Source organism: Tyto alba, unplaced genomic scaffold (assembly GCF_018691265.1).
Source record: "Tyto alba isolate M040663 unplaced genomic scaffold, T.alba_DEE_v4.0 Super-Scaffold_33, whole genome shotgun sequence".
NCBI lineage: Eukaryota > Metazoa > Chordata > Aves > Strigiformes > Tytonidae > Tyto > Tyto alba.
The window spans coordinates 4,901,909-5,045,695 of record NW_024881308.1 but is presented as its reverse complement, the minus strand read 5'-3'; the positions used below and the strand labels follow the sequence as shown (position 1 = coordinate 5,045,695).

The window sequence follows — 143,787 nt, the reverse complement described above, 5'->3', positions numbered from 1 at the left end:
CAGGCTTATAGATCCAAGTCCACCAGAAGTGTTTCATGAATCAATTTCTTCTGCCACTACCTACCACTATTAAAAATTACTGTGGTTTTTTATGGTAAGAATGAAACCTACCCAGTAAAATTTACAAAAGCTGTGGTGTTTAGGACTATAACTATAGAATAATGTAGCAATGTTATAAGGCAGTTACTGTGCAGTATCATTTTACACATACAGAGGTTGAATCCTGCTTTTTGTAGGAAAAGCATAGAATAACAGCACAGAATTACAGAGCTCTATATTTAACACTAAAGTAAATAGCTTACGATTTATATTATTAATCTTTTTTATTACAGTAATGATGAGGGGTCAATGCAGAATGAGACCTTGTACAGCAAAAAAATCCTTTCTGGTCTCAACGGGCAGGTCAGGCTGCAAGGGAGGAGCGAAGGGATCATACGGACCAAGCACTGATGCAATCCATGGTACTTCTATTTTATGCTGGTTTTATGGAGCTGGAATAAATAAAAATTTAAGGACAAACCTCAGGAAGAGAGAACGAGAATCAGAAACAGAAAGAGAAAATAAAATAAGAAAAGGGCATATATAGAAAACCCAAAGAGGGCTGCTGCTTTTTTGATATGAATAGTTAGTTTTAATACAAACACATGTTCGTGCACAAGTCAAATGTTACTGTGAGCCTTGCCTCCCAAATCAGCCAGATGAGTGATGGTACTTTACCCTCTTAAGTTAACAACCATGCTCCTGCTCTCCACCCCCCTCAATGCCAAGCAGCAGCATGATGCACGATTTTTAGATTCCACTAATGGATGAAAAATATTTACCACATTACCCTCGGATAACCTTGTCAACCTGTGACAGGAGCCACTTTGCTCCACATATTCCCCGTTTGAAAACTTCTGTGCCAAATTATCTAATGTGCAACAGTTTACCCAGTAAGTCAATGATAGGAGTAGAATAGTGTAGAAATGTGTGTACTTGCCCTGTGAAAATGTTCAAAGAAAGAAGTCTTTTCTACACTTGGGTGAGAAATCTTTAAAAAGAAAGGAAAAGCAACTTGTCACAACTTCCCAGTCCCAGCAGAGCGCAAGGAGGGAAGGACCTGCTGCTGCTCTATGAGCACAGTCAGGGAAGCTTCTCCCAGGTCTCAGCTCTACTCACTGCTGTAATAAATAAGCTCAGGGTTATAAATCATGAACTACTTAACATAAAGTTCAGAGAGAAGTAAAAACCAGTGCCATTGCCTCAAAATGGTCAGCAGCCTCTGACAGCAGGAGTCTGAACACAGCCTGCCTTCATCCCACCCAAGCACCTGAAATAGCCTGACCTCCTGCCCCAGGGGGGTTATGAAGTGCCTCTCTGGGTTAAGGCAGGAACCTAATTCAGTGCATTCCTGTATCTAAAAAATTCTTTCAATTGAAGGCACTACTCAAATTGATACATTCCTGGAAAAAATCCCTGTTGTAAATTATCAGCGTTTTCCCCAAAATAGTTTTAACTAAAATATTTCTGACTAGCTCTGGACATGGGGGAGGCTGATGGGCTGTCAAAGGTGGCAGTGAGTGACCCAACAGTTGGGACAAATAAAGCAGGGAGATCTATAGGCCACTTGGAAATTAGTGACCAAGGTCTTCTCCTTCTCCCACCCTGATGCCTCCATAGGTCACAGTGGCAGGGCTGGGACCAAGGTACACTAATGCTAGTGCAGACCTGGTTATTCATCCCTCTATAGAAGGGAGCACCTTAAACACAATGTCTAGGCCAAATGCAGATGACAAGCAGCTCCTCTGCTTTGGAAAGAGGCTGTGAAATCATCCCAACCCTTCCCTTCACACTGTCTGCTACAGCAAATCACTCCCCAAAATGCATAATTTAAAATCAATGGCACATATTCATAAATCATTACTGTGGCAGCATACATACTGCCCCTCTTATTTAGCCAGTGCAGAAGAATATTAAAGATGTGGAAAAATATTAAAAACATTCAAGAAAAACAATTCCACTTGTAATGCACTACAGCCCTACGAGCCAGAAAAACACCGTAATAAGATGTGGCTGGTTGTAGCCCAGCAACTAACTCACAAGCCATGGTGTCTGAAATTCACTAACACCCCTCACATCCCTCTGCTAGAAACACTTCTATTACAAGAATGAAAAGCACTTACAACTCTCCCCCAAAATGGCTGGTTTAATACACACAAAATTATTTACATTGTCTTACCAGCTCACAGCCAGGGAACAGTAGAATGAAATTGGGTAGCAGAAGCACTGGCAAAAAGTTACACTATCAGCTCATTCAAGCTGAACAACCAGGAAATAAGTGACTCCATGTAGACACTGGGATGCAATAGCAGAAGCACAAGCTGAATTTTCTCTTCTTCAGCTAAGGAATCTGTTCTCATTTTAAAGATTTTCCTCAGAACCACAATAGTTGGAAAACAAAAGGGAAAAATAAAGGGGGGGGGGGGGGGGGAGGAGTTGGTGGTTTTAATTTGGGTAGACTGCAAAGGCACAGAAAGTCTGAGCCCCCTCCGGAAGGGCCCACAGAGCAGCTGTTCCCCTCCGCAGGCCACAAAACACTCACCCACACCCTTAGCAAGCTTAAAGAGCTCCCCCACAAAGCCGAAAAGCCACAAACTGTTGGGCGTTGCAAAGGGAAGGAGGAGAAAACAGCAGCATCATAAATAGCAGCGACTCTGACAGGCAAAAGTACCCGACCGGCGCTCACCCCTCGATGCCACTGCAGCCCCCAGCGCGGTCCCTCCCCCATCCCCTACCCAGCGCACACTTTAACTTGGAGGATGAAGTAAGATCTATCAAGGAAGCATCTCGGACGTTTTCAATACGAGCAGAAGTACCAGAATATGCTGCCAGGCTCCTATTTCTATTAGCTATCACTATGCTAATAGCAGTGTAGCGCTAGATATTTCAGCTAACCATGACTAATTTTCTACATCTTTCTGTAGAAGAGGCTGAAGGCAGGGAAGAAGCATCTTGTTCAATACTAAAAGTGAGGGATGAAAATGATAAGATGAACCCGAGACAGCAGAAGACACTTATTCATTGATGATTCCTCGCTCTGTTCCTGCAGGGATGGGAACAAGGTGGATATCCAGAAGTTGACATCACTTGCCCTGTCTTACAGGCCCTTCTGTAGGCTATCAAGGGTCTTCTTTGAATTAACACAATCTCTTCCCCAAAACCCTTTCTGGAAAAAACATCCCAAAGTTTTACTTTTGTGTAACTTCTCACCTGAATACATGACTCATTTACACATTTTTGATCTTCATAGTTCTATTCTAGCTTCATTTTATCCTTATATACTCATAATATCTATTGTTTTCCCTTTCCCAAAGCAACATAAAATTTTTCAATCTTTTTTGACAAACAGGACTTTCCATTCTTGTCACCTTCCTAGACATTTTTCAGTGTATTTGCTCCCGTTCAATTATTTTTTTATTTATTTTTTTTAAACATAGGTAAACTAATATTGCCATTTCCTTTAATGCAAGCTGGTAATAGGGAAAATTGGGGCTAGATTCTTAGTGAAACAAAAAGCTACTTTTCTCTGCTTGGAGCACACAAAACCTTTCCACAAGCAGCCCACTAGCAGCAAAACCTTCCCTGTAAATCCCCTCTAAGGCAGAATTGATACAGGGCTGGAGCAAAAGCAGAGACAGGTCAACAATAAAGTACCTATAAGCCCTGCCGAAGTTATTCTCAGTCAGCTCTGAGAGCAGAGGGGTCACAGCAGCCGAGCCCAGCTGTGCCAAAGCAGCCCTAAGGCAGATCCCAGTCCCCCTGGGACGTCCACGAAGCAGACCTGACGCTACTGCCTCTATACATCCTCTCCGGGGATGTATGACTGGTGTGTATCCTCGTACAGCCTAAAACCCACAGGGTCACTGGCCTCTGACACACGACAGGGCTGCTCACGCAAGACAGGCTTTGCCCACAAAAGGGTTTGCAGAATCAGGCCCTTCCAGCCTGCCTTTGAATGGAGCCTTTCCCAGGTTCACGGCATCATCACTGCATTTTAGGATTTTTGTTAATGCAACAGCATACACATACAGCTAATTCTACATCCATTTCCTGATCAGCTGCCTCTAGATCACTAAATGGATTTTTTTTCAAAGCAGACTCTCTATTTTTACAGTGCATATTAATTACGCTTAAGCAGGTGCAAAATCAACCTGTTTATTATTGTTTCTTCGAATCCTTAATGGTAGTTGCAAGCAAATAAATCCAGCTAATGCAATAAAAGGATTTATTGTCACCCAAATTTACGCCAACAGTTTAATCATAACACCTTTTCATCTGACAGACTTTCTCGAGAACAATTTGCCCCACAATTTGTCAGCAAGAAAATGGCCTTGTATAAATGCTGGGAGAAAATAAATGCTAATACGTGGCACAGTCTTTCATTCTTCTAATTGCCCGGGGAGTTTAAGGGAGACAGACTTATTTACTCACTGTAGGAAGTGTGCTGTAATAAATTATCACTATTATGGGCCTAAATAAGTCTCTGACAGTGACAGAACTGAAGGTGGAAGGGAAGTGAGGGGAGACGACAGTGTCCTGAAAATGACCATGCCAGTAAGTGGGGGGCATGTGCATCTGTGTTAGCAATAACAGCACCGCGGTGTTAATATTCAGGATCCGTATGGGAGTCCTGAAAGACATTCCTTGCATTTTAAAGGGCTTCTCAGTGCTCAGTCTCTTCTAAAGAGAGACACGGCAGGGGCTGTGACACGAGTGTCCTCCTCCCCGCATTGCACACTCGCTGGAGGGTGCCTGACCTTCTCCCGCGGCCGGATCCACGCACGGGGCTGCGGTGGCAGCACCTTGCCACCCCCCCTCTTACACCTGCATTCGCTTTGGCCCAGCCTGGAGCTCACTGCTCTCGGGGACAAGGTGAACGTCGCCCTCTGTTCGAGACCACCTGCACCAGCGCCCCGTTTGCAGCATCTTCCTCCTCCCCAGTGGGGAGGCAGCCGTGGGGGCAGGAGCTGGGGGGCAAAGCGCTGGCGGGAAGGGCTCGCTTTGAGGTCGGAGCCTGCAGAGCAGAGCCCAGCACACGGCTGCCGCAGGCTTTTAGAGATCAGCAGCCTCGTCCTGTGAATCTGGGCATGTGTATGAACTTCTCAGTTATCCCATTTAAGTGAGTGGCTTGAAAAGTTTATCTGCCTGCCCATACCCAGCTTAGCCATCCATTAGCTCTTTCAGACGACACACAGATACCATAAATAACAGGAGATGCTATTGGCAAGTCAACGGAGAGGTGAGGGAAGCAGCAGCAACAAGCAGAGACAAACCCAGGGCTCCCAGCCCAAACACCTCCTCCTGGGGTCTCTCATTGTATGCCAGGCACAGGCATGAGCCAAGGACCCCAAGCCTGTCCTTGAAATGAGATTTGCCTATTGCCATAACAACGGGCTGGTGTTGCCACAATAAAGAGAAGCTTTGGGTATTTCCCCCCCACCCCCCATTATTATTATTTCTTTATTTTCTCTTTTTTTCTTCTTTTCCTTGTGTCCCTCTCTACAAAGATTCCCTCATTTCTCTGAAACAAATTGCCCACAGCTTGCTTTCCCATACATCACAGAGTGAGGACCAGGCCTTATCAACGTTGCACTGCTTTTCCCATCTATTACCCGGTTTGTTTGCACTTTTATCCCATCGTCCTTGCACAAGGGAGAAAACATCCATCATCTGTACATCTGCCAGCTGTCACGGAGCTGTCAGCACAATGACAGCCAACATGACAAAACTGTTGTAACGCGGCACCAGCTCTGGGGCTCGGAGTTGAGATTAAACAGCACGGGAGAAAAAATAAAAGGGGGGGTGGGGAGGGGTGGGGGGGAGAAGTAGATTTAGCCACAGAGAGTAAAAATAAAAAATTAAGAACTGCATTTTGTGCAAAGAGGAGGGAAGTGAAAGCATTAGTGAGGTGAGGGTGTAGTGATACGGGGTTCGTTTTCAAAGAGGAGGTGTTGGAGAGCTGGTACAACAGGGAGGAACTGCCATGTGCATTTGTTTACCTGGCTCAGCTGAACGCCCCTGGAGCAAAGGGGGGTGCACAGCCTTCGCCCCGTGTCCCTGGGAGCCGGCCGATCTCCTGCAGCACCGTGGCTGCACCAGAACCCCGGCCCCGGTCAGCCTGGCTCACGGCCCCTCCGCTTGCGCCAGCTCCCACAGCGGGTCGGGGGGTTCTTCCCTGCTGCTCCCTTTTCCCTCCCAAGAGCTGCCAGTAGAGCCGCAAGCCTCTCCCTCACGACCACTTTTCTCCTGCAGAACCCTTCCTTACAATTCACTCGCAGCTGGTCTCTCAGTGCACACCCCTTCTCCAAAGGCCTGAGCACGAAGGCTGCAAACCAAACCCCAAGAAGCATTTTGTTCAGCAAACCATTCGATGCTGCTACCGTGGCTACAGCCCCAGGGACATGAAGTTGCTTTAGATGGCTGGAGTTAACTCCCTTCCCATCAGAGAGCAAATCGTACTGATGTAAAACCCTTTGGCCCAATACAGCTACTCCCCAGATTTCATGACTATTGTCCCACCATGCCCTCTTTTTAAACAAGCAGTTCTGAAGGGATCAAGACTTGCTGAGCAAATCCACTCACAGCTCACTCGACTGTACCTTGTTCTCCTCTCTGCTCTTCTTCAGAACCATTCAAATTAACAAGTGCTTTACCTCTATCACCCGTTTGGCCGCTATTAGAATAGAAACTGGTTATAAATCCTCAGGATGGAAGATGCTCTTGTGTTGGAGTCAGGAGAAAAACCACCATCCATGTGGGCAGGGGTTGATCCTCAGGTTGTTAAAGGCATCTTCCCCTGAAACACCCAAACAGCGACGTGTCGAGGCCCTGGAGCAGCACTGCCACGCTCTGAACAGACAAAATGCACAGCAGTTCCTAAAACCAGCATATAGTCAAAATCAGTTTGCTTTCAAATCTATAGGTTGTTCTTTTCAGATAAGATCAAAATAGAGCTGGAAAACTAGCCTCATGTATACTTCTTACAGATTTATTCAGAATATACAGTCTGAAGGTCATAATCTGGGCATATTAACAAATAGAGATTTTAAGCTTGTACTTACTTTTCAGAAAGTTTTGGTTTGAAACCAAAGCACTATTTACTCAGGAACACATCTTTACTAGTTTCATTTCTCTAGGACTTTTGAGAGGGTTGAAGCGAGCCTCAAATCACTCTTGATTTTTAGCCAACACACAATAGTTACTACTACAGCCTCCCAAACCTGCAGCGTGTAAACCCAACTCTGCTCTGGCAGCAGCATCTGCATTTCCTCAAAAAGGTTTTTGTGCCCCAAAATTAGAAGTTAACCTGGGCTTCTCAGACTGGGAGAGGGATGTCCAGGTAAGACAAGGATAGGAATCTTTAAGCTCATGGGCATCACCAGGCAGGTAAACAGGCAGTGATAGTTCACAGATTCTTGCAAAGCAAAAAGTAGGGCATCAGATGAAAAGAGAGCCAAGCAGGGAGTCTAAAAGCAGAAAAATGAAGGCTTTTTTTTTTTTTCCAATCACACAACATGTTACAGAGAGGAAGTCATTCCCATATTATACTGTCGAAGTCATGAGCGTACATATGTTCGATTCAATAAATTCACAGAAGAAAAATCCATCAAGGGCCATTAACAAATGTGTTCCCTTTGGCTCATAAGTTCCTACATAATAGATTGCTGGAAGGATATATGGAGAGAAATATTATATGCATATAGAGTTACACTGTTCTGCTTCTGGTCACAGTGGACCACAGGTCTGAGGCAGAGCAGCCATTTTTAAATTATTTTTCAAATTTCTTATTTTCATTGTCTTTTTGCAAAATTTCTTAGAAACAAAAGCAATTCAATTTGATTTAAAAACAATGTTTCATCCAATTCACAAAAGAAACATTTAATCTAAATATCTTCAGAGTCTTTAAAAATACTGAGGTGAATAAAAAGAGGGAAAAGTAAAAAGGAACAGTTCATTCAAGACTGCAAAGTCCACATCAGAACTGAGATGAGAGCTTGTCTATCTGCACCTGTCGGATTTACTGTTAAGAAAGTTCTTGTTCAGTGTTTCCACCTAAGCAAGACCATCTCATCTACTTTTACTTTCTTATATTCAGAGGTATGCAAAGTGCAATCTATCAAGAACAAAGACCTTATTTAAAAAAAAAATAAATTCTCAGCTTTTATCATACCATGAACTCAGTTTTGATTGAAGTTTTGGAAACTGTAAGCCTCTGCTCCTCAGAAAGCCAAAGCCAAGTAACTGGTTTGGTAGGGGCAGAGATACCTGCTGCTGGCCGGTGGAGCTGGGCCGCGGCAGCTCCTCCAGGTCTCTGCCTGCCCTCCTAGAGCTGGGGGGTTCAAACCAAGCCGTCTGCAGGCAGGGTGGCCCCGCAGGTCTCTGCCTCCCATTCCCTGCCTGACATTTTGTGCAACTGGCAAAACCTTCTCAAAAAACAGTCCAGACAGGTCGGTGATGAAAAGCATTAGCAAAGGTTAGAGCCAAGAGGGGAGAACCTGGCCGACCCCCTTCCGCCGTGCCCAGCTGCCACCACTGCCTCGGCCTCGTGGGGAGCAGACCCAGCCGAGCGCTGCGTGCATTCCGGTTAGAATTAGGGGGTTGTGCCTGGTCCCACTGTTTTGGGACTACAACTAAGGGCAATTTAGCCAAGGCAGTGCCTGACACAGTGGCTCTGTAGGAAATAAGGATTGTTATGGTTAAGAAAGCATGGAAAAGCTTGTGTGTTCCTTTCCCCAACTACTTTAGTGTTTCTGCTAAATAAAAATCCATTTTTATTCTTAAGGGAGCTGAGCAGAGAGATGTTGTTTTACGTTCTGGTTTTTGCCAGTGATGATGTATGTCCCTTTTACAAACTTATCTCTGGGTTTTTGCTCAGTTTATAAGCTAGCAGCAATCTTTCTTTCCTAAAGCTTCCTTCTCTCACAGTCTGGAGGAACCTTGAGATTTCCTGCCGGTGATTTAAAGGGCTATAATACTCGCAGGCTAGATTTGTTTTAGTGTCCATAAAACTCAAAAATTTCATAAAACAATTGGTGAAAATAAAATTACCAAAAAATGATGTACTGCCAGCAGACTGTATAATAGTTACGGGGGAAATGGAGAATATGATTCACTGGGGTATAAAAATGACAATGTATTTATTGCAGTGCAGTGACAAGAAACTAATTTGTCCCTTTTACTTTTCAGACAGGGCTTGAATTTCGATTTTTCTCCTTTGCCTCCGCTGTGGCAGGGTAGCCATGTGCACGTTGCAACCACTTGGCTGGAGGGACAGACATGGCCGCAGTGCAAGTTACCGTGTCAGTGCAAGAGGAAATAGCAATAATAGTTGCTCGCTCTGTAGAGCTTAGAACTTGCAAAAGCTGCAGAAATATTAACTACAAGCAGACACCTTTAACTAAAATAAGTAGGCGTTCAAATGTTAATCCAGAAATTGGTCTATTTGGGTGAGTAAAAAAGAGTTAACTCTCTCAAACCCCTTTTCTTTTCTTCTTGAAGTCAAACCCTGCACTTGCATGTCCCAGATGTTTTCCTCTTAGGCTTCTTCAGAAGCTCATGGAAAAACAAACCAGCCTTCAAGGAACCCAAAGGTTCAGAGTAAAGACACGAGCAGTGAGTGGCAGCTTTTGCTCACCTCCGAGTGTGCAGCATTCGGCGCGTTCCCTCCCTTCAGCCCTCAGACAGTCTGGCCCTTTCTGCTCTGGCTGCACGCTTGGCATGGGGGGCTGGAAGACAGAGCTAAAACTGGTTCAGAATTAGATCTGGAAGCATGGAGGGGGTTTATTCCCTGAAAAATCAAGTTAAGTTACTGAAACTATTGCAGCTATAAAGCAATGAAAAGGTGCATTTGGTATTTCCGAATGAAAGTTTTTTGGGGGGAATAGGTACACAATAAGATTCAAACACTACTACAGAAAGTTCAACATCAGAAAGTGACAATTAAGTCAATGGTACAGAGCACATCAACTTCAAATTTCTATTTTGGGACATTTTGGGCTGTCTCTCTAGCTCAGGTTGTGCTACCTAGTGTAACTAAACTCAAAAGATCAGATCCTGGAAAACAGACAAGTGCCCTCAAACTTTGGGCTGCAGTGAGAGGTTCTCCCCATCCCACAGCAAGGGTTATTTATGTCTAAATATCTGCTTCTTATAGACCATGGCCGTGAACGCAATAGTTCTGGTCTGTGTCCCTTTGACACATTAGCTCTATATCATAAAGTGCTTCCACTGGCAGTCCCTGCTCTGGAAAGCCCAAAACAGAACAGGATTGATTCCAGGACTGTATAAACCGGGTTTTATGAGGCAAGCAAAGCAGCTAAACACATTGCCCAGGTCATTGTCCTAAAATGCACCATAAAAATGCTCTAAATTCTCTGTGTTTTGGGGATGAAATGAAAAACTTACTTTTTTTTCCCAGCTTGCACAGGTCTCTGAAGTAATAAGTTTCTGTAGATTATAAAACCCCAGAATTGGATTTCAGCACAATTTCAATTTGTTGTTTCATTCTGTGCTATTAAATATATTTATTTTTATGAGGCCCCTTACTCTCCTCCATCCCCAAAATATAGGGCACATCCTGCCATTTGCTCCTGGCCCATAATACCTCCTGCCCGTAAGTCCTCCTGTGCCCCTCCAAAGCCTGCTGAGAGCTCCTGTCGAACATAAGGGGCACCAGACAAGCTGTACAGGGACCGATGGGCTGGGGATAACTCTAAATGTGGGATCATAACCTAAAGAAATATGATAACTGTCTTACAACAACACTGCCTTTGGAAAAGGCACTGCGCACCAGCCTATATACACATTATTCTTAAACTTTAAACACTACTGCATGCTTTTTAATATTATTCCAATTCCCATTTTAAAACACTGAGGACGGGGGAAGGATTGCATCTTCTGGAACCTCACCAACCAAAGCTAGTGCACTGCACCCACTCACCTCGTCTCTTCAGCTGGGTGATTTTGGCTCAGGTCAGTAATTTCGACGTTGCTGTGGGCAGCAGAGCATTACAGCAAACTCCACTGAGGTCAGAGTGGCAGAGAGAGATGGATCAGTCATACCAGCTTGAAAAAATACATTCTGGTGGGCAAAGTTTTAGATTACTTATACCAAGAACCTGGTATTTGATGTTGCAAACCAGCTTCTACCTCTCTGCTTGTTCAGTCCCAGGAGTTAAGGATTCTACACATGCCTTCCTCGTCACTGTTTCTCCTTAAGTGAGAGATGCCAGATTTTCTTCTTAGAAAATTGCTTAGCAGACATGTTTATTCAGTTATTGTCCTTGAGATTTTATTAATTTATCTGATAATTTCGATTCTACTTTCCACCATAGTCCTATGAGAGTAAAACTTAATTCAGACTCCTTCCTAGGCTGTAACCTGATCAGAGAGCAGTTCACATTTGACATGGGTTGCAATTTCCAAAAGTAACTTATAAACTGGGAGGGGGGAGACCAACAGTATTAGTTTGTGTATTAACTGCCACCCACATTGCTAATTTACTCTTGGACTGAAATCTGGGGAAGAAAAGGCCCAGATTTTAAGGTTAATTAATCCAGCTGCAGTATACAGAAGACAAGAGTCAAAAAGTTGAATATTATCCACAGAAAATGTGTCCAGGTGAAGCTGATATCCTCCCAGGCAATCTACAGCAATTACTAAAAGCATCTATTTTGTCTGTAGTAAACCAAGCTTCTGGCACTTCTAAATTTTTCGATCTGATGAAGGCAAAATCCTTACCCACTTACCAGAAATATGGGAACTCCTTTGTGACTATTTCTAAGCAAAGGAGAGATTTAGTCATACATTGTTTTGCTTTTTCCCACGAAGATGTTAAGATGGTTTTGATTTTGGATTGAGTATTTTTTTTTTTTTTAATAAATACAGCTGAATCACAATAAAGCTCCTTGTACAAAAGCATGAAGCATTCAAGCAATTAACATTTTCCTGAGATAAGCATCTTGAATTTGGAGCATTTTAGAGGCAAATTCACTATATCTAATCACCAAAAATCAAGTTGGTCTGTGCTAGCATGTAACTTGCTCTCCAGAAAAAAAAAAAAAAAAAATTAAAGTCAAAAGTCTTTTCCACAATTCCCAGCAAAGCCAGGAGAGCCAGCTTCAGGCCGACAGCGACGGCTGCTGCTGGAGCAGCCCGGGCAGCGGTGCTGCTCTCCCTGCTCGGCACCCGGCATCCTCCTGCGCCGCCGCTCGCCCTTCCCTCCCTTCTGCCGCTGCTGCTGGCTGGGCGGCAGCTCACTGGACAAAACAAACCTCCAACAGGGGCTGTGCCACAACTGAAATTTTTTTCTTCGCTGGCCAAGAAGGCTGGTGGAAGGCCAGATGCTATCAGATCAGTACAACGAGTAGGCATACACAGTTTCTATACCTGATGAAGGAGCTGGTAATTAATAATATAGCAAGTAAAAGAGGTTTCACTGCCAAAAATCACAAGCAGCCCCGGACTCAGTGAAGTCCAGAATACCTCAAAGTCTGCAACTGTTTTTCTGGAGGTTTTTGCATTTCCCTGCACAGATTTTCAAGAAGTATTTTTCACTGCAATGGGATTTGGGATGTATTCACACAATCCAAACGTGCATGCAGGTAGCTCACTGCGAAGCAAATCATTGTGCTGAGAGATGGGAGGGTGGAAGAACTGAGCGCGCACATCCACACGCAGTTACTGAGGCTTGTCTGACAGCGAGTAACTCACTCAGCCCATGTAACTTGATTGCTGTAACTGATGTGACCAGACAAACTGGTTCAGGCAGGTAACATACCCATTTCTTACCTCTTACTATCTCATATAGACTCTTCAAGGTACTATTTCAAAGAACTGGCACAGAGAACACAAGCAGCGTGTGGCGGGTAGATGGTGGATGCACTCTGCACAGAGGGTTGCGATGATGAAGTTCTCTCCCATGCTCTCACACTTGGCTGCCCTTTTTTCCTCCCTCCTCTCCCATCCAAGAAGTTTCTTTTCAAATGTTATTGTATTTGCACCATTAATGTCACCATCTGAGCTCCTCAACCTGTTTACAACAGCCCTTAGATCATGGATTTATTATCCAAATGCCAAGAGTCTCATTATCACTAATGAACTTTGGGAAGCAAGAGAAACTTATATGTGATGGTCTGGGTTTATTTACTCAGCTGGCATCTTTCAACTACTGAAAAATATTACCTCTTTAAATCATGTAGTCTCAGATATATGTATCTGCTTAAAGCCTGGTAACTCTGCTGACCTTCAAATATTAAACAGGATCCATTTTCTTAGATTTTGTCTGAAATTTCTTTCATGTCCAGAAATCTGAGTTATCCCAGTCTAAAGGAAAGGAAATCTGTGAATTTTTACACTGGAGATGAATTTCTTAAAAGACCAGGAATACATGCATGTGGATGTTGAGATAAGCAAGCCATCCCTTCTGCCATCACTTAATTTTGTTAAAAAAAAAAAATTATATATTTTGAACAGCTAATCATTTATCACAGACAAACTACTTCATTAATTTAACCTCTTTCCAGCAGCAAGTCTCGCTACTCTGCAGATCATAATTCCACAACATATGAAGCAACTTTGTGATTAAACAGGTAAGCGACACACTGGTTGCGTCACGTAATAAATATTGGCTTTGGTCAAAAACTGTGAACTTAATACTTTGATTTGCACATGCAAACTATTAGTCTGGGATATGGAATACTGCTGCACACAACTTTAAACTTTATAGAAAAAAAAGAGCTTTCATACCAGCAGGATTTTATAGTCCAAATTTTCATGGGAAGTACTTGACAAAAAGGCGTGAACACAGCTGAAACAAATTCACTTAAGATGTTACACACTTCCTTAAGATTGCACATGTGTTTAAGAGTTCTGCTGGGCTATGAACCAAAAAAATAGTCACAGAAATCCTTCTTATTCACTCTGAAATTTTGTTTTAGTACTTCTGGCCCATCCACATGCAGGCCGAAGTTTCTAACAGAGATCTGCAACAATGGAGCTAATGTCCACCTCAAAACTCTCCCCTTCCATTTTCATGGCTGAGCAAGGCCAGATGCTATCAGACAGATAAAAGGTGGTGTGAAATGTCTCTTTTCAGCAGTACCTCACAAATTCAGCCTGTTTCTCTTCAGAAATCAAAAACTTTAGAGACCAAAAACTGGTTCCAAAGTACTGTTTTGAAGAGATGACTCAAATGCACAGACAGCTCCGACTCCTGACGTGGTCCGAGAGCAGTGGTGATGCTCGTGGGCGCACGGAGTGGGACAGTGGGCACTGGCAGCTTTATCACTGAGTGAAAGAGGACAACAGCATTTCTGTGAACAGAAGTACCTAGAGAAGTTTCTGTGAACAGTTAATTGTACTAATTTTGTTTTCTTCACAAGTGTTTACAGTCCAGTAGGCTACTCTGACACACAACAAATCTTCAGCTAGCTCTGACTGTATGAAGTGTAATATGTTGGCTTGACCAACCAAAAAAAAAAAAAAAAACCAAAACAAAAACAAACAAACAAAAAAAAACAAACACAAAACTTAAAAAAAATGATACCATTTTCATGACTTTTTAAAAAAAACCCTACAACCACAGAGCCAGTTCGGGCTTTTCAGATAACAAGAGTCATTTCACTCCCTTTTTTGACTGATAAACCACCACCATCCCCCAAACCACTCAGTGTCTCATCACCTCTTGCCTATCCCTTCAGAGCCTGATGTGCATTTCCCTGATTCCAGTTGCAGAAGTTCCTACAGCCACTTCCAGCTTTTCAAAGTAGATATAAATTCACCATGAAAAGCCATTTCCACAGCCCAGCATTCTGCCACTTTGGTTTGCATTGGATTTGCAGCAAGTGAAGCAACACAGGAGGAGAAGAGCAGTTTCAAATATTTCTGTTGTAGTTGGTGGTAGCTGCTTGCCAATTCCTTACTTAGACCCAAGTTTCCAAATGATAAAAATACAAATGAACATCTCCAGATAGATAGATTTAGATATATAGACATGTATCGTGAGTATAAGTTGTCCACTCCCAAAAAAAAGCACAAGTAGCTCAAAAAATAATAGGGGTTGTGGTTTTTTTAACTTAAGGTTTTATTTGCCTTCTAGTTCCTGAGTCTTTACAGTAGAGCCAGATCACATTTTAAAGCCATTCTCTCAAACCACAATTACTACAAACGCTTTAAAACAAAAGCCAAGATTCTCCTGCAGACATTTGCCTCCAGGAGCTGGGACTATAAACACAAGACTGAATATCTCAAGACTCAGTAAAAGCACAAGAGCAGGCAACAGTGTCTCCATTCCAAAGCATTAAAAGGTATTAAAAGCTCTGGTCACTAGAGGGTATAAACCAAATACTAAAAGGTCTGTGACTGGAGATCCTATTACACAAATTGATTTGCCCAACTCTAATTTTATAGGTAAAGCTCAAAAAAATAAATATGCCATGTAAAAGGTTATTGATCAGTTCACTCAGGGCGTGTAACCCTCACATGGGTGGGCAGAGGAGGACAGGACACCAGAAGCTGGATGCCAACTCAGTGTGAGCTCTAGCAGCTCAGCTTGGCTTTGTGGATGAAAGATCCAGGCAGGTCCCTTGCTGGATTTTAATGGCTGACTTCAAAAAGTTTGTCTGGTTTTCCTCTAACTACTCAGCTTCTCTTGGAAGACAAAAGGGGAGACGGAATAAAAAAGGGGGAAGGATTTAGAACAAGATGGGTAGCTGGGAGAGGTTTAAAAGCTTCAGTTCAATGCGGCAGGAGTTGGCACACTCAGGTTTTATCGTCAATTTTACATTCACATACAGTTTTACAGCCGCAGCTGACCCGGCATGCCGCCGTGTGCCCCGCTGCAGCTCAGGCCGCAGGCGCGCTGGTGGTGACCGGCCCGCTGCCCGCTCCGCTCCTTCGTCTCCTCGCCTCTCACCCCAAATGATTCTTTATCTCACGCGAGGCTGAAATTAAATCCTCGTGCCAGTTTACTGTAAGAGGAGAGCAGGGGGCGGCAGGCGTTGGGACACATCTAACACGGCGTGGATTTCCCCGCTTGGCACATGCTGTGGGACAGACCTCTGGGCCCTGACGTGACTGATGACGGTCGGGGATGTGCCGGCAGGTGCCGTGCGTGGGGCCGGCCCCGCTCCACCGCCTCAGGACCCTCTCCTGGCAATTTGAGCAAAGTCTGAGGAACAGGGATGAGAAAGGAGTTTTGGGAGGTGCTGAAAGCTACCGAGTCCATTCAAGTTACCTGCTTGCTGAAGCAACTCCAGATGAAAGGGTAGAACTAAGGGGAGCTGTGTTATACCAGCAGCAAGGGCAGAGCACTGCAGAAATGGGCTTACGCAGAAGCAAACAAAAGAAAAGGAACCAAACCTTTTTATTTTTCTCTATCTCTTAAAAAAAAAAAAAAAAAAAACAACAAACAAACAAACAAAAAAAAAAAAACAAATGCAGATTCAGGTTCATGTTTTCTGAATTCATACTGTTTTCTCTTAACTGTTTCAATCAAAAATCCCATCAGTAAATTTGGGGGGGGGTAGGGGTGAAAGGCAAAGTTTCATCTTGAAATTTGTGCAGCACAATATTTTCATGCAAAATGACAAAATACTTTCAAGACTAGTTTAGATAGTGGAGGTTTAAAATGGTCAAAAATAAACTGTTCTGCCCAGTTTGGCCAAGAATGTTGGGTTTTGTTTTTTGGTTTGGTTTGGTTTTTTTTGTTGTTGGTTGGTTTGTTTGTTTGGTTTGTTTTTTGTCAGTCTTAAATCCTTTAACTCCCAAAACTGCCACAGTAATCTGAAAAATTAATACACAGTCATTTGTACAGCTTTCACCCCTTCCCTGTACACCTTGTACACCCAGCTGTAGAAGGAGAGCGCTCTACTTGCAGCATGCTCTTTGATATACTTTGAGGAAAAAAAAGGTGAAAGACTGGAGGGTCTGGGATGAGAGAGGATGATGGAGCATGGGGCAGGGTGGCACGGAGATGGCATCCACCTCCTGTGGCTGCAGAGCGGGGAGAAGGGATCTGGCCAGGAGCCCTACAGATCCTTAAAGTGAGGTAGGGGAAGAAACACATTGCACAAGCACAGAGGTTTTTCTCCCTTCATGTCATCTCTTCCTGCATTTAAACAGTATGCCACTTAAATGCAGGAGTTAAGAGATGTTCCTACAGAATTTATCATGGATAAATGCAGGGTAAAGTCCTTCTATCTCAGTGCATCCAAAGTGTGCCTGTAAAATCTAGTCTCTTGTCTATGGCCTCTCAAAAGAATATGAGCCTTCCCTATTCATGGTCCTAAATCTGCAGCACTGTACAGAGGTCCCTTCCTCACCTTACAATGCAACACAGAAATATCCCATTTGATGAATACTCATTAATTTTACAAACTTTTAATGCCAAGGCACATCCATTCCTTGAGCAAAGTCCTTACGCAACGTTGCTCGCAATTGCACTGGGGTTAATCTGAGTTGCAACATCCACATCCCTGGTTCAAAAGAAGCAACGCAGGCTGCAGATTCACAATTCTTCCCTAAACATCATTAAGCTAAATCAGAGATGGAAAAAACTGAGTCATGTTGTTAACTGACTAACCTTGGTTTCCAGCTGGGAGAGGTAGATACATTACTTGTGAAGCAGCTGCCTTAGGCATAACTGAGATGGGGCTGAGAATTCAAACCAAGTAATTACAGAAGTTTGGGAAATCAGCTAATACTTTCCAGCTTACTGTACTGCTGTTCTGCTAGTTGTCCTGAGAATCAGAGCAGAGTGAAGTCATTGCCTAGTAAAATCTTAATTGGCTTTTCTTTTACACTGATGGTATACTCAGTAGCATTAATCACTTCCTGATTAATGATTGACTTTGAAGCAGGACACTTACTTCACTAGAGGATCTCCAAGAGCTCTGCCACCATTAATGGATTTTACATGATTCTCCACTCCATTTTAAAAAAGAGAAAAAACAAGTTAAGAAGATGCTAGTGCTACAGCACAGTATGAGAGAAAGAGCTGGGAAGGAAACACAAGAGCCTTGACTCCCAGCTCCGTACTGCACGTCAGAATTTCTGAATCTCAGCTCGTGGCATTGGAAATAAACATCCAACCATCCGGCTTGGGTTACCCCCTGTATATACTCAAAGTGCTAAAAATAAATCTGCAAAATAAAAGCTCCCGCCTGGCTCACCAAAACACAACGGGCATCAAATTGCATTAGAATGTTTATATGGAGGAAAATTGCATCCTGCAAACTTAAATTATCTCTCTCCTCCCTCTCCCCTCCCACCTGCCATGGCCCATTTCCTATTATATTTTTCTAACAAACCAATAGATGCTTGAAATCACGGAAAGCCATAAAGAATTGGAATCAAATTAAGTCTACATTCTAACTGCATTAGGTGCTGTCAAGCATAGTTTACTCACTCTTCACAGTTCTATCTAGAGGCTAAACAATTTTGTACCCTTTTTCTACTAATCAAAACTGATTACTCTGATAATGGACCCCTGACGCTGAACACTTTATGAAGGTAAATTATGCCATATCGAACAGGAAGGGGAATGGAAAAATCACCCAGAGATAAATAGGTCTAAAGATGCATATATTGATCTCACACTCATTCTTTCTCTCTCTTTCAATGTCTGCAATGGCTAGAGGTTCAATCAATACTTTCAGTGCTGTAATGCCATCTTTTATAATACCATCATAATTGGCCGTTACCACCACGTGCCCTCGGATTGGCTTGTGCTGGGGCATTTAGAGTTGAGGTCTTTTGTTTCTTCCCTTCCCAGATCACATAAGAGAAGGAGCAGGTTAAATGTGGCCCCAGTGTTCTCTAAATCAGGCCCTGCCTGTGCACCAGGGCAAGGGGAGGACAGGGATGCTCGGCCAGGAGCTGAAACCACTGGGAAATTCAGCCAACAAGCATCTTAATTCATTTACCAAGAAATGTTGAAGCACAAGCAGATCTTATGGTCTAGCACATTGATTTTTGATTGCAAGAGACAATATACCTTTACTGTTCTGGAGCTTCAAAACTCATCCTGTCCTCAAAAGAAAGAATGCTTTTGTTTACAAGGCTGTTAGCAGTTAACAGAACAGGCTGTTCAAGGGAAAGAAATCCAGATTTGGTGCCTACCCATTGTGAATTTCAATAATTTTTGACTATTCTGTCAGAGGACAAAAACCAAAACTGCTTTCCATCCCCACCTCAGCAGATTCCCAGTACTGTGCCTCAGTGGCCTTCCCTGGGGTGGACTGAGGGTCCTGAGAGGTCAGTGTGTTATGACAAATACAGTGCACACCTCCAGAGGAGAAGGGAGGCAGGAAAAGCTCTTTGAAGGGTTTTGTTTTCACTGTGGAAAACCTGTGTTTGATCACATTGGGTTTTGGTTGTACTGATTTCCAAACATCCTCCGAAATGCCTACCTGAGATACCATCATTACAAACAGAAAGCTGGTGTTACCCCTGGGTAGGAACCCCTCTATTTTCGGTCTAAGTCCAGCATTTTCCTTCTCATACAACTGTTTATTTACTGAAAGGCGATACTTCCTGCTTTTTCATAGAAACCAAGATTATGCTGAACAGTAAGTAACACATCAGCTGCAGGTTTTACCTGCTGCCCTCTCTGGAGCAGAGTAAGAAGTGTTTGATTGTCTTGCAAAGGCCTCACCTTGCTGAACATGGCTCTGCATCAACAGTGGAAGCACCTGCTATCAGAACAGCCCAAAGATCCCCCACAGCCACAGAGATCAATATAAGCATGAAATTCTCTATAATCACAGGTTAGGGCATGATATGAGCTTGTGCAGACTTCAAGAAACCTCCTGTTGGAAAGCAGTTGCCAAAAAAATAGAAGTATAAAAACAAAACAAAAAAAATCAGCCTTCACCTTCTCTGCATAGCTGCATAAAAGCATATGCTCCATGGAATAAAATTGACCCTTGATAAAATCCTTTCATTGCAGCCATAAATTTTCCGTAGAATTCCTTCACTGCATGTATAAATATTCCATGTGTAACTTACACCTGTGAAACAACAAGAGCCAGACAATATGTTGTTGAGATTTCTTGGTTCTAGATGTTTAAGTATCACTCAAAACAAGGGGAAGATTTGTTGCATCAAGTACAAGCTCTATTACAAAAGGCACAAGCTGCTCTTTGCTACATGGCTCTGGCCAAAGAAATCCAACCCACTTATTGATATGGTGATTTAGACTACTTGTTGCAAGTGCACAGTGTTCAAAGACATCAGAGATGATCTGTGTGAAACATAAATAAAAATAATCAATTAACAAAAGCTTAGTCGAGCTGATACTGGATTATGTCTTCTATTTTGATGCATCCAGATTTCTCATTTATGCATCTCTCTATATAGTAGGAATTAATACCCCGTTCTCCACCCTCACAAAACATTCTGTTCTCTCTCCTCACACCTGTAAGTCTTCAGGAAGCCAGAATACTTGGCACTCCGCTAAAGCAGAACAACTGACTCCAAATTAGAACATAGGAAAAAACAGAGACGACCCCTCTGAGAGGTCAGCAGCACTATTCTGGGAATTTTTAGGTCAAGAGAAAAAAAAAAAAAAAAAAGACTGTCAGGAGGCAGGTAAATGCTATGCACACACATACAAAGAAAAGATGCATTGAGGGTCTATTTCCCACCCTTCATGGCACCCAACTTAGACAAGACCATGATATATCTTAATAAAACCATCATGCCCTGAGGGTCAGCTGCTCTTTACTGCAGTCACCAACATGCTTGACTGAAGGAAGGCTTGTTATAAAGCTACGTCTGCTGTCCCAGTTTGCATAAAGAGTTCTAACCTAAGAAACCTAGAATTGTCTTGGACGCTAGGAAGAGAAAGTCAGATCTGTTTAATTTAGTTAAATTCATTAAACCAATGCTTATGCAAAGTGGGAGGTTTTAGTTATCAAGAATGGGCACAACAGCTTGGATCAAGATCTGAGAAGTCTTTTACATCTCTTCAGGTCTCATCAGGAGATGGCTCACTTTCAAAACAACTGGCTTGTTGGTGAATATTTAGGAATCAAAACATGAACTGGCACTCACAGATCAAAACAACCTTAAATACCAGCAGAGTCCCCACCCAAGCCCTGTCAGTCACCGCGGGCTGACACCCACACAGGCATCCTCTTGCGAATGCCACGAGCCAGCAGCCGGGGCTGCCCGTGGGTGCGCAGCAAGATGAATGTCCTCCGCTCTGAGATGAGATACCTATCCCACAAATCACCGCTCTCTTCCCCCCGCACCTTCCCTTCCCTCTAACCCTCTTCCATTACTCATCCACTGGAAGAAAATGCAAAGAGTAATAATAATTAGACAAGTACAAATAGCCGGACGGTGCTACGGATGGTGCCTTCCACTAAATAACGGGCCGTTACCATACCAACGGGCGGGACGAGCGCTGGACTAACGGCGCTCACAGGCGCTCCGGCGCTGGCACATCATCCGTTATCCCACTGCTTGGGCTGGCCTCACCGAGGCACAGCCCAGCTCCTCACACCCCATCAGTTTATGTCAGGAGGAACCGGTGTTTCTCACGAGGGAGAGCTGGGAAAGCCTCCACGTTAGCAGCAAGCTAGGCGGGGGCTTCTCTTTGCTTTGGGAGGGGGGACAGGGATGGAGTAAGCAGTGATGGAGAGGGGATGGACTTCAGATCCTGAAGGGTGCATGTAACATCCACACTTTCACTCACACTTCCAATAACTGTCTAATTGGGGTGTCTTGGATAAAAAGCCAGAAATTATAGGAACAGTGATGAACTGGAAGGGACAAAGCTGGAGAGGATTTGATGGCCTTGGTCCTTGTAACTGCAAGAGATCTGCTGGATTACTCGTGCGTCCAGTGACATGGGTCCAGCAAGCTGATCTTGCTGAAAGCCTGAAATGCTTGGTTATGTCACAGGACACAGATAAGAGAGATCACTTAAAGAGAGATCACCAGTCAGGTGGTGCTCTGAGTCCTCATAACAGTAAACAGTCTTCTGACACAACATGCTTACAGCAACAACCCAGCTGCACGAATATGTGAATGCTCAAAAGGAAAAGAAAGCCTCTTTGTTTTAAGAATAGATATAACAAACACTCCCTGTGATCCTGCTAGCATAGTTAACAAGTTCAGGATTTTTGGAAAAAGCCTATTGCAGAGGAGTGATGCTCTTTGAAGGTCAGCAGCACGCCCCTTCCCGCATATGTGCTGCTACAGGGTGATCCTGGCAGATGCTAGATCTCCTTCATAATTTTTCCTGTCTGCTCAAGCATGTCAGCTGATGATTTCCTAGGAAGTATGAGTATAAAACTTAACAGGCTTAGCAGAGTATAAAACTCAACAGGGTGTGCAAGAAATACTTTTGTGCCCAGTAGCTGCATGTCCAAGATCGCCGACCTTTTAAAAATCTTGATCATTGCTCTTAATTTAGGTAATGAAATCTGGTTGGAAGAAAACATCTGAAAACTCCAAAAGAGCCAAAATTGTTCCTTTCTGAAAGGACAGAGATGCAAAAGTTTGTAGTGGGGTTTCCTTCTTTTGCTGTTACACGCTCAAACCTTCAACTCTGGAAGAGCTAACAACAGAAGAAAAAACCCCAGAACTCTGAAGTACCAGTTAATGGTTTTTCTATCATGTGACAGGATGGGGACATAGGGAGAGGAAGAAGTCAATCATTTTTTAAACTGTTGAAAACGTATTTAATGAACAAACAGCTGTTCCATCTCATACTCTGCAAAGGTAATCGATTTTTCTCCCAAAAGTTTTTATTTAAGGTTCTATTATGAGGCTTAGTGATCGCATATTGATCTAATTAAATTAATCTGTCTTTTCTTACTGATCTGTCCTGTCTGCACATAAAATGGTCAACATCCCAGTTAAAGTTTGCAATACATTTCCAATGGTAACCCTATCCATCAAACCAAGCACTGTCTTCTGGTTTTACAGTCTTCAGATGTGAATTTAAGGTGCATTTGTTTCTACTATCATACAGAAACCTGATGAAGACAACAATTGCTTTAACCTCTCTTCCTTAGAGCTGAGCTACATAAATTCCCTTAGCCTCTGGTCAGCCTCCTTTGTGGACTCTTCTCTTCCACCCCCCCACTGCCCCCCCTCCCCCCCCCCCCCCCCCGAAAACCTCCTCAGGAGGACCTGTCAGCTCCCGTGCTAAAATTACTCACAGTGTACATGCTTTTAGGACACTACATCATCACTATAATGGGGATCTCATTATACCTTCAGTTAGTATATGTTTCATCTTCCTTTCCCTCCTTACTCCACAAAGGAGGTGAGGAAAAGCCAGAGGAAAAACAGGAGTAAGTGGAAGCTATCTTTCAAAAAAACTAACAAAATGGTGGGGCTTTTCCTTTTCTTTCTGACCAAAAAGACAAACAGGTCCCACGCAACTCTGTTTTCCCAGTATTCGGGATCTTAACAACCACAATAAAGGCAGATAAAAGAAGTGCACGAAGACAACAGTTTGTGTGAACAGATGATGATGCAAGTGCTAGGATAATTATAAAATAGCTCAACAAAATAGCCTAAACAGACCCTCTTTACTATTTCTGGCTAGTTCTGGAATGCTCCTGTTCCTAGACACACTAAGAACTGGAACAAAAGGACATTTTAGCAATGAAAAGATCAAGCAGATCGTTTAGTTCCTGCTGCATACTAACTTCTAAAGTATGTGAAACAACAAAGATTTTGAAAAAAGATACAAATATTAAAGAGAAGGGGTTATTCTCATTTGCTGCTTTTTCACAATACAGATGAATATATCCATGAATTATTCACTTAAAATACACATGCCTGCAAGGAACTAGCTGGACCTGTGTCTAACATCCTATCAAGCACTTCATTTACATCCTGCATTTGTTTCCCCCATTTCCTCCTATCTGGTGCTCCTTCCCTTTACTCGTGGAACCAGATCAGCACCCGGCTCACTTCAGATATTGCCAGAATACAAGATACTACAAGAATACATGATAGACGATTCTATAACACTGGAATACAAGCAGTGAATGAACTTATGCTCTACTTGACGCTGCTTTGCACAGGGTTGGACTAAGACTATCACCAGAGCAGCTCTCCACCCTCAGCCCCTCTGTGAGTCTCTGGCTGCAGCAACATAGACATGGATGGACAGTAAGGAACGTGACACTGTCTGCTAAGGTGCAAGACAGTGCAAAACCGAGGTGCAGCTACCGGCACTGGAGAATCTAGTCAGCCACCAATTTGAGTATTGTAATCACCCTTCAGTTGTGTAGGGAATGTCTTGTGCTTTATAGCAGGAAAAAGCCTGAAATATCAGAATTCAAGTTTCCTGATAGATTTTACACCAGCAATTCAGCTAAAAAGCCTGCTATAGAAGAACCTACAAATCAAACTACTGAGGTTTGGTTTCAGGTGATACTGTGTATAAATCTAATCTGCTGGGGAATATTATCTAGCCCAGCAATTCCCAAATAATTGCTCCAAATCATGTCTTTAAGTTCATGACTCTAGAAAAAAATTCACCATGAAGTCTTATTTTTTTAATTAGGACAAAAGAACAAATATAATGAATAAAAGTCACTCCTATACTAGGATAAATCAATTGCAGAGTACTTTATTCTAAAATAGCTGGGTTGATTTCAGATCACAGTAAAGCAGTAAAGGTCTTATTTAGGCTTTTTTATTTTTTCTTAGCACCTGTGTCTCTTGAGAGACAGCAGTTTCTGTGTTTTCTTGAAGACCCCTGAATTTTTTTCAGCAGAGGTGTGACCTGAGCTGTACCAACGTCAGCCTTGTACAAAGAGTTTGTTACAATGAGCTGCCTTGTCTCAGCAACCCTTGTGGGCCATTCAGCAGTGGCTGCGAGACCCTGGGAGGCTGCCTACAGGCTGGAAATGACTCCTAGAAAGGTATGATGGATTTTCCATTTGAGTTCAGATTAGATATTTCCCAGTATAGAACAATCATCCAGGAACTTCTCTCGCTAAAAAGCACAGGAGGTGAAGTCTCTCCTGATCCCTTTAATTCTAAGAAAAGAAGAGAGGTTTATTTTCTTCCTTTTTACATGTAGGCATCACCAAGAACAAAAATTGGAGTTACTCCATTTTCCACTGTAGCCTACCACACTCGCTCTTGTTACCTTTTCCAGACAACTCTTTAAACCACATTTACTCTTTACAGCTACTTTCTTCACTCTTTTCACACTGTCCTCTCGCCATAAAAAGTCATTTTGAAATGACTGGAAGTTGGAACAGGGGTCTTCACCCCAGGCAAGGCTTGTTGCCCACCCCACAGGCCTCTGCTTCTGCCAGCCAAGCTGCAGAGCAGCAGAGACAGTTCCTGATGCACAGCAGTGCCACGAGCAGGCTCTTGTCTAGCTCTAGGGCAAGATTTGGTACACGAGGTGATCAAGGATAGCTGAGGGTTGTGGCTGCACCAGCATACCAAGCTGACCTGAACCTATTTCAAAAAGCAAAAGAAATGAGGGCATCAAACCCTCCAGGCACAATTTCAGGTATTTCAAGGGGAAGGAGGCAGGGAATAAACATCTGTTAATTGAATTATTGGTACCATCTGAAATGTCTTTGTTCTGTGACACACCTGCCACTACCTGCATCCCTCAGCCGTGTGCAATTAGAGGAAACCAAGCAATACAAATAGCTCCATCTTCCCTATGTAAACTGATTCAAGGCCAGATTTAAGTCTCTAGCTTTGCGGGACATTGCTAGTAGATGTGCAATGGTATTACTGCAGGAGTTCAGATAGACAGACTAACACGGGAGCACCCATTTAGTTTTGCAGCCTGAATTTTGGGGCATGAGTCCAGTCTGAGATCTCTGAGCAGAGCTAGGCTGGCTCCCCCAGGTGTCCTGGCAGAGCTGCCAGCAGCAGCTTGCAGTACTGCTGTCCCTCCCCAGCATTACTAGCTCCTCTTTTCTCTCCATGACAAAATCCACTGCTTTTTCAAACCCCCTTTTAATAACACCAAACCTTCATGCATCTCAGTTCCCTGCCTGTGCCCTTCCACAAAGCTGCTTTGTCCCCTTTGCACTTAACAAGACAGAGAAGATGGCTAACAAGAACTTTTGCAGATACATTTTATTTTTATTTTTAAGACCTTCGGAAGCCAGCTCATCTGCTCTCATGGGCTTCTTGCTGATACGTCTCACTTTATTAGTGACTTTGGCCTTGAGTGTCTCAGCTGTTTGATCAATACTGCAGGGGGTCAGTGATATTTTCTCACTTTTAGTGTCTCGCTGCCTTTAACTTTGTCACCTGATGAACAGCACTACCCCTGGAACGCTTATCTCGTATCGATTTTCTCCAGACTCCTGCTGCATTTCCAGCTGTCCCACCATTTCCCCCCCTGTCACCACATGCCCATTTAATGTTAACTTATCCCCTTTCTCCCAGGCTCCTCATTCTTACAGGGTCTTTCCCCGCGCCCCCCCCCCCCCCCCCCCCCCCCCCCCCCCCCCCCTTCCCCAACAGCAGATTGTCAAAAAAACAATTTCCTTTTTTCACCTGACTCATTGTTATCCTTCAGCCATTTATTGTTTGTCAGTCGGGCGCCCGCCAGCTACCGCTCCACGCTGGGACGGGTGGAGGAGAGCTGCTAAGTTGAAGCAGATGCTCCAAAGCCACCCGCCCCCAGCCCCACCACCCTGCCCAGGATGGATGGGCTCAGATTTACTGCGGGAGGGATGTGGCCAGGTAACAAGGACCCTCAGCCCTCCACTGCTGCCATGCGTTTCATCCCAGCCTGGACCTGGAGCAAGAGACAATCTGTTGTAGGCTCCAGAAATCAGCCTGTCATACACTGCAACTCCAGCATCAAGAGAAGTGACTGACAGCTACCAAAAACTTCATTTATAGTGGAGCGATGGTTTTAATTCTGTTGGTCATAACTCAACCATACCTGATACAGATGTAAGACAGAAGAAATGGTTTCTCTGTGGATTTTTCCTGACGCCAAAACCTTTCCAAATGATCCCTCTACACAAACTCTGTCTCCTAGAGTCACACAACTTCCCTCTAGTTGAGCAAAAAGGCTCAGAGGCAGAAAGTCTATCTTCCCCTCCAACACTAAAACTTTTACTCCCACCTCAGTAGCTCAGAAAGCAAAACAAAGTTATTTTTGTGTGTCATGGAAAACTGAACAGCACTGCCTACGACTTCCAAATGTCTCTCTTTAAAATGATGTCAACTTAAAGACCAAAGGTGTTTTGGGGGAACTCTGCAAAGCACAGCCCTCCTCAAGGCACAGGGTGTTTAACCACACCATACCTTGCTCTGAAACAGCTGGAGGATGAAGAAGCCTTCCCAGCCACGTCACTGGCAGTAGGTAGCTGGCTTTAAGACTAACAAGGTGATGCCCAAGGAGATACAGCTCATTCCATGCTCAACATCTGAGAAATATCCCCAGGTAAAGAACCAGCTGCTCCTCCAGCCATGCTCATTTCCAGAGCTTTGGGCTCTCTACCTTATATGCTTCACCCAGCAGTTGGTAAGGGCAGAGCACTGTTCACAACTTTAGTTCAGAAGCATTTTCTAGTGAGAGAATCTTATAAATGCACCTGAATTTAAAAATAACTAAGAGCAAAACTAATAATTCATCTGCAATAAAAAATGTAATAGGATCCAAAACAATATTTCTAATTTTGCATTCCAACAGAAAAATACAAAGTAAAAAGATGTTTTACCTGATACTTGACACTTTAAATATAAGTTCATTAAGGAAAAAAAAAATTATTTACACAGTTCCATTTTCAGTCCCATTAGAGCCACATAGGTGGGAGTCCATTGATTTCAGCAGACCAGATCTAACGGGTTTCTGTATTGTTCTCCTGTTGCCAAACCTGATCCTTAGACTGCAGAAGTCCTGTGCTCCGAGATGCAGAGGTGGTGAAATGCAATTGCTTACCTTTACTGTAGGTCATTGGCTTGAATTGCTTCATTTTTAGGCAAACAGTATGATAAATTTTGGGCAATTCACTGCCTGTATTAATATAGGAATAGTCCTCTGCAGTACTTAGCCCAATATTTTCCAGGTTTATACCTTTCTAAATGTCTATTTTCAATAAACACATCACCTTTTAGCAGTTGACTGTCTTCCTACCTAAACTAAGATGACAATACAGTTTTAGTCTTGCAACAATTTACTACAGGGCCTGTTCACCATCTAACCATAGCAACTGCTGCAGAACATTTGTGAGCATTCAAGAAGGCTGGTTCTTATATCTAATAGTTAACACCATAAGGGAAAAAAAAATTATCAGCAGAAAAAAAAACACCAACTCCTCCCTTTATCAGGATTTAGCTCCTGATTGTTCTAGGAAATTCTTTCTACCTTGGGAGTCCAAGTGAACCAGTTCTCTCTGGTTGCCTTCCCATTGCATTTTGCTCTTTGGTGCTGTGAACATTAAATGCTGCTGTATGAGTGTTCTATTGGGCAAATGCTGCTGTGCAGGGCGAAGGGACTTAAAACTGGTTTAAATGCTGCAAAAAGAAGATGATGTGCTGACTGGTGAGTGGGGCCAGATCATCCCCCACACCTGGGGGTAAACCAGAAGAGAGGATTTATTTGTAAACCATCTAGCTGAACTCTCACCAAGGAGGCTGGGGGTTGAGGTGAAGGGGGTGATCACCACTCTATAGATGAAGCAGCAAGACTTCCCCCAGAACAGCAAATGTGCAGAAGGGCCAGGGAACAATTTTTAGCATTGAAGGGTTTCCCAGAAGCTTGTTTCCCCACAAAGACTAGTGGGAAAGGACTTGGAGGCAAACAACCCTCTCTGCCCAGCAGGAAAACCAGAGGCCCAGGGCACGGGAGAAGAGTGTAATGCCAAGTGCTGCAGAGAGTACATCTCCTCAATGCAAGAATGCTTCACAGACCCTGGCCTCCCAGCTTGCTTCTGCTGAAGTCACTCAGTCCCAACTGAAGCTGTGAACAGGTCTCACCCACTCCTTTGCTCCTCAAGTGGGTGAGGACAAAACGCATTTCCAGGCCTGCTGGGCAGCTTGTCCTTCTGATGCCTGTGAGGAGCTTTCAGACCCCCCAGGTCTTACTGTGCCTTCCTCCAAGCTGTCCTAGGGGATGGAGCACCAGGGCTGAAGGGCTGGCAGAAGCTCTCCAGCCCTGCACATCCCTGCCAAACACCGAGCACTTCCCTTCAAGCAGCTTTACCTGTTTTCCCATTCCTCAGTGAGGTGCAGCACTACCGCTGCATGGCCAGCACTGCGCAACGCTCTCTCAGTCTCCTGGCATTAGACTCTCTGATTTAATGTATATGTGCTCTTTTATTCATCTAACAAGTTTATTCCTTTGTCAGGTGCGGCCTCATATCAGAGGGCTGTGCTAAGATGGATACGCGGGGAATTTATTGCTGTAACAGGTTTATTCTTACAACAGCTATTCATTTATGCAGACTCCCCTCTATTTGGCATCCCTGTGCATAAGTGGCGGGAGGCAGGCCGGCTCCGGCGCGGCAGCCCGCAGAGCGAGCCTGCATTGCCCTCCTGCGGCCGGCCGCTGGAGCGGGGAGCCCGTACATTAATCATAGCAGCAGGAGTGTAAAATTCAATTTTACCTCTCCATTCATTCTGAGATGAGTTGAAGGCCGGCCTTGTACATATAAACCACACTTTACTTCATCAGAGCCCTGGTAACAAATGGAGTGTCTTCTTCGGGGAGTTTAACCATCAAAAAACACCGCGCCATTTAATTCCACGCGTGCCTAGGGTCAAAGAAGGAGCTTTTGGCATCAGCAAATGCTTCAGTCCTCAGCTGTGCAGTAAACTATGTTTTAGAGATTGTTCCTCAATACGAAATGATCAGTCCATTTATCTGCTAAAGCAGCCTGTCTCTTTGTTCAGTCTCCCAATATTTTTTCCGCTGACCTGATCTGGACAATAAACCAAAGTCATCTTAAGATATTCACCATTCAATTTGTTACTTGAGTGCCTCCAAGACCGGCTGTCCCTGCTGTCAGCATCGCAGGCTCCTCAGCCTTCACCATTAACCCAAGTGCCTGTGCTGGCCTCCCCTGACCCGGGTCTGGACTAGTGCAGTGGCTCTTCCCGGCTCACAGGGACAGGCTCTCCACTTCCAGTAACCATATGGTCCCAGCTACTGCCATGTCCCAAAGCCCCAGCATGGTGTTATGACCAATGTCCCTCTCACACTAAATACACAAACAGTATTTGTGCAAGGATTTGGGTCTCTGCTCCCTGGGGAGCTGCTTTTGCAGAGCTGCAGCTACACTCCTTCCCCCAAGCCAATGCGATGCTGATTACCTTTTACAAGAGGCAGCTGATCTATACTCAGAAGGTGCAGCATGCCCCTCACCTCTTTCACCCTTAGACTTTCTCATGGAGGTGGTGAGTTTTCCCGCCTTTGACTGAAGAGGGCTTAGAATTCCCACCAGAGTCTCCTAAATGAATGCATCAAACACCAAGCCATCACACAGAGTAGGAGGTTACTGCTTATCTATCTCACCCTATAGCTATGATTTTGACTGTTTTGCAGCAGTGTGGTGCTGAGGGCCACAGAGCTAAAGCCAGGAGCTCAACATCCTTACAGAGCTTTGCACACTTACGTCCATCTCCCTCAGAAGGACATGTAACTCGTGCACAGTTGAGTCACTGCTGGCCATCAGCATCCTAATGGCGTCTAAGTTCTGGGTTTCCAGTTTTGGAACTGGTTTGCTTATGTCTACATCACCTTATGGGAAGGTTTCAGAACCTCAGTTCCACAAGAGTTTTCACAGTGCCCCAAAGAGCTGAGCTTCCACCAGGACTACCGCCCCGAACCCACTTTTCCCTGGCTATCCTAGGTGGGTTTCTCACTAAGCAAACTGAATTAACCTAATCCTTTGGCATCAACAGTCCCTGTACATTGCATGGAAGATTAGACACCTACACAAGACTGTGGTGTCCACTGCAGGAGCCAGACGTCCAGAAGTTAGACCTCGCAGATCCCTGACTCACGCCCAGAGCTCTTTCATGCATGTAGCTGTAAATAACTAATGCAAGTTTACACTACAGTGATGGAGGGATTTAATCTTTAAAGATGTTAAAAGAGCTTCCAAACCACTGAACCATACTTGCTACTCAGACAAGAAGTTGCCTAGAAAGGCTGCTCCTTATAATCATTAATTTTGAGCCACTTGCCATTTTTCATTATGTATTTGCCACGTGTTGCTCCACTTAGGAGTTCCATATCGCCTATTCAGCATCACATAAGCTCCAAGATTTTAACAACAATCTGCTGACAGCAGGACCTTTCTCAATACTTCCCACCTTGATTGTGTCACACCAACACTTCAGCCAAAACAACACAGGCACGCAGAAGCAAATGAGAAATGTCAGAAGTCTCAAGAACAAAAATTTCCTTTCATTATGAAGGCCCAGTGAGTTGGAGGGCTGTGAGCATGCGTGTGTGTGTGCAGAACACAGCTTGGATGAGTGAAGCCTGAATAGCTGGGCAGTTGCAAAAAGGGCCATAACCTTAATTTTTTTTTTCTTTTTCCCAGAAAACTTTCATTAAATAGGTCATGATCTTTTTTTCCAGGGAAAATTCTAAAACTTTGTCCATGCTTTGAAGTTTTACCCTGCTTCTATTGCTTTTTCTTTAATAGAAAGGGAGGGGGAGCAATCCTCACTTGCAAGTCTGCACCTTTCTGCAGTGGAAAAGCATGGGGAGGAGAGATACGTGGCAAACTACTTTCTGCCACTCATCTACTTTAGGAGAAGGGAGAGATGGAAGACTCACTTTCTCTACTACTTTTCCTTCAGTGACCACAAAGGAGGAATTAAAGGGAGACAAGTGACGTAAATAAACCCCAAAAATCTAAAAGAGAAATTGAAGCAAGGAAAAAAGTGCAACTCAAATCAAGCATAGCATTTAAAGATCAGTCAGCACTGAGAAATATCAGATGTCAGCAATCTGCTAATTCCAGTTTTAGAAAGAAGAGTTTTGTCTCAAAACGTTTCAGCTAGCTTTGGCGAGAAAACTCCAAACACACAAACCCACTTGCCAAAAGCATTTTTGCCTTCCAGAATCATCGTGTTTGTGGGTGTCAATATATCTGACAGACGTTACAGTCTCCTACTGCTGTAGAAGATAAAATTTCACCCGTATTTACACTTCAGTAAAATGAACTACAAGTGGATTTACCCAGTGAGAAACAAAGTCAACAGCAAAATTCAGATGTTCCAGTTCTTTCTGTCTCCAACCAAAAACTTACTCCAGAATAAAATTCTGGATACACAATGTTTACCTTCTAACTTCTGCAAAAATTCACAAACCAGCCCACTCCAAAGTGGTCCATAATACCCCTGGACTTCCTGAAGGTGTTTCTCCCTGGAGAACCCACCACGGGAAGACCTGTGATGGTGACAGGCACTCGTGCTATGCCTGCCTCCACAGCTCTGCTGGGTGCCCTGGTCAAAGCTCTGTTAGGTTCAGCTCAACTCTCCTGTAACTGTACCTGATGCAGGAATTCTGATAAAGCCTAAAATACCTGCACTGCCAGAAATTACTGCTTGCTTAGGTACAAGGGCTCCTGAAAAGCTTCTGAATCCTAACAGGAACTTTGTTCAAATGTCTAAGAACTGAGTAGTGGGTTCCCATACATTTCAACTTTCCTAGTGCCTGGGATCTCCTCCCACAATACATTTTCCTTCTGTATTCCACCCCTCACACTAACAAGATGACGCTTAAATAGACTAAAAAGTACTTGGTGACAAAGAAACAAGAATTAGGAGGCATCTGTAAAAAGCTTTCAGATGGAGAACAGCAGGAAGACATAGAGCAGATCCAGAGCAGCAGCTGTTCTTACCTGACGGCTACCCACAGCCCTTCTCTCACCATTGCTCCCTTCATTCTTCATTTAATGACGAGCGTTTTCCACTTGGACTTCCTCCCTCATCTTCCTAAGTCTTCCTCGTGGTACAGCACATCCTCAGGAGGCCTCTAAATGGTGTTTAAATTGAAAGGTGTAAAGATGAATAACACTAACAACGCACCTATCTACCCACACGGTAACCTGCACAGTATGCGTTACACACCTGCTTACGTGCCAGAAATCCTGCTCACAAAATAGCACCAGGGGGGACATTTTGAACAGTGATATCCTCGGGGTTCCTGAGTGGCTTGAGTGATGCAATTTGCCTTTTAAAGAATTTACTTAAAATTAGCTGTTTCCATAGGATGTTCTGTTGACAGGATGAGAGCCAGAACATAATGTGAATCTGGACAGCTGCATGGAAAAGCATCCCTGTGTGTTCTCAAGACTAGGGGACACAAAGACCTTACAACTTCACCATGGCCACGTGGGCACCCTTAGACAAACGAAGGGGGAATGACAGCCTGTTTGTTCTCACCACAGCAAGAGAGGTGTGCCCTGCTGCAAATGAGAAGCACGTACGCAAGCCCTAACAACTGCCTCTGTCACTATATGGTGAGCCCCGTAAGCCAGATCATGTGTCCAAACCCTGGGTTGAGTCCCTATCATGTAGGTGCTCAGACTGGCAAGCCAGTTCTGAAGGTAGATTTTGTAACAGAGTCAGGAATGAGCACCTCTGGAAATGCTTCGGTGCAGCAGGTCCCATGCACACAGCTGTGGGAGGAATCACTTTCCGCTTTTCCCACTAAAACAAGAGGCTTCCAGGCTTCTCTGATCAATCCCTCGCCACTGTAACACTTCTCATCAGTGCCTCTTCCTTCAGTGCAAAGGGTTAAATCAGCATCAGCTGCAATTTCAAAGAAACCAGAGAGATTTTGAGCAAGACAAGGCCCGTGTGTGGGCCCCACCTCCCCTGCTAACGGCCACCTCCGAAGTCACGGCGGGCGGCTGTGCCTCAGCAGAGGAAGGGCATTCCTTTCAGTGACAAGCACCTTCTGGGGTACAGTTTTGCCCATCTTTTATTTTTCTAGATAAAGTGCATCCCTTGCCTCTCCACTCTCCTCCTCAGCCCTGACACGTTCCCATCCCTGCAGCGCTGGAAGGCGTCTGTGAAGGCCTGTACCCTGTTGTCCCAGATACCGACCACCCATGTGCATCCCCACACACTTGAAAACAGTCTTTGGCCTCCCAAAACACTACCAGGCAAGGGGAAGAATAGGAAGGAGGAAGGATTAACTCTGCCTTACAAACAGATCCTGCTCTCAGCAGCAGGACTGAAGATGAGCTCGGCTCCATCAGGACCTGACTCACCTGGAAGGGTTCCTTCCCTGCCCTCGCTTCAGCGGGGCTGTCACACAGCTCATGGAGCGCTTACAAAACCCCGGTATCTCACCAGACACCAAAAAGAGAAACAGCAGGAGTTCTGCAAAACCTGGCTCACAGAAGATGTTTCCTGGCACCAAAACATTCCTTGTCCAACGGGATTATCTTTCTGCCAACAGGCATCTGCAAAAAACAACCAATTTCTTGGCCTGAAGGGAGCCAAGAAGCTGTTGCAATTTTTTGTTCTCTGTCCTGCTCTTTCCCCTCTAAGTTTTGGCTTTGCCCAGCAAAGTAGTGCAGGCTGGAAAGTCTACAGGGAACCAGTGGGTGATCCCCTGGTCAGGTCTGAGACCTGCTGACCTCGAAGGGACCCTGGCAGGCAGAGGCTGCACAAACAAAGCAGGATTCGTGCCTCTGCACTGTAGGGAAACCTGCCCGCTTCCAGGGCATCTGTGAGAGGCGATGGGAAACTGCTGCCCATCACTCACCCCAAGGATGGGAAACATCCTCCTCTGACTTCTTCCACCTGCAAAGCTCTTCCATCTAAGCCCTTTTCCCCTCTTGCCTCTCCCTGCAGCACCCAGTCTGGGAGGAGGAGAGCACAAGGAACAACTCTCGGACCTGGGAGCCCTCACAGAAACAGAGAGGGTGAGATCTGCAGCTGCAACCATCTCCTTTGCTTACACCAGAAATGACAGGGGTTGACTCATGTGGTGCTCCTTGCGCTGCTGTGTGTTCCAGGAGCTGTAAAGGAGAATTAAAATAAAGTTGAAAGACAAATTAAATATATTTATATATTTTTAATTATAGTTATGATTCCAGAAAGGAGGAAAAGTGGAGTTTTTCCAGGCAAATTTTGATCTCTCATAATTGGCAACACGGCTAAATATAACCTCTGCATCTCACAGCCTTGCAAAGCTGCCACCCTGCAAAAGACAATTTTGGAACAGAGCAGGCAGCCATTTTTGCATCCTCTGAGAGAAATCACATCTACTATGCTGCCATGAACAGAACAGGACTGTTTTGCCCTAAACTGTTAATTTTGTTTATTACAATAGTGGCTAGAATCCAACACAGATCAGAAATATCTTTGCAGTGGATATGACAGCTGCTGCTCTGAAGTGTGGACAAACTGGGAAGGAGCTAAAAGTCAAGTGGGAGGGTGGCCTGGATCCACCTACCACTGGGGAAACACCCACCTGAGGACTGGCACCCACTCACCACCGTCACCCTGCCCCAGCAGAGCCAGCAGCAGATGTTTACAGGAAGAAATACGGTGGGTCCCTACCCCAGATGTGTGTCCCTTCACACACTCCACTGGGCTGGCCCCGTTTTGGACACAGGCTGGTATTTTCAGAACACGGGCCATGAACTCCTGGTGCTTTTGCTGCTCCGAGCCTTGTGCACATCTCCAGAGCTCCCTGTGCATATCTGTAAGCAGGACTGGCCCCCGTGCATGCGTAGCCTCCCTCTGGGGTTTTCAATTTTACAATATTTTGCTGGAAGGAGGCACTTTGCTAGGTTGCCAGTATTTCAGAGAGTAAAATCGACAAGGCCAATGCTGTGTTTCAACCAAGACATCTTCAGTAACCAAACACTAGAAGAGCATTTCTCTACACCTAACAGTTATAAAGTGAGATGTGAAAAGAATACTGGTGTGGAGAAAGAAGAAAGGTCTAAGTAACCAACAAGACTTGCAGCCTTAGACTGACATTTCAAAACAACACCAGGGAATAGCTTTTGCTAATGGGGCTCATTGCTCCAGGCTTAGGCTTTGATTCCACAGGAGGAACTCTGTGGATGTGCGGAGCCCACGTGCTGGAATTTTGAACTTCAAGGACTCTATTAGCTCTTCATTTTCTTATAAAAGTATTTCTGTTAGCCAAGAAGGCTGCAAAATTTAGTTTACTGAAAAGCCGAGAGCTGTAGCTGGAAGTAGGACAAAAAAGTGAAAAAATTTCTCTTTTAATTTCAGCTATGGTTGGTCACTTGGTTAAGCTAAGTATAAAAGCCAGTAACAAATGCTGTCAATCTCCTTGCAGCACTAACACCCTCCCACCCAGCACGCCCTGCCATTCCTCCAGCTACAGTCTACAGCAAAAGTGCCATTTTTATGACTCAGTGTGTAATTGAAAGAACCGCTATAGAATTTATTGGTTGTGATTTTTTGTTTTTTGGGGGATATTTTGTTTGTTTGTTGTTAAACCAGGGGGCCACACAGCACTCTGGGCATTTTCACTAATCTCTGCACTTCAAATATTGACCTTATCCCACAGCCACCAATAGCTTTTTCCTATACCCTTTCTCATCCTACTTACCACTAAACTAATTTCATGTTAAAACTTAAGAATAAGAAAAACTTTTAAGAACTGGCCAATTATTTGTTCCCCAAGATACTACTCTATTTGAAACTGATGCCTGCCATCTACTGGCACCTTTCTCAAAATGCAGTCAGTTTTAAACCAAAAATGCGTATCTCTGAGAAAGCTTATAGAGAAAGATAGTTATTAACTGACAGAAGAAAAATCCTGTACAAGCTCTCAAGGACAAAAGCTCTGAGAGTCTGAGAACTGACCAGAATCTGGATAGAAGGACAGCTTTTCCATATGATATTTATGTTCATCCTGCAGCTTGTTTATGCCAACTTGTGCTGTTTGTCTTTGCCAATTGTTGACAATATGGCCACTTGGTAGAGAATAATATAAAGTTATGAAATTACAGTAGGAAACACTGGTTCCAAGTTGCTATCAATAGAATTGCTCAAAAGTAATGAACTACTCCAGTCAGTGACACTTACCAGAACAACGGGATGACAACAGCTACTGATGCACATGGATGCTCCCAAATGAGGGGGTTCTGAAGGGCTAGCGGAACACACAGGTACAGCTAATTTTCCTTGGTAAAGAAAGCAGATGAAACACAAAGAATTATTTTGACAACTACATTTCGGCATAGAATCCCCTTGCCAGTCCAGAGATGGGGAACTGTCTGGGTGGCTTTCCCCTCCAGCCTGGCAAGGCGAGGCAGCGCTGAGGTCACCCGGCCTGTGCTCCCGCACCCACAGCTGCCTCCCCACCAACAAACACTCTGGTCCTCAGCCCCGGGGCTGCTGGTCAGGGGCTTTATCACAGAAGTCACACAAAGGGGACAAGTACAGCACTACTGGCTCTGCTGATTAACTCCCAATCAGCTTCTGGAAGTTTAGTTCTCCACCAGCCCAGTAACCACCTGCTCAGCCGGAGCAGTAAACAAGCAACGCGCTGCCGTGAGTCACCAAGCGACCCAATGATGAAGAAATCCTGCATTTACTTGCACCTTCCCTGCAGCTACATCTCTGCTCCCCTGCTTCTTTCTCTCCCTCCATCCCTACAACCAAAGCTCCCAACAGATCAGAGAAGCCCAGCCCTCCCTTGTAATCAGAAATGTCTTTGCAGAATCTGGCTGGAGTTACCAAAACATTCCTAGCACCTCGCAGCCCTGCCACCCCTCGTGCAGAAATGCTGCTCCAACACTCGCCCCATCTCCGCATCTCGGTCCTGTTTTGCCATTTGCTGGGACAGGGAACTATTCACTGTTTGCACTTGCCCATGAGCCAGAAAAGATCTGAACCGCCAGATCTAGGCTGAGTCACACAGGTATCTGATTCTGGTAAACTACTTTTTTTTTTTTTGATTTAAAGACACATGCTATCTGACATCACTTTTCCCCCAATGCCTGTCTGTAATGTGCTTATTGGAACACATATATAAAAGTTAACTCAGCCTGAAAATAAGTCACATCACATTACTTTGATGCACCTTTAGAGAACACTGCTGTGTGTATGGCTCGATTATATATTCCATTATACAGGAATTTTTATCATAAAGCACTGAGAAGAACTGGCAGTTACATCTCCCTTATATATCTCCCTTTTTTCATTTGTCTTTTAATTATTTGCCTCTTTCTTCAGATTAACCAGGAAGAGTTGTGACTATTTTCCCATCAGTTTATCAGAATTATTTTTAATCTGCAAGATGAGCAATATATTTCAATTAATATCGTCTTGGCTGAATTTTTATTCCAGTTTACTTCATCTTATTCTATAACTGACAATACTAAAGTCATAAGTAGAAACACTTGAGAGCACTTTCTGATGGACTTCAGGAGTATAGCTGCTTCTTTTCCCCACAGTAATTTGACATTAATGGATTATAAATTTACTTTTTGACAGTGGTGTCATGACTTCTATTTCAAGCAGCATTTTGATTCAAGAGCCTAATATTTTAGCCTCATTCTCTAAAAGCCAGGTTTAAAATCCTTAAACTGTTTCATAAACTAACAACCATCTTCAAATGACTCTGACCTCCCCCACAACAGCACTGAGACTGTTTACGCAGCAAAGAGCCAACAACAAGGCACAGTTACCCATCTCCTTCAAAGTTATTTAAAGCATAATGCTATGTACAAATCTAGCAGGGTGCTGTAGGCCAAAATTTTACAAAGTACAGAGATTTTCAGGTCTTTTAAGTTTTGAGTCTCTGTCTTCAAACACCTTCAAAGGGTCCACATTTCTGAGGCAAGCAGTGTTCTCTCTCTAAAGGTATAACCTTAATCTGGATACTAAAACCACTTATTCTTAGCCAGCACCTCTAGTATAAAGTCTGCCTGTTCTGTGTCTGCACCTCTGGCAATAGCTCAACAGTTTGTAAAACTGCTAAAAAGACAAGTTTCAATTTCTGTTTTTGTTTACAAAGACCTACTGCACTCATTCTTACAAAAGTACAACTGCTTGCAGCATGTTACAAAGCTTGTGCATCCCTGTGTTCTGAACTCAGCAGGAGTCACAATCATTCCAAGAGAATATTTTGCATCGTACATCCAGGTAAAAGAACATCTGGAGAAGAGAATACTCCAAAACCACCTGAAATTCTCAGAACTGGCAAATGAAGTGGCCACCCACCGACAGCCCGTCACAGCTCAGACCAGCACAGTACAACCACCCAGCGCGCTGGGAAATCACCCACTACTCAGGCTGAAGTGACACATTCATAAGCTTCCTTGATTCAGCAGTTTTATTTTTCTTAAGAATACTTCCAGAGGACAGAGAGACACGGACATTTTACAAGTCTTCATATTCAGTTCTTTCTCCAATCCTTTAAGAGAAAAAAACCCACAAATTGAATCTTTTTCGTAAGTGCCAACACTGCTCTCAGGTCTGGCTAGGAGACAGTCCCTGCCCCAAAGAGCTTCCACTCTAAGAGAGAGTAATACAAAGCTGAGTCCACAGGGAAAACACGGAAGGTGACACGGTTTGTCATGCTGCTGGTGCCATACATGGAGTCTGGTACAGCTTCTTGTGCTGGCAGTCAGTACGTAGACACTGAATAGACCACACATTGCACATGACAGAACATGTTCTCTCTGCAGGTGTTTGGAATGGAGAAGGTAAAACAGCTCTCAAGAAAGTTTTCAAGGCAGTCCTGTGACAAGGAAGGCATTTGTTCTATGTAGAAATTTTTGCCTATTTACATACTTTTTTTTTTAAAGAAAATAAAATTATAGTTAACATGCCAAAAACCACATTCATCAAATCAGTTACCTTACAAAAATAAAATTTTCAAACAATGTGTTTCTAAAATAAATATCAATAGGGTTGGAAAAAATAAATACATGTATCCAAGCTATCTTTTTATAAAAAAAACCAAAAAGTACAGTGCCTTACTGAAAAGTAGACATGGAGTCCCGACTAAAGAGGCAACTGTTCAGAGCACCCTTCTCTTACAGTAACACATGAAAAAGTGTCCCAAGCAGCAAAGAACAGACTCTTAAGAAAAGAAATATATAAGACCGTGTTCCTTATAGGAAAGTACAGAACGTTTTCATCTTTGCTGAAAGAGAGAGGCTAAAAAACAGTGTTCCATGATACACCCCTGCTGAAATTTTCTGGTATTTCCAAGCAGTGAGAGGCTAACATTTTTTCTCGTTAGGAGAAAAATAAAGAAAAGTCCCATCTGTGAATTTGTTTGTGAACATGTGTGTGTAGTCCCCCGACTGAGCAAAAAATCAATCCTTCTTAAAAATACTGAGCTACTCTTCCTCCCCCTCCCCAAACAGCAACTCCTACATATGGAAACAAGACGTTTTAACACAATGCTGCCTACAGAAGGACTGTTACAGCCCAGGGAGCCAGGGGCAGCTCAATCTCAGGCAGGAGACTTTTACTGCCTGGGAGCACAAGCTGCACCAGTTTGGGATGGTCCAACATGAAATCAATGTTTCCATGGCAGCCCCTTGCATTTCAGGGGCTAGGTTCATTGCCCTGAGCTCCTGCTATCAGGAGTCAGTCTCAGTTTGGCTGGTAGTAGTCACAGTGCTCTGGGTAACAGGAGGCAGGGTACCCTATTCCCCACTCTCATAAGGCAGCCGTACCACTCCAGGAAATCAGTTTCCTTCTTCAAGGTTTCAGGTTTTTTGTGGTCCTGTATGTCCTCTTACTTTTTAAATTGTTTTTCTACCTATTTAAAAGGAGCAACATGCCCAGATTAACAACAGTGGTCAAGTAGGCAAAGAATAAAATGTCCACAACGCAAGCTCTACATAGGTTTACAATGTGCTGGTCATGCATAAACCCCTACAGATCCCGGCAGGCATTTAAACATTTAAGTTGATGTAAGATCAAACTGCTAATGAACTGACTGCTGAATGGACTGTAGCCAGCTTGAAATCACTGGTAGGTTCTGCATCTGATGTCACAAGACTTAAATCGTGTCAAATCAGTGGTCATCTACTTTAACCCTTTTTGCTTTCAAGGAAAGATGCTGCAAGAAAAGAAGAGAAAAGTTGCTTAGCATATACACAATTAGAAAAATGGACAACTACAATGCTTTCAGTCTTTAACTCCAAATTAAATAAATTCTTATACAAATATCAAAGATGACCCTTCCCAAGCTCTGCTTGGAAGATATAGCTAAATAAATTTATCAAATAAGAAACCCCACATGTATCCCAAAATTATATGCTGGCTTGGTATAAAATATCATCTTCTAGTACTTCTGTACTAACTGCAAGCATAGGAACAATTTCCCACTGGAAATTGTTTACATTTTACATGCCAGCATGTAAAAATGCACAAAGGGACATTTGATCCCAACAACACACATATAAACACTAGGAGTATGTACATGAAGTACAGGATTTTAACTAAGGTATTAACACTGCAGCTGTAGTTGCATTGGACCTTTAAACCTCCATGCTCTTAAAGAAAAAAGGCCTACAAAAATGTGGAATGAAAGCACGAAGAAACTCCTGAAAAATTTGGAATAAGACATAATTGACTGAGACCATGATCAAGCCGTAGAAGAAAATCTTTTCACACAGAATCCTATTCAGTTGAAATTTGTTTTTAACTTGATCCAGGAATAAAAATTCTCATATCTCAGGAATCTCCTATTAGCACAAAGATGTATCCTTCAGCAGAAAAATGGTCTGAGTGTCTACAAATTAGCACAAATAGGTATGTCTTGCAATGGCTTGCTTATTCAAAATTTACATGTATAATTTAAAGCTTTATGCAACAGGAATATTTCTAATTTTAAAACATTTTATAAAGAGACCCAAGCCTTTTGGCTGATAAGGATAACAGACCAATCCGTAAAAGATAAATTTTCCTCAAAACCAGCGCTATCCTCCAGAGCTTCCATTCATTTTAGGATGAAAACAATGCTTAGGTCATGCTGCAAACTGAGTTCATCTCTACCAAATCAAAAGGATGGCAATGGTAAAAGTTAGTTTCTGATGTAATCTCATAGAATATCTATAACAGTAGTAGTACTACCTTGAAGAACACGTTCTCTCAGTCAGGTAGGTAGTACTGTTCAAGACAAGCCTTCTTCACATACAAAAAGCAACTCAAGTTTTGCCTGAACAAGTAACTGAGTCACATTCCCCAACACCACCTACCTGAAGGAAAACCTCACCCCAAAACTGAGCCTGTGGAGAGGTCAGATCATAATAGGATGTTGTGTTGTGTATGGGCTGTTACAACATGTAAGTATGTGAGTCAAAAGGACAAATTATTCCAGGAGCAGATTTGATACAACTGGAACATTGGCTCATCTCCTCTCTACATCATGCCTGCAGAATGTCTAACAAAAGCTAAAGACTCAGGGGTCTAGCCTGCAGGGGTCATTACTGCATTTGTCAAATGTGTTATATAGAAAAAGGCAGAAAATATTCAGCTATTTACTAAGCGAATTTATAGATGGTAAATGTCTGGATAACTGAGATGAATTATCCAAGCTCAACATGAAAAAATCTGACCCTCAAATCAATTACATGGACAGATGCCAACGCTGCTGTACAATATAACCACAGAGGTATGTCCTAAGGTGCTCCATGCATCACATTGTTTTCCTTTTTTTCCAAAAACCCCAGGAAGTAAAAGAAAACAAACATCAGATTCTCAGAAAAGTCAAGTAGTGTAGCAGATATATAAACCAGAAACAGCCATTTTTGCAACATGGCTGTTCATATCCACGAACAGATCTCTTGTTTTGCATAGGCCTGATATGCAAGTGTATTTTTTCCCCCCCAGTATTTTGGAAATACTTCACTAATTTAGAATATAAAACTCAGTAGTTATTAATCTCCCATGGGAAATTCACATGCAAGATCAATTTGGCAATCTCGCCTGTACAGTATTTACACGCGATGTGGTATCAACTCCTCCAGCATAACTAACATTCAGATAACATTTAATACCAATCCAATTCTCAGAATTATTAGTAAGTCTAGATTGAGATTCACATGGGACAGAGTTGATAAAAGACAGTGACAACTATTAAAAGACACTTGTAAAGAAAAGGTATGTACATCACAGCAGAATTTGCAATAAAGATTTGCACAAATGGCAGCTGTTCTTTGCCATTTCAAGTTTGAACAAATCTGAGCTGATTTATTTTTGCAGCAAGTGTAATTAATGCTCAAAAAATTGCTCAGGATTTGCAAACATCTGTAAAGCATGCAGAGTCCTCTAAAATTATTGTGCAAAGTATGACCACTGTCTAGCTATAGTGCTGCTCAGAAAAGCGCTACCAAGTGCCTATATTCAAGTGTAAAATGGTTGAAGGCTTCATTTACCAGAGCGATACACTGCTCTGTAACTTTGAGATCATGTCTGTTGGCTGGATAACAGGGAAAAAGCTTTAGTGTATCAATTTATTATCCTCTTTCTTTATATTAAAACCACTACAGTGAATAAAAACGAATTAATTTTTGTACCATTAAATAGACAACGACAAACACAAAGTTCATAAAACATAAAAACCAAAGTTCAGATACAAGAGCTGCTAATACAGCAATGGTACCGTTTGGGCTTTATGCCGATTCCGTACCGTTCCTTGCTGGTAAAAATGAGGTGCCAGTTCCAAGAGCCATGCAGATTCAACGGCAGTCACATCTCTCATATAATATTTAGCGGTCTGTATGACTTCATTGTAGACTACCCTAAGAGAAATTAAAAAAAAAAAGTGTTTGCAATTAAGCAATGAGAGAGAGAGATGATCAACAGCATACTTAGTTTCACATACATGCTGCCAGAGGGAGTATTTACAGAGTGACAAGAGTCTTCAAGTTATAATACAGCCTCCTACCTCTCTCTGTCTGGTTGTTTGGGGCCCTCTACATTAAGACAACCTTTAGACTGGCATTAAAAACACCTTCACATACTACCAGGACATATGGATGCAAGGTATAAAAGAAATCATTTTTCTTATAATGGGGCCAAGGGGGACTCATAACAGATACTTTGGGAAAGAGAATATTAGTTACTCTGTGATATCGTAAGGAAGGATGTCAAAAGCATCAAAATCCTGGACCCATAACAAGTAGGGCACAAATCACAGCATGAGTATCCCTGGTGCCCCTGTGCAGACAAGCAAGACAAGGATTAGAGGAAGAAATCAGCCTTAACTACTGGCAGAACATGTCCTGATAAGATATTTAGAAACAGCCAGCCATGTGGACTCAATCCCTGCTGCCAGCATGAACAGGTTGCCAGCATGGGCAACCTATTTCTGAAGTCACCTCTCTGTAGGGAAAGTCATTTTTACCAAGGAAGCACAAACCCACACACTGAAGGGTTAGTCATCAAAACCATAAGTCATTATCTGCCTTCTATACACAGTAGAGCTGCAAGCGCACAAGGTTTGTGGTGTCTCATTAATTGGCATTTTGCTCTCAAAAGCAAAGAGGAAAGAGTCCAAAATTCTCTTCTCTGTCAAATGCAGCCCGAGACACACCAACTAATACAACTAAAGAGAAATCTGAAGAAAACAAACAAAAATGAGAGCACATTTTCTATACACCTGTGACAGACAGAGAATGAAAGGCCACAACACAGGATGGGAGCCCAGGCAGCAGCAGCACTGAAATTAGCATTGCTGAGTAAGCTCTTAGCACCTGTCTTATAGGATGCCATGAGCCAGCAACATCTTTAGGCTGGCAGTGGCAATTCCACAGGGCCTTGGAAGACAGCTCTGTGTCTGTTCTGCAACACAGGGGTCCAAAAAGAGATTTAAGCCCAGAATCAGTATTTCCAAAAACTCCAGTAATACTGCTGCCACCAACAGCAAAGCAGGCTGTGAAGCAAAGAGCAGTCTTAAGGTTTTGCCAGCTAAGACTTCTAGCTAGCTGTCTACAGTTCTGCTGTCTGGTACGTCTGGAAGTGCCCAAGGCTGGGATGGAAGCTGCATGCTGAAAGCTCAAAATCCAAAAGCTGAGCCCTGGAGGAGGTGTGTGCTGGGGCAAAGAATTCTCTCCTACCACTAGACTTTCTTTCCAGATTAATTTCTTCTCAATTTATTCTTATTGTCTGTCACTCTCCCATAACCCAGCCTCTTTCAGGATGTTACCTACTGTAAGACAGAAAATTCCAGAAGTATATCTGCAAAGTATTCCTTTTCCCATCTCAAACAAATTGTTGTTTATTTTTAATAGCAGTGACAGGAGGTTAAAAAACCCTAGCAAAATAGCAGCGAATCAGGCTGGTTTCAGTGGCAAAAGTTACTTTAGCTACACTTTGCTCCACTCAGCTCTGAAGAACTGGTACAGTTCAGAACAAGTGAGATGGACTAATTTTTATTTTGTGAGCCAATGTGATTGATGGCTCAGTTCCAATCAGTTACACTCTTGCAAACGCTGCGCAACAGGGTAGGAGCCCAAATTCAAATGTAACAGATGACACTGGTCAAGTTTGTCCTTTGAAGTCTCAGCAACAGGCAAAGAAGGATGACTCCAAATACTTCAGGTTGACCATGCTGACCTGGTAGCTAAAAACACATTTCTAAGTGTTATCTGAGCATCTTTGACACACAAATGGAATGATGGTATCCCAGCTAATATGAAAGTATAACCACTTCTTTCCTCAATCTGCTAGACAGCCATAACTTCTCAAACTTTTTGCGTCATGCATTTGACATGTATGCCCTCTCCTAGCAAACCATTTACAATTACTGCAGCACCTATCTGACAGGACATTTACTTAATGGGTTTAATAAAAGTAAATTAATCCTAGTTCTGTCTAGGTACAGAGACCACTCAGCGAGCAATTTGCAGTGCAAAACAGAGTGCCTATTAAAGAAGGGTCACCTGACTCTGCTTTCCAACTTTTGCAGGTTTTTTTTTTTGTTTTGTTTTGTTTTTTTTCTTACAGTTAAACATAATTCTCTTTCTCTTATTTATTTGGATACTGCCTACAAACAGATGCAAAGAAAATACCAATTGAATTCTGTCTGAGGGAGCCACAACCTTCTACATCTATTCCTCCACTGATGGAAAAAAGTCATTCATAGAAACGTTCTGGATGCTGGAAGTGTCAGAGATCACAAAGCAAGTGAAAGCAGCTTTAACTTACCAGCGTGGAGGTTTCTCTGCATACAACACTGAAGTGGGGTGGATATGAAGCTCATGGTCATCACGGATAGTCCTTGAAAGGAAGATACTATTTCAGACCATGTGGCTATTTATTGCTTAACATTTGGTTCTTTTCATCCCCAGTAAGAATGTTTAATAAAAGTCAGCAATGAAAGAGCTGAAGAAAATTAAAAACATTTGCATTTAATGAACAGGCTTTCAGATGAAACCAAGCTTAAATCTTGGCCAAAGGAAGAAATTATATTTTAACGTCCCAAAAGAGTTCTATCTACATTAAATGAAAAAGTAGTGTTTCAGGCTTGTATTCGGTGCACTGGGATTGCTACAACAGAGACACTGTACTTACTTCTATTAATACACTAATTACTATTAGTTACTGCTTCCCACTATCAATAACTCTATATTTGCCAAAGACAAGAGATAAACGAAGCAGTCTGAAGATACAAAACTTCAAATATTTAGTAAATCAACTGGTATGTGTTTCTTATTGCAGGTGTCTAGAGAAGCATCTGTTTGTTGATTAGATGTATCCAGTCAAAGGCGCTCTTAAACTAAGCAACAGTTGTAATGAAGCTATATATATATATATATTTACCTGTAAGCTCCAGTAGAGTGGAATTTCGCTGCATTAGCAAAGAATCCAGAAACTATGCATCTCAAAACAGGATCTGGATCACCTGAAGAAAAGAATTTTTATGTGAAATGCATCAGCAGAACAGCAAAAATCCCTAAAATGCCACTTAATCATCTCAAACAACTTTTCACACTGCATCAGGCTTTGATAACAAATGCTTGAAGGCAGACAAACCCTGCAATCTCTTTTGACTTCAATTTCACAGCAAATCAAAATTACTATGTAAAAAACTACTGTTGCCACTGGTGTCTCTATGAAGATAGTTTCACAGTCCTTAGAGCAACCTTGTGTGACAGCTAAGCACTGAAGTCTCATTTTTCAGAGCAGCTAGAGACAAGTACTGAGAAGCAGTCATGGCATCCATGTACGCACACAGCACAGCTGGAAATCAGGTCCCAATGGCTGCACATCATCTTGAACATACTCGAAAAATAGCTTTTTGAAAAGTCAAAAGATGGAACAAGGTGACCTATTTATGACACTCTTGGTAAATCTGTCCATTAAATATATAATCAGTGGTGATAATCTCTTGCTGGAAAACTTAACTAATGAAGACTGGACTAAATGTTAATTGTAAAAATGGGCTAAAATGCTCTTCTGCAGACATTTTTAGGAAAAAAAAAAAAAAACAACCCTGGTTTTAATTAACATTATTTTTAGGCTAGGGAGAAAATACTACAAAGGTTACAAGAAAAACAGGAAGCAAACTGACAATCACCTTCACTGGACTTCTTTGGCACTTTAAAGCGGACAAGAAGCTTTTTCAGCTGCTCTCTTACAACAGAAGCTCTAACAAGCCCTTTGTAGTTCAGAAAGTGTTCCTGACACCACTGAGAGCTCTTGCTGTGCTGTACAGTGAGAAGAATAGCAAAAACTTACAATGAAATACCATCAGCAAAACAAACCCCAATCTCTTGGATCATATAGCCTTGTTCTGTTTTTCTTCCGTCTCCCGCAACATATTTATTGTTTTCCCTGAAAATTACCTATTTACATCGCAGCTAGCAAGGTTATATAACACTGGCAACTACAAGACATGTTGGAAACAACATCTAAATAGCAGCAGAACAAATGCCATGGGCTATTTTCAGAGAGACGTGCTTCATTTTTCATATGTAGTGAAAGAGAATAGCATTAGTCATTCCATTCTCACACACAAAAGCATCAGATCATAAACTACTCTGGTTTCAATCTCAAAATGTGAACAACCTTGTCTGTACACTGTTTTCACTGGTCTTCTCCATACAAAGTCAGCACTCACTCCAAGAGCCTCTGCATTTGGCTGTTTCTAAGAGAATTAAGCAGATATAAAATTTAAACTGCAAAATTTCAGTTGGTGCCTGACTGATTGCTTTGAGGTTGGGGAGAGGGAAATCATCTTACACTTCAGTGGTTATACTGCTTCAGCTCAATACTGTTGCAAATATAGTACTGCAAAAGTGCTTTATCCCAGCAAAATATATATCTCCCAAACAGGTGTAGCACTTCAAAACTGTGAAGTAAAACCTCAGCTTACAGAGAATTATTAAGATTGGTGTTAAACCTTAGGGTAAATGCATAAGGTCACCGAAAAAGAGGATATAATGATCAATGAGACAATCTTGAAAAAAGAGACTGCTAGATATAGATGCAGTTTATAATCAGTGAAACTCTGATATATCTGTAGAAAAGATGAGAGAGTATGAATTTCATTTGGAATTTGGATACCTGTTTTTCCTAGGTCCTTTCAAAAATCCTAGTATCCTTGAAAATACAGCTGTCTACCCATAAGACTTCTGTGCTGTACCCAAACCAAATTATTTCTATACCCTGTTCAGAAGAACTACAGAAGGTCTGTAGCAAAAATATGTCAAGAGTATCTTTTAAAGCAGAATTTTTACTTAACAGACTTCGTAAGTTCTCAGCTTTGAGGATGCTATCGCCAGCACTTCCAGAATCAGAGCTGAGGACCTCAAGCGTTTCCCATTGCTGCAAATCCACACACGCTTGAACTGACTTACTTTGACAAAGGCTTCATAAACATTAAGCATAGTGAGATGATCACCTTCTTCTACAGCAAACTTTCTGTGTTGCCTGGCCTGGAGAAGAAGAAATATATTTTTATAGGCCTACTGATTTTTGCAAAAATCGTCCAATCCACTCAGTTCCCATCATCTCTGTATTTCCTGGTTACTATTAAATTTCTTACCATATAGGGCAGTTCCTCTAGGCAACAGCAATGTTTTACTGGCCCACCTATATTCAGGAGCACTTCTAAAACTAAAACTAGAAAAATTAACTTAAAATAAACCCCCAAAATCCAAGAGGGGTATGCATTACAATTAGGCTCCTGCTACCTATTAAGAATTTGCTACATCTTAACACTTTCTTTTTTGTTCCTCTTGAAAGGAAGTGGTTTTTGGGGAGGTTTGGGTTTTTTTAGCAAACCCTTACGCTGACCAATGCTGGTTTATAACCTTTCCTCTTTCTGGTCCTCAGAAGGAGACTTTTAATGCTAGTAAAGAACTCCAAGGTCTCCACTATTACTCAGTGTCTTCTTTTACCTTTAACCAATAGGTTCAGTTCAAGACCTTGCCTGATTTTCATACAAACTTGTAGTCTGTAATGGGTATCAATAAAATAGTTGGCAGAAATCCAGAAATGTGGAACTAACAAAAAGAAAATGAGACACGACTGAACTTACAGCCTGAGCTTTTTGATTTGGAGGGATCACAAAAATGTTTTGAATCTGCATCATGGCAGCAATTGTCAAAATCTCCTGGGAGCAGCCAAAATTTCCTGAGGAGTAAGTGGAGAAATTCAGTAAAGGAAATCTTCTTCCATTCAATTTACCCCCATATAGAATAAAAAGGAGAAGTAGCAGAATGTATTTTTACAGTATATAAAAACAAAATACCAAAACTCCTGATCATTCTAGTGTAACAGTGAATGTTTTTAATGGAAAAAATAAAAGACAAATGTGTTAGACTTATTAGTGTGTTAAATGTGTTAGACTTATTGAGATGTCCATGAGTTTCACTAATTCTTTTCACTAAGCACCATACCAAGATGAAGCATACAGTTTGTTTCAAGTTTAGCAAATGTTTAATACTATACTACAACAGGCAGTGTCCTCTCTTCATCACAAGCCTATGAAGAAAATCTTATTATTTTTTTCCTCCTACCTGATTCCAGAAGCATCTTTGCAAACATAGGATTCAAAGGAAACTCTGCTATTCTCATTCCAAGGGGCTCTGTTAAACGGCAGTGCATATCCAAACCTGCAGCATATTAATAAATGTAGCTGTGATACAAGCAAAATAGCACAGGAAGTCTCCTTTAAGCATTTAAAGTGTACTAAAGATCAGAATTACGAGCTAAAATACAGCAAATGCACCTAAGAGTTGCTCAGTGTACATTAAAGTAAGCTTAAAGGCACTCCTTAATATCCATTTACTCTCCCATGGTCACTGGTATTTACTGTTTTTCTAAACATACTTGAACACACAAGTTTCTTCGTTTTGACCAAGTCCAATTGCTACTGCCAACAATTTAGAAAACCTGCAGTCAAAGGCAATCCAGAGTGCCTACTAGCTGTTAGACGTATGTATCTCCTTTTTAAGTACTTAGCGGAATCTCTGTTCCTGGGGGTGGAAAGCAGAAGGAGTCCTGATGAGAATAAAAAAGGACATAATTATGGAACAGGCATAACTGTAGAAACAGGAAGCACTGCTGGGTGGAATGGAGTAGGGTGCCATTTTTCTGAGTCACACCTGCTTAGGTCACAGAGAAAAATAATTTAGCTTTAGTATAATCTAAACTAGAGATGTACAGCTGATGAAGATTCTCTACAGTTTAGTTTGCCTCATGCATCAATAACTAAACTGTCAGCCATGTTCCAACTGTAACCTTTTTACTGGAGATGGTACAGGAGGTAGGCATGACAGCTTGTCTTTCAATTCCCAGTTATCACTGAGCAACTCTACACATTTACCATTTTAGTTGTATGCCTTCCTACAGCCAAATAACTGCATTAAGGCTTACTCATACAAACCAACAGCTCATATTCTAATCTACAGCACTATGTGGAAATTTCAGGGAACAATTTAAATGGAAAAGCATTTCCTTTGCAAGAGGACATAGGAAATAGAATTTAAAAAAAATACAGACACGAAACAATAAGAAGAAAAGAGCTTGCCAAGAAAGGCAGCAAAGAGTGAGAATTGAAAGAGAAAACTGCAAGTAAACCAACTTGTATTAGGTATGACACAGAGGCAGAGCACAAGAGAATCTACTCAAGGAGGGCCTAACAAGAGCCCAATAATAGGACTTTGGGGCACTGTAGATTCCATGAATAATCACAGCAAAGTGGACTGAGAAAACACAACTGTGGCCTGTACATTATATAAACATATTATTTGTCAAACTGTGTGGTGGAGAAAAAACACAGTTGTATTTCAGCTACGTTTTACAGAGAAAAGCAAAACCACAAATCAAGTCAAGGAATGAGATCTCCAATAACTCAAGTCAGCATATCTAAAACCACAGATACCTCTATCAAGTGTTTACCCTCCTTTATTATTTGATATGCTATCATCTCTATTATGACAATGTAGTAATTCACTCACCACATCCCTACACTGCTCAACAAAACCTAATATACATTTCACATGTCACGATATTTTTCTCAGAAACAGGTACAAAATGCAGCTTATGTGAAATGGTGAAGTAGTATATTTAAACACAAAGCCAGAGAAACTGCAAAAATTAAGATATGATAGCTTATAGCTTTCATTTGACCAGTGCAATATGTGTTTAAGTGCTACCATAATTAATAGCTTAGAATACACTGTCTTTCATCTATAGAAAGATAACTGCGTTTCTAAGTAGGAAAAAGGAGAAATTACCATCTTTCTGACTTTCTGAAGCTGCATCAAGCCAAAATCTTTTGGCTTCTGCTGAAACCTACAAATCTCAATGTAATTTTACATATATATATAACTTGTGCACAGACAGCTTTGTAGCAGTAAGCCTGAATATACACAAAAGGCCTGCAATGGATACTAGTTTGGAATAGGTAAGTTTCCTTGAAATAATCTTGGAAGCAGCCACTGTATCCATATACATATAGCAAAGTGGAGATCTTGGAAAAATATATTGCAAAGATTTTTACTGAACATACTCAGGAGTGATTATTCAACCACTGTTGGCACTAAAAAGTTTCAAGTAACAGCCACTAGTTTGTGATGGTCTGAGGAATTCAAACACTTTATTTTAAACTTAGGTAGAGTGGTTGTTTCTGATAGGCAGCAACTTACATATCTTCAACAAAATCTGGATCTGAAATAAAGCTAAAAATAAGGCCACTTTTTACATGCTTATTTACCTCCTAAATTATGCTTAAAAACAATGAACTCCAACCGACAACTCAGACTTTCAAAGGGTCATCAAAGGAGAAGGCTGAGAAGAGATACTCCTGATGTAATCAGTTTACATTACTGTAAAAATAATCAGTCTAAAACCAGTGATGTGTTTATTCAACAGAACTATCTCAACCTTAAGAGCGTCTGCTCTGCACAAGTTTCTCTTTTGGCACTGCATTAGCACAATAGGGTCCTGACCCTAAATTACACATTTGCATGCTATTACAATGCAAATGATGAAATACATGTTCATACTTGCATAAGAGAAATCTAATCCTTACTGCACCTGAAAATGCTTGAGTAGCTTCACCTCTGCAATTTATATAAAATCTCCATAATAAACCACCCAAAACCTTAAACTTCAGCAAAAATTGAACACTGAACAGCAAATCCTTATATCACACATATGCACACACATTTCTTTCTACCTTAAACACCAATATCAGCACTTCTCTGCTTTGCAACAAAAGCTGGGCAGCCAAGAGACTAACAGCTCTGTACTTTTCTGTGAAACTACCATGAGCATAACACTTGCCAAAACATCAAACAGCTAATCAGTGAGTTTATTGACCTTTCCTCTCCATTTCTCTAAGGTGGTTTTGGCTGTGAATTCATCCTTGCAACATGCTTCTGAGCCACTGTGAAGGTGCCTGGTCCAATCTTGAAAAGGTTGCCAAGAACCAAGTGCCTTAAGTGAAACCCTCCTTTGCAAGATGGAACTGACCCAGCACAGAGCAAAATCATGGCCAAGCAGAGTTACAGCTCCACAAGAATAAGAAGAGAACAGTCTGCCACAAGTTACAAAACAGCATTTGTAAGTGATGTAAAAACAGCCACAAGCCTCTGGAAGCTTCCAAAACTTACACAATCTCCTTTACACTACCCTTTTCCTCACGTTTATGAAGCAAATATTGTTAACATTGAATTAACTGCAAACCCACAGTTAAAGTCAAACAGGGTTTCATTTTGATTACTTGTTCTTGTGTCAAGTTTCTGTTTTGTTTAAGTTAGCTGCATTCAAAAAGATTGAATAGCTGTCAGAAAAGCCAATAATATAACAGTTCTTCCTATAAAAAAAATTAGACAGCATACATTCCACTCACCACAACAAAAAGGAATTGAAAACTGCACAAAAATATTACAAGCGCGATTTGAGTGTTATAGGTATCCAATAGCAGTATAATGAATAAAGCCAAAATGACCACATTTAGAATCCTAGAATGTCTCAAGTTGGAAGGGACCCCCCCATAAGGATCATCGAGTTCAACTGTGTGCTCCTCGCAGGACTACCTAAAACCGAACCACATGGCTGAGTGTTGTTCAGACTCTCAACTGAATTTGAGAACAAGCTGTGGTTAGCAATTCAGATAACACGGTAAAAAAAAAAAGATATTCTGTTAAGTAGCTAAATAGTAGAAAACTCCTTTGAATTATGCTGTCAGGGTCTGTTAGAATAGCTTTTTATTTTCATTAGAAGTTTGTGTGTATCTGTTCATTTGTCCATAACCAGAAAGTTCAATACTGAAACTAGAGCAGACTCTCTTTGTAAGCTGCGCAACGAGCTCTTATGCATTTAAAAAACACGAAAAGCAAGCAGGTTGTGCACTGAAACACAGACAGTGACTGTGAGAAACATAGCTCCAATTCATCCAGGAGGAAGTGTGCTGGCTTTAGGAATGATCAGGGGTGTTTTTAGCGACTGAATCATGCATTCACAGCCAACAGAATCGGAACAGTTTGACTTGCTACAGGTTTGAACTTTGTCTCAGCTGCAGGCCTAGCAGTACTACATCAGTAGCACCACACTACCTAAGGTGTAGTCTTTTAGCCATAAGCCACAGTGCATTCAGAGCAGAGACACAGACTAAATCTAATTTTTAAATTTATAACTATATTAGCTCTTAATAACTTTTGTCAGTCCTACCTTGAAAATCATATCAATGAGAAGGTCTTGAAAACTAACATGATACTTGCTTTGCTAAGCCATTGGGAGGCACACTCTGGATTGGGTTTAATTCCAGCTTCCTGTGACTGGCCTCTCCCAAATTCAAGTATGGTATTTTACTTACCATGTTTTGTCAGAGTTCCTACACACACATCAAGATCTGATAATGTATGTAACATGCTAACAGAAAAAATTAAAATAGATACACTATGCTCTTTAAAGTCTGACCAAGGAATAAACAAAGTAGCAATTATATTAAGCTTGCTAAATTCTAGGTTATTACAAGCAGTCTGATCATGAAAGAGATGTCAAACATTTACCTTCAACTTTTTTTTGTTTACACTTGCAAGTGTTACATGTTTCCATCACCAGCACAGTCATACAAAATGAAAGATCACCCCACTAAGAGCTTGAGTATCTAACAACTTATCTAATTGGATGCTGGTAAATTTAGTGTCTAACTTGTGTACTGGTCTAATTGGCATCTGCACTCCATTTCTATTTTCATACCGCTCCATAAGCGCTGAAGAAACACAAACAGAAGATCTGCCCAAGAGAATCGAGTCAACACCCTCATCACTTCAGAGCCCTGTTCCTAGCAAGGACAAACAGCTGGTTCCTCCCATGAAGGTGCAGGGATATAGCACAGAAGATAGCTATAGAGTATGTGTTTGCCCAATCTAAACAGTTAAATTCTAGTTTATATGCAAGAGCTTTATAGTTCCTCCCAGAAAGCTACTGATGCCTTTTGGTTGCTTACCTGTCTGGAATAACCAGAGGAAAAAAAAAAAAAAAAATTGTAAATTCAGAGGAGATTGAGATTCACTTTAAAAACACACCAACAAAAAGTTTCCACCAGTCAAGGTTATGCTTTCTCTTTCTCAAAGCACAGTTCTCAAATGCAAGTTTGATTAATGTCCATCCAATCACCAAATTCAAATTAACAATTTTTTACAGAACTCCCATAACACAATTATAAATAAAGCAAAGCATAATATTCTCACCTCCTAAAGCATACAGCAGTTCTAAAGCTTGCACCATTGACTGTGCAGGAGGTGGCTGTGAAGAAAAAGTGTGCATTGTTTACAGTTATCATCACAGAACACAACCTCAGATCTTCTTCTTTCACAAAATCCTTACATTCTAACTATCTCCCTTTCTACTAATGCAAACTGAAGAAAGAACTCTGAGACTCTTCCCATCACCTTCCCACTGATCACCAGTGTTATGAGTCAAAACCATCTCAGCAGGCTCAGCATCATCCCTATGATGCTCTCAAGACACAAGATAGAACAGGCATACTTGCTTTGCCCAACAGTGATGCCAGTAGTGATTAGAATTGTTACTTAACTTTCTCTTCTAATGCCACCATGTTAGTTTCTCACATCAATACAGAAGTAGAAACTTTACAGAAAAAAAAAAAAATCTAAAAATTGGTACTGCTCTTTTTAACAAGACAAATGCAGGTTTAGTTCTGTAGATATATTTTTTTTTCTCCTTTTACTTTGTAAATTCAGTACAAAGGGGCTACAGTTAAGGTTTCACAGAATCTGAGAGTTTGTCTTCCCAGGCCTTTCTTGAGTTCTCAACACTTCTAACAGCAGACTCTAGAATGCAAACAGTTGTTGTTTCTGAGGTGTCACACACATTACTTGCACTAGTTGATTCCCAAATACATACTTTGCTGTCCAGTAGACAGGGCACTGGTTACTGGCTTATGGCTCTGTGGGCTATCAACAAGTCCTCTACTGACCTTTCTTTACACTAAGGAAAGATGACAGACTTCACAGCCTAGGACTCACCGAGAGAAAGGGGAACCTGAGCACATTGTCAATTCCTAAAGCCTTCAGCTGCAAGATGACAGGTGACAGGTTACTGCGCTGCATCTCGGGAACAGTGGACTTGGGCAACTTCTCAAAGTCCTCCTCTGTTGTGGGAGAAAATAAAGCAATTTGGGACTGAGTTTCAACTCCCCCTCCATGCAGTCAACACGATGGAATCATACTTATTTCAAGTTAAAATTCTCAAGTATGAATAATTAACAGGTGTTAAAGAACTCTAAGTCAAAGATGATCTTTCTCTAATTACTGTATTATAAGATAGAAAATTCACCATTTTTGGCTACACTGCTGATTCTGTAGTTGACCCATCCATATTTCAATTTGAAACGTTATCAATTCTTCACAGAAAACTGGAAATGCTTTATTTATCTTTGCTTTAATATTTTTAATCAGAAAATAAAAGGCAGGGTGGGATACTGCAAAAAAAGCATTTTTTTTTTTAAAGAAAGGATATGGAAAAGTTCAAAGCCAGAATGCTTTCAGTTTAAAACCACTATTCTTAGTAATTATTCAAACAAGATGAGGTTTAAAAAGCATATTTCAAATAAACACTAAGGATTGAAAAACAATTTATTTAACAATGCCTTTTTTAAAAGCACGCTTGCTATAAAGTCAAAGTCTGGAAAAATACTTCATAATAAAGTCAAAATCCTTGCACCTTCCAGTAACCAACTCTTCTGCAGTAAAGAAAAAGGCACACTCATCAGTATGTTAGTCTAAAATTCCAAATCGAGACAAGAAATATGTTACTTTCACCTGAATTATTTTGATTTCTAGAAGGAACCCTCTTCTTTCTCTGGCCTATCTCAGACCCTCCCTAAGACAAAGACAGTGCACATTTTCTCTACTTTTGTCCACTCAGTACACTTTCTTCTTTTTTTTTTTTTTTTTTCCCTCTCCTTTAAAATATTTCTTAAAAGCATTCATTAGGCCAGCTCTTGAGCACACAAAAGGAACTTTAGTATAGTCATGCTTTCTCCAGTAAAATACTTAAAAAGCTATGTAAGCTTGGTATATTATGCAGCAGACATTCTCTCCTGATTCTTATTGGACACAAAAATTTAGAGAATAAATCATGCCTTTGTTTAATGTGGCAACCGCTGGCAAGCACACACACATTTTAAAAGAATATCTTTGATCTCTCTAATTCTCAAAGCTCCAGTAAAACTAGAGGGAACCCGAGGCACATCAGAAATGGCAGTGCTCAATTGCAATGCCTTTTCTCATTAAACAGCTGAGAACAGAGACAGTTGGATTGCAGCTTTTCCGAACACTGCTAGGTGGCCAATAGATTTATTTGTAACAGTAATTTTTGCACAGTGCCAGGGTCATTGATTCAAGAGAAGCATTTGGGGTTGGCACCTATTCCTATGAAAAAGGGGACATAAAGAAGTTTTCCCTCAGTTACCTAAAGGATTTCCTGCGTCCTTTGTTTGATGCACACTCTAAAGGAGACTTTAGTCACAGAAGACAGCATCATAGGTGGGTACTATAAATTGAAGCAACTGCTCAGAAACTAAGATCATAAACCAATAAACTTCTTAGTAGACTTGCCAGAGCTGCATTAACATTACAGGTTTGCAATTGCTGACAATCTTGTAGCACCTACCCAGCTCAGTTTGTATTTGTGTTCCATAAAAGGATTCAGTGTCCAATGCCTAGCACGTACGAACAATGTATTTCTAAAGCCAGAGGAATAACCAAGAGAAATTTTTCTCTCCGAGAGGAAAAAAATATGGTTTTGTTGTCCTTTATTTAATACTAAAACCACTGTAAAACAAAATGCAAGTCACACCAGCAGGTTCACCTTCCCTACACATCCAGTTACTGACCTGTATAAAGCCTGTAACATTTTCCAGAGCGGTTCCGTCCTGCACGCCCTGCTCTCTGATTAGCCGAAGCTTTAGAGACTGGTACCACCACAAGGCATTCGATGGCTGTTTTGGGGTTGTAGGCCCGAAGCTTCACAAAACCACAATCAATCACGAATGCAATGCCATGGATCGTGATGGAGGTCTCAGCAATGTTGGTGGCTACTATCACCTACGGATACAGACACAACGAGGGTGCTGTGAGCTCCCCAGTCTCAATTACACTATCAAACCCAAGCATCAGTGCACCAGGACTCCAATAGAAGCCACTTAAAAGATCTCAGATATGACAGATCCAGTAAACACTCTAGAGTACAAAAGGATACAGTACATGCAGCAGAAAGAGCTTGTCAGATTGAAATAAGCCCAGCTTTTACAGTTTCACAGTCACTTTTTTATTCAAATTTATTCTCTCTTCATAAAGTTAGAAATTGGCAGTGTTTGCAGAGGAAAACATTAACTGACTGTAAATCAAATGTTTTTATGTAGTGAAGTAAAAATATTTTCTTCCTGCTTCTCAGTTATATTGAGCTGTTACTTGGAACACTGGAATGGGGCAGGGGATAGCAGAGGAGCAGTGTTGATTAAGCATTACATGTATATATCTCTGCAGGAGTACTGAACATGTCCTAACATACTAAAAAAAAATAATTGTTCCCAGATGACAGAGGGTAATTTAATGCTTATTTAACCTGAAATTAAAGAAGTAAATCTTGAAAATTAATTGACTAATGTCATATCCTGGAGAGAAAAGAAGCTTTTATACTTAACATTCCCCAACACGTGATGAACAATTTTACTTGTTAGACCCCAGCAGGCACAAGAATTATAACAAGTCAACCCTGTGTAATTCTGTCAGCCTATCTCAGCCCCAACACAGGCTCTGCCTGTGCAGAAAGCACTAATCGTGACAATTATACAGTTCTGTGGCATTAAATATCCGAACAAGACTTACATAAGTCAAAACAAAGCTTTTTTTCTACTAAAATCAAGCAAGTTTAAACTTCTTTCTTAGGTGCAAATACACCACTTACCTACTCTGTCACTAATTTTTCCATTACTGGTGGAAATGAGCCACAGACACTTAGACCACAAAAAAAAAACAAAACAAAAAAAAAACAAAAAAAAAAAAAAAACAAAAAAAAAACAAAAACAAAAAAAAAAAAAAAAAAACAACCACCAGGTAAAAGTAGAGGATTTCAGTGCTAGAAACTGCAACTGGACATAGACTGTACAAAGACTCTTAAAAATTGAGAAGTTGATGAGGTAGACAAAAGAGTTAAAACTGAGATGTCTAGGACTGAGCAAAGATGAAAAGGGAAGCCAGAAAACATGTTCTTGGTTCACAGTCTGAAAACTGACAGGCAGTGTTAGGCGATGCAGAAAGCCTCCCTTGGTGTTTGCAATTGTCTCATAATGTGAACCTGGTATACACAATGTGTGTAACGCAGACACCCTTCTGGGTGGTAGAAATTGAGACATACGCAACAGCCTTACCTTCCTGACACTGTGAGAAACTCTCTCAAACACTTTCATTTGCTCAGGAGAAGGCAGCCCAGCATACATGGGGAGAACACGGAGGTGCTTTTTCATTCCAGTGCGAGAAAGGGCCCGAGCCTGTTCTATAAGCATAGAAACAACAGTCTCCACTTCCTCCTAGAGCCAGAGCAAGACAGAGGTCAGAATGAGAGAGGTTTCACTTTAACCTCACATAGCTGCCACCTATATACAAAAAAATGCACCAAATTAATCCCCATATAGTTTTAGTTGTTCAAACACCAGGATCTTTTTACTAGCTCCCTCAACTTTGTAATGTTCTTATGTAAATTGCTATTCCTATTAAATATATATGTAAATATTTACGTTCATTGTTTTTTGAGATAGTCACAAAGACATGAAAAAAATCACAAGAGAAGGACTGAACAAAGTTCAGGAGGAAGCAGGCATATCTTCCTGTGAATCTCAACTTGTGAGAGCGAAATGGGAGGCCAATCTATTTTGACTGTGTAGAATGCTGTGGGTCTTGATCAGGAATGACACAGCAACAGTATCTACACCTATTGCTCAACTTCACATTTAATCTCAGAGATCAACTGTGGCATCTCACTCTTAAAAAACGCAGACAACAAAATGTTCAGATATCACCTTGCCAGAAACCCAATTCACTCTTTCAAAGTCAAATTGATAATGGGGATGAAGAATTTATTCTGAAAATATGCACGATAATATTGAAACTCTTTAAGGGAACTCCTCAGTGGAAAGATGATAAGCTAACTCCCATTTACTCTTCTTGGCTGCAAAGTGAGCTGACAGGCATAAATAGAGCAGAAGGGACTAGTAAGTTTTCGTCTCACAGCAATTTGTTTTTCTGTCAAAGACTTCAGATGTTAAGCCTAACAAATATAAATTTCACTTGCCTTAACTAATAATGATGACTCATTGTCAACTTCATAAGTGTGACTAGTACCAAAACCAACACACAGTGTTCCACTTATTAACAAGGCCAAAAGCATACAGCATTAAATGAAAGAAACTACCATCCATCACTAGCTTTGATAAAACCAGACCGTAATTATATTTTCTAAAAGTCTTTCAGACTGGCCTAATTCTGCTCCCATCAATGCAGAAATACTTGTCATCTTTAAAGAGATTAAAGCAAGCACAGCTAAGGAAAGCAGGAGACTGAAGCAGCTTCACAAAGCCCCCAATACAGCACTGTAAAGGAAGAACAAATGCTTATGTCTATACCTGGCCAGTTAAGAACGCCAGTATATCACCATCATTCTCCATCTGGTGAATTTTCATTGCAGTTTCCACAGTTGATTTTATATAGTCTGGAACAGGACTATGGGAAGAGAAAAGAGCAGAGACATTAGCAGAAAAATAGGTACAGACTCCTCACTTCCCTAAGAAACAGAGAGCTAGCTTTCGGACACTATGTATCAGCCACACCACATTTAGTTCATGATGCATCCTTGGGAATCAGTCTTCAGCAATTAATTTGTTTCTTTTACATTACAGTAAGCTTAAAAACATGTCTGCTGCTGTAAGCAATATCCAAATGTTTCCAAAATGAATGTTATACCTCCTTACCATCAGTCTGAGAATTTCTGAGCTCCAACCAAGACAAAACGATACCAGTTGCACCCTCTCCTAATCACCACTGACAACATCAAACATGAACACACCTCTGTATGTAAAAGATGTCCACTGGAAATGTTCTCCCCTCAACAGTAAGGATCACACTGGTATCTTTGCTGGGGTCACCGGTCTCATTTTGATTAAAGAAATCCCTGAATTTCTACATTAAAATAAAAACAAACACTTTCAGTTTGATACTTCAGAGAATTGAGGGAGAAACTTAAAGACACGAAGAAGATAAATCACTACTACTTGGATGTTTTCTTCATAAATTTGACTGTTATTTGATAAAGTTCCAATTTAGAATGCTTAAAATTTGATTTTGTTGCCTTCTATTCTGTCTGGGATTCAGGCATTTAGCACAAATCCAGTATCTTGCATGTTTATTACTTTGCAAAGCAAAGATCAGAAAGAGGTAATAAAATTAATTAGATCAGCTGATACAGTTGGAAAAAGTAGATATATAAACTTTTTATTAGGTCTGTAACAGTAGCAAACTCAAAGCTAAGAACTTAGAAATGATTGGTCCTAAAAGTTTTGGATATGGCTTCCACATTCTCATCCATTTTTGGATGAATAAGTAAATTTTACAGCTCTTACTGAATATCAAGAACTCACTTTGTAAAAGCAGAGTTAGACTGACTTATGCGAGTTTTAAATTTACATGTTGTGAGACACCTTCATAATTTAGATTTATTGTCATGAAGTATTTTAAATATGTAATAGCAAAAGAATGAACATTAAGAACCCAAATAATCCATCTCAACTTTTATGACCATTACAGAGATATCATAAACTTTCTGTATTTAAACAAATGTATATATAGTCATACTAATAATTTCGCTCATATTATCTTATTTTTACAGTAACAGTAAGCTATCTGAAATGTGTGATTTTTGGCAGCTGAAATTTTGCAAAGGCAAAGCATAGTAATGTTATCTAATATAACACAGAGAACACATAGTAGTGCAAGTAATACCAAAGCACAGCATACTATCAAAATTTATGGCATAAGATATTTGCCACTAAAGGAAATATCAGCACACCCCCAGCTTCAGTGCTACATGCAAGCTCTCACCACATCTCATGAAGGACAGAGTGGAGTCAGGAAAAGTACAGAGAAAAGCAATCAACATGATAAAGGAGATGGAGTAGCTGCTTTATGAGAGACCGAAATGGCTAGAGCTCTGCTTGGGGAGCAGAAGGTTGAGAAGACACACAGCTGAGGTTTACATAATCAAAGATGATAGATAAAGTAACTGTAAAACTGTTTTTGTGGTTTGTTTTTGTTTGTTTGTTTTGTTTAAAAAAAAAAAAAAACACAAAACAAATCCCACACTACTACAACTAGTAGGTTCTTGATGAAACTAGCAGGTTTAAAAGAAATTAGGGTACTTCATTACACTGCAGGTGGCAAACTTCTGAAAATTGCTCTCACACAATGTCCTGGAGACTTACAGCTTCATCAAGCAGATTCAAAGACAAATTATTAAACAGCAGGTCCATAAATACATACAAGAAGGAAACAGCAGGAAGAACTGTCTAATATCTCTATTACAACCTTTGCAGATGCTGAGGCAGCTCAAAGCAAGCAGACCCACAGCAGGTACATGGGTTCATGCTCTCCCTAAATAGCATCTCCTATGGCTGCTGCTGCTACAGACAGAACACTAGGCTAGATGAAATGCTGCTGTGGTCTAGGAGACCATTTCTTCTGATCCTACTCAAAATTACATTAATGACATTTTTAGTTAAGTTACTTAAGTTTCTACAGGCCATAAGTCAATCAGGGAACTAGTAAGATCTCACTGAAATTAAACGAACTCATTTATCACTTATTTTTACTGGTCTATGGTTCTCTCAAATTATTGCTATCAGCAAAACAAGGCTAAACCAGTGTCTCTTACTAGACTAGATTAAGCCCAGAGAACATATCTTTATATAATAATACCAATAAGAAGAAAAAACAGCAGCAATATATGAAAAGCAGAGTCATATTTAAATTAACTTCCAAAAAAGTTTGCAAATACAAAATGAAAACCAAACACAGCAACTTAACAACAGCAGACTTTTTTCCTGCTCTCCTTCCTCTCTTCTTCACCATTCAGCCAGCAGGAATGTTTCACAGTAAGTGAGCAGCACAGAAGATGTATATAAATAGAAGTGGAGCTACCACTTAAGGTCACTTCATTTCAGACCTAATCTGTGACCTATACCTCTGCATCCAAGGTGGCTGAAGCCACAATCAGTCGAAGATCCCCACGCTTCTTCTGAACCTAGGACAGAGAACAAGAACATCCAGAGTAAAAACTCTTTTCTGAGATATAAGGCTAGAACCAAATTTCAGAGCATCCAGATTACCAATAACTTCTTTTTAAAAATACTCCGAAACTACAACACAGCTGATGGAGTGAAGCACCCATGTCACCCCACAGATCTAACAACCTGATGACTGTTTAGAGTTTTATATATTCATTTGAAAGGCATTCAGTCTGTAATCATTATAGATTACTTAATTTCTGGTGGGGGTCAGATCTTTAGTAGGTTGAAGTCAACAACAAGCCCCTATCAGATCACTTCACATGGCCATCAGCAGCAGAATGAAGACTACCTTTGTGCTAGTATCATCTAAGGAGACATTTCAGCATTGGAGGGAAGAAATACAGAATCCCAAGTGTCAGTTGTCTAAAGTAAATAGTTGGGTATGTACAACAGGCTGCAGGATATATGAGGATCTAGAAATCACCCTCTCAAGTGGGTTCACTCATCAGCGGTCAGAATCAGAGGTTTAATTAAAAGAATGAAAATTAAAATGGTTACAGAGAACATTAAATAAAATAACCTTTTTTAGTAAGCCAATGGCAATATCTGTATAAAGAGTCCTTTCGTGGGCTTCATCCAGCATGAGGACACTGTGAATAAAGTAGAAAGGTAAGATTTCAGAAATGGTTTGATTGACACTAGAATAACTGTCTTGTCTTCTACAAATACCATTATTTGAAATCTGCTGCTGGACTATGACTTTTTATATCCACTTAGAAAATGGTGGAAGTTAAAAAAAGCACAGCAACAAAGTAGGGAGAAAAATGTAGATAACACCACATGGTACATACATACTGTTCTTTATTCAGGCTAGCTTTTGGAAAGGGGTAGAAGAAAAAAGGTCTATATTTACTGTACTGCATAGGTTTTCTGGATGCCAGAATAGCCTGCATCTGTTGTTGAAGTTTTTTATTCGATTAGTATCAGAAAGAAAAAGTGAATTTAAAACTAGCAAATGAAAAGATTCAGACTCCATGAGGCGCATTTCGCTTTTATTCCAAAACCACAGCACCAAATCCTGCCACGTTTGGTGTTGCAATGATCACCTGATTTTCTAACAGTCTTTAAAACATAAAGACGACAAATTCCTAAAATAATTTTCACATCTTTTGGTATTTAATTTATAACCACCCCACCACAGTCTAAAAAAAAATGCAAGTCTTTAGCAAATTACACTTCAGCAAGCATTCATTCTGTGTTCCCTTACCTGTATCTTGTTAATAAAGGATCAGCCATCATCTCCCTCACCAGCATGCCATCAGTTAGAAACTAAAATGAATAATAAGAAAGTAAAACAAACCTTAACAGGCAGTCTTGATTACCCATGTCATTTTTAAAGACAATTTCCTAGGTTTTTGCCTAAATTTGCTTTAATAGATCAATAGAAAAGGAAAGGCAAAGAAAATCTATTTTCAGCTATGCAAGTCAAATACATATTTCTGAGTGGTAACCCAGAGAAAAAGAGAGTGATTTCTTTTTAATCAGTATTGAAATTTTTAAAATTAGTTATTTTTGTATTGAAATAAATTAACAGACCTGCAGCACTGGAACATGACAAAAGAAGTTTCTTCACTTTTGTCTGTAACATGGCTAAATCCGCTCTACCAGTAACATGTCAATCCAGTCTTAACCCTCTCAAAGTAGGCTACTTGATATCTAATACACACTTTGACCAGAATACAAACCTTAACATTTTGACAAAATGCAACATTTTAATTTAATACTTTCCTCCTATTGGACAGTGGAAACCCACCAGCTTTATGTAGCCATCAAACAGTAGTTTGACCTGGGACTCCAGCTGTGGCCGTCAACTGGGCAATAACTGGTGTGCAAGGTCAAAACCTTCACATTTCCAACCCCAAATGATTAATCATTACTCTCAAAAAAAAAAAAAAAAATCTCAGTTGCATTTAATGAACAAACTTCTCAATTACTTCCATTTTAAAAGGGCTACTAGCCTCAGGAAAAAAAAACAATAATCAGAGTAAATTGTCTCATTGATCAGCATTGCTATTCCAACATAACTAAAGCAACCTCTCATCTGTACACAACACAAGCAACATGAATATTTCTCAGAGCACTAAAGAACAGCTGCAAAGCTTGCTATTTAATCCACATCAAATTACTCTCAGCCTAGTCATTTTATGTTTTATCTGCACTTTTAATCAAAATCTATTTTTAGGGTGGTGAGGATATTTTATCTGTGATTCACTGCAGCCTTTCATTATGACTTTGAGTGACTTATCAGGTCACACTAGCACTGTACCAACATCTGGCCATACCTACCTTGAAAACCTCCTTTAGCTTTAAAATGGTGGCTGCCAGACTAGCCAAATTCAACCTGTAATTGTTTTATTAAAGTTTGGATAGCCACAGCCATTTCTAGCACACTTTTGGGATACCCACTTGGAAAACTGGAATGCTATCTATTCTCTCTACTGGGCATCACGAGGTTCTCATTCATTTTGCTAAAGTACTTGAAGACTTCCAGCTAGCCCTTTCAGAGTAACCACACGCTGTTCATGTTTCACCTTAATTCTTGTAGCCTGCGGATCTGTGCAGTCATCAAACCGAATACAATATCCAACTTCATGCCCCAAAACTGCACCTCTTTCATCAGCAACTCGGCCTGCAACCTGAGAAAAGAGATTCTTATAAACAAGAGACAGCTCACAGCACACTTCATCGTATCATTATTTTGACCACAGAGAATTGGACCAAGAGAACAGGAACAGAGCTAGTGATTTCAAAGAATTACTTGTTCTCATTCAAAATTCTGTTTGACATAACAGCGCATACTGAACATACAAGTGGAAAATACTTTTAAAATGTTTTAGTGTAATTTAATAAATCTGTTTCACACTGCTTCTACTCAGGTATGCTACAGAGGTATCTTTCTGACAGACCTACAAAGGCAGCTACTCAACCAGTCACAGGGCTGGGGAAGGACCACCTACCAGCAATTGTGGGAGTGCAATTTTTTTTTTTTTTAAGAACACAGTTGGTATGCAAAAAGGGAAGGAGTACAGGTATATGCCGTGCAGAAAAAAGTTATCAGCTAAGCTGATCTGATTCTTATTCAGACTTATTCAGACTTTTTTTTTTTTTTTTTTAAATAAAGATGATGCTATACTCCTATGCAGAAAACAGACAGAATTGGTAGAATAATTTCAGAAAGCAACAATTTTTGGAACAGTACTTCTCTGGGCCAGTTTTAAGCTAATAGCTCCTTTAGCTAAAAATCTGAAGTTATTCAGACTTATTCTACAAAGTATTAGGTATTATCAGGCCATGGTTCTAGCAAACTATAAAGACATTTAATAGCTAAAGACACAATAAAACTCCACAATACATACATTAGTCCTAGTAGAATTCCAAGAGCAAGATAATTCCAGTCATTTGAATGACATTCTAAGTCATACCGACAGGCAGTGAATTCATGATTTCACTTGGAATCTTATCACTCCATCACTTTTATCCCAAACATTCAGGATAATTGTCAGTCTGGGTAAACCAAACAAAAATTCAGGAATTTCTAAACTATGCCTTATGCCTCTGCAACTGCCTGTCTTTACTTCTGACAACCCCAATACTCTAGATGGGAAAGCAGATAAGCACACCTATTAAAAGAAAAGATCACTTTCAGTTCAATACAAAGGAATAAATCATCAACTATATCTCTCATCTCCCTGCAACAGCCATACAGTCCAGGCAGTTTGCAACAACAGTCTCAAAGAAAAATCCTACTATGTCTATATACCAAGCCATAATTGAGTAATCTTTTTATTTTAGGCTTAGAAATAATGTGTTAAGACAGAAAAGGGAAAAAAGAAGTAAGCTTGTCGTGAGAAATCATTGCAGTATACACAATATCTCCTGTAGAACCATGCACTGTCAGCTGGATGTCCTATGAAGGAGAAAAGGGAGGACACTGCAGACAGGCTGCCCAAAGCACAAGATGCAGATCACTGTTAGAGACAGTTTCCTTAGCTGTGCCGGATCTGGTCAAAGAATACTGGATGAGATGAAACTGCAAGTTGTACAGCTGCTCAGTCTACTACATTTTTACCAGAGGCATAAGCTGATCTGTTGCAGGTACAGTTTAACTCATTATAAAGAACAGGCAAAATGAGGGTTACAAAATGGCATCTCAGTTTTCTGTACAAAGAGAATGCTGCAGCAGAAACTTCAGCCCACCAAGTCAGTCAGCATTTCGTAACAGTTATGAAGGCAAGGAGCACTGGATGTTTTCTGTGCAGACTATTACCAGAGAGTACAATTGTTGCCCTCATCATCTTCTCTTCTTCCCCACATATTACAGCTAGCTGACGTTATATACTCCTAGACATACTATGTATATTAAAAGATTTCTCACAATAAAATTGTTTCTTCCTTCCCCCAACATTCTTACAAGAGGAAAAGAAAAAAAAAATGTCCCACAACAACCACAAAAACACAAAAAGAAAGATTAAAAAAAACTAGGTATGAACTCCTAGAAAGAGGTACACAACCTGCTCTTTCTTCCACGGGCTATGTTAATGTACACAAATTTACATCACTACTCTACTTTGTGAAAGAATTTAAGGGTCACAGAAGCACAGTTCTAGTCCAGAGTCAATCATAGCTCAATCCTGTGTAGCCCTAACTTCTGTACACAGTTCTGCTGATACCATTTAATTTTATTTCAAAGCTTCTACATCTGCAATTCTGGACTTGGAATCTTTGGCAAGACCTACTAGTCAGGTTGAATTCAGCATATAGTTCTAGCACTTCTGTGAGGAAGATAAGCAGAAACATCTATGCATTCAGGAGCTCATCCAGCTGTGATTCCTGCTATTCAGCAAAACCTGCTAATAAACTGGAGGTTATAATGACAACAAACTGGGAAAATTTGGACACAGTGGAGAAACTCACTGAAACAGCAGCAACCCGACGAGGCTGCGTCACGCCAACAACTCTTCCTTCAGCTGTCCAGCCAGCTTCTGCTAGGTACTGCAAACAAATATCGAGGATAAGATAAGAATTGGCCACACTGTGATTACAGCAAGGTGTTACTTCTCCACACTATGTTCTGTTTCCTGGTTCTGACACTGATGCATGACTTTAGGGAAATTGGTTATTTAGGGATTTCGTGCATTATTAATCTCACCATTAAAAGTAATATAGTACCATACCTACTTGCTAAGCACATGTGCTTTCAGAAAACATCTAAGAGCAGTTCTTTAGGTTTCAAGTATTTTTGAACTACTTTATCTTTTTCTCTTCTCTATTTTGTAACCCCTTTAAGAAAAAAAGCTAAGTAGCACAAATCCTCACAATGAAGCAGATGACATTCACCATTAGTTTGCAATTTTTTAAGTTCAAATCAAGAACTAACTTTGAAACATTGTCAGACTTTTTAAATTCCTGTCACAAAAGAGAAAATTTTACAAAACCACAAAAAATACAATATTTCAAAAATTTCCAAGAGGAAAGCTCATAAGTCTATCTATTTTTCTTCCTAAAAACATATGCGCAACAAAATTTCAAATATTATTCTGATAGAGTAATAAACACCTACTATGGCACTACTATTTGTACTGGCATAAACTTATTTGTTGTGTACGGTCCTTTTCTGTAGTGGAAGGTTTTATGTTACAGATATACCAGCTCCTGCTATTTTCTCCTTATATTTCTCTCCTTTTGGCCACACACACAAGCACAGGTGAATTCCATTCTCACAGCGCAGTTCTGGGTTGCTGGTTTAATGCTTCATGTAGCATTCCCTGAGGGAATACTTGATTTTACCAAATTACAGACACTTACTTGTGGAATCTGCGTTGATTTCCCACAACCTGTTTCCCCAACAATCACCAGAGTTTGATAGTTCTCCACTAGATAAAGTATGTGATTTCTTAGCTGAAAGAGAAGATGACATTTAAGTATCAAAACCAGATGTGTACAGAAATAAGAAAATAATTTAAATGACCATATTTACATATCTAGCAGACACAGTAAATTCATTTTATATGGAGTTTACTGCCAAAAGCTAAACAGTTCTTTGAAATCTATAAATGGCATGTGCAATATATAGTAAATAACATGAATCTACAAAGCCTGTGAAACTGTCAGTAACATTTGTCAAGCAGGACAATCCATTCCAACAAATAAAGAGAGCAAGTTCATAAAATTACTATTTTATGTTGTAAAGGGATTCTATACTGCTCTTTCAAGAAAAGACATAAGAGCCAGACATCATACAACAGATGTAATAAACCAAAAAGAACTTCGGTACCTTAAAAACAGGTAGCTTTTGTCTTTGTTGTTCAATAGAAAGGGAAGCATAAGGATTATAGATGATGGTTATGCCACTACTCTCAGCAGGACTCTGTCTCTCCTCTGAGACACTGACACCAGGACCTTCCGTGCCTAGATGACATAAGTGAATTTTAACTAGAAGAACACACTTCTGCCTAGCATATCACAATACAACCAAAATAAATATGTTCCTTAGAAGGATGAATCATGGGTAGCAGCATATATCAAAAGACCTACTTTTCTGTGAAAATAATCAAAATATTAGCTAACAGTAAACATGCAGAAATTCTTTCAAATTAAATATGTCTCCCCTCGTGGTTAAAAAAAAAAAAAAAAACCTAATGTGAGTAAGTATTTGAATTTTTAAAAGAATATAAAGGAGGGAAAAGAGCACACATGAAAAATATACAAGGAACTTTCTTCTTTTTCTGTGCAACCATCCAGATGTATCTTCAATATCCCTCTCAGAAGCACAGCCATGGTTTTTAAGCCAGCCAGTCATACATGCCACAGAACTTCCCTTGACTAACATCAACTGTATAAACATTCAACCTCACCCACTCATTGAGCTACGCCACTCTCTTCAGATCTGAATTTACCTCGGTAACTGAAACTTGATTTATTCCTCATGCAGGTTACCATAAAACTACTGACAACTGAAAATGCTGAATCATGCAAATGAACTAGAAACAAAAACTCATCTCCGTAACGGAATGTATCATCTCCAGCTGCAGATTCAACTGGGAAAGTCTGAGAGCAGTGAGAAGGATTCCCCTGTTTTGTAGGATTTTCTTGTTTGGGCTTTACCCACTTCTTCCACTGTTTCAAAACAGTCCCTATTCAAAGCTGCCAAGCAAGTTTTATGGCAAATTGAACCAATTTTAGGAGTTATTAGCAATGATTCCAATAACTATTCATCCCCAGGACAGATGGGGAAGTTAAGAACCAGGGACTTGAGTATCTGGATCTTGACAAATCAAAGTTAACAGATATTGCTTCTTATCACCCACAGATTTTATTCCACAGCATTTTCTATGTTTTTTTAATACACAACTGTCTATATATATGATTAAAAAGCTGTTTGCTAAATTAATCTTCACTATGGAATAGTTTTGCAAACCACAGCATACCACAACTCAGTGACCGCTTTTTTAAAAATTTATCAAACTCAGACCCACCAAGCTCCCCTTTGGGATAAGTAAATGGGAAGGCATATAACTGCCCAAACCCCGAGGGAACAATCACAGAGCCACAGCACAGCAGAGCTGGGAGGCCCCTTTGGAGACCTTCTGGACCAACACCCTGCTTGCCACAGGGCCACTTGCAGCAGGCTGCTCAGGTCCTCGTTCACTTGGGTTGGAGAGCCCACAACCTGCCTGTCTGCTTGTTCCAGAACCTGGTCACACCCACCATAGAAAAGCTTTTTCTCCCGTTTAAGCTGACTTTCTCATATGTGCCTGTGCCCATTGCCTCTGGTACTGTCAACAGACACTACCAAGAAAAGTATCGCTCCATCTTCTTTACCTATAAATACCCTGTCAGGTATTTATATACAGCGAAAAGATCCTCCTGAGACTCCTCTTCTCCAGGCTGCACAGTCCCAGCCCTCTCAACCTCCCCTTGCATGTTGTATGCTCCCATCTCTCGACTGACTTTGTGGCCCATCACTCTGTGGACCTGTTTCAGTAAGCCTGTGTCTTCCTGCTGCTGGGGAGCCCTCAGAGCACCCCGATAAGGCCTTCCCAGTGCTGAGGAGAAGGATCACCTCCCTCAACCTAACAATACTCCCTCATACAGCTCAGTGTGCAGGTGATGCTCTTTGCTGCCCAAGACTCATCAACAGCTCATGCTCAGCTTGCAGCCCACAGGACCCCGAGGCCCCCTCAGCTCTGCTCTCCCCGTCGTGTAGCACCCGGGGTTACCCCCCCTCAGGGGCAGAACTTCGCACCTCCCTTTGTTAAACTTCTTAGGGCTCCCCTTGCGCGTTTCTCCAGCCAGTCGCACGCCCCCCCAAAGGGCAGCTCACCCAGTCGGCGAACCACCCGCGCCCACCCCAGCGGGATGAAGGCGGACTCCGTCCCCTCCCCTGCCAGCCCCGGTACCGGGCAGCGCCCGGCTGGAGCAGCAGATACCTCGCCGCCCGCCAGGCCCCGGCGGCGCAGGGACAGCGCGGTTCTCCGCTGCCCTCGGCCTCTAAAATCCGTGCGTCCCCCAACAGCCGGCGGCTGCCTGGGCCCTCGCCACAGACAGCGCGGGAAAGCACATTCTCTCTCACTCACACACCCCGCCATCCCCTCACCCGGCTTCCAAAACTTCACCGGTCCCACGGGCGCCGCCATCTTGGGGTGAGAGGGCAAGCGGAAGTGGCGGGGCCCACGTGACACGGCGCCGTTGCCACAGTGCCCGGAGCGGGCCCGCCGGCCCCGGGGCGGGGCGCGGCCCGGAGCCCTGTCACAGCCCACAGGAGCGATGGCGCTGAGGAAACCGGGCGGATAAAACTGCCCTCGGGTGGGGCTGAAGCCCGGCCCTCCCCTACGAGCCCAGAGGGAAAGGGTGGCACACGGGTGGTGCAGGCCCGGGGGTAGATGAGCCGAGCCTGCCAGATGCTCCTCCTGGTGCTAAAGTGAGACGTATAACCCAGGGCAGATCCTAGAGTTTAATGGGATCATCTCCAAAACGCCCTTGTCTCATTAAGTAAAGCTAATTGCTCCCCTACACCACACGAAGGACGCCTCCCCGCTCTGTGCACCACAGCTGTTGCACTCGGGCAGCTGAAAGACTTGGAAGAAAACAATAATCAGGAATAGTTAATAGATCCAGTGGTGCCCTACCACAGACTCATTACAGCCCATGAAAGTTATTAGTGAATCAAACTTAATGTAGACTTTGAGTTAATTAAGTGTAGACTGGAGTAAAAAAAAAAAAAAAAACAAAAAAAAACCAAACCCAAAAAACAACTTCTGATAAGTTTAGTAATGCTGTAAAAAAAAATCATGCTTATGGAAAAAGAATCTAATCACATTTTATATTATTATTAATCATTCTAATTCTTCATTAATAACTTGACACCCTAGCAGTGCAGTTGTGATTCACAGAGACTGCACAACGCTGTACCTCCACGGTCACCTGTTATGCTAAGTCTCTAGGTAAAGACTTGAAAAAGAAGTTATTCAGACATAATTAAAGACATTTTAAAATTCTAGCCCTTTACTTAAATTTACTTTTCACTTTAAGTCCACTCTACCACAGATAAACACAGTACTCTTACCACAGTATTTTGTATCATTATATTAGCAACTATTCAGAAAAAGCCTACTAACAACAACACATGGAAAGAGTTGCCTATTAAAGTATTGAGATGAAGAACAAAGTTAAAAACTTATATTTGAGAAAACATATACAGATATTATTGTGAAAATAAGATTGCATAAACAATATTTTGAAGAGACTAAAACATGGGGTTTGTGTTTATGGAAAAATATAGTTAAGAATAAAAATTCATATTTCAAACTTCTTTACATCTGGATAAAAGTTAAAACCATTAAACTATAAACTACTGAACTTTTACAGATTAGGAAAGTCAAAGCTATTACATTTCCATGATTGTAAGTGCAGAAGAAAAAGGGCGCAGATTATTTGTATCCTCATCAGTACATTATTGTGTTGTCTGTAAAGACCATTTTTGCAAGCTCCACATGTCCAACTTAATGTTGCCCTGCTGATGTTTAGCACAGACCCATAGACCCAGCTAAGTTTTAACCTTTCCCTTTGAAGCCCAAAACCCACAAAACACACAAGCATGTACCCAAGGTTTTTGCAGTAGCAAGAGCCTCAAGAACAACTTGAAAAAAGGTGTACCTTGGCTTTTGCCACAGCTACCACAGTTGGACTAACAAGAGTTTCCACACTGGCAGGCTGCTGGAACTTCAGTGCCTCAATATACAACTATTTGGGAGGACAGTTTATTAATTTGCAGATTTTTTTCTCCAGAAATGGCTGTATTTTTTAAAAAAGTCTAGCTTGCATGAAACCTTAAAAATAAATACTTCTATTTATGACTTCCATGTTATTGTACATCTGGTGAAAGTAAGGCTTTTGGGAAGTAGCAGCAGCTTCACAGATTTCAGATAGGCTCCACTTTTCCCATAAGATCAGACAGCAGTAGCAACCATAAAGAAACCAAAAAGTATACATAGTAATGCCAAGAAAAGGGTCTCATGTGGCTCTACTACAAGCATAGTAGGTTCTTAGGAATACTATCCCTTGCATGCATTTATTGCATGATGTCCAACAATCCAAGTATTATAAAGAAAAGGTAATTTGAAATTCAATCATTGCAAAAGCCTGGTTCGCCTGACGTTAGCTTGTTCTGCCTAGCAGCACAGCTTTGCCCAAAGAAAATGTGACAACTGAGGACTAGTAGCATGGTACTAGTTTCTAGATTATGGTTACTTCAGTTCTGTGTCACAAAACAGTTCGTGGAGAGTTCGTGCAACACAAAACTAAACCTAGACTGATTTCAGAGTCGTACAGCAGTCCTGCTATTCATTTTTGGCAGACTTCTAAGCAATATTATTTTCTATACCTAGATTCCTTAAAAAAAAAGGTTTGAGCTACTGAGCTAAGGCACTGCAAACCCATCAGCTTAAAACATGTAACAATAGGTTGAAAAATTAAAATCTGACAGAATACTAGAAGTCAATAATGGCTTTCTAGCTGTTAGAGTATTTTTACATAAAAAAAAAAAACCACATCCAAGCCTAAGACAATACCATGATTGTATCTGTTGATCTGCATTATAGTGGTTTTCAAACAAAACCACCATTCCAGAATCACTTTCTCTCAGTTCGAGGTTGGTTTGCCAGCTGCTCTCACAAACACACTGTAAGACAGTACTGGACGTGGACGGCTGGACGTGGTTCCTGAGGTTCTGCTTCTCACGCCGAGTGAACGTGCAATTCATCTCTCTACGACCCAGTGTGGCCTCATAACTAGAGAGCCATTCCTCTTAGTCAGTGGCGGAGAGGCATGCATTGTATTATTTGACACGTAGACTGCCTCCCTTGAGGCATGCAGCCAGCTTCGCTTCCTTTTTAGATTTCCTACAAATGCTCTAAGATACAAAAACTCCATTCTCAGGAAGTTTTCCCTGGTCAAGTCTCTCGAAGCCACTGTTATCTGGACCAGCTGGTCCAACACCTTATTCTTCTTGCAGCTGGATAACTCTTTGAGGTTGATAGGCTTTGACCGTGCATAAAGAATCCGAAATTCCAGGTCAAAGTGTGCAACTGCAGGGCCTGACAGGATCAAAATGTTACTGCTGTTCAGCTTCCCATCTGTCCATGTAAAACTACCAGAGGAGGAATGAGAAAATTCTAAGTTAATTCAAAATAAATAGTAAACAAAGTATTAACTGAAAATTCTCTTTCATCACATTTAGTTTAATCATTCTTACGATCCAACTGATGGGCAGTGTGCTATTTTTAGGACAAACGTTACACAAAAACTTTGATAACGAAATCAGTTTTGCAATATGGCTGTTTTCCATGTAAATAAATCATGTTAAGCAACAGAAAGAAATTAGCACTTGCCTGTAGGATCCTGTTGTCACTCTAATGCCATCAATCAACATGAATTTTTCACGGACTTTTCCAACAATTTTGGCACCAGACCTTGTGTAGTATGTTTTCCCAGTAATATTTCGAATTCTTATCAACTGTGAAAGATATGACAAGCATCATGTGTATTTCAAAGTTAAATGACTGCATTTAAAGGAGTAACACACAAGAATAGCGATCACTGATGAACTAGCAAAGGTTGCTGCAGAGTGGCACAAGATTCAGCCTCTATTTTTGTCTTGTTTTAGCAGGCAGAGGTGGCATTAAGCGGAAAACCCATAAACTGATTGTGCAGAATGTGATTGTAAAAGCTCCTGTCACCAAACCCTGGAAGGACTCAAATTCCACAGATTCCTGAGAACCTGCTTCTCCATCAGCTTTCAAAGTCTTGGTAAGCCTGAGCAACTCCAGTCATGCTTTAAGAACTGGACATTCCTCCTGAATTTCCCTGAACATTCAGTTAGTATTTGTGCTCAGAAAGCAGCTGTTATATCCACTTATAAAGATTTGGGAGTTTTCTATTAATTGCCTTCTTATGTATAAATGGTTAAATCTTCCAAGAAGGAGCTAGAGCTACATAAACCCCATTTTAAGTTGAGGCAGCAGGCATAAGAGTTTCCTTTTTTGATAGCTCAAAGATTACAGTCGTAAGAGGATTGACTCTCTGTGCCTATAAATATGACAAGGCTCACCTTTTCCTGTTCAAGGTCAACTCCCAGATCCTTGCACATTTTCAGAAAGTGGGAAAATGAAGACTGATCTAGAAGGATATATGCTTTAACTTGCCGCTGGCTACAAGCTTCCAAGAGGTCTTTGAAGATATCGGTATCTGTGAAGGAATCCATAACCAGGGCAATCATCTGCAACAAGTTTCAGAAGAAATCATTAGGCTGTTTCCACAGCATCCCAAGGGAGATGGCACATGAGGAATTTGACTTCCAAATGAAATATTTCCCCCCTGCTTTTTTTCCCCTGGTGGTTGTGGAACATGGTACAGTCTTCTGTGAGACAGTATATTCTTCTGTTGGTGCCAGGACTGATGAAACATTTAACAGACATATAAGAAATAAAAGAGAAAGGAAAAATTAACTGATTAGAATAAAGTTCTGTGAAAAGAATGGTATTTTGGTAAAGGTGATTACCGAGTACAGCACACGGAGATACAGGAGACACAATATACACTGCCCCTTCACTATGATCTCTTATTCATGTCTCTGTATAGTCAAGTAGGGAAAAAAAAACATATGGACAGGAATTATTGTTAAAGATTGTTTGCCCCAATTTTGTTGCTGCTTGACTGATTTATAGCAGATAACATAATTTAAGATTATTATCATCATCAGACTGTAGAATTTCATTTTGTACTATAATTCCAACAGCAGACATGGAAGCTTCTTTTGCCAGGATCTGTGTATTTTTGGTTTAGTAGGTATGAATAGCCTAACCTGAAAGCCCATTGTGGAAAGACACCTCTCTATTTAAAAATTAGAGTTCACTAATTAGCAACAATGATAGCTCCTGCATCTATTCAGTAGCATGTTGCTCATGGCTTTTAATTAAAGTTGTACTAAAGCCTTCCCTATTTTACTACATAACTTCACCTTCAGGAAGAAATTATGGAAATCTGAGCATTTTCTCCTTTTGCCTCTAGAGCAGTGCCAAGACCTATGAAGGCAGCGGGACACCTGACACCTCTCCAAAAACCTAGGCAAGCTGATAAAAGACGGATTTTGAATGAAGAAAAGAAGGACATTTTGCCATCAGTCTTCTTCAACTACATTAGTAACTTCTGGTGCAACAGAAGCACCAAGCTGATCATGGAGACGTTTGGGGTTGCTGAGATATCTCAGATGAACCAGAACAGCGGCAAGATGAATGTATTGCTTCAGGTTTCTTCCTCAACCTGAGCTAATGGCAAAATCAGGGGTCTAGCTCAGTGTTAGTCAAATTTGGTCTCCCGATTCCTAGGCAAGAGGGTTTTTTCCTGAGAACACATCCTTTCCTCAAAACCATTACCTGATGGTGAGCTTATTTCCAAAATGTAAGTTTTCCAGAGTCTTTCAAACTTCTCAAAATATGAAAAGAAATATCGAAGAAAACAAAAAAATCACTGGTGTCCGACTGCTCTTGATATCTCACCTCCCTGTTTAAGATAAACGTGAGGTTTGCCTTCAACTTACTATTCAGGTTCTCATGCTATTTCAAGCCAAGATCCCACTACCCGCCCAAACTCCTCAAGTGAAACCTCCCTCGAGAGCCAGCTACTGCCCTCGCAGGTCTGTCCCACGGGTGGAACCAAGCTTTGCTGTGTCCCCAGCGCACGACAGGGAGGTGATGGCAACTAAGAAGAGCTGGGACCGGGCGTGTTTCGGGTGTACGGCCCACAGGGGCAAACTCCCCGAGTGGGCTGAGCGAGGCCCCAATAGCGCAGGCTCGGTTTTCATCAATACGGGGCAGAAAGGTTTCAAATACCGAACCTATTAAAAAAAAAAACCTAACACGCAAAAGATGGTGGGAAAACCAAAAAGCAGTAACAGCGTAGTAAGTAAAGCCGGGAGTTTCGTTAAAAGACAAGGCCGGGGGAAGGGCGAGGTGGGTGGCGGCGCGCGGTCCCTGACCTGCCGGGCGGAGCGGATCTGCCGCCGCACCGCCTCCTTGCAGCCGTAGATGCTCTCCCCGCAGCCGGGCTGGAAATGCGCCTCCACCCGCGTCAGCCCGCGGAAGGCGCCGCTGGCGAAGCCCGGCCAGCCCAGCTCCAGCGCCGGCGGCTCCAGGTCCGAGCGCTCGGGGAAGTAGGTGAGCGAGGAGGCGTCGAGGGAGGCGCCGAGCGAGGCCTCGGCCGGCGGCTCCGGGGCGGCGGCGGGCGGCAGGGCGCCCCGCGCGATGGCCTGCACCTCGGGCTCCGAGAGGAACGGCGGCAGCTGCTCCCGCCGCAGGAAGGCCCGCAGCGCCTCGGGGCCGCCCGCCACCAGCTCCTCCAGCGCCAGCCGCTGCGCCTCGCTGTACGGCCCGGGCGGCCGCGGCGGCCAGCGCCCGGCGCCCTCCTCCAGGCACTGCGACGGGTTGGCCATGGCGCGCCCGGCCCGCCCGCCCGCCGCGCCGCCCTTACAGCGGCTTGGAGCCCCGGCACCTCCGCGCCGCCTTTATAGCGGCTCCGCGGGCCGGCCCCTCCCCGCCTCCCGGCCGGCGCCGGGGCAGCAGGCGGGAGCGGCCCAGGTAGGCCGCCCCGCCGGAGGGGCCGGAGCCTCCGCTCCGCCCGGCCCCTGCCCGCCGCCGGCAGCGGGGAGGAGAGCGGCGCCCACGGGAAAGTCACGGGTGGCAGCGCCGGCTGCCTGCCCCCGCCCAGGGAAGCGCCCGCAGACAAAGCAAGCGTTGAATTAAGCAGGGAGAGCAAGTACAGCCCGCGCCCGGCTCCCCAGCCCCGATCAAACGGCCGCTCCCCGGGTTGGAGGGCAAAGGGCCCTCCCGGGCGGGCGCTGCGGCTCGGCCGGCCCGGAGCAGGAAAGCCCCAACGCCCGAGAGCTGCTGCGTTAGTCACCCGGACTCCAAAGGCCAAACAAATGGAAAACAAAGCTCAGCAACGACGGGGCGAAAACCCCGCTGGCAGAAGGAGTTTATTTGTAAACTGTTTCTTGTTCCTGCCAGAGTACCATAAAGTCAGGAAACACACAAGTTGACTTCGCATACATTCAAGCACTGCTGAACAGGAGCTCTTAAAAACACAACTCGAGCTTGGCTTTGAAGGTGTATCCCGGCTCCCTCTCTACAGCTTGCCTCACTCCCAGTGTTCCTGCTCCCAGGACCGGGCAAAAAAGTATCTTACCTGTTTAAACAAGTGCAGACAGATTTATTTCCCACACACACACACCTGCACCTCTTTGTATATCGGCCTTACAGCTTTAGGGAAGGAGCAGCTGCTTTGAGATCCAAGCCATAAAAGTAGCTAAGCCTCTTTGTCCATATAGATTTCAGAGATAGAAATACCAAAGTTAATTGAATAAGTTTCTCTCTACACTGAAGTTACAGCTTTTCTGAGTTTTGGGTTATTTTTCTGTTCATTCACTCCCTCATTGCTGTTTACGGGAATATTCAAGACAACAGCTGAAATGTGCCATCTACTGGACACACATACCCAAAAATAAAATCCATAGCCCAGACTGATTTGACTTTGCAGCATTGAGTCTAGGTCGTCACTAAAGTACTGGGATGCAGGTCTAGAGAACAGTAGTACAGGTCAGAGCTCAGAAAGAACCCACACACAGCTCAGATAAGTGATCCAGCAAGCACAGACACATGCACAGAACACTTCTAACAAATACTCAGATAATGTCTGCAAAGCAACTTAATGAAGATCCATTTAATATTGAAAGTACAGTATTTTCAAAAACTAGAGTGGCACTTCAGCTTCTCAAACCAAGTTAGTAGTGGATAAAGGATAAATAGAGCAGGAACCAGACTATTTCAGATAGGACAGTCTAAAGAGAAAAATGTGGGTTTTTTTCCACTCTTATACTGGTACTGTAATATTAGCAAACATAACAGATAACATTTCCTCCTGTATTTGTCAGCTTACTTTCAAACAGGGGTTTGTCATGTGTCCTCAGTGACTGTCTTGCCTCTAAGTTCACTTTAAAGGAGGAACCTGTTTACAGATCTCTTAAGGGAAGCAAGATGATTCAGACATTCCTAGACCCAGCCAGAATTGGAAGTTCATTTCACAGTGCTAAGACTAAAAGTCTTAATTCTGTGTAACACATTGTACAAGAGCCAAAGTTCTTTGAAGTCATCCCAAAAGTAGTACAATAGGTGTGCTGCAGCATGACACTGAACCCCACCCCACGTATCACCTCGGCGCCCACTCACAAGTGCAAAAAGCCAACACTTCAGCAATACATTCCCATGAATGGCCCTGCAGATCCAACATACTCAGCTTTCACTTCCAAATACTAGAAACATTTACATCAGGGCTGTACCTAAAAAGGGTACAGCTATCTTGGAATGTTAAGTTGCTACTTTCTGGTCTTGGTTTTAAAAAGATGCTCTTTCTGAGGATGTATATAAATACACACATTTATATATATGTCTATATATATCTATCTACACAAAGGCACGAGAGGATGATCAAACTGAAGAGCTAGTTAGCTCAGTCCATTTTAAAAGGCTTAAACAGTGGAAAAAGCATACAGTTGAAGATAAGCTGCAACTGCTTCAATAGACCCTTTACAGCTTTAGTGAAAGGTAATGTATATATCACTGAAGTCGGACTTTGAATAAAATTAGCTTTATGGCTCTTTATAAAAGTTGTTTTCCCTCATGCCAAAGATAAAGTAGAAATAAAAGCTAATATATATATTTAAAAAAAAAAAAGAATATACCTTGATGTAAGCTAAATCTCCAAAGCCACGCTGAGCAAGATCAGTCTGACTCAGATTTTTACAAGTTTACATAAAGACAGAGAATTAGCAACCCCTGAAATCAGTAACAAGCTTACTTTTCAGGTTAAACCTACAAAATTAAAATGAACCTTCACCACTAATGCACAAGAGGAACATGCAAGTAGTTACAGTGTAAATAAACCCCTTTTTTTATTGCTTGAATTGCATAGTATAAAACAAAGTGCTGGAGATTGATGTACACATGTATTAAAAATTAAGAAGTGCTGGAAGGAAGTGGAAGAATCAGCAGGTACAAAGTGACTACAATTTGAGACTGGAGCTTGTGTTCTGCACTCAGTGCAGCAATCATTTATTCAGAGAAAAGAGTGAAACGTCCCGGAGGCTGCGCAGGCTGGCACTGATGTCACGCCTCTGTTTTAGGTTGCATCTTCCAGTGTAGTGGGGCATGTAGTTTTCAGGCGCACGCCCCCTCCGGGACAGGATACCCACCATGTGGCTAAGCTTCGACCTGATAGTGGAGTAGTGGAATTGCCTCTCTTTATGCAATTTTTGGAAATATTCTGCCCTGTGGCTGCTAGAATATTCAAAAGACCGGAGAGAAGAGAGTGAGCCAGTAGAGCTTGCAAGAGAGCACTGGGATGATGATGAAGACAGTGATCGCAAACTAGAACTTGATACAGCCTTTCCAGACAGAGAAGATCCTTCTCTTGACAACTTTCTGAGAAGCAGGGGTGTTCCTGTGTACTCCTCTTCCTTTGTCTGTGTCACTGCAGTCTTCAGCAAAACTGAAGTCTGAGTGCCCGTCACTCTAGCAGTGACAGAAGTCTGAGTGCTGGTTTCTGCCGTTACAGCTCTGGTCTGCGTGGCAGCGTTACATGCGGTCACTGCAGGCTTCTCTTCCCACGGGCCAGTTTGAGTCGATGCACTTTTCCGTCCCACTAGGGCCGCTTGATCACTGAGCCGCCACTCTTCGCAGAGGCAAGAATGCTCCAGGTTACAAGGTTTGCCTCCAGGAGTATCTTCAGCCAGATCCAGTTCTTTCAACAGTTTCTTTGGAGTACTAGACAATCTGGCAAATTCTGCTCTCAAGTTGCCTTCCACAGTGTATTCTTTAGGGGACTCTGTTCTGTTCGTCAGGTGATCAAATATCCCACTGTTCCCGCAGCTGGACGGCCATTTAGGGCTGATGGGCATCGACTGGGCATAGAGAATCCTGAACTGGAGGTCAAAGTGTTCAACCACTTGACCTGACAGTAGCAGCAAGTTACTGCTGTTCAGCTTCCCGTCAGACCACGTGAAACTATTGAAAACAAAACAAGATTCACAGTTAATCTCCAGTGTATTTCCACACATACTGTTACAGATAGCAAGACTCAGCTTAGAAGTGCTGTGCATAAGGAAGGTATAAAGTCAATATACAATTCACTCTCTCTTCTTCAGGAAGAACTGTATTTAGCCACAGCCAAATACTTTGCTAGCAACAAGATGTGTAAACCAGTTTTCCAAAGCTGTTTCCAGTTTTGTGTTAGTCCCACTTAGACACAGCTAGTTGACTTGCCATTGGCATTTATTAACACCAGGCAAACAGCAAAGTTAATACATCCTTGCAGAAACTCCCCCTTTATATAGCTTCATCAGGCACCAGCAGACCCCAATACTTGCCTGTAGGAGCCTGTTGTCACTCTAATGCCATCAATTAACATGAACTTCTCATGGACTTTCCCAACAATTTTGGCACCTGACCTCATGTAGTATGTGTTCCCTGTGAGAGTCCGAACTCTCATCAGCTGTTTCAGAAAAGAAGGGAAAAAATAACATTAGATTTGCATTCACTTCCAAAAAGTTTTGATTGGCAATTCTATCTAAAAGCAGCTATGTACACTACGGAAGATAGGAATGAAATGAACTCCCTTACATTGCCTGCATTTGAGTGTTATTAGTTACACAGTGATAAATTTCTGTTAAATTAGGAGAGTCTGTGGAGAGAACAGCCAGTTCTAATTAATTACTGCCCATAAAGCTGGGAGTGTTTCCCCATCCAGAGAAACTTTCACTGGGGTAAACATAAGCCTGTCCAAGCCAAGCCATAACACAGTTGTGTTAGCTTATTTCAGAGGAATTAAGTGCATCACCTGGGTCACATCATCTAAATCCTTTTAAAAGAAATCAACTATGTATTAGAAAAGAAATTAGATGTTACCAGAGCTTATACCATCCTTGAGGTTTCAGTGTTTCTGTTTTCCTTAGCAATCAGTTACTTGAGCCAAAGAATAAAGCTACTTAGATCTTGCAAAATTGAAAAACAAACAAACAAACAAAAAAAAAAACAAAAAAAAAAACAACCCAACCTGCAAAAAATGCTTAAGAATTGTTGCTTCCTCAGGACAGGAATCACAGTGCACACTCCACCCAGCACAGCAGGCTGCAGCTCCTATGTACAGGTAACACAGGGTAGTAGATGTGCCTTTTCTGCATGGTTTTTGCTGAGTTTGTGAGCAGTTTCACATGCTGGATTAGAGACTGAACTGAAACCATGTGATATTCAGCCTTGATCTTCAGAAGCTGAGCACACATTTCAGCAAATGCCCTTTTATATCAGTTATCAAACTACAGGATGCTTTAGTCTTTCAGGGGAGTCTGATGTTTTATAGAAGGGTATCTTTGATATCCATAACCATAAACTGTACCACAAAAAAAATAAAAACAAACCACACCCACCCATATTTCATACTTACACTTTCCTGCTCAGGACAAACTCCCAAATTCTTGCACATTTCCAAGAAATGGGGCAGAAAGTCCTGGTCAAGAAGGATATAGACAGGGACTTTGCGGTTGTTGTAGGCATCCTGAAGGTCACCGAAGATGTCAATATCTGTGAAGGAATCCATCACAAGGGCAATCACCTGCAAGAAAAGTGACAAAACTTGTTCAGCGGCTTCATTTTACACAAGGCCAGATCACTGCCTCCCCCAGCCATTTTGTCCTGCTACTATCATCAAGGCCAGATGCACATTTCTTCGTCCTGCTGCGCAGACCCTGCCAAGTTATAAAGATTTCTATTTTCCCACAACGTTTCTGTAAAATCATCGTGCCCTAGAGTGCAAAGTGTAAGACTGAAGAGGTTTTTCCTTATGTCTGCTGCTGCTTTTATACACTTTTCACAGCCTACAATCTCCTGTAATCTGGCCTTTAGGTAACACTGGGGAAGCCATCGCAGCAGAATTGGGAACCCAGACAAGCCATCTCCACTCCTCCCAGCTTGGCATATCTGGTGCAGATAGTCACTGCTTACAGGAGAAGTAGCTCAAATGGCCTCCTCACTGTCACAGCTGAACATCTCACAAACCCCAACTGATTCCTCTTTGCGTTGAAGGAAGGGAACGCTGTCCCTATATAAGCTACCACGAGATAAACTGGCTCTGTGACAACATATAAACCAAATACACTAGTTCCAGACTCTTACTAGATGTAATCTGAGTTTCCAACCCTTATCTTCACAAGAAATCCTTCCACTCACTCAACTCACCAGTTCTTTACAGAAGGCAAGTCCTAAAATGGGAACATTTTCTCTCAATGGGCCAAAGACAAGATGACAGTCTTACATTTATGAACGATCTATCCCGCTAATTCAAGAGCTGCACTGCACACTAATTCGGTGCTAGAACTCTCACCCTTCAAAACCAGGAACACACATCAAGTGTGGGGACACAAAGGCATAGAGGATGTGGCTTCATGACTTGCTTTTCTAGTCTCTTTCTATTGGACCAGCATCAAGGACAACCATTACAGCCGCCGCAGGTACCTGGCACCTGCCCTTACTGGAGAGAGAAGGGATCCACACACTGCTGCAACACACCCAAGGTGTAGGTGCATGCAACACAGCTGCTGTGTGTGGCATTGCCTGTACTCGGAGGAAACATTTCCCACAGGAACAGGCCAAGCTTTGCATTCCCACCTGTGCCCTGCTCCCTAAGGCCCCATACGGATGAATTCTTAGGTATAACACACACAGGCACATTGCTATTTCTAGATAAAGTTAGATTATGCTTATGCTTCTTACGTCTCCTGTGCTTTTTTTCACCCATCAAAGAAGATGCTTCTGACAAGACCAGATAAGTCAATAACCCCCGAAACCAGAATTATTCACACTAAACCCCTTGGAAACACTGGTGCTTTCAAATGACTACTCAACAACACACGTGAGTTCTAATTCCAGAATTAGCAGCTGAAAAAGAAATACACTTCTACTCAAACTGAGCAAAAGTATAGTTATGTTTAGAGGAGAGAGAGAAAACCCTTTTTTCTACACTCACCCACTGGGGATAGGAGAGGCACGATAGCAAGCGTCCCCTTTAGTCACTTCAGCTAACTGCATTTGAGTGAGCTGAGAAGAAACCACACAGCATCTGAACTTTTCCCGTTCCTCACATTAGCCTGAAGAACTCAGACATGACTGAGCAATGTCACACAACAGCTGATATTTAGTAAATTAGACAGGGTCAAAATTTGTCTCCATTCTGTGTCCACAAAAACACTCCCTGGATCAGACGTGTACGCGGCAGTGGCAGGAACAGCTTGCCTGGCTCATGGCTCAGTGCAAGGGAATGCATTTTGGCAAGGTGCTACAAGCAAAAACATTACCAACAAGTACAGGTTTTTGAAGAAACATATTTTCATAGCATTTACTCAAGTCACCGTACTGGTCTCATCTATCTGAAAAGGATCCTTTGAGAACAAAGCTTCCTCTGTGACCGTTTCTGGCCAGAAGCCCATCGTTCACATCATCCTTACACACACCCCAAGCTCCTGCACTCTGAAGCAGGCAGGGACTAAGCTCAGTTGCTGACTCAGGGTGTGCCATGTGCGAGCACGTTACACCCAGAGCCAGGGGTTGCTTCACCTGGCCACCTGAAGAGGAAACCATACATTTAAATTTCAGCTAAGCCAATTGAATGGCTGCTAACAAGAAGGGCGGTTCCCTCCTGGGGATTACAGTTAGAGGCTGTAAAAACATAATGAGTTGCAGAGAACAGTTAGAAATTACTATGCCACATGATTTTTAAGCCACACTCTCCATCAGATCAAAACCATCCACTCCTGTAGGAGGGAAGTCCTGCTAAGAGCAGGTCTGCACACTACTTAAGGGCAATTAATGAGGTGAAGAAGGGAGTTATCATGGAGTTATCTCAGTAGGTAACCTTCTTCTATGAGACCTTTTTTTGTGCCATATCCAATGAGGGTCAGCAGGAGGTTTCTGCGAGCGGTTCTGGCTTGCAGAGCGCATCAATAAATGAACCTACAATAGGAAACCTTCCGCTTTGAGTAGGAGCCAGATCGGCTGGAAGCCAGCGGGTGGTCGGGCCCGGGACAGCAGCAGCGGGTCCGCACGCAGTGCTGGGGCCCGGGGAACTCTCGGCCAGCACCGCCGGAGCACCGTGACCGGGGAAGCGAGGTCCCAGGCTCGGGCCGCTGGCTGCCAGGACGAGTGCCGCTCGTAGTGCGGCTCCGGGCGCGTCCTCCTAAGGAGGCTCCTCTGCTCGGCGAGGGTTTTGAAGCCGCTCGGCCGCGCTGAGCGTCACACCAAAGAGATGCTCATCGATACCGTCCCAGTTCGCAGACCCGCTGGAGAAGGGGCCCGGGCAGGACGCTGCTTTGGAGGGGGGGGGGGGCACCGCCGGCACAGCCCGCACCCCCCGGGGTCCCCCCGCCCCGCGGCGCGCGGTCCCTGACCTGCCGGGCGGAGCGGATCTGCCGCCGCACCGCCTCCTTGCAGCCGTAGATGCTCTCCCCGCAGCCGGGCTGGAAATGCGCCTCCACCCGCGTCAGCCCGCGGAAGGCGCCGCTGGCGAAGCCCGGCCAGCCCAGCTCCAGCGCCGGCGGCTCCAGGTCCGAGCGCTCGGGGAAGTAGGTGAGCGAGGAGGCGTCGAGGGAGGCGCCGAGCGAGGCCTCGGCCGGCGGCTCCGGGGCGGCGGCGGGCGGCAGGGCGCCCCGCGCGATGGCCTGCACCTCGGGCTCCGAGAGGAACGGCGGCAGCTGCTCCCGCCGCAGGAAGGCCCGCAGCGCCTCGGGGCCGCCCGCCACCAGCTCCTCCAGCGCCAGCCGCTGCGCCTCGCTGTACGGCCCGGGCGGCCGCGGCGGCCAGCGCCCGGCGCCCTCCTCCAGGCACTGCGACGGGTTGGCCATGGCGCGCCCGGCCCGGCCGCCGCGCCGCCCTTACAGCGGCTTGGAGCCCCGGCACCTCCGCGCCGCCTTTATAGCGGCTTTGAACACAAACAGCTCCGCGCCGGGGCCGCCAGTGGGGCCGCCGCGCCCCGCCCCGCGCCCCGGTTGGCTGCGGGAAGGCGGCCCGGCCCCGGCCCCGGGGCGGGACCGGGACCGCGCTGCCCGGTGGTTCCCGGGCTCGGAGGCAGCGGGGCCCGGCACTTCCCTGCTCGGGCCGCGGTGGTCGCGCTGGCGGCATCCGCCATTTCGCGCCGAGCCCCTTCCGTGCGGCTCCAAGGCCTGTCCCCGGCCTGTCCCCCGGCCGCGGCCCTCGCTGCGGCGCCCGCCGCGCCCCGCTGCCCCGCCAGGCGGGCCGGGAGCTCCAGGGCCCTCTCGCCTTCGCCCAAATCGGCCCTCCTGAGAAAGACCCTCTTAATGAAGCGCGGTAATGAACGCTGGGCCTCATGGCTCAGACATGACAAAAACCCAGAAAAGGCAGTTACAGCTTCGGCTTTCCTGCTTGTCCCTGTCACAAATTACTGCTACCGGCTGAAAAACAAAGTTACACCTACCCACTGCCTCGATTGACTCTTCCAGACAATTCCTGGCTGCACTTACAGTTGAGGAAGAGGCAGGGACATTTAGGCAGAATTGCAAAATGTAAACTAATTAAATAAAAGTCAGTGGCGTTTTTGTATTATTAAAAGAAATTTAATATAATTTTTAAATTAAAAAATTCAATCTATTAAAGACACTGAGTCAGGTGCTAATACTGTCAGACACACCCTTTTGGCATGAGTTTTACATACAGTTTAAGATTTTATGCAGTGCTTCAACATGTTAAGAAACCATCTTCATACTTACAGTAGCAATAAAGTCAATTCCGTACAATATCAAATATCCTTTTTTAAAAAAAGTTTTAAATATATTAGACTCTGATTGCCAAAATGCCATTTTATACACAAAGCTGCTAATACAATATACAGTTCTTACATTATTTTTTTCACATAAAATACATTTCATCAAGTTTTATTTGTACATCGCTTACTACTGATCGATGGAATTACGAGTTATTGCAGAAGGCTTGCCATCATTTGTTAATATTCTGTACATGCAGCAGTCACACCAAGCTGTACCACGGTTACCGGCACTCCTGTAGTCCATTCTCACACTGCAATCTAGAGGCTGAAGATGTAGAGGTGGCAATACTAAGGCTGCATCTGTACTGTTGAAAACCCCTTATCTCCCTTCCAGCTGCAGATGCAGCTAATTGCATTGGTCCAGGTTTGGGAACAGGTATCTTGAGCAGAGTCTCCTCTACTACAGCTTCTGCAGTTGAAATACAGCAAAATATTCTAGGTTGTAATTTTGCCATGGCAGATGTTGCCTGAAAAACCCAGTGGTACTGAACTTGCAGGTGGGGAACCGAGAAGTCCATTGCCAGTATGGCCAACAAGAAAACAGCAGAATAAAGCTGAAGAACAACCAGGGACAACAAAGTCCGTTGTACAGACACAGGCAAAACAAAACAAAAAATGTAAATATTAGCTGTGTTCTGTAGTAAGAGGCTAGACCCTGTGGCTACAAGTGTGTTCTGGACTCTGCCTGTAGAGAATTGATATAACAAAGTAGGTCAATGTGATTTGTTAAATTAGAATAAAGATCCTGTGCATTTCCTTTCTGTATATTTAGGAAGAGAGAACTGGTGATCGTGAGAGAAATTGAAAGAACAAATAAAAACTTAAAAATCTGGCATGGTCTGAACTGTTATCCCTTTGCAAAATAGCCTCCAAGTTAAAACCCAGCACTGTATAGTCACCGCAAACCTTCCAGATACTAGTTTCCGAGTTACCTTTAGCAAGTACAATAAGGCACAGAAATATCCAGACATAAGGAGAACACCTTCCTGCAGAAACACAACAGTTCATCTCTGGCTCACTGGAGATCAGTGCTATTGCTTTCTCAGTTAAGATACTCCTTTTTCATGATATTGCTGATTTAGTTTCAGCAGAGAAGATTTGGGTAAACAGAGCTCCAAGGTTAAAGCAAAAGGACACTAAACAAAAGTTGCAATGCCATTTGGGAGGTTGTAAGTGCTTTCCACCCCATGAAATAAGACCCTGCTCAATGAACTAGAGGATTCACTGCCTCCACTGAGTAGTGCACCAATTCATTATTGCTGTTGCCCTGCCATGCTCTTCTTCCCTACCAGGATTTCCTCATCCATGTGGTTCTTCAACCACACCTGCATGATGATACAGAATCACATCAGCTATAGCCAGTTCTTCCCAAAATTGGGTTTTAAGATTCTGGAGCACCACAGAAGTGAGACTAAGTGGGCTAAAATTGCATCACTTGGTACATGAAATAGAGATCCAGGTCTGATGTCAAACATCAAAGACCCCAGCAATGGTACTTAAGCCCTTATCTAACATTTCAGTGCTGGGTTGAGCTCAGTAAAGTGGAAACACTATTTTGAGAGACGTATTTTTTTCCATCAAAAAAAGTGTTTCAACATGGAAAGTAAGGCTGCTGTCATCAACAAGTTAGTTTGCTAGAAACAGTATGACTTCAGCAGACGGGCAGATTTTGCAAGCAGAAGGGTTATTCTCATCTGCAGCTCTGCCTACAGTAGACCTGTCAATACATCCATGCTCTCAAATCTTTGTGTAGTCTGTATGAACAACCACAACCTTTGGCTTACTGCTAACAAAAGTGGGACTCTAATCTGACCTTGAATCTGTACTTAGGTGTTTATTGAGCCTAAAAACACTGAGTATAGCATTAAAAAGCCCCAAATATTTCTCTAATAAGCCAAGTGCTGGATATGCCAGTCACAACAAGACTTCTAGTTTCTACAGCTGTTTAGCAATATCAAGATCCAACGAAATAGCCAAGTGCCTTCTTCTGTACACCTCAGAGCTTTCCACTGGGATGGCCTTTAAAACTCATAGATATAAAAAAACCACTATTGCTGTAACACTGCTAAATTTTATAATAAAAAGCCCTACTCCTAGAGGTAGGCTCTTACAATGCACATGTAAGAGTATCTATGTGTTTGCTATTCTCCCAAAAGCCTGTTTGCCTCTACAAAATAGTTTACCAGAAGCAGGTTAAATATCCACTTTACAGAACTGCTCATCGCAGACCTACAACCAACCACTCTGGGCGCAGCATTAACTGCCAGCTCCATCCCTGAGCCCCACAGCGGTTTTGTCAGTATTTGCCAGTGCCCCACAGGCAGTGACCATTATATCCCAAATGTCACCAGCACATAAGCATGAATCCATTCTAGGTCACTCTTCAACAGCCTTTGCAAGTCCTACACTGATGCAACTTCAACCCAAAGCCAGTGGCAGATAAATACTTGGTATGGCTGTGAAACATATCCTGGAAAGTTTATCGATGACTGACTCTCTTGCCTGGATAAGAACTGATTGTGTTTGATCAGATACCACTAGACTTCAATGAGTGTGTTTGCTTACAGCAATAAAGCCAGAAGAGCTGTATTGCAGACAATTTTACAATTACAATATAAAGTCCAATTAGGGGAATGTTTTGTAATCTAGAACCTGTAATATCTTTTGCCTATTAGTAAATCAATTGTTGGTTTGTTCAAGATCACAGCTAGAGTGATGAGCTCCTGGAGTTTTACATATATAGTGAAATACCAACGGACTAAAAGCTGTTTGTCTAAAATGGACTGGCTTCCTACAGTTTTAATGTATTAAGAGCTCTCAGTGAAAGCAAGCCTTAAACTACTTAACGCTATTGCATCCAGCAGTCTCCTGTTGGTTAGGTAAGATTCAATATACTTGATAGCACAAAATTGCTCTGAGAAAGAAAAGGGCCCGATGACTCCCTCCCTGGGAGCGAAGGCATCAGCTGGGCCTGAATTTTGCACCACTTACAACCTAGTGGATAGCGGCACCAAAATTAGTTACACTGAGTCCAGAATTCACATTAGGATGGATGTGGTGAGACAATTCTCACCACCACGGGAGAAGAGAGGCATCTGAAACATCATCTCCCCTCATTCAGTAATACCCAGGCTATACTTGGTGTTATCCCAGAACAAGTTTCTCCAGTTAATCAGAAGACCCACTGTTAACCACGCATAGATGCAGTAAAGTCTGTCCAGTTACCAGATCATCTTCTATTAGAGAAAGTCTTTTAAAATCCCTTAAGGTCAAGTCAAGGATAAGATGTATTTTATAGTCTTATATTTAGTATATGTGTTTCAATGATGAAGGAAGCCCAACTTCTCTGAAAGTTTCAAAACATACAAAGAAACCCCCTGCCCTTAACTCAAGTGAGGTTTTTAAAAAACCAGATCAACTGCTACCATTTTCTAATTTGTTCCTAAAACCGGTGAGGGAAGAGAATTGTATCTTCAGAGTCCAAAAGAGTGAACCGTCAGCCTAGTGATAACCTCACAGGTCTGAAAGTGTTTCCTGCACAGCGTGGTTGTGGTGGTGACACACAGCCAGCTCTGCTGCCTCAAGGAGCCAAGAATGAGGAGCCCAGAGCCCCGTATCCTTAATATATCCAGCAATGGGGAGCAGAGTGTAGCACTTAGCAGTCACTGGCAGCCTAATTCAACTTTTTATAGCCCAGAAAAAAGAAAAGGCTGTGTGGATTCCCACAGAGGGAGCGTATGTGTGAAGTACAATATTGATGTCTAGCAGCCACCAGCTAAAAGGAAGATGGGTAGAAGCTGCGTTTGCTGTTGCTTGGCTGAAGCACAGCTATGCGAGGTGGATTTAATCCACTGATGGCTTAGAGACCCAAACAGGCTTATGTTTTCAGAGTTTGGAATTTAAACTGTCCAAGACAACACATATTTATGCATGCAAATAGTTATGTGTGCAACAGCCCCTCTGTGCAGGAAAAGGGTTGAAGATCTACAGTTACTTCTGTAGATACAACTTGTTAATTCAACTGTAGGCAGTTCCTCAGAGTTGTCTCCCAGGGGCACCCTCCTTTCACCTCCCCCAGGTATGCAAAGCCTTAATTTGCTAAAGAGCCAGTTCCAAACCCCCAGGTTATACCGTGCTAGTAGTCTGTCAGAGCTAACACAAACTACACCAAAACACTGATGTTGGTGTGCCAACCACTCTACAGCAGAGAGGCTCTGCCAAGTACTGCATAGCACTGGGCAGCCCCCTTATACATAGAAGCATTTAAGTCTTCTGACAGCTCCTAACCACTGCTTGCAACTTCAGCATGGGAGCTGAAAAACAGACAAAAAAAACCTCCTGCCCTGCTGCAATGTTCAGCTACCAGAGCAATGATTTAACAATTATTTATCAGCCAAAGACTGCAGGTTAATGCAAGTGTTGTAATATCTAGGGAGATTAGAAATGCTTTCATGGCATTTCAAGATTAGTGTCGACAAGCCTTTCCTCTTCATCCCTCCTGAGCCCTGTGGTTCTGGAAAACCAGAAAAAAATCAGAATGCAAAGCATACTGCCCTTAGTATCTGTGTTGAGCATACAGAGTAAACAAACAGAATCAATAGGAAAGAGATCAGCAAAAGTCTTTTCAGTTTTAACAAATTAAGAGTCTAAATAGTACAAATAAGTTTTTTTAAATTACTTATCCCAATATAGACCTTTGTCAGTATTTTATTGCAGTAAAATTCTATTGCCCGGGCCCCTTATTGCAACATCAGTTTTAAAGCATATCGAGTGAAGCCCGTTCCAGGAAAAGTTCCGCTTCAAACCTGATGGCAGTCTGCAGTGATGAGTTTACATGAGCAGAAAAGGACCCAGCCAGTACACAGTTTTTGATGGTGAGCTGTCACCGCAAGGAGATAACACCTCGCATACTTCCTAAAGCAAGCGCCGCATCTGTGTTTGCTTGTTGCTCAGGCCCTGTAAGTGCTGGATCCAACCGTATGGAGAACAGCTCTGTCCACTCTTGCAAACTCTGTGTGGGGGTTGATCTCCCCTCCAGGATAAAAGCATCACCCAAGAGTGAAAAAACCTGTCACCTTCCAGAAGCTTGGTGACTTACAGCAAGAGGCTCAGATGCAAAGATTTTAATTCAGATCCCTTCTTTGTTCCAAGGCATCTCATGACTTCCCAAGGACAGGGAGGCAGTGCACCATACCTTCTTTCCCAGGGAACAAGACTAGGGTGACTCTTTTTACATCATATTGATGCACATCCCTTCCTCTCCTAAGAGACTTGCTCCACCTGCCTTATTCATGCAACTGCAGTGGAGGTAACTGGCAGGGTAAAGTACAAATCAGGATGAACGAGGCCGCCACAGTCAGGATGTCCATAACCAAATTCTCCCTTTGGAATGCAAACAACCTGGCTGCTGCAATAAATCCACCCAGCCCATCCACATCTTGTTTCCTCTGTGGTGAGAAACATGAGACTAGGAAATTCTGCAGCACCCATGCACCTTCTCTTCCATTTCTTCCATGGGAGCTTTGAATTTCAAGAGGGGTGGATCGCCACTGGACACTGTGTAATACACCGAGGTCCCATTGGAGCTGTAGGGAGAAGTCCTGGATCCGATTAGGTGCGACTTGGCCTCACCCCCATTCTCGGCAACTCCTCCCACGCCGCTGCCAAAGTGGGTGCTGAGGAAAGGGTGATTGAGGAGTTTGGCTGCAGCCCGCTGCCGCTTAAGTTCGGAGAGCGTCTGATGGTTATGCTCCTTGTAGGCACCCCAGAACTGCTGTGTGTCAGGGAGCCCGGGGTTGCTGTAGGGCAGCACGTGGCCTGGATTACTGTCAGGGTCAGCGTGCATACTCCAAACGTCCCCGTTGGAAAAGGTGTACTGGTAAGTGCTGGCAGACGCCATGAGTCCATTCTGGAGGGGGATCTCAGAGTCACACTGGGTGCTTTTGTTTGATAGCTCCGGAAGGAGGGAAGAGTTCTCCAGCATTGAATTCTGTAACAAGACGACATGAAAGAAGAGCATCTTCCCCCATCCCCCATAGCATGGTTTATCCCCGTGACAACTTCCTAAGCCTGCTCACACTCAGCTTTTCCACCAGACAGGCACCACAGCACAAACACTGAATTTACCCACTAACAGGACTGTGTAATGCTGTGAGCCCCAACCGGGAGCTGGTTCCCAACCAGGAATGTGGAACGTTAACTTAGAAGGACTCACCAGAAAAAAATTTAGATAGATAAGCGTTTGAATATAACATGACAATAACAAAATTAAGTAACTGCAAAGCAAGATTACATTATTTTGTGATTACCAGTTTGTTAGCTGTAAAGAGAAATACACACACTATTTTTTTCTGAAATTCCTGGTTCACTAGGGCCATATCTCAAAAAACTACTGATGCAGCTGTAAATCCAAAACAGTCTTTCCACTTGAGTAGGATATCTCAATTTATGCCAAATGAGAATTTGGTCTTTTGCTTATATGTGATGGATGAGTTTTACAAATTTTTCAACCACCTTCCGTCCCAGGGCACCCACTGCCATTGAACCTGCACTACCAGCCCTCCTCGGTCACTCCCATAATAGAGAAGAGATTCCTTACGGGGTCTGTATTCTCCTGGTCAGAACGAGTCTCCCCAATTTCTGCAATGAGAACTGAGTTTCTTCCTTCTTCTGCTGCCCCCAGCTGCTGCCAGACAATGGCCTCTTTCTCACACTCCTTCCTGTAAAGGTTTGTTCGGTCCGAAAGGCTGGCCCTCCTCACCACCTTCCTGTGGGACAGGGAAAAGAGGCATCTATGCTGTGAGCAGGACATGACATTTCCTCCTACCCTGTAGCTCTTTCACCTCCCCCTCTCACTTCACAGCCTCTCCCACTGGAATGGAACGTGAATTTAGCTTCCCAGCACCCGCACAAAGCAAAGGCACTACTGTGGATATTAAAGGTGGGAGGAATTTTAAGGAGTTTTAAAGTAGTACTGCAAATCTGCGTTTGATCTTATACAGCTCACCTAATGGATCTACTCTGCAACCACTGGAATAAATGTAGAGGGAAATGGCCCACGGGCTGTTTAGGGAGTTTTGTGGTTTGCTTTGGTGTCTAGTAAACATCTTATAAAGACCTGTGCAAACTGCGTCTGAGCAGAGTATCTTGGTCATGAGACATATTACTGAGAAGCTCAAGTTAATCCACTTGAAGCATTGATTCTCTGACACCAGCACTGGTGATTTAACAGGGTAAATTCTCACCACTTGGTCCTCTGCTCTCAGCAGTTCTTAAACCACAACAGCACAAAGCTATTTTCCCCTCCAAGAAACAATACTTCTTTCTCGTGAAAGAACCACTCTTCAAAGGAGTTCTGCTTTCAGTAACCAAAATTCAGCTTCTGCCTTCGGAAGTTTGTTCAGAAATGACAGACGGGCTGTTGTCCAGGCGCTGATCCAGCCGTGGTTACGGAGCACAGGTGACCTGCAGGGATCAACGCACTTACCCCCGGCTGCCGGTGCTGGAGGTCCTTCGACTCAGGGAGGATTTATGCCTCAGCTGAGACTTCATGATCACATCATGTTTGTGTTTCAACTCCAGAAGTAATACTTTGAATTCTTCCTCTTCACACAGATCTACGGCACACAAACCAAGCCATCAATCAGGCAGTTCAAATGTGGTACCATTAACACCGTGTTACTAGCGGTGCCTTCCTAGTATATACAACTACAAGTGCTAGGAGGAGGAGAAGGGAAATTTGAACAGAATATGCTTAGGCACATTCATATCTAAACAAATTCAGGGGAGGCAGAATGGTTTGGACACCTAAACAGAAGCAGAAAAAAAAGAGCTGCTGATTGTGACAGGGGCTCAGCTTTATCTTGATCCAGCTCTTCAGCTAGGTTTTGTCTCATCTCTGTAGCATGCTGGGCCTTTACCCATAAAAGGGTGAGAGATATATTGACCACCGTATCAATGCTTCGAGATGGGAGAAAAAGAAATTTCTGTAATTACAAGACTGCAGCTCCCCTGAATACAGCATTCTTACTTAGACCTCTGAAACAAACAAACAAAAAATTGCAGACAAAACCAAACCAGATCAGGACAGAAGACAAGAACTTTCAACCTTCAAAATGAGGATGCAACAGATTTTTTAATTAAGGCTCAGAAGACCTTTTGCCAAAAGAAAATGTGGCACAAGGTTATAATACACATGGTCATATACTAGTATTTTTACTTCCAATCTGTTCCAAGACTCATGTGTACTTTATTTTTCCTCCCCAACCCCGTATAGCTTACCACACTGCATTGCATCAAAGCAAAGTTAGACACCCAAGTCTTAGGGCTGCACTCGGCAGCTGCTCAGGTCCAAGACTATAGTGAAAGAGCAGGGAGACTCCCAAGCACAGGTACAGAGGAATAACATGAGTGGAAACACGCAGGAGAAAGACTTGGTGCTTGAGAAATTCCTTCTCCCTTGTTTTTCTGAGCAGGAAGAAGTGTTTTCAGAAGTAACAAAGTAGACACTTTAAAACTTCAGTCCCAGTTAAAGTAACTGCAACTTTGATTCTAAAGACACCTGAAAAATTATGTTAGCGCTTCTGAAAGCACCACATGAAGTCTCCAGCATGCTTAGGTAGAAAAGCTTTTCTTAGAAATTTCTTCTTTTTAAGCTTAATAAGCTTACCTATTGGCATCTCATCCAAAGATGTCCTGGCACTCAAACTAGCCCCATGGGACACAAGCAACTCGGCCATCTGCATCTAAGGAAAGGGAAAGAAAGACAAGTTGATCGAGGTATTTTAGGCAATCACTTTCCTCCTCAAAGCTGAAAAGTTGGAATATGATAAGAAGCAATGGCATGCATGCTCAGCTAGCCTCAAATCATTCTAGTATGTGCATGATGTTAAACGTTCCTACTGCCCAACTGCACAGACATACTCTCCCCAGACTCTCTCAGTAACAGGTTCTTTCTGGAGACCCAAGGACCTCATCTGATGCTGTGCATGGAGTCCAGTCCTGGTACAGATTTATTCCATTTGCAGAGTACTCCACCATTTGTCCAGGCAAAAAGAAGTGTCACCCTCCTACACGATATTTGAAACAAAATCATTACCTGTCCCCAGAAAGCAGCAGCATGAAGAGGTTCCCAGCCGTCCCAATCCTTAACATCCAGGCTTGCCCCCTGGTCAAGGAGGACTTCAGCTGCGTGCAGGTAACCATTGGCTGCAGCTATATGCAGCTAGGAGATAAGGAACAGAGCATGAACCACCTGCAAGGACCATGAATGGTTTTATACACCAAGTTTCAGTGGAATTTCTTGGATAACGTCTGAGTCTAGATGTGGACAGACAGCACATTTCACATTTGGCTGATGCCATCAGATCAAAAGCTGTTGTTCCTGTTACTAAAACTCAGTATTACCTGCATGTAATTCTGTTTGGAGAGGAAACTGCTTAACAGTTATTAAAACAACTTCCATATATGGGTTAGAAAAATAATGTTTTCATATTTTAAATTAAGGGCTCTTAAGTGCTTAATGATCTGTAGGGAAACAGTACAATCAAAATTCAAGCTTGCAATGGATAACATCATACACTGTAAACTCTGCATTTCTCATGCCAGAAGAACGTCTCCTTTTCTGCACTTACGTGCTGTGGATGTGATTTTTTTTGATTACATTTTCAGCCTGCTTTAGTTAGGACTCCCTTTGTCGAATTGCACTTCCACTCATGCTATAATTTTTTTCACCATTTGAAAATTAAAAATGTTTTAACCCTTGGCTACTTTTAGTTAAGTGAATTTGATTTTTCAGACATTGGCTTCCAACTACAACCACCACTTTGGAGACATCAATAATAGTCTCCTGTAGTCCCCCATGACACTTCATGTCTATGAAGATTTTCATAACTGCAGTCTGCTGTTGCATCTCTGAGCACAACATTGACCTATGCACTACTCTGAAAGTATGAACTCCACTTGGAGCTCATCCTATTTCAAACTGTGCTGAAGAGGAGGATGAAAGCTTCTTTTCAAAAATTTCCATGTGGATTCCACCACACAAAGTTAAATCCTCACCTGGAAATAAATTCTGATGCTTGCTGGCAGTTCAATTAATTCCAACATAAATTTTATGTCACTAGGTCATACCCTCGAGCGGCCATATGAATTAACAAAGAATCACTTGGGGATGATATAAAAAGGGAAGCCAAGAGGGCTGCTTAAATTTATGTATATAATCCTTGTTATAGAGAAAAATGTGTTAAAAAAATAAGCTGCAATAAAAGCTTCAGTCATCCAAGTTTACCTTGGAGGGAGCCCGCTCTCCCCTTATACTCCTGTATATGCTACAGGTGACAATTTAGATTAAGAAACATGAATGCACTGCCATGGTCAGGTCATCAAACAAATGACACCAAGTGGCCTGTAATCAGTTATGTCTGCACCCAAGCATCAAAATGACCAAGGTTGTATGAAGGTCCCAACACGTATAACAGCATTACTGAACTTGCCCTAAGTTGGGACTGCTGTAAGCAAGAATTTAAGAGATGTGTTTGCAGGTGAAAAAGAAGGGAACAGGGCTAGGATTGTTCACCCTTCTCGGTCCATGTGCAGTTAAATCAGATGCCAGCTTGCTTTGTGCTATATATTTGTGTTGGGTGCTCTCCTCTGCCCAGGGGCAGAGGCCATCCTACGTGAATAAACACAGCACTCCATCGACTCTGTGAGCCAGGTGCTATGCAAAGCAGAAAGGAGAGGAGGCAGAAAGTCTCCAGCGTGCCCAACAGTAGATCCTGCTCCCATGAAAACCAGAGGACACTCACAGCTCCTCCGTAGGAGTCAGATCAGACTACAGGACTAGCGAGAAGCAAGAGGTTACTGGGAGGTCAGCAGAAGTGCTTTGTTCTGCAACTCCTCATTGTGGGATTTGTGCACCTTCCTTTGGAAGCTGCTGGTTCCAGCCACTGTCAGACAAGACCCAGGAGCTCAGCAGTCGCTGGACAACTGGTAGAGCTCACATGAACAAGGGATTCACCTCACAAGGCACAGGGTTAGACACTAAGTTTTGTCAGCTGTACTCAAGGACCGAGCCTGTTCCTACATGATAATAAACTAAAACAGGGAAAAAGGTCAAAATAGCTTCCTTATTCTTCTCAGTAACTCGTATGTGTTGATTTTGTATAACTCCTGCCACAAGGCAGGTTTCGTAACCTACAGGTTGACGGATGGCAAAACTGAAGCCGCTGCAGTTTCACTCACCAGCGTAGCACCTTGGGCATCAGTCCTGTTCAGATCTTGTCCAGTCGCAAGTATGTCATGAATGTCACAGATCATGACCTGCTCTGGAGCAGCCCGCATCTCATTGATCCTCTCCTGTGTAATTCCTGTTAAAATTTCAGTTAGAGAGAGAAGAATTGGAAAGGGTCTTTGTCTCCACTGGTTGAGTAAGATTAGACTTAATTCCCGGTTGATATGACCTCACATGCTTTTCAGAGGCTGTGTAGCTGAGGGGACTGACAGTTGTCCTTCACCCTCATCATTACTGAGGAATCAGAGAAACTAGACAGGGCCGGGTTCCAAGAAATTACTCCCGGCAGCAGCTCTCTGCTTTTCTCAAGAGGCAAATCAAGAGCTGAGAAACAAGGTAATTTTTAGTACTATACTGACCCATTTTTGTATTTACATTAACTCAGTCTCCTTACCTTGATAGGCCATGCAAGTCTCAATGACATCCAGAGTTGGCTCATCTTCACAGAGGTCATACGGCATGTTGCCATCTGCATTCACTGCCAACAAGTCTGCTCCACTGCAAAGAGAAAGCAGCGTTACAAAAGACAGGACCCTGGACATCTAGAGCAGACAGTGCCAAACACTGGGATAAATGCTTAGCAGAAATTGACTGAGGGTTAATAGCTGCCCAAATGTCACCAAGATTTGTGTGAGGTAAGAAAGATTTGAAGGAAACCCATGGAACTATGAATGGGGAAGATAAATTCCCGAAGTGCATGAAAGGCAGCGTGCTACACCTCTTCCATGGCTGTGGGGCACATGAGCCACTGAGCTGTTCCTGTCCTCTCCTGGTCCTGCCGCTGGGCAGACTGGCAGCTTCTCAGTGATAGAAATGATTGATTTGCTGTATTTCTGGATAATCGTCCCAAGCAACTACCAGGTGCTTGTTATCTGGGCACCTGGCAGTCCCTCAATGAAAAGTTTGCAAGGACCAGAAAAGTTGGGAAAAATAGGGCCTGAATGGTGGAGGAAGCCTTCCATCTAGGCAAAGGCATGTTAGCAAAAAATAGCAATAAAAAAAAAAAATATCCTGACAACTGGTGAATTTTTCTTTCTGATTATCCAAAAGCACTTCTCTAAGTGCTTTAGTGATCTCTGACAGGTCACTATTTGGAAGTAAAATAGCCAGCTAAATTGATCGCTGTCCCTATATTCCCACATAGTAGAAAATTTCCAGCACCTTCTGAACTGCGCCATTTTGGCTAGCTGTTCAATAGTTTCAGGTGAATTCTGATCTATCCTGACAGTTACCAGTCATGGAAGGACAGCAGACAGTATCCATTTGCATTTAGATTCCTGTTTCTTTATATTTTTCCCCCTCTCCCTGAGCAGAGCAAACTACATTGAAATTCACATTTATTTGCAAAGTACCAGCATTAGTTTAATCAGCAAATAAAAAAGCAAGGAACTGGACATCTTTTGTGAGCTACTTCCTCTGAAGGTCTCCAAGGGTTCCAGGTCCTATCAACAGTAACATTGCCCTCAAAGGCAGTGTTTAACCTGTAATTTGATGTGACACCTCCTGTGAAGGACAACTTTGATTGTAGAAAACAAATTAAATCACCCCATTCCTTTAAAGCCCAGGGGAAAACTGTTCCTGACCATGGGATCATTATACTAGGCTACTAGAGTCCAAATAGTAACTACTCAACACAGGGCAGTCTATGACAACTAGGGACATAAATCTGAGTTCTTCCTCTTGCCACCCATCCCCCATGACATTCCCTTATCTTCAGTTAAGAGTCAGGAATGCACTATATTGTTCCACATTTGTATGCTCTGTTTTTATCATTCCCCCCAATCCAAAAATTTCCTAGCCCAAGTTGGAATGTCCTCCAAGGGGTGACTGTTTGCATCCTCTGCTCCACTTCCTTCATTATACAGCCAAAGAAGGGGGGCCAAATTTTCAGTGCTAGTCTCCCAGATGACAGCATCTCAGGGAGAAGTGTCACCCCCCGAGGGAGGAGCAGCAGGCGCTGCTGTGCACAGCAGCATGCTGACGCTCCCAAAGCACGCTCTGCGCTCCACACCGTCACTCCGGGAAATGGAGGGGGGGGCTCCGTACAGCCAGGACCATCTGCTCCAGCCAGGATTCACAGCAGGTGCTCATTAGATGCTGCACGTGGTACAGCTCAAAGCACATCTGGCTTCCTCCTCCTTGCTGGCAAGTCTAGAAAAGACTTGAGCTTTAGGGCCTTGGTAAAGTCAAGTGGAAGGTCCAGTGCAAGCACCCTGTGTCACACCACTGGGGAACAAATGCATTAAAGGAAGCTAACTGGTTACTAATTAAGGGCCAGTAAGACAGGTCACAAAGTTCACCCGAGTATTTGAGCTATACAAACACTCCTGTCCTCCTACATCAGTGTCTCTTTGTAGTTGGAAGACCTGAAGTTATGTTTAAGAGCTTGAGGGTGGATCCTGCTGGCTGCTCCTATTTCTACCCATCCAGCAAACATGGTTCAACAAGCACACCGGCATGTACACACTAGAATACAGGCAAGAAGTGGTAAATTTTGGCTTAGTTTCCAGAATCTTCATAAAACTGAGTCAAGTGACCTAGGGTTTTACCATGTCTCCTCAGCTTTTCTGCTCTTCCTCCTCCACCCCACTGTCCCCCATGCAGGAAGGAGTTTGATGAACAACCTGAAAGCAGGGAATAATCACCACCACTGCAATCTCACAAGGTATTAAGCAGTCTCGGTTTCCATCCACAGAAGCTGTAGGTAGAGTCAGATCTGCAGAAAGGGACAGACACAAAAAGCCACCTACTGCTGGATGAGGATCTTCACCAGGTTGATATGACCACACGTAGCTGCTGCATGCAACGGAGTCCACAGCTCATTGTCCTTTGCGTTGACATTGGCCCCGTGGTTGAGGAGAAGCTTGACTATCTCTTCATAGTTGTCTATGCAGCACTGGTGAGGAAGAGATGCAGACAGATTGTTTTTTTACAAGCTTTGGGAAGATGAGGGCTCATACCTGCTCAGTTGTACCAGGGTACCTGGATGCGGAGACCTACTTTATCCTGCAGTGTTTGGCAACAAGCATCTCCAGCAGAGTTAAGCACCAAACTGAGCACAAGCAGGTCAGAAAGGCACCATGCAGAAGACCTACACTGGACAGACTGAAGGACACTGGTGCTTTACAGGGCCTTCTGGTTCGGGAGTAGAACCAGCAGGGAATCACAGCAAATTTGCACACAGCTTCTGTTCCCCTGGGTCTTCCATATTCAAGAGCAAACATGGCAGAAATTCAACATAACCAGTATAACCACATACCAAGGGATGAGCTGACAAGCTGACATTCCCTTTTCTTAGGGAAAATCCCACACATTGGCATGTGATGACTAAAAATCTTCTCAGCAGCTCACACTACCTACCACAGTTATCTGAAGAGATGCAAGTTGGATTCCCAAAATTATGAGGTACTTCACAGGGCACCCTTCATTTCCTGAAAAATATCAGTATCCTCGATGCATTTACACCACAATCCCAGAGGCAGCCTGCAAGAAGGGCCTCAACAGCTTTCCTTTGGGGAAGGTGGAATTTGCTCTTTGATCCACCTTGTGCTCACTTCTTGACATGAATGTGCATATGATAGAGACACTAAAATAAGATTCATTCTTGTGCAAGAAGCCTGTTCGTGATCTGTCCTACTGCAGACCCACACAGGAGGCTCACAGCTCAGCACCGCAGTATGGGCTTGTAATGGGGCTGAATTACAGCCCACAGCAAGCGTTTTAGCAGCTGAGTGACAAGGACCCTTTATGTATTTGTGTTTACTATTTGTGTATGGAAGTGAGGTTAAAATCATGCCTGTTAAACAGCCAGGTTATCACCAGAGTATAACTGCATCCTTCACTGGAAGCCACTGCTAAGGGGCAATAGTGGTCACTTAGGAGCTTCTCTCTGCTCAGGGATTCAGTTAATTCTTGCGGATGCAAAGTTCCCACCTCAACTCCCAAATGCACCTTTACAATAATTGATCCTTCAGTGGCCAAGGTGGGATTCTCCATGGCTTCTGGACCTAGTGGGGAAAGCAGTGAGGCTGTCAGCGCTTCTCTGTGTGCAGAATAACATCTCTCTGGAGAGGTGAGGAGCCGGCGGGGACAGGACCCTTTATTCTTCTAGAAGCCAGTTTGCATTTTTAAGCAAACATCCATCCAGCTTTGAAGAGAGCAAGTGACTTGCAGAAGAATTCAAAGCCCCCACGTCAATGGGAGCGTTTGCAGCTGGGACTAATGGCGAGAAAACCATGAGTCCCCCCCGTCCCGCCCTCGGAGCGCGTGTGACAACCGCGCCAGTGTTCCTCGTGGCAGCGGAGGCGGCAGCTACCAGGCACAGCGAGTCCCGCCGGCCTGCTGCAGGCTGGCTCTCCTCCCGTGCTCCCACTGAAAATCAGGACGCATGAGGAGCGGGGAGAACGGGGGCCTTAGGAAGAAAGGTAGAAAAAGCCTTATGGGATCAGTGCAGAGGGTCTGAGGAAGGACAGAGACTTACACACCACTATAGCAAGTCTCTGTTTTACTGACGATCGGCTGTTGCCACGTTATACAGACTTTTGGAAGTTCCTGAGCCTACAGAGAACAGCAGCAGGCTCTCCAAGCATCCTATGCATCATTTATTTAAACCACTTTCAAAAATCTTGGGTTGCCAAAGTCTCTGAGTTAAGAGTTTACAGCCCAGCCCTGTAAAGACTAAGGGGTGGGAGAAATGTTGTTCACATCTGAAATCCAGCCCTGAATTCTGAGCTCTTAGTATCACTGAACAAAGTCTGGGATACAACAAGAGAAGGGTTTGATCTCAGTTTGCTCCCCAAGAAACAGGATGGCCAGCACAACATGGTAGAGTTTCACTGCTTTAACTGAGCAAAAAAAATGAAATAGAAGAGCTCTCCCTGTTTACCCCTGCTCAGAGGGCAGTGGGAAGACACGACAATGTGGAGTGCTGTGACCTCCTCCCACACCTCACCTGATGCAGTGCAGTTAATCCATCTTCATTGCACAGGTCTGGGCTGATGTTGCTCTTCAGCAAGTAACACACTGTAAGGGAAGAAGACAGGAGGAAAGGACAGTCAGATCAGTAATCCTAACACATGTCTTGCTCTCTGCTAGCCCTAGCCAGTTCAAGACAAAGGCAACCCACACCAGCAGGCTGTTCCAGCGTGGGCAGAGCTGCAGGAGACCTCGCAGCCAAGAGCCCAACACTGGTGTGAATCCACAGCCACTGCAGCACTGGCAAGAAAAAAAGCCTTCTTGGTTTTACCCAGCAGAGAGCACCAGCATACAATTTTCTCCCAACTTCCTTCCAAGGGAGACTGCTATTTCAGCTGTCATTTTCACATGGTTGTGCTGGAACAGTCTACGTTTTTATCTTGCGCTTTGCAACATCTGAGTGCGACCTCTGCACATGGCAGCCCAGGAGAGCTCAAAGTCAATCAGGGATTTTTGAGTCCTGAGTGACAACCATAACAGAGATCTCACTGTGGGAGGGATGAGGTCCTGCCTCAAGAGGTTATCAATCAAGAATGAGAAGCTCAATACGTTCAGGGGCCTGCCACATCTGAAAAACACTGGGGTTGCTTTGGTCACTTCACATGAGCTGTTGGGTATTTGAAGAAAGCTTTCTAGAAGCTTTATTTTTTTAATTAATGCTTTGGAAAGGATAAGAAAAAAATGAAAATTTCTGAAACACATGGAAAGTTGTTAGCTCCTAGGTGAAAATAAAGTTTGCTGTGGGGTACAGGTCTTTCACAGGGTAATAGCAATGAGGCTGGCAGGGGATGTAAATTAATAGCAACATCAGGAACTCTTTAAATTCAACACTGTTGACAGATCTTGATGATCTATACCCATCTTCTGTTGTTTACTTGCTCATTCCCTGCTTTTTCTCCAGAGATTTCACTACCTAATGCTTTTCCCACCTCAGATGTCACTGACAGCACACACACAAGCCACAGGTTCGTAATCATCTCCCTGGGACCAGGGCAGCGACAGATATCTCATCTTATTTGATGGCAAGGATGAAACCATTAAGTGAAACCAGAGCTGCAAAATAAGGAACACTAACAAAGCTAAAAATGCAATAATCATCTTCAGAGCTGGCAATCAAAGCAACTGCAAGGCTGCTCGCTCCCACAGCGCCCGGCAGCCCCTCCTTCGCTGCTTTTCCAAGTCAGAAGGAGCTCCTTCCCCAGCACATCCACAGGGCTGTCCCTGGGGACAGAGCACTTCTGGCATCCAAAGCACAACATGGAAAACATGTCCACAATGACATCAATGTTGATTTATGAAGCTTTGTTTAAAAGATCTGGAAAATGCACTCACAAGAAAGGCAAATCGAAACCAATGCGAAGTTTAGTTTGGAAGCCACCGGTCTGATACTATCGAAAAGGAAGGCAAAACCAGACAGAAGCAAAATATCTTATATCGCAGGACTGTTTCACCTAGCTCAAAATGAATGCTGGAATTTACGTTTGCTGGAAATAATTTCAAGGCATTGACACCTGGTTGATGAAACTGATACAAAAAAAGCAGAATACAACAAAGAACAAAACTCATCCCCCACCACCCCGAGTCCAGATTGAGTTTTTTCCAGCTCAAAGGCCAGTGCAGGAAGCCCACGCCTACACCCAGCTCACACCCCCTAACACTTGCATGCTTGACAGTAATAAGAGTGCTGAAGCCCAGCCAGTATATCCAATTTAATAACTGTGCTTCTACTGTTTCTGGCCAGCCCCAAACTCCTGCTCACCTAATCCAAGCTGAGTGATAGGCGAGTCATTCATCAGTGGATCTGGTCGTCTCTTATTTACTTTGGATGCTCTGCCATTAGGGTTTTAATTCAATCTCAGTCATTTAAGAGCCATTGTGTACTAATGACATGCAGCTCCATAATCATGTTTTGCCTGATTATGGAGATTTGGACAAGTAGATGCTGGCAGATTAACTTTACAAGTGCTGTCCCTCTGTGGGAAGAAGCAGTAGCATAAATCCCAGCTTGTTATGGAATATGGGATTTTGTGTTGAAGGCTCTGTGATCACGGCTTGATGGAGCCTGTAAGAGTCCTTGAAGGGTTAAGATTCAGAGGAGGATTTATCTCACCATAAAGCAGCTTTGAATTCTCCACTAACCCCTGCATCAGCCCTCATGTTTGTAGTACACCTCCCCTTAGCTCCCATTTGCCCTCAGGACTGGCTCACCACAGCCCTCAAAACACTTCCCAGTATCTCCTAACGCACCGAAGACTGACAACCACAAGACACCAGAAAAGAGCACAGAGAAGGTAGGTATGGATGTGATAGCAATGAGTCCAGGCAAACGTGGCCTGAAGAAGAAATCACACTCCTTTCCAAGCAGCTGCAAGCTGAAGTTTGCATCTTGGGGCTTAGCAGGGGGAGCACAAGGCTGAGCAGCAATGAGTCCTGGCTCCTTCTCTACAGTCAGAGGGATGTTGCCTCCAGTATTCTTCACGCTCCGGACAACAAACCCCAACAGCTAGGCAGAAGGCTCAAAGAGCTGCTATTTCCTATTATCTTCCCACCAAGCTCGTAGCAGAACGCAGCCCCGATTCCTACCCACCACCCCCAGCAGCAGGGCACGGGGTGGCAAAGAGCAGCTTCAGCAGGCCCTGCTCCCCGCAGAGGGACGAGGAGGGAGGACACGGGCATCTTCCCTATGCCCACTACCCAGGAACAGCCCCTCCCACGTGGCCGGGAAGAACAAGTCCTCCTTTCTGATAAACTTCAGGAGAAACGTGCATTTGTGGGTTTTCCAGTGCCTTAAGATTAGGAAAGGGGGGGGCACAGCTGCGACACTTTGCAGTGCTGGAAGCCGGACCCTCAGCTCCAGGGCTGTGGCACTGCCACCAACCCACTCTGCTGCTTAATGCACCACCGAAGGGACAGGGACCTGAGCAAGCAAAGTGCCTCTCCTCAAGCCTGCCGGTGCCGCACTCCTCGCTGCAGAGCCCCTTCTCCTCCCACCCCAGGCACCAACGATGCCATACAGGTAGGAAGGATACGCTTCAGCTCACAGGGACACAGATTATTCACTTGATGCCAGCTGATGGCTCAAGCCTCAGCACACCACTGCTGAAAGGAAGATCCCCCCCCATCCGCACAAGGTATAGAGTGGAAGTGGGTCCTCTGCAAGCTCAGGTCACAAGGAGCCCAACAGAATGGGCTTCTGCAGGTCACATCGGCAGGTTCAGCAGGCAGCAGCCTCCACTTTAACACTTACGATTAACTTCTTAAAGAGAGCTCAGCGCCTAAAATGCTGAGCTCTTCAAAATCTGCCCTGCTTTGCATATAGGCAGGGGGCAGGTGGGGAGAAGGGGCTGGATGCGTGGATATACTTTCTTATGTGTCAGGCACAGGTTGTAGGAAGCAGTTTCAAGTGCATAGCAAATGAAGGAATTAAAATTGTTACAATAAGAGCTGGATGAACAAATTGTTGTGAATAATTCATTGCAAATTATATTAACTGAGCAATCACTCAAATGTATTTTCCATTATTCTGCTTGCTCTGCCTATAATTGAACCTCTCACACGCCAAAATGGTGTACATTAATCTTCAATTTATATTTTATCATTCACATCTGTGCTGTGTTAAATGAAAAAAGCTCCCTCAACAGCTGTGAAAATACATCCTAGGTTTTAAGTCACCCTCCATCACATGTCTTGGGGCAGTCTCAGACAGATTCTCCTCCCTGAACACAACAAACCCACTTCTCGGGAGCTCCCTCTCCTCCCAAGCGTGTCCAAGCCTTGCTTATTCTCCCCAAAACCTATAAATCAGAGAGAAGACAAAAAAAGCACTGAAAAGACCCTAAGGAAAATTCAATGCAGGGTAATCAGCTCTCTCACCTGAAGAGATATTACAGCGCTATGGTTTTTCATCAATGCTACTTCCCACTGAGTTTATACTAGTAACAGCTTTTCCAGAAAAGTTCGTAAACCAGATGAAGACTTTTCCATGCAGAAAAAATGCCTTTGTCAGTGCAGTTCCCCTTAGGTCAATAAGCTATACCATAAAATTCTGGATACTGTTACACTCCCATCTATACCCAGCATCTGCATACCTCAAGTATTAATAACTCATAGGAGAAAAAGCCAACTGAAATGGATATAGACACCAGGGAGGGAACAAAAAGAAAAACAAACACCTTTCTGGGAGAAGGTCGTGATTCTTCCAAAAAATACATAGTGGCAAACTGTCTATACTGGCAAACAGGCTTACCTGTGTGCTCCAAATTTACATACACACACAGAACATTAGTTTTTAAAAATCCAGGTTTATCTTGATCCTTTGCACTCAATGAATTCTTTCTGAAAATATTTAAACTCTTCCGGTTCACTTTCTGGTTCTCAGACCACCTTTAAAAAGCTACTATTGCACTGAGGCCTCTACAGCAATAGAATAATTCTTGTATGTTTATACCTGATTTCACTGAATAAAATGAAGTTTCACTTGGATTAAGATGCACGCTTTTACACACTGCTAGAAGTCACTTCCACCCCAATGCAGCTTTAGTCAAAAACCCGGTGTAGTGGAAGAAACTCTTCCCAGCGTTACTTGCAGTGAGATACTGGTGGTGTCGGTGCCACACGGGTGTGTTGGCAAATGTCTAGAAAGGCTGATCCCCAGCCTTCCAGTCACGGTCCTACGGATGGGCTCAGCTACTTCAAAGCTGCATTTTTACTGCTCTAGTTTTGCAGGGATATTTATTACGCAGGAGAAACATTGCCAGGAAAACCGCATTGAAGCTATGAGCACTCTGCCAGCAAAGCATCCAGCTTCCTAACACAGCCTACTATGATACTCATATTTAAGAGCTTATCTAAACCCTGAGCAGTAACAGGATGAATTTACTCAGCCTTATTTTCCACTCTCTGCAACATACAACTGATAGCCCATCCTGGTCCACTGATAAACTCTGCAGCTCCCTAAAGCTTTTTGAAAGACAAAAAAACACAGAAAACAAAACCCCACACTCAGACAGCTTCAAACATTTAGTACACCTAAAAATAAATATGGCCCAGATTGGCTGCTGAGCTAGGAACTGATACATGCCATCATGATTGACCACCAAGCCTTCTCGGGAAGGTTCAAAGCCTGTTAAGACACTTCCCACCTAGTTTATAGATGAGCACACACATTCCTTCTAATACACCCACAAAATCTGGGAAGTTTGGAAAGAGGCCAGCAGAGCCCCATCTGCTTTGTGCCATGTTCACACAGGCAGGGACACTTCATGCAGCTACACTCAGCCCAGGTGCTGCTTCTCTCAAGGAAAATCTATTTCTGCTTTTTGCTTAAGAGGGCATACCCTTCCTTAGCCCCAAGGAGCCTGCTTCGCATGGCAGGTTCTTCCTGCAGAGCTTTGGGCCTGGTTCATACACAAGTTTTATTCTGGCAGCAAGTGAGAGTTGTCAACAACCTGTACATTTATTTAATGTGAAGGGTCCAAAATTCTTTCTCTCCCTCTTTGTGCCTATTTCAATCAATTTTTGCTTTATGCTTTGACACCTATCCATCACTGCAGTGCTAGAGCACCAGGAAGAATACTGTAAGGGGACAGCCACCTACAGCTGCATCTTGGATAAATGGGCCATAGCCAGGTGCCTAAACCCTTCAGCATCCCACATTCTTCTTGTTCTACATATACAGGACTTCATGCTCTCATAATCCATTTAGAGCTAATGATGCTAAAGCATCTTTCTTTCATGGCTGCCATCCACTTGGGATTACTCAGATAAGTAACAGTGTGCAAGTTACCCATCTGCAACCAGCAATGCTCAAAGGACACAGCAGAAACAAAGCCAAATTCATGTCAGCTGGGAAAATATAAATTAGAGGGTGCTGCCATCTGACATTTCTAAGAATGTAGCGTCATGTTTGAAAGCATCCTCATCCTCTCGTCCTGCTCAGACTAACAGTGAAATCGGTCCACGTAGGAGGTACCAAATACATAAAGGAAAACTACAGTCACAGATTATTTTCTTGGTTTCCCATTCCTCATCTATTATTGAAAGAATAAATAATTTTGGTATGATTTTTAAACAGATGATGGGCTTTAAAAGGGATGAGTGTTTTATATAACCTTTGGGCTCAGGTGCCCTCCAGCAGGATTTCTGTGGGCAGGAAGCCAGGAAAGCTAAATATGGGGCTTTCCCAATATCAGTGGGACAGTGACACCTGGGCTCCCAAAGAGCCTCTTCTCTCTTTAAGAGGCATTTTGGAGAAGGTATTTGAATGGTGCTGATTTAAAAGGCACTAAAAAAAATAAATTAAGTCAGCCTTATGGAGGTATGGATCAAGGAGACCAAGGCCAAATTTCCCAAGGGTGCAGGAGCTGTAGCCATGAGCAGAGCAGTGCTCAGCAGAAGGCACTGACAACGCGCAAAGGGAATTGTCCCACTGCGGTCAGAGCCACGCGAGGCAGTGGCCTGAGCAGGGAACACCAACAGAAAGTGAGGGATGAGGGACAGCCATGTCCCCCAGCAGCGACTCGATAGCAACCTGTATCCCCCATCTCTCAAGTTTGCACCTGAAGTGTTGGGTTTGGTGGGTGCAAGCAGGCAAGGAACACATCTCGCTTCCCTTTGTGTTTCAGGCAGAGTTAGACGAAGGGCACCTAAGGAGTAAGTAAATGTTCGACTGGGACCTCCTGTACTCCTCCTGCTTTGGCTTCTTCCAGTTTGCTTTCTACAAAAACCTCTTCTTGGAAGTCGTGACAACACACGCAAATCCATTCAGACAACACAACATCAAAGCCTTTTATCTGAGTAGCACAGAGGATCCCACTTATATACCTGTTCAGAAACCACATTTGAGGTATTGGACCAAAACCTATCTACTGAGACATGCAGTCATCACTTGTGATGTCTATACTAAGCTTATTAGAAAATAAATCTTTAAGTGTGCCAAAAGAGAAATGCAGAAAAAAAAAAAATATTTGGCTTTAATAGAAATTACAGCTTAAGAAGTATTTAGATAAAAGGGAACAATGGTGTCAGGAGGTAAACTTCTGCAGCTGTCTGAGCACATGAAGAGCTTCCCCAATTACATTAATACACTAACATAACAGGTGATCTGAGGAGCAGAATTGCAGTACTCCCCCAAGCTCCACACAGAGCCAGCCTGCCCGTATTTGCAAGAGGATACTCTAATATGCTCTGTGTAGCAGGAAATACTTCATATTGCCATTTGAAAGTGTTATTAGGTTCCAGAGTCAACAGCCTCTGCCCCAGTTTGTATTTCAGGCATCCTATGGGCTCAGCTAAGCAGCTGTATGTTGACCTGAACCACATGAATGGTTTTAACAGTCTCAATTATAAAACAGGAAACTTTCTATTTAGAGTAATGGAAAAGAGGTTTTGGTGGAGGGGTGGGGAAACACATATCTGCTTTCCAAGCTGCCCTGAATTAATACCAAACAATTCCCTGCAGTGACCATAGCCCAGGAGCTCGCCAGCAGACCGGGCTCCCCACCTTTCTCTGCTCCTCAGCCTGCCCCCACTTCAGAGACCCTTTTTCTCTGTTGTGCATCTCTAACCTTGCCCTGGTCTTTAGAGAAGCCCCAACTGCTCTGGCTGTTTTGGTACCTTCTCCACCCTCAGCAGCATCCACTCTCCATCAGCATGTTTTGGTTTGGTTTGGTTTTCCTTCCAACTTTGTCTCCCTTTAGTTTAGGATGGTGTCGTGGTTTAGGCCTGATTGGCAGCCAACCACAATGCAGCACCTCTCTCTCCCTTCCCCTCCAGCAATGAGAAGGGACAGAGAGCCAGGCTTGGGGTTCAAGATAGGACTGGGATGGGGAAAAATTCCCCTTTATGATCATGAGCAAAAGGCAGACTCGTTAGGGGAAGAAAAAAAAAAGAACATACATTTATTACAGACACTAACAACACATAACAGAGTAGGACAGTGAGAGGCATTGCCACATCTTGAGAACACCTTCCCCCCACCCCTCCCTTCTTCCCGGGCTCAGCTCTGCTCCCGATATCTCTACCTCCTCCCCCAGGGGCGCAGGGGCAGGGAATGGGGGGTGCAGTCAGCGCTGCCACTTCCTTCATCTTCGGTGAGGGGAGTGTCCAAAACTTGTTACCCCCTGCTCCATCGTGGTCCCCCTCTCACAGCAGACAGTCCTCCACAAACTTTCTCTGACTTGAATTCCTCCCCTGGGCCGCAGCGTTCCCCACACTGCTCCGTCATGGGTCACTAACTTCCTCCAACTGGATTCCCTCCCACGGCTGCAGCCCTTCCCGAGCTGCTCCGGCGTGGGACTCCCCCGCATGCTGCAATCCTCCCAGCACTGAATTACAGCAGCAGAGCTGCCTTTTCCCATGAGACCCCGGCCTTCTTCGGGCACAGAACCTTGATCATTCGAGCAGGAGCAACAGGCCATAAATCAATGTCTGCTCCACCGTAGATCTTCATGGGTGGCAGGGGGGGCCACCCTGCCGTCTCACCACAGGATACAGGGGGATCTCTGCTCCGGCACACCTCCCCCCTCCTTTCTTCCTCCGTTCCTCCACTGACCTTGGTGTTCACGCAGCTGCAGCAACTCCTCCTCACAAGTCCAACTGCCCGTCACCACGTCCCTTCTTAAATACGTTATCATAGAGGCGCAGCTGATTGGATTAATTTCCCAAACAGAAGTGGAGCTGACGTGGAGCTGGGGGAGCTTCGAGAAGCTTCTCACAGGGGGCCGCCCCGATAGCCCCCTCACCTGCCACCAAAAAACTCCACCACTCACTCAACCCAGGACAGATGGGTACTTTGGGGATGAAGATCTTTCAAGAGAGTCAGGACAAAATCACATCCTTAGGTCTGCTCCCATGGATCACATGGATCCAGGCATACATGAAACAGGGTGCCATGGAGCCAAGGTCTAAACGCCTGTGTAAGGCAGAGGCGAGGTGTGCCAGGACACGCTCTGCAGTACAGCCCCCTCAAAACCAGCTCTGTGTGACCAGCCCCCAGGTCCCCCCCAGCCCAGGTGGGTCTCACACCATTACCCCACATGGGAGAATGCAGCGGGCATGCCAGAAGTAAAGTTGTAATCTGTTAAAACATCAACCCCGCTCCACAGCACCATTTCTTACTGGAAACGCTGCATTGACACGCAGTGCTGGAGAGGAAATGTCTATAAAAGCAGAAAGTCCTCCCCCTTTCTTTTTTTTTGTTCAAATAAAGAGACTGTGGTTTCCTTTTTAAAAGCAAACAGTACGGAAAGAAAACTTTCATGCAAGTTTAGCAGCAACCCGAACTTTACCAGAGAAGATTCGGCTGATCTTTCGCAGCCCTTCTGCTTTTGCAACCTGTAATTATTCAGCAGCAGATTTTACAAGATTCAGAGATTTGAATTTCAACAGAGCCTTTCATCCAGACATCTCTGAAAGCACTGCTGCCATTAGCAGAGCGAGCTCCAGGCTGTCTCCTGGGATTTTACAATCAGTATTTGCCTCATTTCACAGATGTGACATCTCAGCTTGAGTTAGACCAAGACTCCGGAGGCTCAGGTTTCTTTGTCAAGGTCACAGTGACAGTCCATGCCACAGCTGTGACAGTGCCCCTGAGTCCCAGGTCCCAGTTCCAACCCTTTAAACACAAGAAAACTCTCCTTTCCTGTCCCCCGTCCTCTCAGTTGTGCAGCTGAAGTCTCCACACTAACAGCTTTGACAGCAACCAGACCCCAAGGTGAGCCTTGTGTTTGACAAGAGTTTGGTTTGCCCATGAGTATTCTAAAAAGGGAAATGGAAGCTGTGGCTGGGCAGCAGCTCTCGGCCAGTATCACTCACCCAGGAGGGTCTCCAGTGCTCAGTCGGGACCTCTTTGCCGCCCACATCGGGGACCTGGGCTGGGGCAGGAGAGCAAGTCGCAAGAGGTGGGGGAGCAAGGTCATCTGAAGGGCCTGCAGTGGGGCAGCATGCTTCATTTAATTATAAATCAGGAATCATGCCATCACCAAGGTGGATAATGAAGCACGTTTGGTCGCCAAGCCTGTATGTGACAACCATCTCTGATCTTCACCAGCAACACAGCCAGGAAAACCTCTTTTTTATATCCCCTCTCACAAGCCCAAGTCCCAGAAGTTTGCAAGCTTTCAGGGCTGATCAAAGTCCAGTATTTCCCCAGGGTTTCAAACCACTTGTCTTTCAATCTTCATTTCAGCACCTATCACACAGACAAATCATACAGTCTAGAACTTCTTTTTTGCATTAACGAAAAAGCGCATTTAATTTGCTCTCCAGGTCAAACACCTCCAATCCCAAAGCAGCCCCCGATGTGGAGTATCACCCCCGTCCAGTGCCCACGACAGCCCAACACTGGCACGGGCTGAAGGGGCAGCGGGCAACTGTCACAGGCCACTGTGACCACATAAAGTCCCACAGCCAGTGGCACACTGCTTCTTGGTGGGACCTGGCCTGGGGACACGGCTGGTCCTTGTACCACCGAATACCAAGCAGGGGCATTTCCAGGAAATACCTGTGCGCCCCAACTCTCCACGCTGGAGATTTGTTTTCAGCATAACCAAACAGATTTGAGAGCCACGGGGACTCCTCTCCCAGCCCTCAGCAACCAGCAGACCCTTGTGAGAGAAGTCAAGAGAGTTTATCCGTGAACATCATCATGAAAAGTATTCAGCACTGCATGGAAACCAGTGCATACATTTGAGAGTTGAATCAAGAGTTAGCACCTGAGCTTGGCAGAAATGCAGGTTTTTCACAGCTACAGTAATACTTATAATCAATGAGACAGGCCTGACAGAAGGTATATGATGAAATCCGTGTGATGGCTGCTGTGCACAGAGGATACTAGTCCCCCCCAGCCAGGGGCTGAAGCTGGAGACCACCCATTTCATGGGCCCTGGGCCCAATCCAGTTGAGGATGGTCTGCTCAATAAAGACCACAGCATAAAGTTGCTGTAGACTGCTAGTCATGCAATCCAAATTTAGACCCTCGAGTATCCAAGTTAAAAATTTAAAAATAAAATAAAATACTAGTGGACAAAACTTTAATTTCCTTAATGTTTCCAAATGTCCTTGAAGAAGGTTTGAAATCCCCTTCCATGACTCCTCAGAGACTGTGCAAAAGTCAAACCAAGCAGGCATGCAGTGATACAACATGACTGTCAAGTGCTTTGCATACAGACTACCTTGTTTTAATAGTTATTTCACCTGCTCCATCACACAAAGTTGAAAACTATTTGAAACTTCTTCTTTCACAAGTTCTGTGTGATCTCTCCTTCCCACCACCTCAAGAAGATGAGTGTTCCCAGTCTGGATGATGCAATATAACTTCATTGCTGGGAGATCAGCCCACGGGGAAGCAGCCTGAGAGATTGACAGGTCATTTAGACTTTTCAGAATTAAAATTCCAACTTGTTGCCTTCGCCCATCCCTGCCATATCTGCAGACACCAAAGTGCCAGCAGCCTCATGCGAACTCAACACAAGACAGCTTTTGCTGCCAGCTCTCCTCTGCTGAGTTTCCTGCACTCTGATGCAGTAAAGAAAGAAACCACACATGGGGTTGGGAGCACTTTCCTTTTTAGTAAGTCGCTCCCTCACTTTCAAAAGCCATCTCAGTGAGCTTAAAACATTAATCTGCAGAATACGGCTTGAATTCAGCAAAACCCTTCAGATCAGAGCTGGGCGGAGAGAGAAAACCATCTCCCCCTCACAGACTGCTGAGGTGTGTACGTCGTGGCAGAGGAACAAGGATGCTCTCTCACAGGAGGGCAGGTCTGGGGCCCAAACCCACAGGCACAGCTCACACCAGGGATGTGAGCTCAGGGCTCCCAACACTTATAAGATTGCTCTAACAGCCTTCGGGTCAATTTAGGAGTCTTACTTAACGTAAAGAGGAAAAGAGCTGAAATTCTTCAGAAAGTGCTTTGGCCTTAGTGCTGCAGATCAGGTCACCAATGTTTCATCCTGCTTCTGAGATGAGCACTTTCATCTCAGCACCTACAGTGATTTTAAAAATTTTATTTATTTTGCTTTGCATTTCCATCTGAGCTTACTAATACTAACAAAACACCTAGTTTAAACCACCAGATTAAAAAATGCAGAATTCCTACAGCTCTTATGCAGGTTTAAAGCATTGCATTTATCAGAGCAGTATCTTTGAACATTGAAGACATAACTCCTGAATGCTGGGAACAAGGAGTTACAGGCAACAGCAGGGAGCAGAGGGAGCACAACATATCCCACCTCTCTCTTTTTGTCCCTTCGACAGGTCTCCTGTCTTGGCATGAAAGACCCTGACCAACTCTCCACGTTAGTACTACAAGTCAAATGCCTCCTATGCCCTCTTCAGCAAGAGTCAGATCAGAGGAGTTACAGTTTTCCTTTCTGGAACAGTGAGGAAAAGCTTCAGTTTGCCAAAGTATATTGCATTTCCCAAGAAAACTGCAGTTTTCAGAATAACTAACAGTCATTAAAATTCCCCATTAAGTTTTGCCATTAACAGTGGCGGGACCATTCCCCTCTCCACAGTGGTGAAAACTCTGCTTACTTCTGTATTAAAACCAGTTTTGTTAATGAACCATTTTATTCCATCCTGTTTGCTTATAAGAGAGCTCCCTCACCAGCAGATCCTTCACATCAGGGAGTTTTTCGTTACGTATTTAACACTACAGGAGCCCAAGTGTCATGGGCCACCTTTTAGCTGTCACAATGCAAGAAAGGTGACATCCATCCTCTGGGCTTGAACGGCAGTTTGCCTGGTACTCACTGCATCCCTTACACCTACAGATGAGCAAAAGGGGAGAGAGCCTCCTTACACTCTCCAGCCAGGGCTGCTTCTGTGCAGTGGAGGAGGAAAGACAGCATGATTAAACTACCTAAAAAAACCCCCACATTTTGAACATTAAGACAAGAGGAAAGCCAGGCTAGAGCTTTTCACCATCTCCCATCCATTCCACAGTCTAATATTTTGACTTGAAAAGTTACAGTAACAACAAAATGCTTTAATAGCTAAGCCCACCTTAGGAAGTTCATTAAAGTAATTAATGCTTAAGTGGCTGCTTACACGGTTCTGCCGACAGCACTAATTACAGGTTGCAGAGGTGGATCCCAGTGACAGCACAGGGAACCCAGAGCTGGTTGGAGGCTCATGCACAGCTCTGGGAAGACGTACCGTCCTGTGCTACCGCTTGGGCCTGATTCAGCACTCCCCTACTTTTTCCTGCTGCTAAAACCAAAATTCAGTATCTCCAGCACTAAGTCTAACTGAGCAATTCTGGCAGCTTCTGGTGAAAGAACATGTATTTTTCTGCTGACCAACATCCAGCAGAAGAACCCTGTAGTGTCTTACTCAACAGCCTTTTTGAGATGAAGTCCTTCAAGAACGGGAGCGGGCCTGTCTAGCCAGGGTGATGGGGCCCTGACAGACCATCATGAGGACAGGAATCAAGGTGCTCTGGTTCCTGAAGACACCACAGACCATTTTATTCCTTGTGAAATGAAATGGGGGGGTTGCACTCTCCCTCACTAAACCAGGGGTATAACCTTCCTCACACAAGCAGTCCTGTCCTTCAAACATGGGCAGAGACCCACATGCTCGGTGTGACTTGTGCCAAGAGCACTTGTACCTGTTTGGGGAGATGCAGGAAATCTGATCCTCTTTACTAGATCTGTGATCAATTATAAGATCCCTCCTCAACTGTTTCTGGTCCTACCTTTGTCTGGAAAAAGCAGAGTCTTAAAAAAAATTATTTCTTTCCAAGCAGCTGTTTGTAACAAGCTTCTGAGATGCTTCCCACGTTTCACAGACTGAAACAAATCCAACTCCAGGCCTCCATTACCACCCCAGTTAATGCTACAACAGAGAAATCCTGTTTCTTTCTGTACATCTCATCATAAAGAATAATTCCCAGGAAAAGGAGCTCGCCAGACCAAGACCATCCAATGAGGTCCGGATCTCACATGAGCAGCTGCAACCAGTACAGTTGTATAATGGAAACCTGACCTACAAACCTTGAACCAAATTCTAGCTGTTCCCCTTTGAACAGGGAACATGAGAAGGCTTCGCACTTCTGCCCTGGCTGCTGCCAGCTCTTACAGCTGTAACCTCTGGCTTGGCCCCATGCCCTGACAGGACCATTACCTCTCCTCCATCCGGCACGCCTGGGAAGAAGGGGATCACCAGCAAAATGCAAGTTAAAATGAGCCCTGGTTGCGTAAGTTGCATCATCAGTGCAACCTATTACTAAGGGACAGAGCACATTTTGCTGGCCAAGATCTCCAGGCCTCAACACGTGGAAGGACAGAAGATGGAGCAATGGGCGCCGGCACTGCCTCTTCCACCAAACAGGGCACTAGGAGCACGGCAGCAAGGCAGAGTTTCCCAAAAAACATGCATCCCTCATAGAGCAAATGGACACACATGGTGCTCTGGGGACAGAAAAACTGCAGGGGCTAAAAGCAGCAAGATGACACTCAGGCTTGGCATGAGGCACAGATAGTTTTCAGGACAGGCCACATTAACCTCTTCACTGCTGAAGCCTCGCTCCCCAGCAGGGCTGGCCTCAGGAGGGTTGTTTCTCTAGACAGACTCAATAAACCAAATTGGTTTCAGGTGTTCTGTGCCTGTAATGCACAAGAGCGTCAAAGAGATTAAAAAGGAGAACATACACACCAGGGATTTCTAGTAAATAAAACACCCATAAAGGCAGAGATGAATGCTCAGCACACACAGGCGAGGTTCAGTCAAGGCCATCCCCACTGCAGGTGGGGAGGAACAAATCACAGCAGCTGTGAGCTGCAGAGTCACCGAGGGAAGGGGGCAAGATGTAAGGCAAAGCCATCTCCTCCTCCCCAGCACCAGCCCACCAGCACCAGGTTTGAGAGCCCTGGTCAGATGGGAATTCAGATAGACCTGAGCCCCAGAGCATCTGGGCAAGATATGCAAACCTGCCTTGGATTTCTATTTTGCAGTAAAAATCCAAGGGCATTAGAAAGAGGTTCTTCCAGGAACTGTGGGAGAAGCAGAAGCTCTTATAAAGAGGTCCTTACATTGTCAGCAGTTTTGGGATGCTTTGCAACCATCTGGTCCCTCCTTCCCTGACTCCGGAGTATTTAAATCAAGGAGTTCCTTCAGATAGTGAACTAAATTTGAACGACAAGGTTTCCCCCAACTTCTTGGCTGGCAATCCCTTCCTTTCTGATATTTCCGAAGGAGAAATTTGCTGTTGATGAAGCACATGCCCCAGGACTAAACCAGCAGCGAGAGGCAGGGGCCAGGCTACGCTGACCCACTGATGGGTCCTATTTGGCCACATTTGTGGATCAGCTCCCACGTGTCCATGTCACACAGGGCACCGTACCTCCCCTCAGATAATGATTCCCTTTCACAAGAAAAATAGCTTGATAAAAACTGCTGACTCCTGTTCCCACTTATCACAAGAAAAAAACAAAACCAGTTTGGAGACAGGACAGGGCTACGTGAGCCTCTTTTGGAAGATGCCCCTCCGCCACCCCCAGCCTTTCCAAGCGGTCAGTTTGAGTGTGTTAAAGACAACAGGAGCACAGCGAGGTATGTTTTAGACATCACATGCAACTGCAGCGGACAATAACTCACTAAAAACCTGATTTACTTAATGACTGTACCAGCAGCTTTGCAAAACGTGGGTGATTTCAGAGGAAGCCGGTGCCTTGCTGCTGCTCTGAGTCACGGGAAGTGCAGCGCCGCAGCCAAGCCCCGGAGCGAGGCAGGAACACTGAAATTTCCCCCAACTATTCTTATCTTGTCGCACAGTAACTCGAGGCTCGTTTTCAAAACCGGGGCCTATTCAGAGCAAACAAACAAGCCACCACATTCACTAAACCCTGCTGCGTCCGGGAAAGCGCTGTAAATCACGTGTGTAGACAGGATTTACATGCAGAAGCGACAAGGAAAGCACATCTGCAATGATTTTATGGCACACCAGCACAGATAATGGTTTTGTGCTCCTAAAAACAGGTGATTTAAATTCCAGGGTGCCACAGATTTTAATGCCGAGTTAATTTTTCCTCTCTTCTGTGTTCTAGCATACATCACCATTATCGAGTGAGCAGAACTCACAAAAATCAGATTTCCTGAAGATAGAGTACAAGAAAATTATGTTTTCTACAGCAAATCAGTTCAACAGAGGCTCAATAAAACATGATTGATAATTAGTGTTTTCTTTTTGACAGCTAGTAGCAATTGTCTTCTCCTTAAATCTAGTGCATTTGCCAATTTAAAGCTAATCCTTCCAAAAATGAAACAAAACATCTGGCAAAAAATTCCCAGTGAATATTGGCTAAGATTTACAAAGATTTACACCAGAGCATCACCTGCTACAGCATCAGACAACTCAACAGTAATTAATGTACAGCCAACATGGCCTTGTGGAAAGAGCCATCAGGCGAATGGCAAATGGATGGGAATAGCTAAATCAGTTTAGGTTTCTCCTAACAGGTGTGGATCAAAAGGAAACTAACCTGATTAGGAAGGAGGGAGACTCTGATACAGATTAATCGAGCAAAGCAGAACAGCTATAAAGTGACATTTATGGTTGCTTTCCTTACCAGTGTCACACAGAGCAGCCAGCATGTACCAGCGGATCTGGCCCAGATTTATGGGCTAAGGGTAGACCCCTTTAAATAAGGACAGCTTCCCTCTCCCCAGGCTTACTTTCTCAGCTAGCAGCTGTCCAAAAAAAAAAAAAAAAAATAGGCCATTAAAAAAAAGCCCCCCAAAATTTAATTAAATAGAGTAAGTGATGCTCATTGCCTATTGGCAGTGCCATTCTCCCTGCACCGGGCAGCTCGTCCTGATTACAGGCAGGTCAAAGCCACATTGCCAGACCAAGGCTCCTGGCTCAGCCCATTCCAGCCAGCGGGAAGAACCACGCAGGAAGGTTTTGGTTCAAGCACCAGCTGTGCCCATGTATGGATCCCCAAGCATCCTGCTCTGAGGATGCGTGCCAGTGTGGTTATGTGGTCCCCAGTATACGTTGGCATTCCGACTAAAGCAGAGCTTGTCGGTGCTCCCCCGGGAAGCTGGCAGCGCTGAATCTTGCAGGCACACAACACACACTCCCCCCAGGGGCATCCTGCCTGCCTTCCCAAGGGACCCCAGGGGGATCCCGGTACCTGCACCAGCCAGAGCACCTGAGACCCATCACCTCCTCCTGCAAATCCTCTCCCCCATGGGATTAGCTCACTGTTATGCACAGCTGCCACCACTGCTTACAAGGGGCTAATTTTTGTTAAATGCAGACACTCACTGACCTGTTGGGTGCCTGGGATCCTGCGCCACTGGTCACTCACTAACCACTACCTTAAAAACCCTCTGGCACATACAGCACACCTACCAAGCTTCTCATTAACATCAGGGCCAGCCGGTGCGGTCGCCTTCGCGGCGAGACGCGCTGAGGCTGGCAGGGGAAAAAGCCCCACAGAGCCCCTCACACACCCGCTCTCCCCAAACCCCACGGGAACGACTCACTCCCGTGGGGTGATGATGGTGCAAAAGGCTCCCCCGCCACCAGACTCGAAGAAGGCTGCCCTGGCCACATCCCCACGCGATCCTGCCAGTCCCACTGCTTTCCGGAGCTGTGCGCATCCCAGGGGACACACAAGCATCAGTATACATTTTCTTTCCAAAGCAAATACCCGTCCCCCAGCCTGTGATCCTTTTGCTCACGTTAAATGCCTAAGCCCACAAGTCAGCACTTTACACGATCACTCTGCAAGTCGTGCCAAATCTAAGGAGGTTTTCGTTGCTCCAGGAGGCTGTCCCAGAGCTCGCCCTGCTCCTGCACTGTCTGCATCCTGCTCCGGCAAGGAGACCCCCAGCCTTCCCTTCGCCTACCCCACAAGCATTTCCACCAGCAAACCCCCTCCTGTCACATCTCTGTCACCCTGCTTGCCATTACTAACAGCCCTTGGAGCTGTAAGGATGAGACCAAGTGCTCCCGCGGCACCAGGAGGACGCGGAAGGCACGCCTGGCCCTCCTGCTCTGGGGCCAGCTCCTGCCCACCGTGGGGAGGCAGCCTCCCACTCTGCAGGCTTCTGCTGCAGCAAATTCAGACTTCCCAACAAGAGCAAGGGGACGCCCACAACAAAACAGCCAGTGGCCTACGTCCTCTCATATTTTAGTGAGAGATAATAAATGCAGCCAAGGCTTTGCATGAGTCTCACCAAACGTCCATGCTCGTGCTTAGGTCAGACACTATCTGACACCTCCCAAGGAGCTGACATTGCATTGGATGTTATCAGGATCTAACACAGAAACTGCTTTGGGACATGGCAAAACTGCAAGACCAACTTTGCCTACAGCAGTGTGAATGAACATCCTTCTCTTGCCACCCACTCCCAAGACCCCCTGGTCTGTGGGTGACAAAGCTGTTATTTTCCTCTCCCAGTCACACAGCAACCAGTGCTGGTATCTTGACCCTGCAAATCAGCCTGCTGGGTTTTGAAGCCCTCTCCAGCATCCCATCTGTGGCATCTCAGGACCTCCACAGGCGATGCTCCACGGAGGAGCTCTTTCCAGAGGGCAGAGCAAAGACAGGACAGCTGGCAAATGAGGTGCCGCAGCGATAAACAGCAGGTTGCAAGGAGCAGTTTTAAACAGATGGGGCTCAGTGGGTAGGTAAACAGGATCCCCCGTTTCTTTCCTGTTCCACAGCTGGAAAACCCACAGCCCCTTCCTGCGGGAAGGGAAGGAGGAGGGCGGGGAGCCCACCGCACTGGGGTGGGTTTCCAGAATGGGTAATGGCTGCCCAAGGGAACCACTCCTCCCCACAGCAAAGAGGCAAGATGTTTCCACTGCTGCTGGGAACTCCTGGTGCTGATCAGAGCAATTCCCAAGGGGGAAAAGAAGGCCATGTCAGTATATTTTAATACCATGGGGCAGGAGTGCCTAACTGGGTGGTCTTTACACCAGGATCCAACAGAAAGGAGCTGAGCATTTTTCAGATGGACTCGGTATTCTTAAGGAGCAGAAATACATTAGGTGACAAACCAAACTGACTTCGGTGGAAGTTAAAATATCTAAATATCTTTAAAGATCTGTGCCAAAACGCTCAGGGTTTCACAAGAAGCCCTCAGTTCATGGTAGCAGAATGTGCTCGTGTTGAGGAAGGCTGAATAAGCAACATGTTTCTGGAAGCTTTCAAACCCAAGAGAACGATCAAGAAAAGCCAGATGGTCAGACCTCTGTCTTGTCACCCTTGCACTGCTCTGGGCACAGATTCTTCCACCTCTAGCTGCAATTCAAGCTGTCAGTCCAACTTCACAGGAGGAAGTCAGTCAACAAATATTGCCATTCAGCTAGAAGGCAAGTCTTTGAATGTAAGTGAAGCAGGAAATATTTCCTGTTCTCTTTTTTCCCCTCAGGATAACTGGACAGAGCAACACTGCAAACATTCCCGTTACTAAACACATGGAAAATCTCAGAGCACTGAGTGATACAGTGCAATGCTGTCCCAAAACTTGAACCGACACTCCAGATTTAGTGGTGACCAGTACTCAAATGACAATTTTCCTTACTCTAAAGAGCACTGGAAAATTGCCACATAGAGTAATTTGGGTCAGGAAAAGCAGCGGCTTGCTCATAGCTTTTCACAATTGCATGACTGAAGTTATGGAAGAATAAATTTACTGTGAAAGCATACAGGGAATCCTGCTTAGATGCCCTTTAAGATGAAATTTTAAACTCACTGGCCCTTCTAATAAAAGCAAAATGGACTTCCAGCATCAGTGCATGACCCGCTGTCACCTACCAACCCAGACACCTGTTTTGGCACAGCATCCAGCAGCAGGTTGGAAGCTGACTGGTTACAGCCTAGATTGGAGCTTCTTATCACATGCAGGACTTGCATCATTGTTTTGACAGCATTGACTTTAGGAAGAAAGAAAACCCTGTGATCAACTGCCTGACAGCCAGGAGGATGTTACTGCAGATCCACGGGGACTGTCCTCCTTCGCTGGAGCTCTGGTTCTTTCTCATGCTTGCTATTTCAGGCTAACAAACCAAAATTTTAATTAAAAGAAGAGTCCCATTTAAGTTCCTGAGAAGCCCTGCTCTAGCCTTGCTAATTAAAGACAAACTGACATGATCTGAAGTGAAAAAATAAACCAGGTCTGAAAAGTTTGAGAGTCATGGAAAGAGTCTGAGCTCTTAAGTGGGTTGAAACTCACTCTCCATGGGAGTGCTGCGTGTCATCCAGGCCCATGTTTCTCAGTTAGGACCTGGTTGGTCTCTGTAGACCTGACAGACTCTCCAGAAGGTTAATCACAGCACCCCAGTTTGAAACTCGCCTGTCTCCTCTGACAACACAGAATTGAACCCAACATTGGTAGACAGATGCTGAAAGTGCTCTTTTCTCCACGTCCTTAACACGAGTGAAATGCCTGTCCTTTACTGCAGGGTCATTGCTCCTCTCCAACTCCAAGAGGCTGAGAACTCGTATGGATTTCCAGGTCACTTCCTTGTCCCAAACCGTTGGACATATCGTAACGTCCTGCAGCAATGAAGCCTTGGTGCAGCAGAGCCGCTCCATTCCTGTGCAAAGACTTCATGGTTTTAATTCAGTAATATTCTGCTGGTAAAATTTTGCTTTGATTGAAATAGACGGTTTTGACACAGAGAATCCTTCAGATTGGATAGTTTGAAAGACTTTGAATACACCAAGCCATCGTGTCTCACTCCTGTCATTTCAACCGGAACAGTGCAAGTATCTGCACTTGATCTCCAACCTTTGCTGCTCTGAATCAGACCAGAGTGGAAATACTTTGAAGGTGCCAGAATCTCCCCCACCCACTCAAAACATGGATGTTTCCATGTGTAACACAGGACAAAATACAAGCTGTGTGCAGATAACTCTTCCCTACTGCGGAAACCATCAGCTGCCAACCGAGTTAAAATAGGGCTGGTGCAGCCTATGAGAACAGTATGAGAGTGATTTTCAGGTTCATTCCTGCTCTAGTCTCCCCTTTTTAGAGGTGAACACTATAGGAGTAACCCTTAGGGGGGGGGGGGGGGGGGGGGAAATGTTTCTTTTTTGTTTGGTGGGTCTTGGGTGTTCCGTTTTGGGGTTTTTTTGCTCATTAGTTTGTTTTTTTAACTAATAGGGTTTTGCTTGTCAGCCTAAGTAAAAGCACACAAAAATAAACGAGACTTTGAAAGTTTCCCATTGCTATTCAGAGCTTGGTGGTCTTACACTCAAAGCAGGGACCACTCCTCTGTGCTCCTTTGAAGGCAAAGCCAGGCAGAGCAGACGAGACCACCAGGAAAAGGGGAACTGAAATCTAGCTTGAAATCCTTGGCCAAACTGACAGATGATGAAAACTAATAGAAAATGCATATGGAGCGTGAGAAACACAACAGAGCAACTAAGCCAGTTTCCTACATGAATAACATTTACAGCCAGTCTACCTCACACTATATCTAGGGAATCCAGAGGCCAAATTCAGCAATAAACAGTTGCAAATTTCAGGGACCTCAGTGGAAACTGCATCCGCTTGCTAGTAGCTGCACATGGGCTCTTGTTCCCCGAATTAAAAGGAGTGCAGGGTGCTTGATTGCATCTTGGCTCTTGATTACAAAGGCATCAACAGACAGAATTAAACAGTTTGCTTCCTGGCCTATTTAGCACCCTCTGGGTGATGGGTTAGAGGGTAGGCAAGGTTTAGGAGATGTTTGTAATAGTTGTGCCAGAATCTGATTTTTTTTTTTCCTTAAATTTTTTGTCAAGACATTTGCAGCAGGTGATAAGGTTTCCTAAAGCTCTGGCCAGGCTCCAGAGGAAAAAAAAAAAAAAAAGCAGTGAAAGTATATGCAAAAGCAGCTCTGCACTAGGTTATAAGGCACCGCCTAAACCAGCTGCCATAGCAACTGCTATTAAAGAAAGAATTAGAGCATTCTTCACAGAAGTAGGAAAACTTGCAGTCAATAAGCGTAAGGATGGGATGCAAAGCAAAATGAAAGAGGATAAACATAAGCAAGTAGGAAAAATATGCAGAACTGAATGAGAAGCAGGGCCCCTTACACAGGTATATATGCTCTTGTGTTGTGGAGATGCCTATAAATACACTAAGACACCTAACTCCAACCTCATTAGCAAGCATTTTAGATATAGTTGATCCTGTCTTGGGGCAGGAGGTGGATTACATGACCTCCTGAGGCCCTCTCAACCTCTATTTTCCATGATTCTAGGAGGAAGAAATCTACACCAGCTGAGCTGAGCTGGCCCGAATCCAAAAAGGCAGGAATTTAAATCTGGAAAAAAAAATAGATTTAATCCACTTTTAAAGTTCTCCTTGATCAGGAGAAGGGGCAGAAAGCAGAGCCTGAATCTACAGTTTACAGCCAAGTTCTTCCTGTCAGAAACTATATCCAAGTACTCTGTTTTCAACTGCATCAGGGTAAAGCAGCCACGTCAGCTTTAGCCCTGCAAGAAGACTTCACCTCCAAAAATATTAATTTCCTCATCAATATTCATTTGCAAAGAAGAGTTAGATACTTGGCTGCAGAACTGTGCTTTTGGTTGTGGTTGTTTTGGTTGGGTTTTTTGACAAAATACACTTGAAAACAGAATGATGCTGCAAAACACCAGGTACCAGCAAGCTCTCGGGAACGATTATGCTCATGTCTTACATCCCTTTGGCAGAATTGGATTAGCCTTGGCTATCGGAGGTCACGGCCAAGGTGGGAAGACAGATGATAGTTCACTCCAGCTTGCTGCTGTTTATTACGCAGAAGATACCAGAGGTCCCCCACTGAGCTGCTATTTACACTCTCTGGTTTCTCATTATTGGAGTGGGACAAAACACACAGTTAATCGGAGCATAGGAAACAGCACACACCTGGAAGGCAGCCAGGCAGGCAAGAAACACATTGCCTGCAAGAAACCCCATGTCATAGCCCCGAGGAGCTGCCCAGGCAGTACTGTCAGCCCTTCCACGCCGTTATCCCACCGAGCAGGCAGCCAGGTGTGCTGCTTTCGGAGCTGGAGCCGACCTAAATCCAGAGCCATCGCTGCACTGCCATGCCTTGGTCCCCCTCGTGCGGGTGGCAGGCAGCGATCCCCCAGGGAAATCACAAGGACAACCAAGCTGGGAAGTTACTGACTAGGAAGAGTCACCGATATATCAGCAAGTATTATCAGGCTCAGATTGGGAAGTTCTGGCTTCAACATTTGGCAGCCTGTAGATAGCAGAAAATAATCTACAGGCTGCCTCCATGTCATTGGAAGCAGAGTGGCCAGGTCAGGGAAGGGAAAGGTTAAACGCCAGCAATTTAGCACTTGGTTGTATGCACAAACATCCCCAGGCACCTGGTTGAATTAAGGTACCATCAATAATCTGCCTTCAGCTGACAAGAGCCCTGACGTCCCTGGCGAAGGCGGCCGTAGCGCCCGGAGCTCTCCCTGCTGTGATTTGGCCGGGCAGGGTTTGCAGAGCAGATGGTGACCTTACATATCCTACCTACTGCACCTTGCATGCACAACCCAAAGAGTTTCAGCCTTTACTCCCCATTGCCCAGATCTCATTTTGAAAGGGAATACTCAACTCTCACAGTTGCATTAAGAAACAACCATCAACAACACTAATAAAGCAAAGAAATGCCTAGTTTGTGTTTAGGGGTACATGCAACCAAGGAGACACCGGTTCCAAATTTCCCCTCCAAAACACATTGCAGCCAAATTTTAGAAGCCAATTAAGTGAATTAAGCCACTTCTAGAAAGAAACAAAATCTGGGATTGGCAACAGTCATTGGCCAACCCGTTTCATTTAAAACACCCTGAATCCAAACAGACTGTCCTTACAGGAGGGACAAGTAGTTCAAATCCAGTGTTTATTCATTATCTTTTAATATTATTTGTAAGATACATAAGAAATATTTTCAGTGGTATCAGAAATGGTGGAAGCTGGCACACGAGTAAAAGCCAGAAACTGAAATAATGTGAAACCAATCCGTTTCCATCACGCAAGCTGAGAATGCACGCTCTGCTAAAACATGGGGCAAGCAGAAAGATGTGCCCGCGGAGGTGGGGGTGAGCAGCTGGGCCTGCAAGAGGTTGAGAGGGGGTATGGGTATGTTTAAATTTTGAACAAAAAAATTCCAGCCATGATCCCTACGTCACCATTTATCATCAAGGACAGTCAGAGCACATTTGCGTGCGCGTTTTCAGTACTTGTTTTAGTCAAAAAAAGCAATTGTTCACTGCGTGGGGCACAGGAAAGAGACTGCTTGTGCTGTTTGCCTTGCTGTGCATCAAGAAACTCAAACGATGCAGAATTTCTGGTCTGTAAGTATGGAAAGAGTCTGTTTCCCAACTCGCACATCTTGGAACAGTGAGCAGTGATGTGCAGTGCATGCAAGAGCCAGCGCCCCAAGAACAGACACCCCCATCCTTCTAAAAGGGATTAAAAGGAGGCTTGACCCACTGAAACCAAAGCTCTTCTACAACAGCTGGTGTCATATTTTATAAAACACATTCTGAAGTTAAGGAAACATCTCATTTTGTTATTTAAAAATTTTTTTAAAGTATTTCTGATCAAACTTTTTTGTTTGAAGAAAGGGTTTGGTACACAATATTTGACTCCAGATTTGGAGAGGGAGAGGGACTCATCCCAGAAAAACCTGAGATGGACTTTCAACGTTAATTTCCAAACAGAAAAGTTGGCATTGCAAGCTGTTATGGAAATCATTTTCCCACTTGATTGAAATTCCAGGAAGACAGAAAAAAATAAAAGATTATTTACTTGTTATGACAACAGAGAAAGTTGCATATTCAATATTGCTTGTGCTCCCAGATGCCATCTAGTTAGATGCCATATGCAAGCCACCCCCCATTGGCATCACATCCAGATTTCATGAAAAAGCCAAGTGAAATGTGGCCAAATATGTGAATCTGCTTTTGGAAGACATACCAACCACCATTAACAAAATTAACAAAGTCCATCACTGCCAAGGGCTCCTACACACAGCTTCCCAAAGAGGACGGGTTTCATTTCCACACCTATAGAGTTTAAAACTCAAGAAATGTCTTTTTTATTGAACAGAAACTTTCAATTTCTGACTCAAGTCATTCCCCAAATACCCAGATAAACACTTCAGACTGCTGGCAATAAAAGAGATTTTTTTATTTTTTTTTTTTTTCCAGAGCCCTTCAAAGGGCACGAAACACAGGAGAAAAATCGTCTCAGACAGATAAACGCACTTGCTCATAGACGTGGACACAGGAACTCCATGCAAAAAGCTTCAGGAGACTAATAATGTGGGTGGAAAATTAAGGCACCTCATAAAAGGTTTTTTGTAACAAGGGAACAGTTCACATCAACTCGGAAAGGTTAAAGCAAGCAATTTATAGACACTAATTAGGGCCTCTTTTTAAAGTGCCTTTGCAAATGACAAGGTTGGTTTTATTCCAGAAAGGTGCAAAGGGAGCGCAGTAGGAGCTGCCTGGGGATGGCTCCCGAAAGGGTTTGTCACACTTGTCATTGCCGCACATTTACAGGAGATTTAAGGGTCGTCATCGAGGGAAACGTGGGGGATGTATTTATACAAGCAAGCTGCGCAATACTTATACCCTCCTCAGGGGAATCGCCTCCACGCCGGCGCTCGACCCAGTGAGCCCCACACTTGCGCCCGCTGCCCTGCTAATGGGAACCGCTTTCCCGGCTGCCAAGCCCAAGGTCATCAATCCTGAGTTTTCATTCACTTTCTGGCTCAGCAGCCATAAGGATCTGCATGGTTAAACTTCTGCAGAAATGCTGTTTTATGCAGCACCCCGGCTCTGACGAGGTTTTTCTTGCAGGATGAAGTGCCAGAAGGTGGGAGCTGCAGGACTTTGCAGCGATGCTTCCCGGAGCCACGGCCGGGGGGGCAGCGGGTACCTGTGGGGAGGCAGCTCTCATCTCACAGCAGGAGAAACCAGGGCACCTCCAGCGCTGCTGGAAGGTGAGTCGGCCCTTTGAGGGCTTTATTTCTGCGTTGGTTCACTGAAGGGAACACAGCTCACACCCCAGCCAACACAAACCCCTCCAGCTTCTGTCGTACAGGTGGGAGCTCCCGCAGCCAACGTGCCGGGAGTGCAAAGGAACTTCCAGGCAGCAAGTGCCGCATGTCTGTACAGGCAACCACTTTACCCATCTCTGGGATCTTTTTTTGATTTACAGACACCAGCTCCTCTCCGCGTGCTCTGGGACTGCTTTTATAGGAGCTCAGCAATGTAGAAAGACCTGGACACGACAACTCTGCAGCAGCCGGGGCTGCATTCAGGGACCAGCCTCTTCCCCATGGTTTCAGTCCATCACCTTGCAGGATGGCCTCAAAGGGCCACAGCCTTCAGCAGCCCTCACAATTTCTTTGCAATTAGTACAGTAGCTTATGAAGCATTATTTTATCACATTATAAAGCAACTCTCCTTCGCAGCCGTTACAACAGCCCAGAGGTTGTATACAACACTGCTGCTGCCCGTAAGCTCCATATGGGCTGAGTGTCCTACCCTTTGCACTGTCCCCCTGCCACCAGCTCAGATCGTGCCTACAGCTGGGTGACCGCTTGAATGTACTTCCATTTACAACAGTGATTGTGCATGATGCCCCTCCACAACATGCCCTTCCCAGCTCCTCCGCAGGGGAGAGTGGAGCAGGTCCAGTGTGGCAACTGGGAGTGCCTTGCTCTCACCTCGGAGCTCACCCACGAACTGCCTGTAGATGTTTCAGCTTTCCAAACCAAAGGTCCCAGCCAGCATGCTGCAGCCCAAGGGGATCGCTGCCCTCAGCCTGGGGTTGCTGCCCATCACCTACTTCTCCCCAGCGTGACTGTCTGCTCACATCTGCCACCGGCGTGTTTGCGGTGCGCTCCCTGCCCTGGCTCTGTCAGCAGAGATCCGAAGGAGCTTTAAATAGCAGCTTGTTTGTTAAACCTGGGATGCTTTGACAGATCTGTCGCAGAAGATGCAAGGACCACGCGGGCACGAGCTGTCACCCCTTTGCAGCTCCTGCCCATGCCAGGGCTGGCGGTCCCTAGGAGCCCTTGCCTTCAGCCCTGTTTTGCCACCACACTGAGATACAACTACTCTGCAACATGCCTGGTCACCTGTGGACTCATCAGCTGCAGACAAACCTGGATTTCATACACGGGAAAGAAGTCCTCTTCATCAAGGCTGTCATGTTTGCAGAGCAGAGAGGTCACAAGTTAGGTGGGAAGCCGGGGTGGCTCTGCCAGGCAGCCGCGCCATCGATGGCAGAAGGAAACAGGGATGAGCAAAGGTGCTGCAGATACCCATGGGGTATCGGGCACATGGGAGCCAAGCAAAATGAACACTGCTCTTTCAGCTACACCTGGGCAAGGCGCAGGCAAAGGACAGGGAAGTCAGCACGTCCAGGTCTTCAGGGACAAGGGGCTGCTCCCTAAAGAGCAGGGCAGGGTTTTGCCCCCACCAACTCCATCCTACAGGGCTCAACCCCCCGCCTCGATCAGAAGGTTACACCACAGCACAAGACACCTTCCTGATAAAGAGCTAACTCACCACCCAACTCCGCTTTCTTTCTCCAGATTTCATTGCACAGTGCCTACTACCATCCCTTCTCCCACTTCAGAAGTGAGAATGTTAAAATAAATACAGAAATACAGAGAAGTAACAAAGAATGGAAATGGCACACCTGCTCAGAGGTAGCTTGGAGGTGACGCGTGCCAGCTGCACCCACAGCTCTCTAACCTACCTCACACTAACTTCTCAACTTCTTAATCATTTATATTTCACCTCCCCCTCCACCTCCCCCATGGAAATAAAAGGTGATTCATACAAGGTGATTCATACATCAAAATAATCACCCGGGACCTCCAAAAGCCCAGGAATTCTGTCACTTTGGCTTAGGGCACTTGATAAGGAATTCTCCCAGTTTGGCATCTAGATTTGACTGTCCCCACCTCCCATTTATACTGGTCCCACAGCACAGAGGGGGCAGAGCAGGGACAGAACCTGCCCACACACTATTTTTAGGACTTCAATTAATTGACCACAAAACAAATAGAATTTTAAAACTAGAGGCATCTGAAAAATCCAGCTACACAGGGGAAGCACCTGTGGCAACAGGGATATTGCCCCTGCCCTCTCCAGTGGGTGGAGAGGTTGATTTTCCACTGAGCAAGGAAGTGCCTTTATCACATTTGGTGTAACCAGCATCACATCGGAAAGACCGACTGATGGTTAAAGACCACTACCTGGGCTCGCCTACAGAAAGAGGTCAACATGATTATAGCACCAAAAGAGACCTGCAGCAATGGATTTTCCCTTACAGGAGGGAAAGAGTGAAGCTGTGAGCTGAAAGCTCAACTCCTGCATCCCCAACAGCAAAGTATCCACATCCACACGTGGTGCAAGACCATCATCCACAGGACCTCTGACACCATTGACACAGTATGTCAATGCCACTGCCTGAACACTCGCCAGCCCTCCCTGCTCACTGCCATCAGGGTGCACAACTACCCTCCGCCAGTGCCATGTTTGCAAACACCTCCACCATTTGTGCATCTCTCACAAAATAAGAAGGTATTTGTAAGGCCATGAAGAAGCTTTCCTCCTTCCAAACTTCCCAGATCCAAAGACAGAAAGTGCAGAAAGCAAAATTACAAGGTTGGACCTCTTGCAGGCCTGTTGGCCGTATCACACCCTCCAGCCCAAGCACTGAGCACAGGCACCGTCGCTGCACAAAGAGGAGGAGGATGAAACGCTTGTTATTCACCCCAGCACCGTGTCCTGTCACTTACAGGTGGGCAGCTGGGTACAAAACCCAAAGCCATACCCTGAAAAGTATCTTCCAGCGCAGGCAGAGGTGATACAGTCATAAATCTGTCATCCCAGGCAATGCCAACAGACACAATTTCACAGTAGGGCTCTAGCTGGCTTCACCATTGGGGCTCTCCTATAAGACTACAACAGCTCAGAGTGAGAAACACAGGTTCACTGAAGCAAAGAGCTGGAAGCAACTGTTAAACCTTTAAAGCAAGAAAGAAACAAATAAAAGCCTGCAGTTTCCAGGGCATTATCACATGTCTGCTCTCCCAGAGAGAAGCTACAAACGCACACAAAACCAGAGACACATAGCAGGGCTTGGCAAACGCTCGTAACACACCACCCAGGCAGGCACCACTGCCCACCACCAACATGCTCCATTTCCCAACAAGTCCAAAAGCACACACACAAGGACAAGTTACAGTGCCCAAAAGGCCTTCTCGGAAACAGGGACACGACCTTGGAGAGATTCCTCACAAGACAAGACGAGATCCTTGCCTTTCACCCACACACCAGGCAAGTGTATACTGTTTATTGCAAAAGATGCTGGAAACTAGCAGAGATGCAAACTCAGCTGACCAGGTTTCCCAAGTATCACCCTTGCCTCTGTCATGCCAAGGGATCAGGAAGATCACACCAATTTTTCTACCTGGCAGAGCAGCAACCCCAAAGGCTGCTCCAGATCTTCACCAATAAATGTTTTTACTTCTCTGCAGAGAAGTAAGCTCTGGCTCCCCAGAGCTTACATGTTTTCCCCGTGCTGTGCTGAGGCTAATGGGGATTGACTTTCAGACTTCTTTTTTTTCCTCCCTTCAGATTTTGAAGCAAAAGCAAAGCACTTTGATCCACTTTGAAATGGTGCAATTAAACAAATTTATGAACAATTTTCAGTTCTTTTCTATAGGAAGCATTAAGCAAACCCATGCTTTTCAGTATTTTGAATAGGGAAAAAATTCATATATTCATGTAGCCCTCAATCTATCCTCCCAAGGAGGGAAGATGAAGAGATTTACACTGACATGTAAATCCCTGTGACAGACTTCTGTAAAACCACTAAGAGGCACACCCAGAAGGCAAAGAAGTTTTTCACACCTTCTGTAAGTAGAAAGTGTGAAAAGGAAAGAGATGACAGCCGCCTCCCTCTCCCTAAATCTCAGTCATAACTCCTGCCCTATCCTGGCATTTGTGCACCCACTTCCGATGTCAATCTAGGTAATGCTGGTGCCACACACAGTGCTTTGAGGACCCCGGTTATACCAGAGATGGCAACACTCTAGAGACCAACAGAACATCAAGGGTAGTTCAGTTCATGGATGTCAACACCGATGTCTCTGCACACCACAGCGCTACATGGACCTCACAAAGCAGCCAGAGAAATTGCCAGATACAAGCGCCATACCTTCCTCCAAGTCGTTCCTCAGAGAAGCCTCCAGCAGAGCGACGCTGGCTTCAAAAGACACTTTCTTTCTGTTAACAGCATTTCTCTTCTTTTCATGCTTCCTCTTCTTATGCTGCATCTCCTTCTCATACTGTGCCCATTTCTTCAGCTGCTGAGCCCTCCGCTTCTGGGCTGCCCGCAGCCTCTCCAGCGTGGGCACCTTATCCAGCAGCTGCAGCTCCGTCAGGAGGTCCACGTGGGCATCCATCGCTTCTGCCGAGAGAGAGGGGGTGAAGGATGTCCCAGCGGGAAACGACGTCCCACCGCAGGTCCTCTGGGTCGCAGCTGCCTGCTGCTATACCAGCATCTTGAGGCCGAGCTGGGAAGGGCCCATCGCAGTGTCTGATGAGAAGATGGTGGAAAGCTGAAAGGAGGAGGAAAGTGTGAGGGATCAATCTCATCATCCCGTACAGACAAGCAACGAAGACCAGCCCATTGGAAAACGTGACCGGCAACACCTACCATCTCAAAAGGCAGCTCACTTCATTGCACTTTAATTGCTTGCTTGTTCTCACTGGCCTTTGTGATTCTGCCCTTCACTCACTCCAAACACCCAAGCAAAACCCTCTTGATTAAGCAGTAAGTTTAGTGTGCAATTCATTCATGTCCATAGTTCAAGGTAGCCCTCTCAGGAGCAGAAGTCTTGATAAGCAAAGACTTTATATAATTGATATCATGAGCACAGTATTTGATATAATTCCTCAGACAACTCAGGAGCAGTTCAAGTACTGAGACACATCCTTCCCTTCAGCTGGCCCCTTGCGGCGTAACCATCATCCCTCGTTGCAGGTGCCCCTGGACGGTGCCAGGACTGCGCTGCACCGACGCACACCAGCACCCACCTCCCTGAAGCATTTCAGTCTGAGCAGCAGAACACAGGGCAGAGGAGACCGAGACCGCAGTGGCAGAGCCCAGGGCAGCCACAGACACCAGACAAGGTCGTCCCAGCATAAATAACCCAGAAGCCAGAGACTAGAAATGTGTGGGGGTACCCGTCCAGCACCCCGAGACCTGGTAGGTTTTCTCAGAGGAGCTCTACCCACCAGAAGCACCATCTGCGCTCTTCTACTTCATCCATCAGCCCCTTCTCACCCCAGCCCTAGCCAAGGGCAGACAGAGAGGACATGGCTCCCAGGGAGGTATTATAAACACTCAATTGCCTCAGCTACTTAAAAACACGGGGGGTTGTGTTGCTTTCTCTCTTTCTTCAGGTTTTCTTCTTCACTACACATCATCTCATTCTGGTTTTGCTGTATGGGCTCCACAAGCACAGTAACGAGAGCAGTTAAATCACAGCCCCAGTCTCTTGGTGTGACCACAACACCAGAGACCTCTGAGCAACACTACCCACACACAGAGCTGTCAGCCGGGGGACCCACGGGCAGCCGCCCAACCATCCACCACACAGGAGGAAACGAGTCCCAGATTTAAGGAGCAGTGCAACAGGGAAAGGTGTATTTGAAATAAAGCCAATGTTACCGGCAAATTGAATGAGTCCTTTGCAAGCAGACTTGTGCAAACGACATAGAATGATAAGGTGAGCGTGCCAAATCAAGGTAAGCTGCAAATCACCACATATGAGACAAGAGCTGTTATGGTTCAGCCAGCTTGGAAAGGGGAGGGGAAAAGAAGAGAAAGAGGGGAAAATAAAAAAAAAAAAAAAAAAAAAAAAAAGAAGAGATGATTGAGAAAGGAGACTGGAGAGCTTACATATTCACAGCATCTGAGAAAGCCTCAACAGGGCAGCTGAAACCCTTCCTTGCTCAACTCTCCTGCTTCAAAAGACAGGAAACATTCTCTTAAGCAATGGATGCAAAGCATCTATGGGAAAAATAGCAGCAGAATAGAGGTAGCTAGGCAGCTAGACCCAGGTGAGAAACGTGGTGAGGATACCAAACCTCATCCCATCCAGCCAAGCCAGAAAAAGCCACTGTTCATCCCTCTTCAGAGGGCAAAGCAGCCCAACTGAGGAGGGACTACTCTGAGGAGCTGCAGGGAAATGTCCATGCAATGCAGCACATCCACCACATCCCAGTGAATTTCGTAAGGCTGAGACATCCATTCCTTCCAAACACTGCTACAGACCTTCCACAGGGCTTTGACCTTACCTATAAATATCTCTGCAGACTGACAGCGAGGCACACCATTTCCTCCGCAAGATAATTGATTTGAGAACTGGAAGCAAACAAACTCAGCCAGAGCACACAGGCAGGTCCCGGGCAGTCGCTTTATCCAGTAAATGGCCACCAGAAGGCCAAGAACAGCTTCAGCAGCACCTGAAAACCTTATTTTGAGGGTTTCAGGATCGACCTGAACAAAAAGTCCCTGTTCCATCCCGTAAGAACTTAAGATTGCAAAAAAATGTCCCTGTGTGGAACTAAAGCAAACGCAAACCCTTGCAAAGTTTTTTGTAAGAGAGATACTACCTAGAAATTCAAACGTTTGCCTGAGATGGAAAATATCAAGTCACAACTGTAGCGTGCCACTGGAAAGCGAGGGAAGCACGCCACGGCTCCTCCACGGCACGAGATCCCCACGCAGCCATCCCTGACCTATGTCCACAGCCCCCACGAGCCAGGCCTCACCACAGCCCCTAGAAATGCTGTTGACAAGACTGGAATAAATGCAGCCCACTCGTCAAAAAGCTTCTGTTTTGGGGCAGACACATTTTCCAAGCACAGGCACTTGGCTGGAAAGCTCTTCGCCACCTCTCGTGAACTCGGCACCGCTCCTGCCCCTTGCAGGCATTCAGGGGAAGGTATCTTTTTTGGCGATCTCCGCTCCACTAACACAGGCTGCAGATCTGAAGCCCCATTTACAATACCTCGAAGGAGGGGAGATAAGGGCAGGAAATGCCTCTCGACATACCACACACGGCACTCCCACCCTGCTCTCTTCCAGGCCACTTCTGCCATTGTTTGCTGAAAGATGAACAAATATTTTCCAAAACACACCTGAAGTAGAAATGAGGACCTAATTTTGCACGTTTATTAAAGCAAATAAACCTCATTTCAGCATTTCCCTGCTTACCACAAAAAAATCAGGAAGCTTTCTTGGTGGTATTAAGACTGTACCTTGGAAAAATCATCAGGACATTGATTTATAAAGAGAGGAGGAGCGTGGCTTGCTCTGCTTGCCCACATTTCAGCTTTCCTGCATGCACCTCGTCTTCCAGCAGCTCCTATGCTCCCACAGTAGAACAAAAGGGAGATGCGAGTGGCCTACAGAGAGGAACGACTTGGAGAGGGGAGATCCACAAACACCAAAGAGACATCTTCTGGAAATACCAGTCACCAGCACCTCCTCAAACCAACCAGAAAATGAACCTCTGAAGGAGCAGAGAGGTGCCCCTGAGAGGTCATCCTGAAAGGGACACAGCTCAACTTCTCCCAGACTTAGGTACAATTCCCTTAGCACCCTCCGAGGACCCCAGAGGCTCAGAAAGACTCTGGCTCCATCACTCTGGCTGCCTGCTTTCCAACAACCTACTTTCTTCCCTGCACCAAGAAAATGGCACGTTGACTTCTCTGCACAAACTGGTCAGTCTAACTATAGCACAGTTCCAGGCCGCAGCATTTGTTTACCTGCAAAGCGACACAGAAGCTGGCTGTGTGGGTGACTGTGGCTTGCAAGGCATCGCATTTTGGTTTCTGTTTTATTTAAAGAAGAAGAAAAAAAAAAAAAAAAAAAGCACTGTTCCTCGTGTTCGACCGAGCTGAGTTTCCATGAGCTCAGCAGATCTGCCTGCCGCTGTGCTGAGCACATCCTGCCAGCCACACACGGCCCCCGGCCCCACAGGGACAACAGACAACTATTTCAAGGGCCAAAAGGAAGACGAGACGCTCGCTATTGTACTGTGCTTGTGCCATCGCCATCCTCTCAGTGCTGCGGCAGAGAAAGACCCACTGAACCGTGGCACAGATCAGTCCCTACAAAGGGCTTGCAAGTGTTTGGAAAAGAAAAAAAAAAAAAATGCCAAAGTTTGCCAAAGTTTGCATTTCCTGTACATTTTGTCTCACCTTAGTACAAGATTCGTCTCACTAAGCTCGAAAGGACTTTCAGGGCACTGGTTACTCAGCTGCAATACAAGAAGAGATGATGATTCTGTGAATGAGAATTTAGCGAGTCAGTGGTTGCAACAAGCTGCCTACCCGGCACCAACCCTGCCTGGAGGGGCCCTTCCCCTTCTTCCCATTTCACATTTAGAGGCTGGCACTTGCATCTTGAAAAGCAGTGTGCTTATTTTGCTGTTCTAGCACACACTCAGAGCTACCCTCCTTGATCTCTCTACAAAGGATTCAATTTGCAGACACTCTGCCATAATATTGCTGAGGTTGGAGCTGGATCCATTAAAACAGCCACATTGCTGAGTGATGCTGGAGAGCCTCCTCATCTCCCCACCAGACGATGAAGCTGGAGCGAAGACTGCAAATCCTCCATCACATCTCTGCGAGGCACTGCTTAAAGCACAGCGTGATGCTGAAGCAGAACACAAACACAAGAGTCCTTCACTTAAGTGTCATCAATTGACTTCGGTTTTATTGCACTTAAAAAAAATAAACATAAACCATAGAAGAGCAACCCTTGAATGGGACACCTTGAAATGAAATAGTTCAGCAACCAGAGAATTATTCTAAGTTATGCAACTTTCAAGCAAAGGTAAAATTCAAGACCCAGGTATGTGAGCAGCCACTTCTGACATCAAGGAGACCATTCTCATTCACTGGATTGCTTGTTTGCAGGCCCCTGCAGGATTGGGCCCTGCCGATTAGGTGAAGCATCTGTGTTTGCAGCATAAAGTCAAGTCAGTGACACAAAGAGCGACAGAAGTAACCCTCTCCACCTCACCCCAACCTCATCTTCTCTCAGCCGGAATTGGAAACCAAGCATGAAAGCCTAGAGCAGGGATCTGACCACAGAGGCAGCTTGCAGAGGAGGTGGCTGATTTTTTTATTTCATTAAGAGTCAACTCCTGCACCATGGTAAAGTGAGGAATTGCCAAATTTCCTCTTTCTGCTTCCTACGAGGGCCGAGGCCAATCTGTGCTATTCATGCCCCACGAAATGCTAGATGACCAGCCCATCGCAGCCCTTTTGCTGAACCCATCCTCTGGCAACAAGCACCAGTGAAGAATTCACAGGCTTATCTTTCAGATATCACCTTCAGGATTGTCACTGCTTGGTGACACAAAGCGGCCGAAGGCACATGCTCTGCATTGCTGTTTCTGCTGTTGGCCAGGATCTCCCCAAGGTTCAGAGGGAAGCAACAAAACGGCTCTTCATCGCTTGCTCCCCGATGAGGGGAAGAGCTCACTGGCAGCTTAGCAGCGGTAACATCGTCCAGAGACAGACAGAAAGCCACCGAGAGAAGGAGGTGACAGACTGAGGGACAGGCAGGAGCAGCAGAGAAAGGCAGGCACAGGAGTTCAACTGTCCCCAAGGGAGAACAAGGCAGGGGACACAGGGGGCTGCCCAAAGCGTGGATATGCCATGGGGCTGACCACACACAAAGAGCCCAGGTCCATTCCCTCCCTCCCCGCAGCCCAGACCGGGGGTGAGAAGGGCAGCAGCGTCCCCCTCCCGCCCTCCCCAGAGGAACTCTCTCCAAGTCATTTCCTAAGCTGTGTCACCGCCGAGCACGTAACCCCGCCGGCTCTGCCAAGGCGCTCCCCACCCCACCACCAGCACGCAGGCTGCTCCCAGCAGCAACCTGCAATACCCCCGGGGCGGGGGGAAACCAAACCTCTCTTCTGGATTGCTGATGGGAACAGCAAGCCCTCTTCTGGATCAAGAGCTTTTGAGGGTTTTAAGGTTTTGTGGGTTTGGTTTTTTTTTTTTTTAATTAGTACAGGGTGCCTCAAGGCAAGAGGGCTGTGCCAGGATGACCATAGCCTCCAACCAGGGTTTCTTTCCTTATTTTAACTGTTTCTCTCACCTCCTGCCTTTTAAAAAAGCATTTAATTAGAGCATCATCAACAAGAACGCTGCATCAAGCCCAACCACCCAAATCGTTATAGTTCTGTAACAGGGGACTCAGCCACTGGGTCTTCCACACGAAGACGGACAGAGGGTCAGATACCAACAGCAACCATGCAGCAAACTGGGAATGGGAGTTCAAACCACAAGACGCATGCCTGCCCCTCCAAGGAATCACGGCCCTAAAACACTTGTTTTTGCCTGCAACGCTACAGAACAGTCATGTTTCCTACAAAGCCCAGGGGAGGAGAGAACCCGCGGTAGGAGGCTGCAGTGGTAAGCAATTCAAAACGCAGCGTTTCCCGTATCCTGAAGGGTTTCCTTTTTTTTCCTGAAACTGAAGTTTTTATTTCTCTAATATCACACCCTGCCAGACAGGCTGTACCATTTCCCCTGTCTGGATCTCTGTGCAGTGCCCGCGATGCAAGTGGGCACTGACCACCATCTCCTCCGGGACGTCAAGGCTGGGAGCACAGCTGAAGTCAGAAACCTGCCGCTGGTAACACATGCACTCTGAACACAGCCCAAGGCAGCACATTAAACAACAGCTTGACGTACCTGTAAGCCAGCACTTTCAAAATAATATGCAACAAACCCTTCTCCAGAGGTCAAGAGCATCCACTGATGAACACAGAACAAGGTCACTTGCTTGACTTCAGGCAGCAAACTCACTGCAAGAGCTACACCACACCTCAGGATTATTATTTCTAGTCCTGTGCTCCAGCCGTGGGGTACTGGTGAAACCCTGCTCATCCCTCGGTGCTACTCCAACAGCCCTGGCTATTGCTTCTGGTAGCAAATAATTCTTGCATGCACCATGTGATGCTCCCTGCACTGTGCTGCGAGCCTCACAACACCCGCAGGTCAACCACACAGAGGAGTGAAAATTATGAGAATTGTTGCTGCATGATTTAATTTCACTGGTATCTTCGAAGCAAACAGCTCCCTTCCCCACTCAGGGCTTCTGCAGCATTTTAAGCAGCAAATGCTCAGCGCTACCAAATGAATGGTTCCTCCTGAAGGAATGAAGGGGAAAGTAGCAGGAAACATCACTTAAAAAAAGAAAAAAAAAAAAGGTATTTCAGTCAAGACCCCTTAGGGGACACAATTCCTACAGTCTGCCTTGAAGTGCTGGTGAGGAAGAGCAGGTATAGAAGTCCTCTGGGTGAGAGAGCTCATCAAAAATTGGGAGTTTCAGGAGAGATTCTTGGCTTTCCCACAGGTTTCTTGTATGCAAAGTAAGTAACTTAATCTGTGCCCCAATTACCTTCTTAAAGTGAAGATACCATTTTACCCACCTGCAGCAAAGGGAGTTTCATTGCTACTTGATGGTAAGTTTGGTGGTGAAGGTACCTCAAAGCAAAGTTATTTTTCGAGCTTAATGAAAAGCTCAAAATTTAAAGCTAAATTCTTCCCCAGAGAATTAAAAACATTTTGGTTTGGTCATTTATCTCTAGTTCCAGATAATCTCTCCCTCTTCAATGAGATCCATCCTAGCAGTAGGAATGAAATACAATCAAGAAGAAAAAAGCAAAACATCAAGTCAAAGATCTCTTTGGAACCAATGCTGGTAATAGAAAATTTTAAGTGCCTCGTTCTTTTCTCCTCACAGCTCTTCCACTCCTAACAATATTGGCAGTTGTTTGAGAAAAGCCCCTCAGTATTTTCGCTGTATATTTCCTGTAAACACTCAACATGGCACAATATACATTCTTTTTCCTATCAATATTTCAACATGGGCTTCCTTGAAAAAAGGACTTTCTGTGCCAAGCAGTCCTCCCCCACCTCAGCATGCTTGGAAACACGCTGCTTCTTCTAGTGGCACCTCAGTGACAAGCAAAACAAATCTGGTGGTGGTCCCCAGGCATATATAGGCTGACCATTAAGCTCCCATCAGTGGTTGGAGAGCTGGGTCTTTGGGTTCACTGGACACAGCCAGAGCAGGCTTTGCTTTAGTAGGACACAAGCCCAAGCACAGCTTACCACACACGACATCGGAGCAAGCCAGAGCATTAAAGCCAGACCTACTCAGTGCTTCCCTCCACGCGGTTCTTGTGCAAAGCTGCTCCTTAAGCCAAATTCCCAGTGCAAGGCAGCAGGACTTGGAGGAGGTTTAGAAAACCTTAATCTAGAAGCTCCGCAGAGCAAATGATCTTTTCAATGTCTGCTGCACACAGCTCTCTGAAGGCTCCCACTTTTCTGCATTAAACTGTCCCTGCCTGGGGAGATTTTCAAATCCTAAACTTTTATGTGGATAGTTTTTATGTTCACTAGAACTCTGGGGTTTTTCCTCCCCTCTCCATTTTCACTGCCTAGCATCCAAGGGCAGCGCGGGCTCCTCCAGCCCCCGGTTTGAGGCGTAGCTCTGGTCTGGGTGCTGGGCGCCCCTCCAAGGGTGCCTTGGAGCTGCAGAAACCGCTCAGCCCCCTTTTGCTTTCCGAGGTGAAACCTCAGGTTTGCCTCCTGCTTTCAGGTCGATTGGTGAATCAGTAAAAACAGATGCCCTGGGCTCTTGGCCATCAGCTTGCCATTCAGAGAAGGGAGAGGGATATTTCAGTTAGTTTGAACTTGAAAAATCTAACTGTGATTTTGAATGGAGTTAAAAATCAGAAACTAAGTTCGGGGCTCAATTTCAAACCACACACCAAAACAAGTCATCCCCTTTTAACCTAGTGCAATAGAGAAAACTATTCAACAGCCCGTAAATCTGCAGAGAGCATGCACTAATTGTACTGATTCATTTTTTTCCTCAGATGAGGACTGTATACATCAAACCATGAGCAAAGGTCCCCCCTCTGCTCCCCGCTGACCTGTACCCGAGACAGTCACAGGCTCAAGGCAGCACACGGGACTCCAGGAGAAGATGATGCTTGAACACAAGGAAATGTTATTCCTTCAAGAATTCGTTAGACACCACTCCCCTCTCCCCTTTGCTCTCCCAAAGAAAAGTATCAGCTAACAAAATTTATCTCTAGCATCAGAGGAGCAGCAGGATCCCTGCCCTTAGGCAACGAAAGAAATAAAGATCAGAACGGGATTTCTGTGCAAACATGAACAGAATCCCAACTTCCCTCGCACGAGAGCAGCCCCATCCTCTGAGCCAGGCAGTTAAATATTGAAGGAAAGGCATGCAGCAGCTCTGATTATGTGGAACAAAAATTAATTGAGGGCATAAGTCTCCGATTCAGCTCTCCATTTATTTTTTCCACAGCAAATTATATGTGAGTGTGGGTTGCAATGCAGACACCTGCAGGGAAAGCAGACCGATCCATCTGTGACACTGATATTACCTCCTTTTATTTGTTTTTCTGGTTAAAGCTTCCGTTTTTTATCAGTCCTCCAACAGACAGATGCGTGGAGTCTTCCAAAACCACAACCCCCCCTTCCTGACATTTTAAACTACATTTTAGAGATCTGTAATTTGAAAAATGACAACAAATTTTTCCTCAAAACAGGCTTTAAAATAAGACATGGGAAAACACGAAGCTAATTTCTAACACAATTCTCGAAAACATCATTGCAGGAGCCCACACCCTTCCCTTCAGATACAAATT

At 44.1% G+C, this 143,787-nt stretch overlaps 4 protein-coding genes across 5 annotated transcripts; all 4 read right to left on the bottom strand.

Annotated features, from left to right (window-relative positions):
- Nucleotides 1-39,284: 39,284 nt before the first annotated feature.
- Nucleotides 39,285-72,004, bottom strand: DHX35 (DEAH-box helicase 35). 2 transcript variants are annotated; one of them, XM_033003656.2, is made up of 22 exons: nucleotides 71,919-72,004; nucleotides 69,597-69,730; nucleotides 69,128-69,220; nucleotides 68,237-68,314; nucleotides 65,854-65,958; nucleotides 64,530-64,591; nucleotides 63,843-63,912; nucleotides 63,217-63,276; nucleotides 61,048-61,160; nucleotides 60,608-60,704; nucleotides 59,357-59,515; nucleotides 57,821-58,031; nucleotides 55,950-56,074; nucleotides 55,152-55,206; nucleotides 49,965-50,060; nucleotides 49,484-49,578; nucleotides 48,801-48,878; nucleotides 47,519-47,648; nucleotides 46,762-46,843; nucleotides 46,147-46,218; nucleotides 43,601-43,739; nucleotides 39,285-41,053 (listed from the first exon to the last, which is right to left on the bottom strand). In XM_033003656.2, the coding sequence occupies exons 1-22, from the start codon at nucleotides 71,956-71,958 to the stop codon at nucleotides 41,009-41,011; spliced, it is 2,139 nt and encodes a 712-aa protein (XP_032859547.1). In that variant the 5' UTR covers nucleotides 71,959-72,004; the 3' UTR covers nucleotides 39,285-41,008. The 2 variants fall into 2 exon arrangements, with proteins under 2 accessions (XP_032859547.1, XP_032859548.1); XM_033003657.2 differs by having other exon boundaries at nucleotides 43,628-43,739.
- A 795-nt stretch (nucleotides 72,005-72,799) lies between these two features.
- Nucleotides 72,800-78,500, bottom strand: LOC104356742 (protein FAM83D-B). The gene is made up of 4 exons (XM_033003579.2): nucleotides 77,856-78,500; nucleotides 75,930-76,097; nucleotides 75,211-75,335; nucleotides 72,800-74,969 (listed from the first exon to the last, which is right to left on the bottom strand). Exons 1-4 carry the CDS (start codon nucleotides 78,306-78,308, stop codon nucleotides 74,579-74,581), a joined length of 1,137 nt encoding a protein of 378 aa, XP_032859470.2. The 5' UTR covers nucleotides 78,309-78,500; the 3' UTR covers nucleotides 72,800-74,578.
- A 1,079-nt stretch (nucleotides 78,501-79,579) lies between these two features.
- Nucleotides 79,580-86,889, bottom strand: LOC122154180 (protein FAM83D-like). Its single transcript, XM_042801203.1, has 4 exons — nucleotides 86,364-86,889; nucleotides 83,369-83,536; nucleotides 82,296-82,420; nucleotides 79,580-81,933 (listed from the first exon to the last, which is right to left on the bottom strand). The coding sequence occupies exons 1-4, from the start codon at nucleotides 86,814-86,816 to the stop codon at nucleotides 80,979-80,981; spliced, it is 1,701 nt and encodes a 566-aa protein (XP_042657137.1). The 5' UTR covers nucleotides 86,817-86,889; the 3' UTR covers nucleotides 79,580-80,978.
- Nucleotides 86,890-92,654: 5,765 nt separating this feature from the next.
- Nucleotides 92,655-134,617, bottom strand: LOC104367812 (protein phosphatase 1 regulatory inhibitor subunit 16B). The gene is made up of 10 exons (XM_033003614.2): nucleotides 134,220-134,617; nucleotides 103,996-104,066; nucleotides 101,795-101,940; nucleotides 99,439-99,542; nucleotides 98,996-99,120; nucleotides 96,852-96,977; nucleotides 96,423-96,498; nucleotides 95,241-95,370; nucleotides 94,353-94,521; nucleotides 92,655-93,743 (listed from the first exon to the last, which is right to left on the bottom strand). The coding sequence occupies exons 1-10, from the start codon at nucleotides 134,464-134,466 to the stop codon at nucleotides 93,222-93,224; spliced, it is 1,716 nt and encodes a 571-aa protein (XP_032859505.1). The 5' UTR covers nucleotides 134,467-134,617; the 3' UTR covers nucleotides 92,655-93,221.
- Nucleotides 134,618-143,787: the final 9,170 nt, after the last annotated feature.

What these genes read in the sequence shown, in the direction of transcription:
- DHX35 (XM_033003656.2), bottom strand. Translation starts at nt 71,958, where the DNA reads ATGGCGGCGCCCGTGGGACCGGTGAAGTTTTGGAAGCCGG. An exon ending in CAAATCAAAAAGCTCAGGCT is followed by an intron (nt 48,879 to 49,483) that starts GTAAGTTCAGTC and finishes CTTCTTCTCCAG; the next exon opens with GCCAGGCAACACAGAAAGTT. An exon ending in GCAGAGAAACCTCCACGCTG is followed by an intron (nt 43,740 to 46,146) that starts GTAAGTTAAAGC and finishes AATTTCTCTTAG; the next exon opens with GGTAGTCTACAATGAAGTCA.
- LOC104367812 (XM_033003614.2), bottom strand. Translation starts at nt 134,466, where the DNA reads ATGGATGCCCACGTGGACCTCCTGACGGAGCTGCAGCTGCTGGATAAG. An exon ending in GAGGAACGACTTGGAGGAAG is followed by an intron (nt 104,067 to 134,219) that starts GTATGGCGCTTG and finishes CTTCCCTTACAG; the next exon opens with TGTGTTACTTGCTGAAGAGC. An exon ending in TCCAGCACCGGCAGCCGGGG is followed by an intron (nt 94,522 to 95,240) that starts GTAAGTGCGTTG and finishes CCTGTCCCACAG; the next exon opens with GAAGGTGGTGAGGAGGGCCA.
- LOC122154180 (XM_042801203.1), bottom strand. Translation starts at nt 86,816, where the DNA reads ATGGCCAACCCGTCGCAGTGCCTGGAGGAGGGCGCCGGGCGCTGGCCG. An exon ending in TTTGTCCTGAGCAGGAAAGT is followed by an intron (nt 82,421 to 83,368) that starts GTAAGTATGAAA and finishes TTTCTGAAACAG; the next exon opens with CTGATGAGAGTTCGGACTCT. An exon ending in GTGACAACAGGCTCCTACAG is followed by an intron (nt 81,934 to 82,295) that starts GCAAGTATTGGG and finishes TGTTTTCAATAG; the next exon opens with TTTCACGTGGTCTGACGGGA.
- LOC104356742 (XM_033003579.2), bottom strand. Translation starts at nt 78,308, where the DNA reads ATGGCCAACCCGTCGCAGTGCCTGGAGGAGGGCGCCGGGCGCTGGCCG. An exon ending in TTGACCTTGAACAGGAAAAG is followed by an intron (nt 75,336 to 75,929) that starts GTGAGCCTTGTC and finishes TATCTTTCACAG; the next exon opens with TTGATAAGAATTCGAAATAT. An exon ending in GTGACAACAGGATCCTACAG is followed by an intron (nt 74,970 to 75,210) that starts GCAAGTGCTAAT and finishes CTCCTCTGGTAG; the next exon opens with TTTTACATGGACAGATGGGA.